The sequence below is a fragment of the Bos indicus x Bos taurus genome, chromosome 15 (assembly GCF_003369695.1).
Source record: "Bos indicus x Bos taurus breed Angus x Brahman F1 hybrid chromosome 15, Bos_hybrid_MaternalHap_v2.0, whole genome shotgun sequence".
NCBI lineage: Eukaryota > Metazoa > Chordata > Mammalia > Artiodactyla > Bovidae > Bos > Bos indicus x Bos taurus.
Genome location: NC_040090.1, coordinates 53999463 through 54141259, shown reverse-complemented (window position 1 = coordinate 54141259; position 141797 = coordinate 53999463). Strand labels below are relative to the sequence as shown.

Below are 141797 nucleotides of genomic sequence, written 5' to 3'. Positions count from 1 at the left end.
AGAAATAGAACTGCCTTATGATCCAGCAATCCCACTGCTGGGCATACACACTGAGGAAACCAGAAGGGAAAGAGACACGTGTACCCCAATGTTCATCGCAGCACTGTTTATAATAGCCAGGACATGGAAGCAATCGAGATGTCCATCAGCAGATGAATGGATAAGAAAGCTATGGTACATATACACAATGGAGTATTACTCAGCCATTAAAAAGAATACATTTGAATCAATTCTAATGAGATGGATGAAACTGGAGCCTATTATACAGAGTGAAGTAAGCCAGAAAGAAAAACACCAATACAGTATACTAACGCATATATATGGAATTTAGAAAGATGGTAACAATAACCCTATGTACGAGACAGCAAAAGAGACACTGATGTATAGAACAGTCTTATGGACTCTGTGGGAGAGGGAGAGGGTGGGAAGATTTGGGAGAATGACATTGAAACGTATAATATCATGTATGAAACGATTCGCCAGTCCAGGTTTGATGCACGATACTGGATGCTTGGGGCTGATGCACTGGGATGACCCAGAGGGATGGTATGGGGAGGGAGGAGGGAGGAGGGTTCAGAATGGGGAACACATGTATACCTGTGGCAGATTCATTTCGATATTTGGCAAAACCAATACAATATTGTAAAGTTTAATAATAAAAAAAATAAATAAAATTGAAGAAAAACAAAAGTGAGGTGGGCACACATTTATAGAAGCAGGTGTGGGATGTCTCCTGTATCTTCCCTTGGCACCCAGTCTTCCTGGTGGGCATGCACAGCTGCTGGTATCAGTCTGCAAGCAAAGGACAGTCTCACTGTATTTGGAAATGTCCACTGTTGTTGCTATTGTCAGCTACTATTATTTTCAGTAACACTGCTCTTCTTCCCCTGTGTTCCCTGAATATTTACTGTCTTTGTCCTCTGTCGCTGAGTCCTAATCTTAGATTACTATTTTTCACCTTAGATGTAAGAAACCTGGCTGGTTTTCACGCGTGGTTTATGAACACAGAATGACTATTTTTTGGTTCCACCGTGTATTCTGTCTCCTGCCTCCAATTATACGGTAAGCTCTGTGAATCGGAAATTGAATGGACGGTTTAGCTTTCATTCCTTTTGTCTTACACGCAATAGTGGCTCCACAGGTGTCTGTTGCTACTGTGGATGTTCATTCCCTCCCTGGCTGCAACCCGAAAGCCCACACCTGGGCAGAAGGTTGAGATCAGCGCCTGCTTTGTTTTCGCCTGTTTCTTCACTTTAGCTTTGAGACAGCCTGGGGTGCCCAGATGCGGTGACGGAGAGGAGACAAAGAAGAGGGACTTGAGAAGGGTGAGCGGTGTGAAGTGAGGGACATCCCTGGGAAGTGGAGATTACCTTCAGTCTACTTCATAGACCTCAACCAAAGACGTGGTCCTTGGTTGGGGAAATGTGTATACTTGTGTGGACTTATTGCATTATAAAGGATTGGCATCTTCTAGACTGGAAAGGACCTCGAGGTCATCACCTCCAACTCTGACCCACTACCAGAATCTCCTCTGATATCTCTGGCAGGTTTTATTCAATTTTGAACATCTCTAATGATAGAAAGCTCATTGACATCAGAGCAGGAACTTTTGGTTACATAGTCATATCTCTTCTCTCTGTCACCTCCTTTCTTCCTTCTGAACTTGGAACTTGATTTTGATCAAGTATCCACCCTCCTCCTTGTGTCAAAGGGAGAATCATAACTGGTTTAAGGAGTTGTGGTGAGCCCATTTTCCTTCCCAGTGAGTGATTTTGACAAGGGCATGAAAATGTGACATAATTTTAGTTAATGAAGTGAAGGAGAAACTTGCTAAGGGCTTCCAGGAAAATTTTCTTCCCTTTAAAAAAAGACACATGTCTTTACATGGTCTCTTCTATTAGAAACTTGAGCCTAGATGTAATGCCTGGAATTGTGGCAGCTATCATGTGACCATGAGGGGAGCTAACTTGAAGGTAGGATGAAAAGACTGAGGCTAACAGAGCAAAAGCATTTAAAAATAAAAGAAATAAACTAACAATCAAGTAAACAAACAAACAGTGGAGGAATTGATGTAGTCATTCAACAGCTCCATTAAATGGCATTGGGTTGTATCTACCAATTTAAGCAAACCTCAAAAGCTGCTAACTCATGTTAAACATGAGAAATAGTTTATGTGAACTGCAAATAAACCAGGGATCTCTCAACCTAAATGTATGTGACTGAACGTTGAACCTAAATGAAGGACTTTACATTTGTCTCTGTTAAATCTTTTTTCATTTCTGTTAAATTTTATTTTTTGGTTTTGATTTAATTGATCTAACCTTTTATCTTTTACAAACCTTTTGATTACCAGTTTAACAATACAGACTATTCCTAATTCCTTTCAACTCTATCTCTTTTACTCATAACGTTTCAATAAGCACATTTTCTACATTCAAAGAAATGATGTGAGCTGAAATAAAACCTATAAAGAAAGAGTCTGTAAAACTATACTTGAACCTCAGGGCACCAATGTACAGACATTCTGAGCCCACCTTGCTATATACCAGGCAGCCCATATTTCTCTGTCTTGTCCACATTTGGAAAAAATTGCTTTGGTTAAATTAGGATGTAGTAACTATGATATACTGATACACTGACATCCTGGCCCAGTGATCTGGGGACTGGGACTACCAGGCCCTGCTGCCCTCTCCCAGCTCTCCAGGGCCTGCTAGCCTGTGGGCAGATGTCACTAGGGAGGGCAAATGACAGCTTTATAGGGCCCAGCCAGATGTCCTCAGGACCCTCTCAGTCAACACACTCCACACTCTGGAGGTGCATTCCTGCTCCAGGCCTGAGGACCTGAAGTTGCTGGAAGGTGGGAATCTCTCTGTGGCTTCCTGGGTTGGCTCTTTCCCAGTTGGAGGAGAGCCAGGTTGGAACAGAAACTGTGTAGCTCCTGCAGGAGCAGGATCACATAATTTGGGAGCCCCAGATTTCCTGAATTTCTTTCCCTGAAGGTGGGCAAGGGGACCTGGCCAGACAGACATCCCCAACACTATGTGGCCAACAGAACCTGTGGTCTGATCTGGGTGAAACTGGGAATTCTGAGAGAGGTTGATCCTATCCAGGAGAGGGGGGCTTTCTTGAGCTGCCCTGGGGGTGATCCACTCCTGTTCTCTGGCTTGGCATTTTTAGGTAGTGTTTTTCAGTTGCTGTCATGTCCGACTCTTTGCGACCCCATGGATAGCAGCACACTAGGCTTCCCTGTCCTTCACCATCTCCTGGAGCTTGCTCAAACTCATGTCCATTGAGTCAATGATGCCATCCAACCATCTCATCCTCTGTTGTCCCCTTCCCCTCCTGCCTTCAATCTTTCCCAGCATCAGGGTTTTTCTAATGAGTCAGCTCTTTGTATCAGGTGGCCAAAGTATTGGAGTTTCAGCTTCAGCATCAGTCCTTCCAACGAATATTCAGGACTGATTTCCTTTAGGATTGACTGGTTTGATCTTGCTGTCTAAGGGACTCTCAAGAGTCTTATCCAGCACCACAGTTCAAAAGCATCAATTCTTTGGTGCTCAGCCTTCTTTACGGTCCAATTCTCGCATCTGTACATGAATACTGGAAAAACCATAGCTTTGACTATACAGGCCTTTGTCAGCAAAGTAATGTCTCTGTTTTTAATACACTGTCTAGATTGGTCAAAGCTTTTCTTCCAAGGAGCAAGTGTCTTTTAATTTCATTTTTAGGTGACTTGCCTACAATGCCTGAATTGGTGAGGAGAGGGAAGAAGGAACTTGGTATTTGAGTTTGGGGGTAATTTAGCGGGTGCTGGGGAGCTGGGGGAGCCACCTCATGGGGTCAGCTCTGCTGTCCTCTTCCTGTGACCCTAATAGTCAGCTCCCCAGCAACCAAGGAGGGGCGGCTGTCTTGGGCCTGGCTTCAGGGATGCTGAAGGGGGAGTCAGGGTTCAGGCTCTGTCTGGAAGCATCAGAGAGAAGGTGTGGAATGTGTGGTGGAGGGAGAGGTACACACTCAGGCATGCCCACTCACCCAGACTCCACAGTGCTCACCCAACTGTGTGCTGGAGGGAAGCAGAACCTGAGGGCTCTGCAGGTCTGGGTGGTAGGGCCTGGGATGCAGGACGAGGCTCCTCTTCTGGGCTGGCATAGAGCAGCATCTGGGGGTTGGGGTGAGTATGGGGTGGGGGGCAGCAGTGTCCTCTACATGGATGGTCATTAGAGGTAACAGGCTCTGGGGAGGTCAGTGCGAAGAGGCTGGGGGAAGTGGCCTGGGGGTGACAGGTCAGCAGCCAGCTCCAGATGGTGGTCCTCCCAGAGGTAAGGGTAGCTCTGAAGGGCCAGGGGCCTGGCAGGGCTCATCCTGGAGCTCCAGGGAAAGAGAGGAGGGGAAGAGGGAGGGCCAGGAAGAGAAGAGGAGGTAATGGGACCTGCGGCCCACCGGGCCCCTCCCAGCTCACTCCCTCCCCCCTGCAATGTGGGAGGGGGTCTTTACTGTCCCATCAACAGCCGGGGAGTTAACCCACTCACGCATGGCCACTGGCAAGTATTGGGTTGGCCAGAAAGTTCATTTGGGGTTTTCCATAATATCTTAGGGAAAAATGCGAACAAACTTTTCAGCACGTGGCAGAGCAGGGTTTGAACTCAGGTCTTTCCATGACTGACCTCCCCTTGCTGCTGAGAAGAGTCTAGAGGAATGGTGGAGAGGAAGGAGAAGTGGTGGGGGTCTCTCTGGGTAAGTGCAAGTAGCAGTGGGGTGACTGGGATCCTGAACAGACCTTCACTTGGCTCCCCACGACCCTGGGCCCTGGCCTGGATGTCTTGGGGTCCCCAGTCAGTGCATCCTGCTCCCAGGAGCACCGGAAGTCCTCCTGCGGCTTCCCTGGGAGGGGCCCACCTTGGGGCAGAGGGCTCCCCGGCTGCAGGGCCTGAAGGCAGGGGTACGTTCCCAGGACTTCCCAGCAGGGGGAGCTCCTCCCCACGTGCCCACTTCCCTGGGTCTCACTGGGTTGGAGGGGCCAAGGCAGCAGCTTCCACACTGGCCTCTGAAGACCACTGAGGCCAATTAGTGGAGGAGCCCAACTGGCCCTGGGAAAGGCTTCCCGGCCCTCTCCTCCCTGGCCTGCCCGGCTTCCACGTCTCCTGACCTCCCATGAGGCTGGACACAAGACTTGGGCCATTTGGCTCCCAAGCCCCTTCCAGGGGTCCTCCCACACTCCGCCAGGTCTAGAAGGGAGGAAGAACTTATGAGATGGTGAGGGGTCCTGGGAGCAAAAGCCATCCTCAGGAAGGGAAGGAAAGACTAATTAGGGCCTGGGAGGGTGCTCAGGCTGCACACACCCTTGCAGGGATTTGTGTGTGGGGGGGTGGGCATCACCCTACCTTCCACCTCCCACCCTGCCCACTCTGGGCAATGGCCACTCGGAGCTCAGCTGAGGAGGCTAGCCTAGCATGGGGAGCCCAGGTGCAGGAACTTCTCTTAACTAGCTCGCCACCCAAAACGTCCCATGAACCCACCTCCACAGTCCCTGATGCTGGAAGTGCCTGCAGAGAAGAAGGGCAGAGGCCAGGTGTTTGGGTGGCGCCTCTGCCTGCGCCCTCCAGGATGGCAGCCCCTAGCCATGTGTGTCTGTTTAAATTAAAATGAAAAATAAGAACACACTGACATCCCAGCGTGTGGCTGGTCGCTGTGCTGGAGAACGCAGAAGCAGAGCTCTTCCATCTGTGCAACAGTCCCAACGGAGACGGGGCATGGGGGGGGTGGGGTCCTGGGGTGTGTGCGTGGGGAGAGGACTGAGCCAGGGAGCAGGTAGCAGCGGGGGGAGCAGGGGATCTGGAGGGTGGGTGGGGTGCTGTTATCCAGAACCCTGGGGCTAGGGCGCCATCCAGGGGCTTTGGAGGAAGGGGGGCAGGCATCCAAGGGAGGGTTCAGTGGGCCCCTGCAGGGTGGGGGGCAGGCCAGCAGTGTTGAGCCCGGCCTGTAAACCTTGGCTCTGAGCTTGTCAGTGTGCCCGTTGACAACTGGGAAGGATAAGCCCCATCAGATGGTGTAGAGAGAGGGGCCTGAGAGAGACTGGGGCTGGCCGTGTGGCCTGGGGGCAGGTCCCGCCACTTCCAGAGCCTCAGTCACTCCCGGTAAAGCAGGACCAGCTGAGGCTCCAGTGAGTGGGCGCTCAGGCTGCTGGCTGCTGGAAGCATTGCAGACTGAAGATCTGGGCCTGGTCTCCCCGTCCGGAGGGGCCTCAGAGGGCCTTGAGTTCTGCCTCCTAGGTTCTTTAAAATTATAATGTATGCGGAGTCTGCTGCCAAAGGAGGATTGGAGGCAGCTAACCCCTTATTTTACAAATGAGAAAACAAGCTTCGGGAGGTTTAGGGACTTACTCAAGTCACGTCTTCCTGAAGTTCCCTGGTGTTCAGAGCCAAGAAAAGTTTCATAAATGCAGCCTGGACCTTCCAGCTCCACCTCCCACCCCATGGAGACACCATCATCCCCCTGAAGGATGGGGCGCTGGGCTGAGGCTGAGGGTGAGGACTTGGGGGTCAGAAGCGCAGTGAGAAATGGCCGCAGGGGCAGGGGAGCCCAGGCTGGAGAGAGAGCTGAGTGTCTGGTGGGGGCTTCCAGACAGTCACTGCATCTTGGTGAGGATCAGGTGCAGAGGTCTGGGTTCAGGTGGAGCCTGTGTGCTGAGTGACCCCTTGGGGTGTTAAGACTTCTGTCCTACGGGCAGCAGTAGGCCTTACTCCCCGGACACATTTGCCCTCATCTCTGCACACTTCCAGCCCTGGGAGTAATATTATAATAGCAGTAATATTAAGAGCAACAACTCATTGCTCACCAACTATAAGACAGGCATAGTACTAGATATTTCACCCCCATTTCCTCCTTTAATACACTCAACAATCCTATAAAGTAGATTACAGTCCCGTTTAACACACAATGTGGCTATGGGTCAGAGAGGTTCAGTGACTTGCCCAAAGTCACACAGCCAGTGAGGAGCTGCCTCTATCAGTTTTCCAGCTTGTTCTTTGAATCCCAAGTTCTGGGAGCTTTCCATTAAACAATGTGGCCTTTCCAGCACCAGGCTCTGGCACAGAATGTACTTCCCGGGGTGCTGGGATGCGGGACTTTGGCCTGTCAGGGAGAGTTACAGTCTACACGGTGGGGGTGGGAGGGGGTTGTGGGGGGACGCTCCTGGCAGAGTCTGGTCTTTGATGGGGGAGCACAGCTTTGATCTCCTTTTGAAGTTCTGGCCTCTGGAACCGGCAACTTCAGTGGGGGAGGGCTCAGGGAAGGGGGGAGATGAAAGGGTAGAGGCAGCTAGGGTGGGAGAGAGAGGGAGGGTGTGGGGACCCGTGAAGACACAGGAGAGAGAAACAGATGTGAACCGAGAACAGGGGGTGAGGCAGCTGGTGAAAGGGAGAGTGAGTGAGAGGTGGGTGGGGAAGACGGACTGGGGGGCAGGAAATGCTGCGGGCAGACAGAGGGGCTGTCCCGGCAGGGGCAGAGAAGGGGATAGGGCTGTGAGGGATAGGGCGGGAGGCCCAGGCAGTTTCTGGGGCCCCAGCTTCCAGCCTCTTCTGTCCGGGAGTCTGGGTTGTGTGCCGTGGGGCCCACGGGTCCCCCCCCTTCCGGCCATCCTCCCCCATCCTCCCAGGGGTGGCATCTCTCTGGTTAGTTCTGCCAACGGTTGGTGTCTAACGGTCTGTAGGTTTCAACAAGTTTCTGGCCAAGGCTTCACTGAAGGCATCAAATGGCCCAAGGGATGGGGTCAGGGGGAGGCGAGCAGCTCCCATCCTGAAGTTTCTTGAGGTTTATGGCTCAGGCTTGTGCCCAGGCAAGGGGCGGAGGGCGATGAGGGGAGGGTCTGCCCGCACCCACCCCTCGCACCTGCTCCTGTCAGACATCCTCCTTCCTCCTGTGAGGCTGCTGGGAGCGGGGAAGTGAGAGCGCGTGGTGGGAAGGGGCCAGTGGCGGGAAGCCAGCTAATTCCCCGCTCGGCAGGCAGCCTCCTTCCGCTCCACCGAACCACCAGCTCGGAGCCCCCAGCCCCCAACCCACCCCCGCCCTGTCCCTAACTCTGCTCCCACCCCCCACACTGCCCAGCTTCCTTGCAGCTTCTTCTCTGTCCTGGGCACCCTAGTCCAGCACCTTTCAGACACTGGACCCAAACAGAGGGCCTTCCTGGGGCCTGGGATGGCACCTTTAGCTCTGCTGATGGTGGGAGTGTTGGACCGGGTTTGGTTGGGGGGGAAGGCGCCCAGTGAAAGCCTGCAGAGGGAAGGGGCAGAATCCCTCCCTTTCCTGGGTTTCTGCCAGCAGCGCCCAGGATTATACCCACCCCAACTCCTTGCACTTCAGAGAGGCCGGGAGGGCTTCCAAATTAGGATTTATGGGATTAATGGCTTTTTTTCTGCCTGTCTCCCTACTGCAAGCCTCAGGCCCTCCTCCCATGGGGCCCCTCCCTGGGGCCCAGACCTCACAAGACGGCTCTGCAATATCTGAGTTACTTCCCTTGGTTGGGAGGGTAGGGAGGCCAGAGACCCCACCTGGCACCCAGCCCCTTCCTCAGGCCTGCAGCACTCCTTCCTTGGTGAGGGAGGAGGGCCTGCCAGAGTGGGGAGACAGCTGACTCCAGTGGCAGGTTCCCCAAGGGTGGCTGTGCAGGGCCTGGGGGAGGTCCTTGCATCCCTTTGGGTCTCCACTTCTCCATATTTGTGGCAGGGGTGGGGATTGAGGCTCAGCTAAATTCTATCTGCAGAGGCGGCTGGGGGATGACGGCTTGCAGGAGCACAGGGGTGGAGACCAGTGGGATGTGGGGGAGCAGAGTCCTGGCCCTTCTTGGTTGGGGTGGGGACAGATTGCAAAAGCCACCCAGTGAGTCCCTCCTGGGTCCTCTCACTGCGCCAGCCCTCACGAGTCTTGTTGGACTTTTCTCATGCTCACTGCCCTGTTTCTCCTGGCTCGTTCTTCCTTTCTCCATCCTGCCCCTTTCTGTATTCTCTCCCACCCTGCTCACCCCCAAATCAGCTCAAGTACATGCCCTGAGGTTCAGTTTCCTCATCTGTAACTCGTTGGGCTTGGGGGGAGGGGTGGACCCTTAACCGGAGTCTGCAGCCCTGTGAGTGTACCTTCTCAGATTGAGGGGGCTTCTGCTTCCTCTAACCCCTCAAGGAGGCTCACACATTTGCCAAAACCCCTCCGACCTCACCATCTCCTGAGTCAATATCTGAGTTCTCAGCCCTGTGGCTTCCATGTGACTCAGGACCCATTCTGCGGAGAGATCCCTGCTCCCCACCCCTTGCAGAGCCTAGCTGTCCATTTTCAGCTCAGGGGCCCTGGGTTGTCACTCTGCTGGGAAGCTCTTGAGGGGCGGGAACTTTGCCTTGTCTCTCTCTGAACCCCGAGCCTCAGCACAGTGCCTGGCACAGAGCAGCTGCTCTGTGGTTGAATCAAACTTCAGCTGAGCCAAGGGAGGTCAAGGTCAGGAGGAAATATGGGTGTACAGCCTTGACCTGTGGTCGGAAAGTAAAGTGTGGCACCCAGGTGCCTGTGAGGGCTCAGTGGCATCAGTGTGGAAGGGAGTGAGGGCCCTCCTGGGAGACACATGTGCCCATCTGAGCCATAGAACGATAAGCGGGGACCGTAGGAGGAGGAAAGAGCCCTAGAGATTATTTCTGACCTCCTTGTTTCACAGGAGGAGAGCCTGGTTCTGAGAGGTGCAATGAAGGTAACACAGCACACTGGTGGCAGCAGCTACAGCCCAGACCTCTGGGCCCCTGGTTCCTTCTCCCGCCCCTCTCTGGCACTGCACCACTCGCCCCCACCAGCTGTCCATTGCTGAAGCCCACAGTTCTGCGTCACGCCAGCCTTCCGTGCAGCTGGGCATTTGTAGCTGGGAAGTATGGAGGGCCATGTGTACCTGTGGTCCACAGGCAGGCACTAGGGGTCATGCTCTAGGGTGGGCTCAGCTGGATGGTGGCATATTCCACAACCTCTTCAGACCCCAGCATGGTGCTCCGTGGCCCGGACATGACTTCCAGGGCTGATGTGTCCAGCTCTGCATAGTAGACATCAGTGTCCTTCAGACCGGAGCTCTAGGAATGAGGCAGAAGGGAGAGATGGTAGGAGGCGGTGAGAGAGGGGGAGTAAGGACCAGAGTAAGTGTCCCAGGGCCAGGAATTGGGATGAGATGGGGAAGTGTGGGAGTGAGGTGTGGGAGTGAAGGAGAAAAGGGAACCAAGAAGGATTGTGTGGTATGGAGGGAGGAAGAGAGAGAGAAGAAAAAATCAATCAGTGATAAGAGAAGACATGGGTTCGGAAAAGGTGTTTATCATATCGGCCACACGCATTTGTGTGCTCTGCTAAGCTATATCCCCTTGGACCGCTGTGGCGATGGGCAGAGGAGGGTGGACCCTGCTCCAGGTCCATTGCACTTGGCTGTCAGAGACCATTTGGGCCAACCCTCTCCTTTTGCAGAGGGAAGAGACTGAGGCCAAGGAAGGGAACGTGATGTGGCCTTCCCAGGTCACATGGAATAGCTGGCAGGGCATAAAGTCGAACTTGAGTCAGAAGACCTGGCTTTAAATATCAGCCAGGCCACGTGCTGCAACTGGTCAGATTATTCAACACACCCGAGCCTAGTTTTTCATCTATAAAATGGGGGAATAAATCCGTTACATGAATCATCACTATTAGAATGCAGGCTCCAACTGCCTCCCTGAGCTCTTTGGTATGACTTGTCTTGACTTGGAAATTACTAGATAAAGAGTGCTCTGAGGGCAGGGGCTGCCATGAAACTGAAAAGGCAGAGACACTCCCTGGCACATATGGGCATTAGCTCTGCTGATGACCCCTTCTGTGGCTGTGCCCAGCTCCCTCCCCTCAAGGGCCCTCGGTTTCCCTTTTGGCAAAGTGGTCCCTGATCTCTGAGGTGCTGCCAGCTCTCATTCCTGGACCATTCCTCATACACGCCTCCTCCTCAGCTCGCTGCCCATGATGGACCTGTCCACAGAGCGGGGGCCGAGGGAGAGAGGCCTCGCCTGGCTTGGAAGGCAGGGAGGCGGCTCCTCGCCATGGGAGGCATTCCCCTGTCTCTGCCTCTTGGTGGGGCTGCCCACCCAGTGGGAAGGTCGAGTGTCCTGATTTCAGCAGCGACTATCTGGTGTCCATCAGTGAAGCTGAAGTCAGTGTGAAAGTCGAGTCAAACCCTTTGTGACCCCATGGACTGTAGCTAACCAGGCTCCTCTGTCCATGGGATTCTCCAGGCAAGAATACTGGAGTGGGTCGCCATTCCCTTCCCCAGGGGATCTTCTCAACCCAGGGAAGAAACCTAGGTCTCCTGCATTGCCGGCAGACTCTTTACCATCTGAGTCACCAGGCACACGTGGCCCTGGTAAGTTGAGTGCAGTTAGCTCCCAACTTCTCAGATGTGAAAGTCACACCCCGAGGCCTTTCCCTCATCAACCCCCTGTGCTTTCTGAGCCTGCCAGGAGGGCGTGGAGGAGGCACTTCCTCTCCAGGTGGAAGGGGCCCGGGAGGAGGTTGGAGGTATAGGAGGCCAGTGACAGAAGGAAGGGGAAGGGGGCTGAACAGACAGGTGCGGAGCAGTTCCTGGTTCCCCGGCCATGAGCTGGAGGGCCTGTGAAGGTGGCCAAGGGCCAGGGAGGTGGGCACAAAGCCAGCAGGGCAGTGTGCAAGCACGAGCTGCTGAGGGCAGAGGCCCAGACTCCCTTCATCCCTGTGGGGCCCTGGAGACAGGCAGAGTGTGGATTCCACAAGTCAGGACTCCCGTAAGGTGGGAGGGTTGCTGGCACTCTGGGATGGGGTGAAGACCATCCTATGGAGGCCAGCAATGGATGCACTGACTGTGTCCCCATTCCACACACCCAAGGTGTGGCAGGGTGAATGGATTCCACCTCTTGACCTTCCCATCATCACAAGGATGTCTAGAGATAGGTGCGTCAGGTGGATGTGAGGCTGGGGGTGTCCTGGAGCTGCCAGACTCAGGCAGGGACCCCTCAGTGGAATTCCCACTGAGGCTCTCTGCTGAGAGACCACCAGTGTCCAGTAATTTCTCTACATGGACTCTTCCCAACTGAGTACCCTCTGGATGGAGCAGGCTGGGCTCTGACCCCCACGGAGGGTTGGGAGATTGTGGGCTGATGGCAAAGTTGGTTTGGGACCATCTCATGCAGGTGAGTGGAGGGGAGTTCTCCAAGACCCTGGCACTTTGCCTTCTATCTTAACAGAATCCATCACAAAGAGACAAAGGAGCAATGGGGGGGAATTGGACTGGGGGAATCCTTGGACTGGGGGAATCCTTGGCTAGAGATCAGGGAGCCAGCACCCCATAGGCAAGGTGTGTCCCTGGCTCTGAGCACCAGCCTTACCAGCCGGTCCCTATCTCATCCCAGGAGGCACACACCTCTTGGCCCAAGTTTGGGGAATGGGTAGAAGTCTCATCCCTGGCAAACCATTAGTTCCATCCCAAGCTCATTTTCGCCCTGGACTTCCCATATTCTTTGCTTTGTCTTTCACTGGAGCAACCATGGAAATGCACCACTCCGACCTGCCATGGGGAGCGTGGCCGAACGGCAACTCAGCTCCCGCCTGGCTGGACCCAGCAGGGCATTTGCAGAAGCTGCATGTCCCCTGGCTGCTCCTGCCAGTGACTGAGCACCACCAGTGCTAGTGGAGCTCCCTTCCCGGGGGGCAGGACTTCTCTAAGGCTGGCCTGAGGACTCCTCTTGGCTCAGTACAAGCTTTCCCAGAGCCACGCTGCCATCTGAGGCTCCCCCTGCCTTCCCCCCTCCTTTCTCAGGCCAGACCTGCCCCTGCCTTCTCCTGTTCCCTCCCCTTTATCTGTCAGTGCTGGTTTTCCCCAGTGAAGCTCTTGGACAGCAAATCTTGTCTCCCTGTCTCTTCTTGGAGGGCTCGAATGCACACAAGTGGTACCGGGCAGGGCTGAGAAAAGGGAAAGTGGAGATTTGGGCCTGGCTTACTCACTGCCCAGTAGCAAGGAGGCCCCACCCTAAGCGGAAAGCAGGGCCCAGAGAGTCTCTGGCACAACTTGGCAGCCCAGTGGTGAAGCTTCCACCATCAGGGGCCTGGGAGGGCGTGCTGGTGGAGGGGATGCTCTTTCAGGCACAGTGACTCAGGCTTTGAGATGCCCAGGAAGTGAGGCTGGAGGGACAGCAGAGTTGGCTAGTTATTATTTTAGTGATGTTGTCACTTATGGAGGGTTCATGAGCAACTGAGGGTCCACGAAAGGTAAAAGTTCAATATAAGAGCAGAGACCCCTCAGGGAGCTTTCCCAGGGCTCCATTTCCTCCTGCTGTGGAGCAGTGGACACAGGATTTGAAAGTGAGAATCATAGGCTTTGGAGAGGCTCAGCCACGCCAGCTTTGTTCTCCTAAGTGTGGGCTCAAGCTGAAAAAATCTCCAACTCTGAAACTGAGTTGGGGATAAATGGATAGAGGTCTGTTAGGGAAATTAAAAGGGAGGAAATCTTGTTCAGGCTTCAGAAGCAGGAGAGCAGGCCTCTGACTGACTTCCGACCCTACCTGGACCGCGTGCCCGCTTGCAAACACACCAGTGGTTTCCAGCAGGTCAGGCAGCACCTTAGACAAGAGAGGGAGAGGGTCTTGGAATTTGCTGAGCCCCTGTAGGCCTGGCCAGACCCCTGGGGTCTGGAAAATCCTGTGACTCACAAGGTGAAAACCAATAGCATTCTAAAAGTTAATGGAAAACCAGAACTGCATTTTTGTGTGCAAACTGATGCTGATGTCCGTTTGTGGCCTGAGATTATAAATGGTGGCCCCCAAAGCTGCAATTTGAAGTCTCACCCATGGGGTGAACACGCTGCCTGGGGCCTTTTGCCAGTCGGGACTCCAGATTGCTGTTACATGGGACTTCCCAGCGCTGTTCAAGTCTGGATGTGGGTTGTCAGCCCAATTTGGTGAAGTATGTGCCGTTCCTTCTCTCTGTTGTTTCTATTTCTTTGCTTTTAATGATGTATATTGAAATGAAGTTTAAAAATCCTCTATTTAAAATTGAAATTGTTTATTGTGTGTGTAATGAGAGGTTTCTGTTGTTAATGAATCCTTCGAACCTAAAACGAAAGTAAAATTTTTGGCCAAACAAGGTCTCTGGACTTCCCTGGTGGCTCAGTGGTAAAGAATCCGCCCACCAGAGCAGGAGACACGTGCGATCTGGGAGGATCCCACGTGCTGTGAAGCAACTGAGGCTGTGTGCTGCGACTAGGGAGCCTGGGAACTGCAGCTACTGAGCCCACGCCTGTAGAGCCTGTTCCTCTGCAACAAGAGAAGCCCCTGAAAGCCTCCACCTCGCCACTAGAGAAGAGCCCACGTGCAGCGGCGAAGACCTAGCACAGCCAAAGAAATATATAAATAAACTTATTTAAAAAAAAAACCCAACACAAAACAAACAAACGAAAAAGGCTCTTGAGGATATGTCCCTCAGAGCACATGGAGGTGCCCGGCCTAAGCCAGCAAGAGCTACCATCATCCCAGGCTCACCCTACAAGGCGAGAGGCACACTCTTCGAGAGCTGCCCCCACCCGCCTTCCTGGCTACCAGGCTGATAGCTAAGTTTAAAGCCCAGCATGACCCAGCTGGGGCCAGCTGGACCTGCTGAGGGAGGAGAGAGTACGTCCAAGGAGCAAGGAGTGGCAGGAATTCTCTAGGAATTCTAGCAGAAGCTGGGCGGGCATTTGTGGGTGGGATTTGGGGGAATAAGCAAGACCACACTGACCTGGGGGCACTTTCTCAGGATGTGGGATTCAACAGCCTGGCAAGGACCCCAGAGAACAGGGCAAATTCACTGCTGGGGGACATGGAATTTCCCAGTGTGGGACTGGGATGGACATGCTGACGCCACAGTGAACCCCTGGTCTGCGGGACACAGCTGAGTGGAGTCCTCCGAGACTGCCCGCACCTGCTAAAACAGTAAATCAAAACTGATCCTGCACCTGAGGTCAGAGTCATCACAAAGCCCTGAAGGTCACGCGGTGGAGGTTCCCTATCTTTTCACCGTTTAATTCTTCAACCTGGCCCCACTGGATGCTAGAGGAGGACTGCTGGCCCCTCCCAGGCTCATCAAGCAGCAGCCGGACTGCAGCTCCGATGCCCTCCGTGCCAGCTCCGTGGCAATACTCTTGAAGGCCTCTGTGTGGCGCTGTGTCCCCAACAGGAAGATGACAAGGGATGAAAAACAGGAGTGGCCCAATGACCCCATAGGGGGATTCTGTGCTTGCCATCCCCGCCACTCTGCGCTCTGCAGGGCGCACTTGGACTCCTCATGTTCTGGGCCAGCAGGCAAGGAGTGGCATCTTGGAAGGCGTAACTGGCCCCGACCAGCGGGAGGAGATCAGGCTGCTGTCACCCATGTGGCACGGAGGACTCTGTGGAGGACATGGGTGACTGCCTGGGTCTCCTCTGCCTTAGATATGTGTGAACACATGCAGCAGCCCTGGCTTGCCAAGGCTGTGATTATCAAGGGCTCAGACGCCTCAGGACCGAAGGCAGGGGACAGCTGAGAGAGAGGATTTAGAAGCGTTATGGGAAGGAGGGGATGAGCATGGGTGTGGGTCTAAAATTTACTGGAGCAACGAGGGCTACACTCTCAGGAAGAGACCCCCGAATCACAGAGGTGCAGACCCCTGTGGTGCCAGGGTCACCTGTGGTGGCTTGTGGACACGCATGGCTTAGACCTCCGCCCTGGGCAGCCCCTCTGGATCCACCTCAGCTTTTGTGCTGTGCCCACACTTCCCCAGGCTGCTCCCACCAACGGCTGGACGTGATGGGGTCCTAGTGCAGCTGGTCCCTGTGGAACGGGAGGCTCCTCTCATCGCAGCTGTGGCTCGAGGTCTCTCTGTGGCCTGCCCAGAGCTTCTGCAGAGTGTGTGGTCACTCAAGACTCTTCCCACGCAGGCTTCCTTCCTCCCCCATCTCCCCATCCACTCCTCCTCCAATTTTGGTCCTTCACCCGGGTCCCTCCCCCCATGACTCTGTGTCTGATCTCATCTTGGTGTCTCCTTCCTGGGGAAAGGAAGGAGACAAACCAACACCAAAGCTTTGGAACTCCATCCCTCCCCAGGTCGTTGCATCCAGTCTTCTGCTTCTAGTCTGGGCTGTCTATCCTCCCAAGACTGAGGAGCTGGGAGCCCCTCTCCCTAAAGGTGAGGCAGCACTCCCTCCTCCCACTTCTTCTAGGCATCTACCTTGGAGCCTCTGAAAGTCCTCCCCAAGATCTAGCCCCAAGCCAGCCAGCCTTTCAAGTGGTACCTGCTGTCTGAGTGGACTCCTAGCCCAGAAACCTCGATAGAAATTGAGAGATGCGTCACACCCTTGCTGAATGCCCTTGAGTGTGTGGGCAGCATGGGACCTGGCCCACCCAGGCTGGGGCCAGTAGGCTTGGAAGGGGGAGTCTCTACCTGTTGGTCCCTGGGGCCCCCTGCAGGCTTCCCTCCAGAGCCCTGCCTCAGTGAACGGTGCACGCTCTCTTCTTGGCTCCCTCTCACTACTTGTTGGGAAGGAGAATTGATGACAACGTCAATAATGTGACTTGTATACAAGCTGCACCGCCAACAAACCCGAGTGCTGGGAATAAATCCTCTCCAGGCCCCGTAATTGCTCTGTAAGCCGAAAGGAATCACACCAGTCTTGGCAACACCGGCGCCTCCCTGGGATGCTGGAGGTGACCTCCGTGTACCACCCCACAGGCCGTTCTCACAAGTGTCCAGCCACCCTGGTGCCCTCATCTCACGGCCTCTGGGTCCAAGACTCAGAGTGCGCCCATCAGCTAACCTTTCCTGCCCATGGCTGGGGGAAGAAAAGTGGCTCACTCTGCTCTTCCTCCCAAGTGGTCTTGAGTCCTGAAGCCTCCAACTCATTTGAGCCTTCTGTCAATCCACCATGAGCAGAGCCTGGGGAGGGAAGGCTGTTGGGGAGGGTACAGGGTTGGAGCCACGTGCTTAGTCTGGGGTTTGTATGAGAGGAGAGACAGAGAGGAGGGGGCTGCCCTCAAGCTGGAGCTGCCAGGTCTGGCCCTCAGGGAGGGCTGCGCCTGCCAGGCTGAGGGGGCAGCAGTCAGAGAGTGGGGCCCAGACGTCGTTAGCGGGGATTAGGGCCAGATGCAGCTGTCCCATTACATCACAGCCATTTTTACGCCGAGCCTGGGCCCACTCTTCAGGACAGCCCGCAGGAGTCTTCCATGACTTTACAAATCGCTCCCTTCCATCATCTTCCCTCGCTCCCAGGCCTCAGGCCCCACTACCCGCCCCATCCCTGCCTTTTTCTCCTCTCCGCCCCCGTTCTCCTTCCACCAGGGGCTCAGATGAGGTTGCTGACTCCTGACTCAGGGCCACGCTGAGGGAGGAGAAGGCTGATTTGGAGAATCCTGAGCAGGGCATGGCTTTCTCTCTTCTGGAAACATTGGCGTCTCCGCACACCCTCCTTCCTTACCCACTTTCAGACCTAGAGATACTGTGCTTCCTCATTGTCCTGAGGCAGGGGCAGGCAAAATGACATGCTCCAGGTGGGAGATTCCACCCTGCCCGGGGCTGGTTACGTGGCCCAAAGTGACATCTGACTCAGGACTCTAAAGCCAAGCTCTAGGGGCGGGCTCTCAAGGCCTCTGGAGCCGACAGGCAGCCAGGCGGCAGAGCTGGGCATTCAGCTGCATGCAGGAAGCCCATGGCTGCAGATGCCCTGTATGAGCTTGTGGCCTCCCTTCAAACCTCTTCAGGTAAACCCCCCACAAGTCTGGCCATCACCGTGACTGCTGTGTGGGAGGACCTGGACTTGGGAGCCAGGGGACCAAGGGCTTGAATGATCCTCTCCACTGTTACTTGTTGGATGATCTTGGGCAAGCCCCTTTATTTCACTGAGCCTCAGTTTCCTCATCTATAAAATGGGGGCAAGAATAAGACATCACGCTGATTGCTGTGAGGGTTAAATAGAGCTGAGTTTGAAAAGTCTCAGCAAAGTGCCTGGCACACAGTCGTGTTCATCACTGTCCCTAGGCCCCCTTGTTGGAACTGGCAGGGCCAGGCAGTGCAGCCTGGACATGGGAGTGTGGGCACCCTCACGTGGGAAGAGGTTGTCCAGCCACAGTCTAAGGAACGGACTTTGCGTCCACTGTGAGTTTTAGCTTACTTGGAAGCCTCTAGATTGACTGAGGAATGACAAATGGCTGTGGTCTTCTTACCCCCTGCATGGAATTGGAAGGTGGGGGCCGGGTTGGTCCTCTGGGCTGAGCACCCGGGATAGGAACGCTGCCTCCCAGGGGCAAGGTTTGGCATCTTGAGATGCATTCTCTTTGGCCCTTCCAGCCGAGAGGGAGCGTGGTGAGGCTGTGGAGACAAAGGCCTGGCTCTCCCCCCAGTGCCAGGCGAGGGTGTGTTATCTTTGGGCCCAGGCGGTCTGCCCCGGGTCTGTGGGCTGGCACTCTAACGGGTACCACCCCGGCCCCCAAGTCTGCTGAAAGGAGTGGGCTCTGGGCAGAGGTGGCAGGCATTCAAGTGGACGCTGGCCCTTGGAGCGGCTCGGAGCAGGGCCAGGAGGAGGGGCTGCGGCTGGCTTTCTGGTGGTCACTGGCAGGTCCAGGGACTGGGGTGCAGGGTACAGAGCTGGGGGGCGGGCAGGGCTGTGGGAGGGAGAGCTGAGCACCAGGCTGGGCTGTGTCCTCACTGGAGGCGCCACCCTCCTGCCCTGGTCCGCAGTGTCCAGCACCCGCTTTGCCCTGAGTGCCTGCGGGGGTGTAACTGTGAGGGACCTCCTCTGTCCCCCTTCTGTCTCAGGCAGCTGGGCTCGTGGCCGGGCTGGGTGGAGCTGGCCTGGGATCAGCATCCTCAAGGCTCAGGGGTCCTTACCAAGGGGTGGTAGGAGGGGGAGGCCCCCAGATCGTAGTAGGGGGGCTGTGGGGGCAGCTTCTGCGGTTCATCCTCTTCCTGCTGTAGCTGCTGCTTCTCCAGCTCTAGGCCAAGAATCTGGAAGAGAAGGCGGGTGAGTGGCTGCACAGACTCTAGCACAGCCCTGTGCCAGGCGGCCCTCTTGGCCCCTAGTGGGCTGTAGATTCTTCCCTAGGTTCCCATGCTCCCCTGTCCTGTATTCAGCACTTTGGTAGCATCCGGGAGGCATGAGGGCAGCCTGAGCCTTTTGCTTTGTGGGCTCCCTGTGGCCAGCCATGGGCCAGGCATCAGTTTAAAAAAAACAACAACTAAATTTTATATTGAAATATAACCAATTAAAAATGTTGTGGTAGTTTCAGGTGGACAGCAAAGGGACTCAGCCGTAGCATCAATGGATTTTTTAATGAATGATCTGAGAGGTGGAGAAAGAGGTTCCCCTGGAAAGCAGGGGTGTTGGGTAGGAAAAGCCCTGGCTTCTTACTTCTCATGGTGGGAGAGAGGAAGGCCCCAACCATGGTCTCTACCTGAACCTGGCCTTGTGGGAACTGGCCAGGGCTAGTGGTGTGCTGGGGACCGTTCAGGAGTTCGGGGAGTTGGGAGGGCTCTGCCTTCAGGTTGGGCCCGCTCCCTGAGGTCCATCTCCCATTTGTTCTCCCCGCCCCCTCACTGTAGGGACCCAGGCCCACCTGGATGTTCTCAAGTGCAAGGTGGCTCTGCCTGCTGGGAGAAGGTTCTGGCTCCTGGGAGAGAGGCAGGGCAGTCCTGGGGGGCACAGAATGAGGCTCACATGAGGTCTCTGTCCCAGTCAGGCCCCCTGGCCGTTACTGGTCCCTGAGCCCCACTCACAAGGGTGGCCTGGGCTCTGCTCCCAGGTGGCCTCCTGAGTAGCCAGAGCATGGTGGAGTGGAGGCTGAGAGAGACCCTCCATCTTCCCAGGTGTCTCTGCCCCCAGCCCAGCCCAGTCCAGCCTAGGCTAGCCCTCCCTCCAGCCTGGGCCTAGGAACCAAGTAAGTCTCAGGTGCCCTGGCTTGAAGGACAGTGGGAAATTCACATGGGCCCTCAACTGGGAGCCAGGAAGCAAGGGGCCTGATCAGGTGCAAAGCCTCTGGGGGCATCATAAGTCTTAGTCATCACAATAAAGAATATTTCAATGTAACATTTAAAAAATCAAAAAGAATGCAAAAATCCATGATGAACAATATATCAACATTTTAAGTAAAGACAAGATCAGTAAGAGGGCTATGCCAAGCCATATAAGAGCCTGAGGCAAAAAGAAAAATCAGTAATACTGAGCTTGTCTTTAAAGTGTTGATATTTTGTTCATTGTAGATTTGGGGCATTCATTTTGATTTTTAAGAACATTGCATTGAAAATTATTTCTCATGATGATGCAGGTTTTTGGTGCCTCATTGAACTTGATATCAGAGGCAAGGACCCCACTCAGTTCACCCTGGTCCAGGTCACGAGAAGGTGAACTTGTATGTTGTATTTCGCCTCTAGGCCTCAGTTTCCTCGCTGTAAATGGTGGATTATAATCACATACGAACTTCTCAGAGTTGCTGAGAGGATAAAATGCATCTTTGTACCCCAGCGTAAATGTTGGGTGGTGCCTGCCCATAGCCAGCACTCTAAAGGCTTAGCTCCACTGAAGGAGGGTTAGGGCCCCTCCCAGCTCACAGGTGACAGTGATGTGCTTAGTCGCTCAGTCGTGTCTCACTCTTTGTGACCCTATGGACTGTAGCCCACCAGGCTCCTCTGTCCATGGGGATTCTCCAGGCAAGAATACTGGAGTGGGTTGCCATGCCCTCTTCCAGGGGATCTTCCCAACCCAGGGATCGAACCCAGGTCTCCTGCACTGCAGGCAGAGTCTTTACCGTTTGAACCACAAGGGAAGTCAGGAGGAGGGAATGAGGCCTTGCAGCGGGTCGGTGAGGTAGCCCTGAGCCCCTTACAAGGGCAGGGGCTTCAGCAGCAGCCTGTGCGGGTGGGGAGCATGAGGGGGCAGTGTTGGGTGGGCAGAGGATGGGCTTGTCCACACTCACCCGCCCCCATCCATCTCCAGCCGGTTCTTCTGCTGCCAGTGATACAGAAAGACAGTGGAAGCCACACTGAGGATGAGGGCCACGGCCACGGCACACCCCAGGAGCCTCGCCATAATTCCTGGGCCCCCCCGGGGGAGGGGCTTTTCTGGAACCAAGAGACCAAAGTGGAGAATGAGAGAGTGGGGCACAGAGAGACAGAGCGAGAAGAGGGGGAGAGAAAGAAAACTACTAGAGGCAGAGAGGCGGGCAAGAAGCAACAGCATCGGAGCCGGAGGCAGTGTCCCGCCCTGACTGCTCTCCTCAGCGTCTCCCCTCCCCATCATGCTCGAGTTCCAGGAGGGGCTGTCCCAGTTAGGGCAGGACAGACCTCATGTCTGGCTCTCAAAGGCCCTAGAATTCCAGCTCTTCTCTGATCTTGGGATCTGGGGCAGGGAGGTAGGAATAGGGGCGGGGAACATAGGGAAGGCAAAGGGGTGCTCAGAGGTGGGGGTCCTCACCCCTCCTTCCATCTCGGGCCCTGCTGGGAAGATCCCTGTTGAGGAGTTTAATTTCCTTCCCCTTCCTACCCAATTAAACAAGCAAATAAACTAATTGGTGCTCTGCCCTCCCAGCTCTGGAGAAAGCATGAGGATTCAGAGAGGGAAGATGGGAGCTTGAGGTTGATGGGGATCCTCAGGGGAAATCTAGTCTGTCCGGTACTGAGGTGAAAAACCCACAGGGCCGGGGTCAAAGGTGAGGGGGATTAAGCCGCCCACTGTCTGGACCTACATGGCCATTGCCCAGGGAGCGCTGGTCCCATGGGTGGGAAGTAGGGTTGGGACAGGCTGCAGTCCCTCTCAACTTGCTCTGTGATGACCTGGGCAAGTGACCCAGCCTCTCTGAGCCTCAGAAAGAGAAGGGCCTGGGAGGTTGTGAAGGTCTATTGAAGGATTTCTCAGCCTGAGCAGGGGCCACTGTGGTCCCTAAAGACGAGGACACCATGAAGCTGTTGGGACTAAGCCCGGGGCCAGGGGCACGTGCTGCTTTCTGGCTGGCCCTGCTGGCTCAGGCTTGGTGTGGGAAGCCAAGCACAGTGCCAGGCCTTTCTCTTCCCTCCCTCTGCTGGGCTCCATTTCTCACCTCTGACCCTCCCAACGCCAGAGAGGAAGGGACTAAGGAGAAAATCACACACACTTCCTTCCTTCCTCCCCGCACCATCCTATATGTAATTAAACAGGAGAGCACCTGAATAGAGATGCTAAATTGCAGTTTGCAATAAACATCATGGAGCCAATTAATTCCCTGAAGCGGGATTGACAAGCACCTGCCTCTCTGTCTCTCTGCTCCATCCCAATGCCCTGAAGGAGGAGGTGTCTGGCAGAGCCCTCAGTACTAGATTGGCTCCCAGTGAATCTGCAGCCCCTCTGGCCGGGCTCCTGAAAGTAATTGGAAGGCAGACACTTTGCAGAAGCTCTGGTGCAGCATCCGTCCATCCACAGCTGGTGGGCTGTGGTCCTGTTTGGAGGGCAGCGTCTGCCTCTGTGTGTGTATTACAGGGACTTGGGAGCCCCAGACTCCTCCACGGACCCTTAAGTTCCCCCAGCACTGTCTCTCCTCTCCTTTCTTGGACTCTCGGGCTGGGGCATTGCAATCCATTAAACAAACCTTATCTCCTTTCCTCTTAGCTTTAGCTTCTTAGCACTCACCATCATCTCCTCCCTGGTCCCTCTTCTTTATCCTCAAGCCTTCCTGCCTTCACTCCTGCACCTTCTGGCTGTGCGTCTCTTTTGGTTTAGCAAGCATTTGTTGAGCATCTACTGTGTTCCCAAGCACTATTCTGACCCTGGGCAACAGAGGTGTGAAAGTGAAGATACCCTGCCTGGCTCACCAAGTTCAGGTTTTTTCCCCTGCCACAGTCAGCTCAGCTGGGTAGACCAGGCCTGTGTGGGATCCAGGCTGGAGGGAGAGACAGCTTCATGTCAGCCCTGGCCTCACTCCCTGCTTCCCAGTTCCCTCTCCCAGGGCCTCTCACCCAACACCTTCTCAGTGACTCTGGGGCCACTTGAGCAAGGGAGGCAGCTGTCCTTCTAAGGGGCCTTATAACATGCTGACAGAGCAAACAATAGCACAGGCAAATGAGTTTGTAAAGGCGCTAAAGGCGGTCATTACAGAAATTAAGGGCCTAAAAGAGTGGGACGCTGCAGAGAGGGCCTCAAGGGTACCAGGGCCAGAGTGGAAAACTCTGACTTTGTCTCTTCAAATTGCCCTCTGTCCATGTCCCACTCTCTGAAAATATAAGTGCAAGTTCTCTTTGAGCCCCTGGGCCCTGCCTGCTTTACCTGGAGGGCATCACCCTGGAAGGAGAAATAATAGTGGAGGGAAAATGAGAGATGGGGATGGGAAAAGGAGTAGGCAAAGAGGAGGATCGACCTGAAGTCTCCGGCATGCCAGGTGCTGCCCGGTGCCTTGGCTGACTTGGGGTTGATCTGATCCTCACATTAAGCCTGCAAAATTAGATCATGCTGTTCCCAGTGAGCAAAATGAGGCTCAGAGAGGTTAAGTGCTTCTCCCAAGGTCACCCAGCCAGTCAGTGGCAGACTGGGCACTGGAACCTGCATCTGTGTAACGTTACCTGATCGGTCCACGGGGTCTTCCCAGCCATCCTAGTCCCTCACACACATGGAGCCGCCATCCCCTCTCCCTCACCAGACACCCTGTACCCCCTTGCCCCCAATTGCTTTGTCTCTGGGACTCCTCCCCTTGACAGCTGGGAGGTGGGGGCCTGGTGCTGGCCCCAGCTGGAGCCCTGGCACTGTGCCCCCAGACACTCTCTGGTTACACTGGGACAAGCATCCCCCTAGCCCCGGCCCCCAGCTCCACAGGTTTAGGGCAGGACCATCACCTGCAAACAAGCGGGCTGGCCAGGGCTGGAGCTTAGAGGCTGGGAGAGTTGGGAATCAGGGTGTGAGGGAGGGGGACGAGGGGCCTCCAGAGAGCATCTCCTGTGAGCCAGGCTGGGTGCTGGACCGAGGTTGGTGGTATAGGCTTTATTCTACTGAGAAGGCTCAGAGAGGTTAAGTCAGTTGTCCAGAGTCCCACAGCTAGGAACTTAAGAGCTGAAATTGGATCCAAGTCGACTTCTGAAGTCTTTTCCTCCTGTGTCAGCACCACGATCTGAGTCACCATTTTCTTGGGCTTCAAAATCACTGCAGATGGTGACTGCAGCCATGAAATTAAAAGATGCTTGCTCCTTTGAAGAAAAGCTATGACAAACCCAGATAGCGTATTAAAAACCAGTGATATCACTTTGGTGACAAAGGTCTGTATAATCAAAGCTATGTTTTTTCCAGTAGTCATATATGGATGTGAGAGTTGGACCATAGAGAAGGCTGAATGCTGAAGAATTGATGCTTTTGAATTGTGGTACTGTAGAAGATTCTTGAGAGTCCCTTGGACAGCAAGGAGATAAAATCAGTCAATCCTAAAGGAAATCAGTCCTGAATATTCATTGGAAGGACTGATGCTGAAGTTGAAGTTCCAACACTTGGGCCACCTGATGAGAAGAGCCTGTTCATTGGAAAAGACCCTGATGCTGGGAAAGATTGAGGGTAGGACAAGAAGGAGGCAACAGAAGATGAGATGGTTGGACGACATCACCAACTCAATGGATATGGATTTGCAAACTCCGGGAGATAGTGAAAAACAGGGGAGCCTGGTATGCTGCAGTCCGTGGGGTCACAAAGAGTTGGACACAAATTAGCAAATAAACAACAACAACTGTGTCAGCAAGGCCTGGTCAGTGTATCCCAGAACCTCCCCGCCCCAGGCAGAGTCAGCATCTATCCCGGCTCATGCCCCAAGGATGCCACCAACCAACGCCTCCTTACCTGTCTCTGGGGTTACACCAGGGGCATCCCCTAAGCCTTAATGTGCTCGCCTGTCATTCCTGGTTCTTGGGTCTCAGACTGGGAAACTGAAATCCCCAGCCTGGAGATAAACACAGACCTAGGTTTAGCCAAGGGGCCTGCAGGCCAAAGGCAGACCAGGACTTGGTTCTTCTTGGAACCACATCTGCCTGCTGCACTGAGGCCCCACTGTGGGGGGTGGGAGGGGCTTTGGATCCCACCCAAGTGTCCAACAGTCTCAGTCTGCTTCTCCCTGCACCCCCTTTTCAGTCAGGCCCCAGTGGGCCTGAGCCCCAGCCTTTGCGTGGTGGTGGAAAGTGGACCCAGACATCTGCTTCACAGGATGCACTTGTCTGCCCGTTGCCCTTCGCTCAGTTCCGTAAATACATCCTGACACCTTCTATATGCCATGTGCCTGCCCCCTGGCTAATGGGGGAATCAGACCTGTACACAAATAAACACTCTATTTTATGATTCATTCCTCAAGAGAAGTCTGTCCAAGGTCCAGGGCAGGTGTAGGGAAGAGAATGATTAGCTCTGGGAATTCATGGCTTCATATTTGAGGGACCTTCTGAATAGGGTTTTGAAAGCTCAATAGGAGCTCTCCAGGAGAATAAAGGCAGAAGGACAAGGTAGGCAGGATACGCAGTGTTGCAGGGACATATATATCAGAAGTGAGATATATAAAGGAAATTCCAAGCATTGGCTATGGCTTGGAAATGGGGTGCAAGAGGGGATAGACAGGGCATGAGTCTGGGGAGAGGTACATAGCAGGCGGACCTGGCTCAGAGGTCTACCCTCTCTCCTGCTGCCCCTGCCTGTGGACAGAGACACTGCTTTATCAGGAGCTGGACTGACCTGGGCCCTCCTGTGGGCTGCCCTTCCAGGACTCTTCAGAGAGCACTTGGCCACCCTGCCCACGAAGCTGTCCTGGGTCTGGCTGCCTTCTGCTTGCCTCTGTGGCACAGGCAGAACAGGTGTTTCTGGGGGACCAGGAGCTCAGAGGAAGTGGGTGTCTGGATTGGTGTGGATGCTAGCATGTAGGAATGACTGGGGGCGGGGCTGATTACAGCGCTGAGGGCCCGCCCACAGGGTCAGAGTACCCCTGGCCCTTTCTCCAGCCCAGGGCTGCTGGAGTGGCTTCTTCCTGTTGGCCAGAAACGAGTGCCAGAACTCTGTGTTCAGCTTGCTCTAGCTCTGTCTCCCTGTCTCTCTCATTTCAATGCTTTTTTCCCAGGATCCCAGGCTGAGCGGCTGCTCTACCATCACCCTGGCGGGTCTTGGGAATATACTCTCTCCTTGCCAAGGAGGGGGGACATATCCAGTCTACCCCCCGACTCGATCCTTACAGAAGAGAACCCTTTCAGGTGCTTGCTTGTGACCCAGGTGGTGAGGAAGTCCACTCAGAGGCCTGGAACTGAGAGAGTTACAGAGCCCTCTACTCTTACAGAGCCCCATACAGCCAGCATGACCACCTGGTCATCATGACTTGAACTCAGCCAGGCCTCCGCCTTCTCCTTGCCTTGGGCTACAGATCTAGGAGGCTGACCTTAGGAGTTGGAGCTGCTAGGAGACCTGCCTGCCTCTTCCCTGGGTAGGCTCCTGATTTCTCCCTCTGCCCTGGGCTTGGATTGTACTTCATCTTTGCCTCTGCCCTGGTGTGTTGGTATTAGAGAAAAAGTCTTTTATATTTGCCCACAGAATTTGCTGTGGTTCTGCACTCAAGTGAAGATCAGTTTGCAATCACTTTCTTTAGCGCCTCTGGGTGGAGGCTGGGGGCTCTGAGCTCTGCAACCCCATCCTCTTTTATCCCTTGCGTCCGACTCCCATGCTGTTTGTCTGGAGCACACATGAATTATGAAAAGTGTTTGGCACAGTGTCTGGCACATAGTCAATACGTAATAAATGGCTGCTATTTTGTTATGAGCTACTCAATAAATGCATATTGATTGTAATGATGTTGATGACGTTGGTGATAATGAGGATGGTGGTGATGATGGTGGTGATGATGGTGGTGATGATGTGGATGGTGGTGATGGTGAGGATGGTGGTGATGAGGACAGTGATGATGATATTGGTGCTTCTCCCCTCCCTGGAGTCCTGGCTTCTTCCCTAAGCTAGCATGCTGGGCCAGATTACACTTGTGGCCACCTCAGTAAGTTATCATATATAATATGGAAGTGAAAGTGTTAGCCACTCAGTTGTGTCCAGCTCTTTGTGACCCCATGGACTGTAACCAGCCAGGCTCCTCTGTCCATGGGATTCTCCAGGCAAGAATACTGGAGTGGGTTGCCATTTCCTTCTCCAGGGGATCTTCCCAACCCAGGGATTGAACCTGGGTCTCCCACATTGCAGGTAGATTCTTTATCATCTGAGCCACCAGGGAAGCATATCTTACATATGCTTTTACTTAAATTACCTCTTTTGATGCCTTTGCCTCTGTTGACAGATGGCTAACTGGAGGCTCAGAGAAGTTTAATAAAATGCCCAAGTTCACACCTCTCACAGACAGTGAAAGTGAGGTAGGCACCCAGGGGTCCAGGTCCTCAGCACAGAGCTCTGAGTGGCCTTGATGAGGGTCTTCTACAGAGGAAGACACGTCAGCCCTCTCTTGAGTTTGTCACTTACATAGCTGTAGAATCTTGGGCAAGTCATTCAAATTCTCTGAGCCTCAGTGTTCTCATCTCTAAAATGAGACTCACAACAGGGTTGTTAGGGACAGATGAGCTAATTCATGTCAGAGTCCTCAGCAGAAGGCCTGTGCCCATTCAGTGCTTAATAAGCATTGGTTCAAGGAAGGCAGGGGGTGTGTCTGCTCCTTGGGCAGCTCCCAGGCAGCTGAGGCTGGGAACCCTGATTTAATCCTGCCTGTGGCCTCTCTCTTCCTTACCTTTAACTTTCCTTAGTCCCTTGTTGGTCATGATCTGTAAATTCTACTTGTCTAGGTCTGTGAGGACCTTAGGACATTGTGTGTGTGTGTGTGTGTGTGTGTATGTTTGTACATATGTGGGTGTGCACATGTGTGTGCACGTGTGTGTGTATATGTATGGGTATATGTGTGTATATATATCAACATATGTGTCTGTGTGTGAGAGAGACTTGACACTCCTTGGGGAGGGTTGAGGACAGTCACTTCCCACGTTGCACACAGGCTTCCTGCCATCTGAAACATTCTCAGTGTCTGCATGCTCCCAGCCCCTCCCACCCAGCCCTGCACACCTTGAGTTTTCATTAGGAGGAGAAAGGAGCGGGGCAGGGGCGGGGGAAGGTGGGGGCAGCTAACTTTCCCAGGAGCCCACCCCTCACCACAGGGTTTTCTCCTGAAGCCCCCTCCAAAGTCAGGCCCAGCTGGAGAGAGTTACTGGGATTTCACACACATTCCTGTGGGGAGAGGGACTATCTCCTTGTTGGGGACCCTGACAGGCAGGGAGCTGACCCCCAGCCCTCGCAGAGGGAGGAAGATGAGCACGGCTATTGCCCAGCCAGGTGGGGAGGGCTGAGGGGCACAGGGAAGCAATTTGTCTGTCACACACACTTTATGGGGACACTCCCTCCCAACTCCCTGGTGCCTTCTCCCCTCACCCACCAGCTCCTAACTCCTCCCTCCCTCCCCTTCTCACAAAGGGCTGCTTTGAAAGAGAAAGAAGGGCCACGTCTGAGAAGGCTGACCGTGCAGTAGGGAAAATAGTGGCCTGGATGCTCCAATGTTTCTAATGCTGTTCTGAGCCTCAGTTTTTTCCTCTGTGAAATGGGGAAATGGTGGAAACACACGAGATAGCGCACACGGAACTCCTGGAGTGGAGCGACCCGTACGAATCTAGTGTTGTAGCATCAGTGGTGTCCTCAGTCTTCCAGCTCTGAAGCACAATGTTGGTTCTCTCCTTTGTCTGGATGGCACTGGGGGGACCGGCTGCCTGAGGTGAGCTCCGGATTCTTCCAGCCCCAGTAGATCCTCGTCCATCATCCCCTGACTGCTGCCCTCTGAAGCCCCAGTCCAGCGTCCAGCAGCAGGAGAGCTGGGTAGAGTAAGGCCACCCCCCCACCAGGCTTTGTTCACAGGGAAACCAAACCTCACTGGCTTGGGGTTGGGGTCACCTGAGGTCTCAGCCAGGCTCCCCAGCCACCTGACTTCCTGCACTGATGGAGCCTCTGTTGTTCGTTCAGGTGAGGGGCAATCCAGTGGGTCAGGGTGGCCCCGAGGGAGCCTCCTCTCTCTTCTAGTCTGCTTGCAGCCCTTACATCTATGGCCTGCCTCCCTGGCTTGGGGTGAGATGGCGCCAGTGACACCATTAAAGCAGCCAAGTCTGACCCTGCCCCACTGTGGCACAGTGATATCAGATCTCTGCATGGAACAGAAAAATGTGAGGTCAAGGGCAGTTGAGACAATCCCTAGGGAACCGGGGGTTGGACTGAAGGCTACAATAGCCTGTGGATTCCAGAGCAGGCTGAGCCACAAGGCATGGTCAGGGTGCCAGTGGTGGGTGGAGCCGCAGCCTGACTGCCCCTCCCTCACCCTAACATACACACTGACCCAGGTCTCAGAGACAGCCTCTTGTCCAAGCCCTTGCTCTGTTTTGGGGACCCATCTCTCCTCCCAGTCTTGGTGGGTGCCCAAAGGGACACTTGCATACGTGCATGCTAAGTCTCTTCAGTCATGGTCAATTCTTTGCCACACCATGGGCTGTAGCCCACCAGGCTCCTCTGTCCATGAGATTCTCCAGGCAAGAATACTGGTGTGGGCTGCCATGCCCTTCTCCAGGGAAAAGGACCCTTATCTGCCTACAAAGCTCAGGACTTCGCCTGCATGATTTGAGGGTTGGCTGGGGAAGGGCTTGCCCCTCCAACCCTTTCAAGTTCTTCCCCTCCTGGTGTCCCTCTCAACATGCTCTGACTCTTTTGGGGGGAGGGGTCCTCACAGCCTAAACCCCCTCCCCAAAGCCTAAATTTCCCGCCACAACAGTCACTACCTATGAAGAAAGACTCCTTCCACTCTATTTCATCTGGGACAAGATGAGCAATTTTCAAAAGGAGTGCTACTAGGAAAATTAGAAGAACAGGAAATATAAAAACACAGGATGGTCAAGATCATGGAGGACCTACTTCTTTTCCTAGTGTAATTTACAATCTAGCCACAGATCTGCCAGAAATCTCTGAAGGTCAGCGCTGCTAGCAGGAGACTTGGGCTGCCCTGGGAGGAAGTGAGGTCTGTCACTGGAGGTATTCTAGCAGGGCCTTGATGCCTCCTCCATGGGGAATGACCTTGAAAGCTCAATACATAATGGTGATCCTTCACTTCAGCCCAGAACTTCATGGTTTACAAAAGGGCTTTCGCTTGCATTTTCATGTCTTTCATGTAGTCTTAGGAAATAGAGCAAGGATGGACATCACAGCTTTATAGATGAGAAAACTGAGAGGCTGGAGAGAAGTGGTTTTTCCCAAAGTCACAGGGAGGTGGTGACCACATTTGCTGGGATCCACGTTTTGAGCCACCGGGGCAGAGCTGATCTGCCTGTGGTTCCTTCCCGATTTAGCCTCTCAGAGGTTTCTATCCCGCCCACCTGCATCTCCCTCTAGGTAGGACCATATTTGCAGGGTACATAGGAGATAGCTGGAGGTGATTCTGGAGTCCATGGGGACTCAGCAGGACAAGCAGAAGCATCTCTACAGGGACACCTTAGCCAGATAGACTGGGGGTGCTGGCAGCTGCCAGGTGGGGCTGCAAGGGGAAGGGGACCTGAAAAGGCTAGAATTCTGGAAGCAAAAGAACCAGAAACTAAGGGGCTATCTCTGTCTCCCTGGGAGTCAGGAGTATTGATGGTCTAGCTGTTTGTCCATCCCGGGCAGGGGCCCTCTCCTTGTGGCAAATCCCCAAAATCAAGTGTGTATTGACAGTAATCCCAGCGCTGTCTGCAGTCATTGAAATCAGGGGATTTAGATATGGAAATTCTTATGCTAAAATGCCATGAAATTCAGTGGTGCTTCTCTGGGTCTCCTCAAGGTGGAAGGCACAATTGCACCTGCTTAGGAGGAGCTCAGGTTCTCAGAGGGTGTGCATTGGGCAGGGGAGAGGATGAGCTCCAGTGCCCTGGGGTTGGGAGTCGTGGTGCTGAAGGCTTTGGAAATCTGGAGGGTGTTGGGATCTGGACACCTCTGCAGAGGGTCGAAGGAGTAAGTGGGTGTGTGCAAAGCTGCTTTTCATGTCTGACTCTGTTTGACCTTATAAACTGTAGCCCACCAGGCTCCTCTGTCCATGGGGCTTCTCCAGGCAAGAATACTGGAGTGGGTGGCCATGCCCTCCTCCAGGGGATCTACTCAACTCAGAGACTGAACCTATATGTCTCCTGCTTTGGCAGGTGGGTTCTTTAGTACTAGCGCCACCTGGGAAGCCAGAGAAGGAGTAGGGTAGCTTAGTTCTGGCAAGGTCTCTGAGTAGCACTATGGGAAGACTCAGAGAGAAGATTTAATTTGTTCACATCTCTCAAGTTGAGGGGAAAACAATCTCGAGGAAAAAAAAATGGTTACACCTGCACTCTGGGTCCTTCTTGGGCGAAATATTGGGAGAAGTCAGACTTGGATGGGGCATGGGCATCTGGGTGGGGGCATGGGGGGCGTGGGTTGGGGGCAGTGTGGGATGGGATTTCCTGTGCATGGGCCACAGGCATCCTAGCACCTGTCCTCGTGATAGGTCTTATTGTCCCCCTTTCATTCCACTTGCCCCAAATCACCAAGCTCTTGAGACAGGCTTGGTGACTGAACCTGGGCCTACATGACTCCCAAACTGGGCCCATCCACCTATGTTTGCATGACCTAGGCTGGGCTTCAGGAATCCAAAATAACCTCAAAGAGGATCATGTATGTTCCAGCATTTTGTAAATCATAAGCCGGCGTAAAACTATGACCCTGGTGGCGTTTTGTCTCCTCTCTCTCTTTATGTATTTTTTTGGCTGGGTCAGGTCTTAGTTGTAGCATGTGGAATCTTTCACTGCGGCACGTGGACTCTCCGGCTGTGACTCTCTAGTTGTGGCCTGCAGGCTCAGTAGCTGTGTCACGCAGGCTTCTCTCTAGTTGTGCCTCATGGGCTTAGTTTCCCTGAGGCAGGTGGGATCGTGGCTCCCTGACCAGGGATGAAACCCGTGTCCCTGCTTTGCAAGGCGGATTCTTAACCACTGGACCACCAGGGAAATCCTGATTTTGTTTCTTATTAAGGGGAGGTTCAGTATAGAGCAAACAGCACTTGACTTGGAGTCAGAAGGCTTAGGTCCAAGTTATGAGTCCACTACCTACCACCTGTGTGACTGTGGGGCAGACATTTGGCCTCTCTGGGCGTCTGGTTAATCATTAGCTAAATGAAGCCACTTGCTTATCTCCCCAGCTGGCTGCAAGGATCCTGGGATGCCAACTTCCTTCCAGCTGCCCAAAGCTCTTGGTCTAGTCTAGTTGATTCTTGCTACAAACATTTATCTGGAGATCCTCCCTATGCCGGATATTCTACAACTTTGCCAGGTCACTTCCATTTTACGATGTTGTCTCTGATACCATCTTTTCTAGGAAATCTTTTCACATGAGCCCTGCCTGCCTCTGATGACTCCATCTGCTACCAAGCATGGTTCCTGCAAGCTTGGTGGACCCCACCTGGGACTCTTGCTGCTTTGTGTACTGAAACCTGTGTCAGGCCCACAATCCCCCCAGAAGTTAGGCTTGTGGACCCCTTCTGTGCTCTGTGGAAAGGACATGGCACTGCCCTTTAGGAGAGACTGTGGGCAGGATAGTTCAGTGGCCTCTGAGGCCAGACTGACTGGATGTGAAGCCCAGCTCCCCACCAGCAAGTTCTATGAAGTTTCGGTAACTCTCTTCATTTCCCTGGTAGTAATTGTAATAGTAATTCTAAATCTGAGGTAAGGATTTAATACCATAAAGTAATTTAAATAGTGCCTGGCACTCACTGAGTGATAAGTCTTAGCTATTATTAAAAGATCTCCATTCACTTTGTAATTTCCAAAGATTATATAAATGTAAGGAATTCTTACTGTTGTTAACTTTCTGGGACTTAGTATAGCCATTTGTGGGTTGGGGCAAATAATCTTTGAGGTTGCTCTGGTTCTCATGGTCTGTAATTCTCAAGCAGGTAGGTAGATAGATGTCTTGCTTGGAATCAGCACATGTTGTGCTGTAGGGGCAGAGGGATAGGCACATGGCGGGGCACTCCGGGACCCAGGCTCAGGAAGGGAGAGGTTGATCCCTGGGATGTGATGGCAGGAAACGTGCAAGAGGAGGCAGCGGGTGTTGGAGGGTGAGCCTTCCCAGGCAGGGAGGCCCTGTGCGCCACTGTTCCCCAGCGCCTGTAGGAGGAACAGTCCCAACCAGCCTTGGACTGCAGTTCCCTTGCAATCCTGCGGTGTCTCCTGAAAGATCTGAATATAAGGGACTCACACTTACCATTGATCAAAACTCCAAATCTTCCTAGGGTGAACTTCGTAGGAACACCCTGGAGATAGAGATAGCAGCTGGTACTCCCTAAGTGTGCTGTCAGAGGAGACACGGGGAGCCCACTCCCACCGTGTTATTCCCAGTGGGGACCCCTTCTCTACTCAGCTCTTGTGGAGGCTTGGATCTCTGCTCTACTAGCAGAGCAGATCTGTCACTTCTCTGCAGAAGAGAGTGGCAGGGGTTATTCTCACCAGTGAGGGGGCTAGTGCCTACACTCCTCCATGTTCCCCCTGCCACAGTGAGCCAGACTCCTTTGGAAGCTGCCCCTGCCCAATACCACCCCAGACACCTGGCCTCAGGATCAGTTACAGTGGATAGAGGTTATGGAATGGGGCACGGTGATTCACCACTGTTGGGGCTGTTGGGGACCTGTCACCCCAGCCTGGCTTTATCTGCAGGGATTGCCCAGGAGAGGCCACCAAGCTCCCATCTCCCCGGCTCCTTGTTCCATGTGTATAAAGTCATGGAGTCAGAGAGGTGAAGGGTGTTGCTCAAGGTCACTCTGTGAGAAGCGGCAGAAAGAGGAAGCAGAACTCAGCCTCCTGGCTCCTAGTCCAGGCATCTTTCTAGCAGGTTCCCTGCCTCCTGCTTGTGGTCCAGCCCTGACCACCTGCACTTCCCTGCCAACCCATTATAGTCATCAGTGAAAAGCCCATCTGGGTGTGGCTCACGGTCCCCTGCCTCCTTTTTTGGTGAAACTCCAGGAAATCTGCATTGCTTATGAATCGATTGTGTGGAGCAAAGGAAGGCCTCTCAACTCATTCCACCTGGCATCATCATCACGACCCTTCAACAGCTCATTTCAGTCACAGGGCGTGGCTTTGTGTCTTGTGTCAGAATTCCTGATTCTTGGCCCTTTCCCCTGCTGCTCTGGGACTTCTCCTTTCTTCCTCCTCCTCTGGTTCTACTCATCCTGTCCTCACTCCCCAATGCCTCCTAGGAACCCAAAACAGGGACCTGACCTCAGAGGACCATAGTGTGGCAGGATGGACCCTCCAGAGAATGCATGACAATTTATTAAAACAATTTTTTTTAAGTCAAGGTTCCTTACAAAACTCCAAATCGTTGATAGTCATATGGAAGTGTCGACATCCTTAGTCTTCAGGGAAATTAAAATTCAAATCACAATGAGATACCACTATGCCCTTGGCAGATAGCTAAATCTAGAAGGACAAGATGATATCAAGTGTGGGCAAGAAGGTGGGGACATCAGAACCCTCTTACACTGGAGCATACATTGGCACAACCATTTTGGAAAGCTGGCTATATCCACTAATCCTAGTGGGCTTCCCCGGTGGCTCAGGGGGAAAGACACTGCCTGCAATGCAGGAGCCTCAGGAGACACAGATTAAATCCTTGGGTTGGGAAGATCCCCTGGAGGAGGGCATGGCAACCCACTCCAGTATTCTTGCCTGGAGAATCCCATGGACAGAGGATCCATGGGCTACAGACCTTTGGGTTGGAAAGAGTCGGACACAACTGACGTGACTTGGCACACGTGCACGTACTAATCCTAATTCCGCCCTTGCATACACACAAAAGAGAAATGAGTAAGTGCCCCAAAGTTACATACAAGATTCTTTGCAGTAATTTTACTCCTAATTGCCCCAAACTGGAAACCACATGTATACCCACTAATGTCAGAATAGAGGGCTGCCTTGTGGCACATTCACACAATGGAATATTACACAGCCAGGAAAGACACACCACACAGACACATCTCACAGACATTGGACTGAGTGAAGGAACCCAGACACACAAGTAAGTACACACTCTGTATGCTTCCATTTATGTCAAGTTCCAGAACAGGGGTGCTGCCTGGGAGGGAGTTTGAGCAAGCCTCTGTGACTTGATCCGGGGCTGATGACAAGGGTGTTTAGATATGATATGTGTGCTTAGTCACTCAGTCATGTCTGTCTCTTTGCAACCCTATGGACTGCTGCCTGCCAGGCTCCTCTGTCCATGAGATTCTTCCAGGCAAGAATACTGGAGTGGGTTGCCATGCCCTCCTCCAGGGAATCTTCTCAACATGGGAATCAAACCCAGGCCTCCCGCATTGCAGGCAGATGCTTTACCTTCTGAGCCACCAGGCAAGCCCATATATGACATGAATGTATACATATAAAGCTGTTTCCTTAATATTTGACACTTTGGGAACTCCCTGGTGGGAGTTCCAGTGGTTAGGACTCCATGCTTCCACTGCAGGGTTTGTGTCCAAAAATAAATAAATACATAAAATAATATGAAGAGCTCAAAGAAAATAGGGTACACCCAGGCTCAACCCCAGACACCACCTTGCTGGTTCCTTCCAGACCAGGCTTAAAAAAAAAAAAAGATTTGACAGTATACTGCTTGTAATCCTCAATAAACATTTTTTAAAGCTAAGAATTTGTTGTTGTTGTTTGATCACTAAGTTGTTCCCTGCTTGTAATCTTCAATAAACATTTTTTAAAGCTAAGAATTTGTTGTTGTTTGATCACTAAGTTGTTCCCGGTCTTTTGCGACCCCATGGACTACACCCTGCCAGGCTCCTCTGTTCACGGGATTTCCCAGGCAAGAGCACTGGAGTGGGTTGGTTGCCATGTCCTCCTCCAGGGGAGTCTTCCTGACCCAGGGATCAAAGAGCCTGCTCTGGAGAAAATGTGGCCTCATGTTCCCACAGCTGGGCCCAGTTCCCCACCACCAAGAGATGTCTTAGCACAGGGGTCCCCACCAAGGCCATGGTTGTGAGGGACACATCACAGTCCCTCCATGCCTGTGCCCCTCCCACCAGCTAGCGGCTAGTCATGTCAGATGATGCAAATCAGGGAGGAAGAACTCAGTGGATGGTGGTCACCCCATAGCCAGGAAGGCGTATAGCTGGGATTCTACTTGGATTTGGTGAGAATCCTAATGCCTGAAGTTTCCATGACAGGTTCTGTTCCCCTGCTGCAGTTTGCTGCTGCTTAGGGAAGACGTTCAGTGGTAAAAATAATAGTAAGAGCTAATATTATCTTAGCTTAACTGACAGAGAAGGTGATGGCACCCTACTCCAGTACTTTTGCCTGGAAAATCCCATGGACGGCGGAGCCTGATAGGCTGCAGTCCATGGGGTCGCTAAGAGTCGGACACAAGTGAGCGACTTCCCTTTCACTTCACTTTCACGCATTGGAGAAGGAAATGGCAACCCACTCCAGTATTCTTGCCTGGAGAATCCCAGGGACCGGGGAGCCTGGTGGGCTTCCGTCTATGGGGTCGCACAGAGTCGGACACAACTGAAGTGACTTAGCAGCAGCAGCTTAACTGAGCACTCACTCTGTTCCTGGCATTTTGTTAAGTACTTTACAAAGGATGTGAAAGTGTTAATTGCTTAGCTGTGTCTGACTCTTTGCGACCCCATAGATCACCCTGCAAGGCTCCTCTGTCCATGGAATTATCCAGGCAAGAATACTTGTCAGGACCTTCTCCAGGGGATCTTCCCGATCCAGGGATCAAACCTGGGTATCCTGCACTGTAGGCAGATACTTCACCATCTGAGCCACCAGGGAAACCCACAGGTTGATTCTCCTTTAATCCCTACAGCAGCCCTCTCTGGTGGGTGCCACTGTTATCTACTTTACAATGAACTTTCTCTATATACAGCTATCTTTATTCATCACAGAATTCTTTTCACCTGGATTGAGAAATAAAGCCCAGGGAAGGCAAGCGACTTGCCCAAGGCCCACACAGCCCACGAGCGGTAGAACTAGGGATTGAATTGAGGTCAGCGGACCTTAAAGCCCTGCCTCTTTCCTTTCACCAGGCTTTCAATAAATGTCTGCTGTGAACTAAACTGATGATAGGCCAGCATCTGAAAGGATCACAACAGGCTGAAATGCTGCCTCTGTCATTAAGATAAAACACAGCAGAGATACATGAAAATCACCACATTTAGGGGAAACAAAATACACAGCCCAAGCACAGGGGGAGAGAGATCTGCTTAGAGGCAGCACACCAAAAAAGACTCACAGGTTTACTCATCCTTCTACCCACCATCCATCCAGAGATTTAACCACCAGAATGCAGCCCCTCTGTGGTCCATGCCACCACCATGAGGTCAGCTGGGTTGGCTGTGCCCACAGAGCAAGAGAGAGTAGACCAGGTTCAGGGAAGACATGCAGATAATCCCCTACTCCTCCACCCCCATCCCCTGCTGGTCAGATCAGTTCCAGGAAACCGTATTTATTCCCTGGCCCTCAGAATGGGAGGGAGCCCGTAATGGGGTTTTTTTTTTTTTTTTTTTTAAGGAACAGCTGGAGTCACTGGGATTTTTTTTTTTTTTAAGGCTATTTTTTAGAGCAGTTTTAGGTTTCTGGCAAAATTGAGTGAAAGATACAGAAACTTCCCATATATCCCCCTGCCCCTCAAATATTCACAGCCACTACTACCTAAATCCCACACCAGAGTTGTGTATTTGTTACAATCAATGAACTTTTATAGATAGATATGCTATGACCACCCAAGGTTCAAAGATCACAGGCATTTTTGATGCAGGTTTGAGACTTTCTCTGTGCTGGGCGTTGAGATAATGCTTTCCCACAGCTGTTGGTCAACTCAGCCAAGACTTGAACCCAGGTTTGCCTGACTCCTGAGTCCGGGTTCCTAACAGATCTGTTGCGAAGTGGCCTGATGACTAGAGCAGGGGAAGAAACCTACGAAAAAGAGGTTTGGCCAGGAGTTGTTGTTTAGTTGCTCAGTTCAGTTCAGTTCAGTCGCTCAGTCGTGTCCGACTCTTTGCGACCCCATGAATTGCAGCACACCAGGCCTTCCTGTCCATCACCAACTCCCAGAGTTCACTCAGACTCACGTCCATCGAGTCAGTGATGCCATCCAGCCATCTCATCCTCTGTCGTCCCCTTCTCCTCCTGCCCCCAATCCCTCCCAGCATCAGAGTCTTTTCCAATGAGTCAACTCTTCGCATGAGGTGGCCAAAGTATTGGAGTTTCAGCTTTAGCATCATTCCTTCCAAAGAAATCCCAGGGCTGATCTCCTTCAGAATGGACTCATTGGATCTCCTTGCAGTCCAAGGGACTCTCAAGAGTCTTCTCCAACACCACAGTTCAAAAGCATCAATTCTTCAGTGCTCAGCCTTCTTCACAGTCCCACTCTCACATCCATACATGACCACTGGAAAAACCATAGCCTTGACTAGACGGACCTTTGTTGGCAAAGTAATGTCTCTGCTTTTGAATATGCTATCTAGGTTGGTCATAACTTTCATTCCAAGGAGTAAGCGTCTTTTAATTTCATGGCTGCAGTCACCATCTGCAGTGATTTTGGAGCCCCAAAAAATAAAGTCTGACACTGTTTCCACTGTTTCCCCATCTATTTCCCATGAAGCGATGGGACCGGATTCCATGATCTTTGTTTTCTGAATGTTGAGCTTTAAGCCAACTTTTTCACTCTCCTCTTTCACTTTCATCAAGAGGCTTTTTAGTTCCTCTTCACTTTCTTTAAGGGTGGTGTCATCTGCATATCTGAGGTTAGTCAGTCAGTCGTGTGCAAATCTTTGCAACCCCATGGACTATAGCCCGCCAAGTTCCTCTGTCCAAGGGATTTCTCTGGCAAGAATATTGGAGTGGGTTGCCATGCCCTCCTCCAGGGGATCTTCCCAACCCAGGGATTGAACCTGGGTCTCCTGCATCGGCAGGTGAGTTGTTTACCTCTGAGCCAACTGAGAAGTGAAGGACTGTCCTAGGAAGGCTAGGCCGTGTACCTTCTCCGGGAAATACCTAGACTAATGGGTGAAACTTAGGGGAGGGAAATTTCGTCTGAATAGAGAAGTTGCCCTCTGATGGTGGGGCTTAGCTCCAGAGGTAGTGAGCTGCCCATCTTTAGAGCCATCAGGGATGCTTGGGGACGGCCCTGCCTCAGAGTTTGGGCCCCGCCCCCTGCAGTCTCTTGACTCTCACTTGGATGAGTTCAGTTTGTTGAATGTTTATGGGCCACCTGCTCTGCCCTCCCTGGGATGGGTGCTAGGGATGGATAAGTCAGGATGCCTGCCCCCAAGGGTGTGCAGCCTGGTGGGGAGGCAGCTGGTGTGGTTCCATCACTTGCTGACTCTTTTCTCATCCATGGAGGCTCTCTTGCAGCTGAAGGTCCCATGGAGATGAGCTGGCCACTAACTGAGGGGACAGTGTGTGTGAGGAGTTCAGGCTGAGGGCACCCCAGCCTGCAGGGCTCTGAGTCAGTCATCCCCCCAAGGTCTGTGTTCCTTGTGGAATAGAACACCTTGCTCAGAGCAGGCTCTGGAGGGGGGGCGGTCCTCCAGCCAGGCCTTGGGCAGAGAGGAAAGGGCTCCTGGGGTACAGGTGTGCCACCTCCCTCCCATCTCTCCTGGAGGGCCCTCCCTCATCTGTTCACAGGGCCCTAAGGGGACTGTCACTTTTCTTCATAAACTTCATTCACTTCTTCTAAGGTGGTAACACTATGGAGCATGGTCTCCATTCGGGATGGACCTGCAGGACTGCCGGCCTGGGCTTTCAGGATGCCACTTTGCTTTCTGACAGGTGCCCAGAGGCCAAGGGCTCAGAAATGCTCTAAAACCAGAAAATCTGCTTTGTTAGCATTACAAGCACAGCTCCATCCTGGCTTCTCAGTTTCCTCCAGGGACTGGCCTCTATTGCAGTCACTGTCACCTGGATCCCATCTCAGGCGGGATGAGGATGATGATGATTGATGATGATGATGGTACATAGCATATTTGGTACCCAAACTCTTCTGTGCCTTAACGCACCAATGTGCCCACCTCCCCACCCTTCAGTCCCAGTTTCTTAAGATTTGCCTCTTCCTCAAGATTGACACTTCAGACGACCTCTGCTTCTACACTAGGGGCTCTGAATCTGGCTGTCCATTGGACCTCCTGGGTGTTTGTTGAAAATATACCTGTCTGGGCCCCACTCCAGAGCTCTGATCCTACTGGCCTGGGGTGGGGCCTGGAAATTTGATATTTAAAATCCCTAGGTGATTTGGGTTGTGTGTCCAGGGTTGAGTTCTCTGGCTCAATGGAGCCTGTATTTTGTGTGTTGATGATGCCCTGGAGCTGATTCTTGAGCCAAGCAAGTCCATTCCGAGATGTTTCCCAGCTCAAGAGGAGCTTGGATACAGCAGGGCCAGTGGGGCCAGCGTAGATGAGGCCCCAGGGAATGAAGGGAGGGCACCCTCCAGCTGGGGAAGGAGTGGCTGGCAGAGAGGAGGGGAGGGAGAGGGTGGTGCCTGCAGTTTCTCATCTGGGAGTTGATGGTGGGGGTTGGGGGGAGTGGGATTTGACCAAGGGTCTGACATCAGGACTGTCAATCAACAGAGAAGGTAAGGTTTGGGGATCGTATAAGCCAGGACCAAGGTGGAGCCCAAGAGCTGCTCCCCAGAAGACTCTGGCTATGGGGACAGGGCAGAGGGGGTTGTTGAGGAGTCTGGCTGGGAATGGTCTCCTCAGGCTTTCCCAGAGCCCTTTTCTCCTCCACGTTCCCACCCACCCGTGTGCCTCTCTTCCCACAAAACCACCACAGACACCAACTGTGATATTGTAACTTATAACAGGGAGTATATATTTGACCTCCATCCTGTTCCTGGTACAAATCCTAAAACTTTTGGAATTCCCTAAGGAATAGGAGTGATAAAAGTGTCTTGATTTTCTTAAGACACCCCTTTCAACCACACTTGAGTCTGTGTTAATGAGTTGACTTTCGGAAAGCACCTAGGATCTGGGTTGATTGCCAGGTGAACCAACCCCGCGATTAGAGGCTGGGAATTTTCAGCCCCATCCCTGACCTCTGGGGAGGGGAGAGGGGCTGAAAATTGAGTTCAGTCACCAATGGCTAATAAGTTAATTGATCATGCCTATGTGATGAAGCCTCCATAAAACCGCAAAAGGACAGGTTTGGAGGGACTTTTTGTGCAGGGAGAGGGTACTTCCTGGAGAGGGCATGGAGGACCCATGTCCCTTCCTGTATACCTTGCCCACTGCATCTCTTCCGTCTGGCTGTTCCTGGTTTGGATCCTTTTACACTAAACCAGTCATCTAGCGAATAAACCGGTTTCCTAAATTCTATGAGCTGCTCTAGCAAATTAATCAAAGGTAGGGAGGGAATCATGGGAACCTCTGATTTCTCAGCCAGTAGGTCAAAATCACAGGGAAACCATCTGGACTTGTGATTGGCACCTGAAGCAGGAGAAGTCTTCTGAGGCTGAGCCCTCAGCTTGTGAGATCTGATACTGCCTCTGGGTAGGTTCTGTTAGAGTCAAGTTGCTTGCTTGGTGGTGTCGGAAAAAAAAACTACATCAGAATTGGGACCAGAGTCACTTTGCCTCTTCTAGGAAGTCGTCCCCATGGGCTCTATTGGGCTTTGGCGGCTCCACTCGACACCAAGCGTGGCTTCTGAAAGCCCTGTTTATGCCCCGTGGGTGTTCACACTACACCGGCGGCAGGGAACTGAGACACTAGCGCCTGGTGTTACTCCTTCCCCTGGACTCCTCCTGCTCCTACTGGACATGGTCTTGCCCTTTAGCATATTCAGCACATGCTTTCTGACGGTCTGGTTGCCAAACTTCAGTTTCCTTTCTAGGCTTCAGTTCTCCATGTGCCAAATGAGCTTATTGAACTAGAACGATCTCTTTTAGAACAATTAATATAAGATCACTGCAGATGGTGATTGCAGCCATGAAATTAAAAGACACTTGCTCCTTGAAAGGAAAGTTATGACCAACCTAGATAGCATATTCAAAAGCAGAGACATTACTTTGCCAACAAAGGTCCATCTAGTCAAGGCTATGGTTTTTCCAGTGGTCATGTATGGATGTGAGAGGTGGACTGTGAAGAAGGCTGAGTGCCAAAGAATTGATGCTTTTGAACTGTGGTGTTGGAGAAGACTCTTGAGAGTCCCTTGACCTGCAAGGAGATCCAACCAGTCCATTCTCAAGGAGATCGGTCCTGGGTGTTCATTGGAAGGACTGATGCTAAGGCTGAAACTCCAATACTTTGGCCACCTCATGTGAAGAGTTGACTCACTGGAAAAGACCCTGATGCTGGGAGGGATTGGGGGCAGGAGGAGAAGGGGACAACAGAGGATGAGATGGCTGGATGGCATCACCGACTTGATGGACATGAGTTTGAGTGAACTCCGGGAGTTGGTGATGGACAGGGAGGCCTGGCGTGCTGCGATTCATGGGGTCTCAAAGAGTCGGACACGACGGAGCGACTGAACTGAACTGAACTGAACTGAATATAAGATGCTAAATCCCAAGTTGGCCTGGAATACTCTTAGTATACCTCTGGTCTGGAGAACTCCTATACATCCTTCAAGGCCCAGGGACATGTGACCATCATCTACAAGCCTTTCAGACCTTCCCAGACAAAATTAGACTTTCCTGTTCAGTGCAACCATGGCACTTTGCACACAGCTTTGCTTCAGTCCGTGGCTAGCATGGCATTGTTTGGGGGTTTAAGACCCTGGAGGATCTGAAGTCTTTGAAAACAGGGATTCTGGGTGGGACTATCATAGTTTGGAACAGTGCCTGGCTCAGGGTGGCCAAATGAATGGGTTTCATGAGAGGGTAAATGAATCCTTCACTTCATCAAGTTCTTTCCCTTAACCATCTGCAGAGGGTAAGGTAAGGAGGATGGGAGAGGGGCTGCCATGACTTCCAGAGAAGAGCTCTGGCCACCCAGCTATCTAAGTTCTAGTCCCATAGTTGAGGTAGAGCACCAATGGGCACACCCCAGGGGCACCTTAGCCTCTCAGATGAATCCTGTCTCCAAGCCATCCAGGGTCTGGTCCTCTGCTCTGCTGAAGGTGGGGATGGGGTAGGGGATGAGGGCAAGGGTTGAGGTTTGGGCGGAAGTACCCTAACTAGCTGGATATTCTTCCAAAGCCTAGCTCAACTAGAAAGCTAGGTATGTTCCAGCCTTCTGGTACCCTGGGGGATGGGGCTGGGTCTGGCTTCTCCAACCTGGAGAGGCTGTGCCTGGGACTAATCGGCTTGCCCTCCTTCCACTGCCGGAGAAAGTCTTGGCTAATTTGCCGGAACGTTCTAGTTAAATGCCAATTAGGACATCCTGTCCATTGCTCTCTTCCAATGTATTAATAATGTAATTAAGCATTTATTGCCTGCACAAATTAAAAATTAACTTAAATGGACAGCCTGGAAAACTGAGGAAGTGACCGCTTAAGCGACCAATTTGCATCTCATTCAAGTATCAATATCCAAACACAGTCTGGGGTGCTGGGTTTGGCCTTTGAGTGAGGGGCCCAGCCAGCTGCCAGCAGCTGCTGGCTTCTCCTACTCCCGCCTCTAAATCTTCCAGCCCCATTCCTAGGTGTGGAGGGCGTGGTCTTGCCCCAGAGGAGCTGGAGGGCTTGCTGCTGGGCCTCTGTGTAGGCTTCCAGAGTCCCCACCCGCTTTTCTCAGGGTGGGTATGGTGTGGATTTCACTGAAAGGAGATGCCGCTGGTGTGGCTGGCAGGGGGGCAGTCACTGAAGCCCCTGCCACTCCCACCCCAGGATCGATTTGTCCTGCATTCCAGCCCAGGAGATGGGAAGCAGATGGTACTGGATGGGGAGGGGGAGGTAACCAAGGAAGCAGGAGACCTTCTTCCAACCAACCTCCTGGTGGGGGGGAGGGGGGCGGTGCGATGGGGTCTCAGAGCTCGCAGGGGATGCAGCCGGCAGGATCCTCCCCAAAGATGAAAGGATAAAGCTCTTGTCTCTGTCCTGTCCCTGGGGATCTGTCTTACACGACAGGTGTGACACTGCTGGTTTGTTTCTCCTAACAGCCACAGGAGGGGACTCGGAAGGAAGGAGCAGGACAGTGGGGAGGTGGGGTGAGGAGGAGTGTTGAAGGAGCCTGAGTGGGAGCTCTGGGGCAGGAGGACAGGGGATCCAGCCAGCACAGGCCCCTCCCTCTGCACGATTGGTCTCCCCAGTATTTCAACCTGCAGGTCCTCACTGCTTGTGCCTGAACAGCCAAGCCATCCCGAGGGTACAGGCCACGGTTGCCCCCCTTGTGTGGAAGATGGTTCAGAAGCGGCCTGTGAGCGGTGGTGAGGACCCAGGTGGGACTTGCACGTTCGCTTTTGGGGCTCCTGCAAGAGGGTAGGGGAGGGGGCTCCTCTGCCTGGTGCAGGGGGTCCTTTGGGGTATGAGTCACTGTCTCAGAACCACAGGACCTGGGGCATGGGGTGGGATCTGCCTTCCTTGCTCTGGGGCTCCGGCCTCAATCCAGCTGTACCCTGCCCCGCCCCAACAGCCTTGGGGAAGGGCCCAGCTCCTGAGTGATGCGAGGCAACCAGGGAACCAGAGTTGTTTTAAAGACTTTATTTATAAAAAAGTACATTTTTTTTCCTCAGTACATTTTTCAACCCATCATTTTTTTTTTTCTTATACAAGTAAAAGGGGGTGACGCAAACACCCCCTGGGTTAGAACCAGGAGAATCTGCGGGGTGGTCCCTGGACCAAAGACGAAAACAGTGACTAAGAAACTGAAGCAACGGTAGTGCATCACACTTTGGGGGGAGGGGGGGGCAGCTTCTCCTGGATTTTCTTTCCATTTATACAAAAAAAAAAAAAAGAAAACCACTTTTGTTTTCCTGGCCAAGAATCCCATTCCTCACAGCAGGAGTCGAAAGAGCAGCAGCACCGGTGGGATGGGGGCTCCTCTGGCCTCACACTTGGGGGGGCGGCAGCAGCAGCAGCGAGGTCCCAGAACTGCCTTATGCCAGAGACCCCTGGCACATCTCCCCGTGGGCCTGGGGCCTGGGGGGCCCACCTGCAGGCTCCTGGGGGCAGTCAGGCCTAGGAGGTCTCTGTGTGGCCTCTGGGAGGCCTGGCAGCCCTCCCCTCCTTCCAGGCGAGCTGCCCGTATCACCTCACTCGATCCCCAATTCCTCTGCTCCGGAGGATGGCAGAAGATTTATTGCACCAGTGACTCGGGCACATGGCAGGGGTTGGCGGGTGCGGGGGGAGGGCGGGGGGCACGTGCCTGGGACACAGGGCCCGGGTGAGTCTTTCTTATGGCCCGAGTGCTGGGATATCCATTTTTCCTGAAGGGCTTTCAGCAGGTCCAGGCCAGCCCCCTGGTGTGTCTGCGGGGCTGGGGGTGAGCGCCCGTGTATGTGCCGGGCACCTGTGCAAACTCGTGCACGCATGGACTGGGCCTGACGTGGCTGCACGTGCCTGCGTTCCCCGATTCTGTGCTGCTGCTCTTCAGATCCTTCTGATCAAAGGGGACTCGGAGGGTTGTTACACATTAGAACAATATCAAAATCTTAAGGAAAGGAGGGGTATCGGTGGAGTAGGGGAGAGGGCGGGCAAGGACCGTGAGGGTCACAGAGGCAGGATGACAAGTGGGGAGGCCTTGGCACAATGCAGACCAAGTTTATTTCATTTCCAGCAAAAGGCAGAAGCTCAGTTCATGCTGGGGGCATGGAGGAGAAGCAAGACGTCCTGGTCTCTGTTGGGCCAGACCCCCTCCCCCACTCCCCATGCCAGCTGCCTGCGGGTCCAGCAGTAGTAGCCACCTCCCCACAAACTTGCAGGGCACACAAAACCCCATCTCTGCAGGCCCAAGTGCTGACCCCGGCCTCACACCCGCTCTTGGCCCCAGGTAGCAGCACCCCAGCTGGGCACGCTGCTGATGGGCCTCTGGCAAATCTGGAGCCTCCCACGTGGCCCACACATGTGGCACGGACCCCCAAATTTGTGCTTTGCTGGAGGGGAAGGCTGGGAGTTGCCTTAAGGGGGACTCAGTGCTTTGGCTAGGCCTGGGGGCCTCCTAAGTCCATCACAGAAAGAGGAAGAGAGGGTGGCACTGCAGGATAAGGGAGACACAAGAGGAGTCCTTTCAGTCTTGTGATTTCAAGGGGGTGGAGAATGCCTCTATCTGGCAGGCCCCTGGGATTTCCTCCTGCTAGGGGGCACAGGGGCCAAGCAGAGGGGCCAGAGTGGTATGAGGTGGGATGGGGCAGTGATGTAACATGGAAAAGCTCCTCTGCCCTGGGGTGAGGGGACACTAATACTGCTGGGAAATGCAGCCCAGCTCCTCCACCCTCTCTGCCCTGTGGCTAGAAAGACCCCAGAATTTTTTCCCAACTCCACCCCATCCAGTACCCCCAATGCCAAGAGAGGGGAGCACCGCCCCAGGGCTGGCATGGCTTCAGACTTCTGCTACGTGGCTACTGGGTGGACTGGACTAGGGCTAGGGCAGCAGGGGCTGGGTGAGAAGGGTGACCCAGCTGGTGGGTCCAGGGTTGCCAGGGCAGAGATGGAGCTGGCTAGGGGTTCAATAGCAGCACCCAGGAGGGGAGGAGTAGGAGAGGGGATTGGAGGCTCCCTTGGGAAGCCTATGGCAAGGGTAGGTTGGTGCCCGTGGGGCACAGAGTGGTCTGCCTCCCTCCCCTCAACACTTGCCATCCCACAGAGCCTCTGCACCCTGGGCTGAGTTCACCAGAATCCTCGCGGGCAGACACGAACCTGCCTCTCCCATCCCAGGGTCTCTCCCATCCAGAGTGCTGAGGGGGATGGGCTGGGCAGATGGAGGGACTGAGGCACTTTGAGCCGGGGGAACGAAGAGGGGGCCCGGGAGGGGCCTTCCTCCAGGGTGTCCATGGGAAGACCATCGGTCTTGGGTGATTGACAGGAACCCAGAGCCCCATTCAAGAAGGGAATCTACAACTCAAAGGGAAAGCATCTCCAGGGTTCCCCCGCCACCCCATCCAGAATGATGACCAGGGAGAACTGAGCAGGACGGGGCGGGTGGTTTGCAGGAACGGCTGACTCAGGATCCTTGACCCTGCCTCCCCTCATGCTGTCCTTCTCTTGGGTGGGCGAGGAGCTCCCTGCACTCTAGAGTCTCATCAGCCCGTGATGGCAGAGCTCCAACTGTGCTTGCTGACTTCTCCAGCGCCCTCTGCGTGGATCCTCCTCCACTCCCGGAGGTCACTCTTTTCTGGGATCCCAGCTCGGACTCCCCAAGAGAATCAAGAGTTGCTAGCACTTGATAGGTAGGGAGAAACTCAAGAAACTTCCATGCTGTAGGAAGTGGTTAAGGGCCGGCCTGAGATGCTAGGGTGGAGGCACCTAGGGGGCTTGCCTCAGCTCTCCCTGGAAGCTTCTGAAGGCCGACCCCTGCCCCTGTCCCATTCTCCGCTGGAAGGAGGGGCAAGATGGAGCAGAGAGGCGGGCCTTGGGCAGTGTCCAGCCTGGGTAAGGCATGTGACCCCAGGGGGAGTACAGGGGTAGACACGAATGACCTGTGTGTGCATGTAGGTGTGGGTATGTGTTGGTAGAGGTGATGGGAAGTGTGGGCCAGAGTGACCTGGAGTCCTGCTATGTGGGGTGCAGACAGGCGAACAGGAACCACCAGAACTGTGCCAACTTAACTCTTGGGAGGCTGATGAGGGAAAAAAAAAAGTAAAACCAGCCTTCAAGAAAACACACTGCCCAAGGCTCCAGGTGGGGACCTCAACTTGATTCACTTAATGAACAAAGACAGCCCTGGGTGCTTTGGAAAAGCCGTCCCCACCCCCTACCTCTTGCGTGCCATTGCTGCCTAGACCAGGGGTCCAAACTCCCACTGTGTCAGCTCATGGTGGGATGGGGAGGTTGCTGGGTTCCCTCTCCCAGGGAAAAACGAGCAGCATCTGGGGTCCAGGGAGGGGGCTGTTCCTCTTGGAGCCCCTTCAGCCGTCCACCAGCAAGGGGAAGGACACGAACAAATTCCAGTGTTGGGGGCAGGGGAGGGCTGGCTCCCCAAACCCTGGAGGGACGCCCAGGTACACAAGACAAGAGCAGGGCTCCCTGCAGAGGGCGGCAGGAAGGGGGTGGTTTGGGAAGGAAAGGTACAGCAACACCGAAGCCACAGTGAACACAACACCATGGGGCAGGGCAGGGGGCAGGGAGGAAATCAAAACAAAGCCAGGTCGTGTGCCCTGGGCTCCCAGGTTCCCCGGGCAGCTGCGTGAGTCTCTGGCGAGCTCCTGGAGCAGTGGGCGGTGGGGCCGGGCAGGGGGCGTGCGGGTGGGGGCTGGGACGGAGGCTCTGGACAGGGGTCTACACGTACCACTCCTTCTTGGAAATGAAAGACCCGTCGTTCTGAGAGACCATGTTCTCGGCCAAGTCCAGCTGCTCAGGGTCGTACTGGTAGCCCAGAGTCCGGTCCCCGTAGCCGTCCTGACGGGCCTCGGCCTCGTCCACGGTGAAGTAGGGCCGCTTGGCGTCCTCGTCGTACTTGGAGTGGGGGCCGCCCACCTTGCGCTCGCCCCCTCCACCCTCCTCGTCCTCTTCCTCCTCGTAGCTGCTCCCACCCAGGGGGCCGGCTTTCTTGTCGTCGTCCGAGTCCTCCGGGTACTGCAGGTTCTGGGCCATGGGCGGGTGGTGCTGGGGGATGCCCGCCTTGCTGTAGCCGTTGCCGTACACATGCTTCTTGGTGCTGTAGTCGCCCTTGAAGGTGTGCCGGCGCCGGCGCAGGGCCACCACGATCCCGCCGACCACAATCAGCACCAGCAGGATGCTCCCCACCACGCCCCCAATGATGGCCGTGGGCACTGGCCCCGCGCGCCGCCCGTGTTCGGGAGGAGACGGGGTGTAGGGGAACTCTGGGTGAGGAAAAGAGAAGGAGGGGGACAGTGTCAGTGTCTGCTCCGGTGGCTGAGTCAGCAGGGGTGGCAGGGAAGGAAGACGAGAGGGAGATGGGGAGGCGAAGGCAGGAAGTGAGCCCAAGGCCAGCTCTTGTTCTAGAGGTGCCCCTGGCAACCCCCTCCCCCAAATCCAGGAGACCAGCAAGCGGCGCTGGTAGCTGGAGCTGGAGAAGACAGAGGAAGAGACAGTCCCGTGGCCCCAGAGCCTCCACACTGACTTTCTCCTTGAAGGTGGAGCCAGTCCAGCCACGACCCGGTGTCCATGCCAGTCGCATGACACTCAGTGTCCCTGACACCCCATACAGTGGTATGCTATTCATTTCCATCCGGCATACGACGAGACAGGGATTACAGAGATTAAGTAATTTTCCCGAGGCCACCAGCCAATGACACATTGTTGGTTCTCTTGCACGGAAAGCCTGTGCGGAGGTCACCACTGCCCCTCTGCCTGACACCTGCCGGTCACTGTGCCCTAGTACCACACCTTGGCTTCTGAGACGCCGAGCCTAGAGCAGACTGGGTGCCCCACGCTTGACTTCGTCTGCTCCCAGGGTACAGAGAGGAGGATGGGAGCCCCAGTGCTGGCCCTGTAGATGCCCTGTGTGTGCCAGAAACCTGGGCTGTGGTTCTTGGCTGCGGTCTGGCCCTTCAGGGCAAGGTGGGGGCCGGGGGTGCAGCCAACGTGGGCTACGAGCAGAAGACACAGCATGACCGTGCAGAAAGGGGGCGTGAGAGCACGTGAGTAGCAAAGATGACAAGTATACACAGGAGAGCACGTGTGCGGGCACACGCCCTTGCTGTTACACCAGCCCACATACCTGTGTTGCTGTGATGAATGTGTGTATACAAATATGTGCACGCTAAGGATGGAGGAGAAACTAGAAGGCAGAAAAAGTGAAACGAGAAAGGAAGAGGGTGGGTGGGGAAGAAAGGCCGGGTGGGTGCCCCTGGGGCCAGGCCAGAGGCCGAAGGGGTCCCCAGGTGAGGCTGAGGGAGGCGGTGCCCAGCACCGCCACAGGGTGGCACTGGAGACCGCGGCTGGCCTTGGACAGGAGGAGCCGGTGGGCAGGTCTGGGGCAGGCCTGGGCGGCTGACCTTGGCTGCTCTCAGCCCTCCTCTCTTCGGGCCAAGGGAGAGGGTCGATGTGGGCCTATGTTTTGGCCTCTGGGAATCGGTTTCTGCCAGCTCACTCCCTGATTCAGCATCACTCACTCCGTGGGAATCCTGTTCCTCCTATGAGGCCAGTCCCTCCTCCCAGAAGTGGAGCTGGTCTGGGGTGTGTGAGTGTGTGCTGTGCTGTCTGCGGCGGCGGGAGCAGGGCAGGGATTCTAGAAGAGAAGATGAAGGGCTGTCCAGGAGCTCACGCTAGAAGGGCTAGTGAAAACATGGGGACCAAGTGAAGGGGTCCGTTTGCGTAAAGACAAAGCAAAGTGGGTGATTAAGTAGTTAATCCCACGAGGGGATCGTAAGTAGAAAAAATGTGGGAGACCCCTGTAAGCTAATGATTACTCAAGAAAGCAAGTTTGCTTAACCACAAAACCAAGCAGGCTTGCTTAGCAAAAAATCCCTGCGACAGAAGCACAAGACCTGCCTCCAGGCAATAAAACAATGGTGACAGGAGACCCACATCCTGACCAGTGAACTCAGTAAATTAATGATCCCTAGGACATGGTCTCTGCACACATAAAAAACAGCAACTTGTGAACCTAGCTTGACCATGTAGGGACACGGAAACTTTCCTGCTCAACCTGGAGGAGGAGCTGATGATGGAAGCATGATGTCTACTTAAGAATGACAAAGATGTCTTCTCTCCCATCCCACTTTTTTTTTTTTTTTTAATTATAAAACTGTAGCCCAGTAAGTTCTTGGGGTGTGGCACCCCCTTGCCCACCTGCCTATAAGCCTCACAAGCATCCTATTCTAATCAATCACTTCTTATCTATCATTTTGCTTCTCGCCGATTTGTTGCTGCGCTGAGACCTATGGTACCAGAGCTCTTCAGAGCCCTCGATGGTTTCAGAGCCACCCAGAGGCTCCTGCTCCTGGCCTCTCGCAGGGGGGAGTTGGTAGAAAGAAGTGCACCCCCTGAAGACTCAGCTTCCCACTTGTCACCGTGACCTTCCACGGGTCACCGAGTGGCTGCCCAATAAATGTTTATGGAATATTTGTCCTCACCGCCCACTTCCAGAACAATGTCCCTGAAGCTCAAGCATCTTCTCCTGGTTCACCAGGTCCCATCTGTCTACCGCCTTGAAAAGGGCTGCACACCTGCTGCCTGTGAGGTGGGAGCTGCCGCCACAAGAAATGCCCAAGAGGCAGCTGGCAGGAACCTGACCACCTCTGTACTTTCAACCTGCCAGCTCCCTCTTCAGTTCTCATCCCATACCTGCATGCTCTTGCCTCTTGCCACCTGCCTCATCATCGCTTCACCCACCCACCGACTCACCCATCCACTCAACAAACACGTACTGACCATCTATTTATTTCACTAGTCACAGGATACCAACAACTCAGGACCCAGCTGAGGAACCAAATGACACTCTTAGGCAAAGCAGCATGCAGACATCAAGAGTGCTGGTGCTTAGGGGTTTCAGGAATGCAGAGCAAGAGAGCATTGTGGCCTGGTGCTTGGAAAGGCTTTTTTGGAGGAGAGAAGACTGAGGCCAAGCCTTGAAAGATGATGAGGACTGGGAAAGGCCAGAAGAATAAGGAAGGCATCAGGTAGAGAGACCTACCCTTCCTTTCTGACTTGCTTCCTTTGCCTTCCGAAAAATACAAGGAGTCCTTGACCCTCGGCTTTCTTTTTGGAGAGTTCTGTGTGCAGACTGCACTGCGGGGCCTTCTCTCTGCTCCAGAAGCCTGGCTGGGGGCTCTATCCTCGGACCTTACTCTCTGCTCTCTGTCCTTGGGGAAGACCTGGCCTCAGGGTTATGAGTTACCTCGATCCTGCTGGCTCTCCAAACCATCTTGGGTAGCTAGCTCTGCCTGCAACTCTGAGGCTTTAACTCCAAAGGCCTCACAGACCACCATTTCCCAGGTGTGGCTATGGAACCTTGAGCCATCGGCTCAGAGGGTGGGCAAAAATACTGGGGTCAAATGCTTTGGGAAATGTACTGCAGACAAAGCATCAGAGCCCATCTTCTCACGCACACTGTGAACTGTAAGGAACACGCAGTGCTTCCTAGCCTATTGGAACACAAACCCCACCCTTTGTGACTCAAGGAGCATTCACGGGACAAGTATTTGGGGACATGCTTTGAACGTTCTTCTGTTTAGCACATCCTCCTTTGGAATCCTCTCCACCCCCATCCTCCCACAACGTATCCACCATCTTCCCTCAAACCCCCTCCATTCAACACCACAACTCCTCCACCATTTGTCTACTCTTCTGGCTTGGAATTTCATTGATCTTTGACTATTCCTTCTTCATCTCTTGGGTCAAAATCTGCCATCAAATCTTGTTGACTCTTCCTACTGAGCAGCTTCTCTCCTGACACCATGTTTTACTGTTACAGTGGATCCCTGAATCTCCCACCTTCATTTGGTCTCTGCCCCGCTTTAGTCACTCCATCCACAGTCACCAGGCTAATTTTCACTGTGTAGACACTATCACTCCCTTTCTCAAAGACTCACAATGACGTCCCCATTGCCTGTTGGACCACGCCAGTCTGGTTTTCAAAACTTCCTCTTGGGTCTGGCCAACTTGCTGTCCAAGGTCATTCTTTACTGCAGATCTTTGTTCTTGCTAATTCCCCTGCCAGGAATTGCCCTACCTCATCCCCTTCTGCCTATTTTAGTGCTTCTGTCTCTTGTTTTGCTTTTTCATCTCCAGCTCACACTTCTCTTTTTTTCTTCAGAATTGTTACGTACCAGTGGTCTGTAGCTCTCATTCTTGTATAAACAATAGTTCATTCTATTTTGTTCAGAGAAGGCAATGGCACCCCACTCCAGTACTCTTGCCTGGAAAATCCCATGGATGGAGGAGCTTGGTAGGCTGTAGTCCATGGGGTCGCTAAGAGTCAGACACGACTGAGCAACTTCACTTTCACTTTTCACTTTCATGCATTAGAGAAGGAAATGGAAACCCACTCCAGTGTTCTTGCCTGGAGAGTCCCAGGGACGGGGGAGCCTGGTGGGCTTCTGTCTATGGGGTCGCACAGAGTCGGACACGACTGAAGCGACTTAGCAGTAGCAGTAGCAGCATTCTATTTTGTTAATCATATACTAACATATTCGGAAAAGGCAATGGCACCCCACTCCAGTACTCTTGCCTGGAAAATCCCATGGACGGAGGAGCCTGGTAGGCTGCAGTCCATGGGGTCGCTAAGAGTCGGACACGACTGAGCGACTTCACTTTCACTTTTCACTTTCATGCATTGGAGAAGGAAATGGCAACCCACTCCAGTGTTCTTGCCTGGAGAATCCCAGGGACGGAGAGGTCTGGTGGGCTGCCATCTATGGGGTTGCACAGAGTCGGACACGACTGAGGTGACTTGGCAGCAGCAGCAACATATTACAGTAAGCCTGATAGAACAACTTGCAATAAATGCAAATTAGGATCTACCATGATTGGCTCTGGTCCTTCTGCCAGTTTTCAAGAGGCTAAAATTCTCTTCTGCAGGAACAGGGAAAGGGGTGGAGGAGGTGGCAGCATCATGATAATTGGGGACTGACAATTCAATGTGTTACAGTCGTGTACAACATTAGTTCCACTGTATTTACTTTTATGCTCTCTGTAGAAACAGAAACCCAAGAAAAGCAAATCCCTCCTACTTTTCACTTGACTACATTGAATTTTGGAGGGCCTACTCATTATGGTCTGGTAAGGTTAACTGTATTACCCATTTCATGAGTAGCTGGTGTCCCAAACTAGCTGTAAATCCAAATTCAAAGTAAATCTTGAACCTGACCTCTTCTCACCTTCTTCATCACTACTACCCTGATCCCAGCCACTGTCATCTTTCACCTGGATTATTGCAATTGCTGCTTAACTGGCTTCCCCAATTCCCTTTCCTCTATAGACTATTCTCAACACGGCAGCCACAGAGAGGCCATGAACTCTGAGAGCTGAAGACACTCTCTATGATCTGTGCCTCTGCCTTCATCTCTTGCTTTCCTCCCAGCTCGCTCTGCTCCCAGCTTCCTCAGGGCCTTTGCACTGGCAGCTCTGTACCCTGGAAGGCTCCTGCCCCAGGGGTCCTAGCCTTGCTCCCCTGCCTCCTTCTCATTGAGGTCACCTTCTCACAGAGACCTTCCTTGACTAACTTATTGCAAATCACAGCATGCCCTTAGCACTGTGAATCCCTTACCCTGTTTTTTTCTTTTTTCCATATCACCTTCAAAATGACCACATAATTTTTCAAATGTATTTTATCTGTTATTTGTTGTCAGTCCTCTTAAGCTAAAGCATAAGCTCCATGGGGACGGCGGCTTTGGCTCACCGACGTACCCCGAGGCACATAGGCTGCTTGGCACATGGTCAGGGTTCAAGAACATTTGGTGAGTGAATACTACAAAGGCAAGGTCATGTCTTAGAGGTGAGTCTGTAGGCCTCTTTCCCTTCTAGAGCCTTCATATAATCCCCCCTGCCCTAAGTCCTACTCCTTGCCTAGAGAATTCCATGGACAGAGGAGCCTGGTGGGCTACAGTCCATAGAGTCACAGAAAGTCAGACACGACTGAGGCGACTTAGCAGCATGAGTGCATGCATGCAAGCATGCCCTAGGTCCTAAGCCAGCTTATTCTTCCCTGGAGATTTTTGGGACCAAAGGGAACCTTGGCTATTTTGCCAACTTGAGGGTCAGCCTGCCTAGAGGCAGAGGACTGGTTAGGATGACCTTCCAGCCTCGCAAACTTCGATGTGAAGATGCCGAGTGAGGGTGTGGAAGGAGTGGATGTGGGGACCTAACTCATTTGTAAGCAGAGGTGGCTGCCTGGCGTGGAATGGAGCGCCCTCCCCTTCCACCCCTCCAGCTGTCACATTCAGCCAGTAGCTCCTGTCTTCGTGCCAGGAGCAGAGCCTCAAAGGCCGCAGCTGGCGGGGGAGAGGAGTTGGGCCGTGGGGGTCTTGTGCGCTTCCTGGTGGGGGCCCCCGCCGGCTCCCCTCACTTCCGCTAACAAAGGGGCAGCCGGGCCCTGTTGCTGAAGGTCGGCAGCCTCCCCTCTGGGATCACAGGCTGGCTGGGACCCCGGGGCAGTGGGGACTCCACATTCCCTTGGGGCTAGGGGTTTCCCGACTGAGGTGGGTGGGCTGGTATCTGGGGGCCTTGGATGGCTCGGAGGTGGAGTGAGGTTAGGGTTTACAGTCTGGTTCTGGGATCCAGAGGAGGTTTGGGATCAATGTCTGGGCTTCTCAACGCCCGCTGCTTCTTCAGTCAGGCAGGCAGGCAGGCAGAGCGCGGGCTCCAGAAGCCTGGGCCAGGGAGGCTGCGAGAACTACACCTCCCATCACGCAGCGCTGCAGGCCCGGGGGCGGGGGTGGGGAGGCCTGAGGTCAAGCTCTGGGAAGCCCTTCTGCAGCTGCAGCAGCTGTGCACCGCGCAGAGCAGCGGGCAGGGCCTCATCACGGCGGCGCTGGAGGAGAACTGAATCCTCCCAGGGGTGCAGACGCAGCTGCCCACCCTACAGGCTCCCCAACGGGCTGCCATGCGTGGCCCGGAGCAGGGTACGAAGGTCCTCAGCCCTCTGCACTCTCAGCACTCAGACAGCGCTCTCCTGCTTGCCCATGCACGTTTACACGCTCAAAGGCACACGCCTACTCACAGGCTCACACAGCCCTCTCCTGCAGAGGGACCTCCAAGCCCCACAAACCTTGGTCGGAAGGACTCCCAGCCTAAGGTACAGACCCTGTTGCCTCACCCCCTCTCCCTACCCTGATGGCTGAGCGAGCTCTGCACCGGAATTGGAAATTGGGGACCCCTGCACTCCAGGGGCTTCCCTGCCGGCTCCTGGGAGGGCTCTGGACACTCTTCTCAGGGCACCCCTGTTCCATGGACAGGACTGACGTCGCCTCCTTTGGCCTCTTTAGTTTGGTCAAGGCCATACCCTGGGCTCCTTTTCTGCCCCCAGCATTGCCCCTAGAGGGTGGAGGAAGGAGAACTCACAGCTTTGTTTTATGGCTATGGGGCCAGACCCATGAAATTGCTCTTGGGAAATGGGCTTCCCTGAGGGCCCCATGAAGCATACCTGCAAACTCTGGTGGGTCTGTCTCCTCTGCTCTCAGCTGCACGGCCACAGCCTGGCCTGTGGTTTCCCTCTAGAAAAACCCTCATTGTGCACACAACCCCTAACTAGTTCCCAAGTGCCATCCACACAGCCCCCCAGGCGCTCGGTCTTAGTCACCCTCCTCATCTCGCTGCTTCTCTGCTGAGCACCCTTCAGAGGCTCCCTGTGGCCAAGAGAGAGGAAGCCCCGCTCCTCTGTTCCTGCCTACTTGCTCAGCCACTGTCTTTCCACATGCTCCCCCTGCCGGGGAACCCCTACTTTCCCCATCACCGCCCACCACTCATCCTTGGAGGAACGACTCAGAGACAACCTTTCCCAGGATCCGGGACTCCCCCAAGAAGTCAGGGAAAAAGTGGGTCTGTACAGGCGATGTGGCAACCCTGCACACACATGTGTCTCCGGCACACACTCTACTGCACGTCTTTCCCCGCCCTGCTCTTCGTCTCTCCCTCTCCAGATGAGCCCAGGGCAGAACTATTACCTGGACGGATGGCCAGAATGAAAAATTAAATTTCCACTTATCCATCTAGTTCATGCATTCCCTCCAGATCAGCAGGGCTTGGAGCACAGGGCAAGGCTGTGTTCCCCACAGAGACCAGTCGACAGGGATGAAGGCGGGTGGGGTTTGCGGCTGCGTGGATATTGCCCTTGAGTATGAGAACAAACAGCTCTGAAAAGGCTCAGGCTGCCTGGTTGAGTCTTCCTGAGGGGCTGAGAGACCTTCCCTCGGGGACGGCTAGCTACACAGCTCCTGGGCCCATTAATGATTCTGCGAGCATCACACCTCCCTGGCTCCTGCTTAACTGGGCTATCAACAACAGAGTCCCCTTATACAAGGCCCTTCTCACCCCCGATGTGTGAATCTTTGGTGGCCACCCCCATCCTGCTCTGCACTCAGGAAGTAGGAGAGGACATGCTGTGCGCCTCTTCCAGCTAGAGCCCTGTGTGACCCCCCGCCCCGTCCATTTTTTCCCTAAAGACCACCTCGGCCTGACCACAGACCCCACGGAGGGCACCATTGGTGCGATCATGCCCTAGGAGATGGTTCCCCTTCACGCTGGTTTCCCTTCCTTCCTCTCTGTTCCCAGCCTGGATCTGGGAAGTTGCCCTCTTTCCTTCCCCCTTGCTCCTGGATCTGATGACTCTGATGAGCAGCCCTGCCTTCACGGTGGTCCTGCATCTCCCTGGACTTTGGGAGAAGGGAGGCCCTGACTTTCCTGTCCTGGCCGTGCCTCTGGGGTAGGGCACACCATTTGGCCCTGAGGCCTCTGGTCAGTCCGCTCATGCTGGGGAATAGGATCAATGGGATGTCATTGCTCTGGGGTTTCTTGGCCTCTGCCCCTGATTTCCCAGTCAGCAGTTTCCCCAGAAAGCCTGCCTGCTTGAGGGGGATGCAGTGACTGTGTCAGTGGTCCTCTGCTGGGGGAAGCTATCCCCATGCAGGGCACCCACGCTGTGTGCTGGGATGTGGAAAGTGGACTTGGCATGAGTAGGAGAAGACTGAGATAAATATGCTGATCTCCATATGAAGCTGAGGCTCTACAAGGTGAAGGGCACACAGACCCGGGAAGAGCCTGCATGCAAACACAGTCAGGCCATGTCTGTGCTGTCCCTCACACGACCTGCCTCCCCGAGGGGAGCATGTTCCCTTACGACCAGTGTTCTCCCTTCTGTGCCACATGGCCCCAGGGCCAGAGCTCATGCCCCCAGGAGGCTCTTCCTGAGCTTTCCTTTGCTCAGACTTTCTCCAGGGGGTAAGAAGTGTGTTACTCTGGCCTTTCCATCCTTGCCAACTTACGGGAACCCCCCAAATCCTAGATTGTCTCAGCTTTCCCCAGGCTCCACCTCTGATACCTCTTTTTTGGGGGAGGGGGTAAAGTCGAAAAGAATAGGTTTATTACTTTGCCAAGCAAAGGAGGACACAGCGGGCTCATGCCCTTAAAAACTCTGTGTCCCTCTGACACTTCTACCACCTTAACCAGTCCGAGAGCCAAAGGCAGGGAGTTGAAGAAAAAAGCAAGTGACAAGTGACTCCACCCTCCCAACCCCTGGCTAGAGAGGTGACAGAACAGCCCCCGAAGACAGGTAGGTACAGCCCCTGGACAGCTTTGGGATGTTCAATCATCAGCTGAGCCTTGTATGTACCCCTAGATGAGGTCTCCCACTTCTGAGAAACAGGTTCAGAGCCAATGAATCCTCAGGACTTGCCCAAGCTCTGCTCCTGGAGCCCAGTAACCACCACACAACTTCCTGTATCCCTGAGCCTCGCTCAGGTCTCCATGAGGTCACTTCCTGTCCAGCTCTGTAGCAGCATGACACCCTCACAGGTCACTTCCCGTCCTAAGAGTTTCTTCCTGTCACTTTCTCACCCTGAAGCTAGCTCAGGTACAGGTTAAAGACACCCTGGTTGGAAAGTTGTGATGGCAATTTACCCCTCTATCAGCTTGTTTTGATTCTTCCATTAATAATGATAATGACAGAGTCAAGATAATAACCATAGAACGTGGGCCATTTATTGACAGACTGGTCTGTGCTAGGTGCTTGGCCTACATATATAAATTCTGACAACAAGTCTTCCAGGCGCATCATATTATGCCCATTTTACAGATGAGGGCTTGTGTGAAGCTGTCTGACACTGAAGCCCACATTCTTTTCACGTCTCATGTGATGTCTCCCCCAGAACATCCCAACCCATGTGTTCTCTTTGCCCTAAGAGGTCAGGAGGCTGAATCTCCCTCCCATCTGCCCTGACAGAGAAAAATGCAGGGAAAACAGCAATCCACTCACAGCACACACAGCCCACCGTGACTTTGGGCTCCCTCCTGGCCTTCCCCTCTGTATCCCTGCTTGAGGTAAGCCCCACCCTCCAGTCCATGACGATTTTCTGAACTGCAGGAGCAGAACTCAGAGGAGATAAGGTCCTCCCTCCAGCCCACCCCACCAAGCCAGCATCACAGGCGTGTTGTCACAGATCCAGGAGAAGGCTCTACCAGCCCCCACCACCCCCAGCACTGCTGTAAACAGCACTGCCTCCCTCCCTCCTGAAGACTCTGTCCTGCCCATTCTGGCTGAGCAGGGTCACCCTGTTTCACACACAGCCTTCATAGAGGAAAGAGAAAAGTAAAGTGAGGCCAACGGCCAGAGCTCAAAGGAGAAGCAGAGAAGTAGGAACAAGAGAAGCAAATTTCCTCCCGTGACCCAGCCGTAAGGAAGGGGACGCTGGCAGCAGAGGAAGCAGTGGGTGGGGAGAGGCAGGGAAGAAGGCAACTTCCTACCTGTGATGTTGACCTCCACCTGGGCTGAGCGGGTGCCGATGGGGTTGGTGGCCTCACAGACATAGGTTCCTGCCAGGCTGTAGTTGATGGGTCCCCTGAAGAAGAGAGTTCTGTTCTGGGCCTCCACGCCCTTGGGGAGGGAGCCATTCAGCCTGCAGGGGTTGGGAGACAGGCAGAGGGTTATGATTCTCCAGCCCCACGAAGCTACCCCTGTGTCACCCACCTGACTCCAAGACCTCAGCCCTTTGGCTGCGTTAATAAGCAGCATCTGTCTTGGAAGGAGTAAAAACAATAAAAGCAACAATAATCTCTTGCATGTGGCAGTTTTACATTATTCGGTGTCTCAAATTTGCTCATCACAGCACTGAAATGTAGATGGCACAGGTAGATACTGGCCCCACAGCATCCAAGAGATACTATGTAAGAGAAACCAGGTTCAAGGCCAAGGAAGCATAGCTAGAAAGTGACAACTGGGGATCTCACCAGATCTTTGGACTCTCAGCACAGTGTTCTTTTTACTACACTGGTTCTTGGTAGTTAGTTCTTGGTTTCCTAGGCAGTTGGTTAGTAATTTAAAGTCCTAACCCCGAATCTGGGTTAGGAAATGGCAACCCACTCCAGTACTTTTGCCTAGGAAATCCCATGGACAGAGGAACCTGGTGGGCTACAGTTCATGGAGTTGTGGGGAGTTGGACATGACTTAGCGACTAAACAACAACCTCAAATCTACTAAGGCTGGGGTCCTGGCCTAGAATTTTAACAGGCTACTCGGGTAATGAGACGTGACCCGTGTTTAGGAACTGTGTTCCATTTCACCATCTCCTTTCCTTGCTGGGCATGTCACAAGTCTTTTTTATGCCGAGAGAGTTCCAGAAGTTTCCTGTACCCAGAAGACCCTTTTCCTTCCTCTTGATCCTCAGTGCCACAAAACTTTTGGACCCAGAACTGAAACTGGCAGGGAGGCCCTGCCCACTCACACCTTCAGAGCCACTCCTGGTCCCAGGAAGTGGATGGTAACAAACAGCTAGGGTGTGCCAGTGCCCTGTACTTCCTGGAAAAAGAACGCAGACACAGTCTGGGCAGCCATCCTCTGGCCACTCAAGCCAACCTACTTCTTGGCTTCCCCATGCCCTTCTCCTTCTGTGTGTGCCATCCAGCTGTTCTCTGGGAAGAACCTTGGCTCGGGCTGTCACAGCTGGCTGGAGGGGGAGACTAAACCCTGAAAGGTTTAAGCCCCAAAACCACAAAGCCAAGAATGGGATTGGCCTTGGGGCAAGCACTCCATGAACACAGGCATTCTGGGCTGACTGCTGCCTCTCCCTGAGAATCTGGGGGTGCTGGAGAAAAGGAAAAGGAACAAAGAGAGATCTGAGATGCTCCAGAAAGCCAGCCTCCCTGGGGATACCTCGATAAAAATAAATACTGGGGGCTGGGATGGGAGTGACTCAGACTGAATCACCAAAGGAGAATGACAACGTTCTTGATTAGGGAGCAGAAAGGAGGCAGATCACGAGGGAAGACCCCTGGCAGAACGGTATGTCCTGCTGACCCTGATGCAGTCAAACATGGGAGGGTGTATGTGTGTGTGTGTGTCTCTCACGGCCTCTCTCCTTTTCACGGAGAAACCTGAATCTAGACCTTCATTTCCTCCCTGCCCAAGGTTTCTGGAGGTGGAGTGGGTGCAGCAAGGTTCCTTGCAAGGCGACCAGCCAGCCCCGCAGCACTTACGTGGTCCAGTGGTACTCAGTGGCTGGGGGGTTGGCATCGGCTTTGCACGTGAGCTTCACATCCATCCGCTGCAGGTACCAGTTGCCATCAAACCCCTCGATGGTCACCTCGGGCTCATCTGTGAGACAAGGGGTGATGTTTGTAAAGGGTGAGGTCAGGAGAACAGGACTTGGGGCGGTCCTGTAGGTGGGGGGGTGGGGAGCCTCAGAGGGTGATGACCCTCAGAAGGGGAAAAGACAAGGAAAAAGCCAGAAGACGGGGGAAGAGTGACAGGGGTTGGGAGGTCACAGACCCTCAGAGCAGAAGCAGCAGGGGAACAAGGCAGCGGGGAGAGGACGGGCAAAGCGAGAAGACAGGGCAAGAGAGGACGGGAAGACAAAGTGCCCCCAGAAAGGGAGGTGGAAGGAAAAGAGGAAAGAGGAAGGAGGCATAAACCGGTGAGGGAAGAAGGGGCGGGGAGAGCGGCAGGAGGTGGGAAGAAAAGCAGGGAGGGCTGGTGGGGGAGGGGTGGGGGTGGGTGGGTGGTGGGAGGGAACAGTACGCGCTCCGCCCCCACCCGGAGGCCCCGCCCCCAACGCCCTGCCGCACTCACACTGCACGTTGAGGGTGAGGCTTTCCCAGAAGCGGTCCATGTGGTAGTTGACTATGCAGGCCAGGGACTGCCGGTGGGCTTCTCGGCTGGGCACCAGGCGGTAGCGGCTGATGACGGTCACCGTGCCGTTGGGGTTCCGGATCTCCTGGTACTCCGCCTCGCCCTTCAGCCGCGTTTCCCAGGACACCACACTGGGAGGCTTCCCATTGGCTGACGTGCAGGTGGCCACCAGGACCTTTTCATCCTGCCCCTTCCTGGCTCGAAGCACTGCATGGGTGCCCTCTATCCAGTTGGTGGGTTTGGCTGCCGGGAACAAGAGAGCGCCATGGGTCTGGCTCTGCTGCCTTATCAAGGACGCACAGGCTGGGAGGGCAGGCGCCTGCCAGGCCTTGCTTCAAGGTCACCCTGGGCATGCTTGCCTCTCAGCTGTGCTTCACCAAGGCCCCTCCCAGCACTTCTCACAGGGACCTCCTTGGGTCTCACCCATGGCCTTCCTGCTCTGTTCTTTGTATGAGCTTTTGTCAAGCACAAGTCTTCCTGGAGTCTTGGCATGCTCTCCTACCATGGTGTCTTCCTGCTTCCTGGCCACCTGGAAAGTGCCCCACAGTGGGGCTTCAACCTGAATACTGATCCTCAACTCTGCCCACAGCTAAGGCCAGCCCCCATCCCTAGTGAATGGGGACAGCGTGGCGAGAAGGGACTGAAGGTACCACGTCCAGAGCTTGGGAGCATGCCAACCCAAGGAGAACCTCTGCATCCACTGAAGATGGCCCAGCCCCCAGGACGTGCCCAAGCAGAGAGGCACGGTCAGGTCAGCTTACCCATCACAGTGAGATTGAGCTGGCTCTCTCTGTTGCCCGCAGGGAAGGTGGCAAACTCGCAGATGTAGACGCCCTCGTCCTCCAGCTCCAGGCGGGAGAGGCGGATGGTACCATCTGTGAAGGAGGGCCGCAGGAACTCCACGCGCTCGCGGTATGGGGCCAGCACCGAGACGCCCATGGCTGGGTTGTAGATGGCCACGTTCTGCTTGGAGCCATTGGTGGCTTTCTGCCATGTGACCTGGGTGATCTTCACGCCCGGCAGCGGGTTGGCGAAGCTGCAGTGAAGCACCACGTCCGTGCCGATGAAACCGTACATGGAGTCGTTCACCTGGACCATCTGGGCCTGGGCACCTGGTCGAGAGAGAGGGCAGAGGGTGGTCAGGGTCAGCCAGAGCCCCTACCCTGACTCCCTGTGTGCTGGTCTTTTATTTTCCAGCAGTCATTATTTTACAAATTCTGACTATAAAAATAATAATTATCTGTTTTTAGAAGAACTGTGGGGGATATTGAAAAATCCTGAGAAGAAAATGACAACCGATGATTTCACCACTCGGACGTATCACTGATCACCTGACGGGAAGTAACCTCTTGTTCGGGCTTTTCAGGCGGCGCTAGTGGTGAAAGAACCCGCTGGTCAGTGCAGGACACAGAAGAGATGCGGGTTAGATCCTGGGTTGGGAAGATCCCCTGGAGAAGATAATGGCAACACACTCCAGTATGCTTGCCTGGAGAATCCCATAGACAGAGAAGCCTGGCGGGCTATAGTCCATAGTGCTGCAGAGTCAGACACGACTAAAGTGACTTAGCATGCACGCACAACCTCTTTTACATTCTTCTCCATATATCTTGGTAACCATGTTTTTTTTTTAAACAAAATCAGAGTCATACTGTACATACTATTCCTTAAGCTGTATTTTCACTGAGTGATATATTATCAATGTTGCTCCATGGCAGTAAATATCCCTCCGCACCCTTATTTTTGATGAGGGTTGAATGTGCTGCTTTTTGGGCAGAGGACCAGCTGAGGAGCCACCAGCTTCTTCACCTTTCTGGGCCTCAGCTCCCTCGTCTGATAAACGGGGTGGATAATCCAGTCCTCTGTAGCTCACAGATTGCTAAGAGAACCAAATGCTATGATGGATGAGTACATGTCAGGAGGCAGGAAGCACTAGGGGAGCCCCAGGGGCCCCATCAGTAAGGCCACCCTCACTGTCTTCTCCCCACAAAGGGCTGAGTGCCTGGGCCCTGGAGTGCACTGGCTTGGCCCCCCTACCCAACCGGGCTGAGAGAGGCAGGCACTGCATGAGGCTCAGCCTCTCTGGCTCACGTTCGCCTTCTCAGTCACGTCTGGCTGTCATAACTTGGCATTTGGCGTCCTCATCATCTGGGCCCTGCCATTCTGTCCACATCCCTCTGTACATGAGGCTTTCCAGCCACATCCGACCGGACCGTTCCACGGAATATGCCATGTTTCTGAGTTTCCTTCCCCCCTCCTCCTGTTTTTGTGCCACTTTTTGAATCTGCTATCAGCACTGGAGTCACATCAATGAGGGATTCAGTCCCAGCCTCCAAGGAGCACAGAGCTATAGAAACTACACATCTAATTTTGGGGGGGAGGGGGGCCACACAGTGAGACGTGTGAGATCAAATTGGGGCCCTTGGCAGTAAGAACACAGAGTCCTAACCACTGGGCCCCCAGGGAGTGCCTGATGCTACACGTCTAGACTCCTGTTCCTGCAGTTCCCCAGAAGGCCCAGGCCCTTTTCCACCTATAGCTGTCCCACTCAGGCCACCTCCTTCGGGAAACTTCCCCAATCCTCTCAACCCTATTGTGGCTCTTTGCTGCCTGGGAATGTGGTTGTTTACACCTCTGGCTTCTCCTCTGCCAGATGATGACCATCCCAGAGCAGCCTCTGAGTCTTTTCCATCCCTGTATCCCCCCTGCCGGGCCCAGCCTCTGGTCATAGTAGGTGCTCAGTAAACATTTGTGGCCAGACAAATGGCAGTGGAAGATGGAGAGGAGAGACTTGCAGGCAGGAGTGATCAGTGGCATTGAGTGGATGAATGAACGCCCTCTAGTCTCCCTGCCGATTTTGCTTTGTTCCCTCTCGAATGGCTTTTGTCTGAGCTTTTCCTTAACTCTGAACTTGGCTCAGTCCCCTAATCTACCTGGGCCTGCCATGCCCTCCAGTGGGCTCACTCCTGAGTTCTGTCATCAGCCATCCTTGCTTTCTTATTTCACTCAGTTACTTTATTGAGCACCATCAGTTAAGATCAACATCAGGCCCTGGACTGACCCCGAGGCAGGGGAGGGCCTAAATGGGCCCCCAAGGGAGTCTGCTTTCCAGAGTGGGAACTTGGGGTACACTCGCCTCTGCATGATGGAGGTGGGAGCAGAGCATATTCCTCTGAAGGCTCCTAAGACTATGGTCAGTGAAGGATGCTGCCCTTCACACCTCCCCTAAGAAGGTACCAGCCTGGTCTCTCTAGGTCAGAGCGGTATTCCCATGTTTGGCACACAGCCGGCACTCAGGACATGCCTGCTGAGTAAACATATCTTTGGCCCTCAAAGCCAGGCCGTTGCCACATACTGAAAGCTTCCCTATGCTCCCCTCCTCTGCATCCGCTCACATCCACACAGCCCTTCAAGGTCCACCTGGGATGCCATCATGCCATCTCTCCAGCTGTCCCCTTGGCCAGTCTGTGGGGTTCTGATGTGTCCCCAGCAGAGAACACTGTGGGTTGGTGGGGAATTGTGGAGGTGACACTGAGCAGCGGGCTGGGGGTGCTGGCTTCTAGTCCACCTCCGTCTAGAGCTTGCCTTGGCACCTTGGCAGGTCACTTCCCCTTTCTGAGCCCTATTCTCCTCCCACCGGAGGGAGCAGACTGGACTTCACCATCTCCTTGGTCCCTTCTGGCCTCCACTGTCTATGATTCTCTGAGCCACAGCCCAGCCCAGTTGTGCCCCACCCCAGACACCGTCCCACAGTGAGGTCAGTGGGCCAGTCAGCCTGGTACTCCTGCTGACTGGCCAGTTGGCAAGGACCTAAGCCCTAGGCCCTCCCAGCAGAGTAAGTGGGTGCTCCCTCCCCCAACGCCCAGCCTCCACTCCCCAAGCCTGCTGGAGGCTGCCCAGCAGCTGAGATAATGTGGGTATAATTGGGGAACTTTCACCACACAAAGCTGGGAACAGGAAAAGCCAGTTGGGAGGGCTCTGGCCACTGGGGGAGGCGGGTAGGCAGGGTGGGGATGGTGGGGGCAGGAGGCGTGTAGACACCAGGATCCATCCTGGGATTGGTGCCAGGGCATGGTGGGGCCTAGAGTAGGACACAGCCTGCCAAGCCCGCAGCAACCCTGCTCCTTCCACCGTCTGGGGTGAGGGGCCACGTGGTGTTCAGCACCTGGACACAGACTGACATTCATTTATCACATTTTCAGCAGCGACCTGCAGAGTGCCAGGAGGGGAGAAGGCGGACAGCGGCCTGGGCATGGGGAGCGGAGGCCGCTGCAAGGGGCTCAGGTGCCCCAGGGGTGCTGCCTCTCACCCATTATCGCCTCACTAGGCTGAGGTTTCGGGATGAGGCTGCTGCCTCCTGTCCTGTGTGACTCCCCCAGAAGCAACCCCACAGCAGGTGGGGCAGTGAGGAAGGTGCCTGAGTGCCCGCTCACTGGACACTTAAGTGGGTGGCCTGGGCCCTTGCCCCTCTACTCGGTGATGAGCAGACAGGCAGGTGGGAGGACTTCCAAGGAGCCGGCAGGGGCATCCTGACTTGGGCCTCTCTGCCCACGGCCCACTGTTAACTTTGTCCGCTATTTCCACCTTAACCATCTTTGCCACATTTTTGCTGAGTAACTAATTGTCCTTAAGGCAATTTTGCCGAAAAAGATAAAATAATAAAAAAATAAGAGAGACATGAAAAAGGACATAGTGAAACAGGAGAAAGGAGAAAGAAAATTGTTGTTTAGTCGCTAAGTTGCGTCTGACTCTTTTGCGACCTCATGGACAGGCTCCTCCGTCCATGGGATTTCCCAGGCAAGAATATTGGAGTGGGTTGCCATTTCCTTCTCTAGGGCTCGAACCCGCGTCTCCTGCATTGGCAGGTGGGTTCTTTACCACTGAGCCACCGGAGAAGGTGTGTGTGAATGCATGGCAATACTGTACTGAGAATTGATTTTGTTTTGTGGGTTGTCCTTGTGTAAGCAGTAAGCACTTGCCTACCAAGTCTTTCATTCATAGTATTTTATACTTTTTTTTTGCTTGTTGATTCATCTCCTCATCTGGCATTGAACTTTTTCTTTTTTTACTGAAGTTTCTTCCTTCATTGAGAGAGGCATCAGTTTCCAAACATTAGGGTACGTGTTTGTAACTGACCCTTGAGTCGCATTGGGAAAGCCTCCACACTGTAGTGTGTTCTTAGCACATCATCTCATGTCTGCTGATAGACTCAGAAAAGTTTTATGGGAAATACAGGCTCAACTCTGTGCCTTGGAGGCTCTTGGCCTCTTTCTCCTTGGCCTCTTTCTCCTTGGCCTCTTTCTTTTCCAATGTAGTGTGTTTAAAAACATAAAACTAACTCTTAGGGCAAACTGTTATCTTCTGTCAGCTCAATAAAGCCACCAGTAATATCACTAACTGGAAGAAAAGCATCTCAACCAGATGAAACCAAACTGTCAACCAGTTATTTCATCTTTCACGGCAAAATTGCCTCATAGCCAATTCGTCATGTGGCCAAATGTTTGCAGTAAAAATGCTTTCAGTGAAAGTACCTAGAACTGCTATTGTTAGCAGGGTCAGGTAGGGCATAAGGGGAACCCTTGGAGTTCGGGGTTTGGGGCCACTGAGGACAAGGATCCCAGAGGTGTGAAATTGGGAGGGGCTGGGAAGACTGATAAGGGTTGAAGACCCTCCCTTACCTTCCCCCCACACTAGACTCAGGGACTCAGAACCCAATCTGCTCCCCCACCCCATCCGCGGGATGCAGGTGGGGTAGAATATCCCTCGTTCTTTAGATTGGGTGGATTGGGAGGTTTTCAGAGAGGGGGCACACCCCACCCCAGCGACTCTGATAGCTGCAGGCACCACCAAAAGGGAGAAGAAAGGGCTAGATGGGGGTGGGGCCTAGGAACAGGGCCCGTCTCTGTGCAGAAGAGGTGGGTCAGAAGCCTTCTCTGGGTTTCATCACCATCACCATCATCATCATTTCTCATTTATGAAGAAGGAGGCCTCCCTTCCTGGAACTTCACTCAACAAATGCTTATTGGACCCCTACCGAGTATTAGGCATCATCTGGGGTGCCCCTAGTTCCCCTCTTCCAGGAAGCCCTTCTGGACTCTCATCACCTCTCACTCAGCCGACACCTCTATTCTATTGCCCAACTGCATATTACTTGAGTCTGCACCCTTTTCTGTTTCCTGACATGTGTGTTTAGCATGTTTTCTATTGTATCCCCACTGTCTCTAAACAGACCACAGTCCTTGTGGGAGAGGGAAGGAGCCGGGTTTGGCCTTGGGTTGAGCTGATCATGTCATGGCTGATGCCGGCAGAATACCCTACAGACTCTGTCTGGTTCCCTGAACAGCTAGGGCAGGTTCTTCAGCTGTCTGGTGGGCAGAAGGCACTATCCCTTCTTCCCCACAGGCTCCCTTCTTTTCTTCTATGAACTTTTTATTTTGTGTTGGGATGCAGCCGATTAACAATGTTGTGATAGTTTCTGGTGAACAGCGGAGGGATTCAGCCATACGTATACAGGTATCCATTCTTCCCCTGATTCCCTGCCCATCCAGCCTGCCACCTAACATCGAACAACGTTCCCTGTGCCATACAGTAGGTCCCTGTTGGTTATCCATTTTAAAGACAGTAGTGTGTACATGAGAAGTAGAGGCTGCCCCAGATGTGGGAATCAGGACCACCAAAAAGGTACCACGGTGGAGCTCAAAGGACCATGCAACGCATCGTTTACATAGGAGATGAAGGTCCAGAGTGGCTGGGTCACTCACGCAGGGATACAGACAGTAGCACCCGCCCCAGTGTCTTGGCACTCTGCCGTAAAAATAAACCCAGGTTCTCAGCTAACTTTCTCGGTGGTGTCCCTCCTGTAGTGTAACCTCAGCGTCTCCACTGGCACACAAACACCAGTTACAGTGCTGCGATCATAGGGCCTGTGGGCTAGCCTACACTGGGCTTGGTGGGCAGGTAGGTCAAGGGACTGGGGGCAGGGATGGAGGCCCTGTTGGAGTCCAGTGACTGGGTGTCAGGTGCTAGGTTAGGAACAGGGACTTTCAGGAACCCAGGTTGGGGGCACCTGCAGGGGGCTGCTATGTGCAGAGCAGGGAAAAGCCAGGGAGGTGGGGAGTGAGGGGGGAGAGTGCCCGTGTCCTCGGCAGAGGGGTTCTTGCATCCAGGGGATGTCAAAGAATGAGTCCGTTGCTTTTCCTGACCTTGAGCACTGCTTATTTTGTCCCTGGTCATCATATGAGTCTAGGGTCTGGGATCCAGGTCTGCACCTGTGCCTCACTTTCCCCACTGGTGCTGAGACTGGGCAGTTTGGGCCTCCTTCATGGCTTCTCAGAAGTGCTGAGCCAACAAGGCAGGCGTCGGGCCGGCCTCCGAGACGTCATGGACCTGCAAAAGCCCCAGCTCAGCAACAAAACACAAAGGCTCTTCAGTTGTGGCCGACAAACCTGCTCCCCAAGGCCCTGCCCTGCCTGCCATTGAGCTAATCCAAGGCTGGGGCCACAGGTTCCCACGCAGTTGGGTGTGTCTCAGAGTGTGTGTGTGTGCGTGTGCGCGCGGACAGGTAGAGGGAGCGGGGAGCGGCGCTTTCCTACCCATACCACCTGGACCAGTTTCTCCTCCTAAGCTTTGAAACCTCAGACCCCTCTTCTCCCTAGCTTAGCAGGTGGGACTGGGCCCGTGTGGTGGGTGAAGGCTGGGGAGGGGCATTCAGAGCATTCGGACATGGACTGCCTCTTCTTCTGTTCCCCACTCTTTTCCAGAGTCTCTGCCCTGGTGCCCTCAGTCGGGTGGGCAGAAGTGGCAGGCCTGGGTGGAGACGCTGGGCTTCCCAACAAGGCCTCTCTGAAACCAGCATCCTTTGGGATCCATCTCTAGGGCTTTCCAGGGATGCTCCCTTGCTCCCTGCCCTGGAACTGGCAGAAAGGAACAGGACATCCGGCGAGAAACCAGCTAAGTGGTAAGTGGGGATGACTCACCCACTGTGGGGGGTGGGGAAGGGCCGCCAGATGAAACCTTGCTGAGTCAGCACAGTGACCTAAAGGTTATAGGTGCCCTCCTCCCAGCCCTGCTACATTTTCCAAATGTCAGCTCCCAGGGCTGGCTGGCTGGCTGGCTCTTCTCTTTCTCGTGTCACAACCTGGCCTCCTGGAGGACAGGCTGGTGAGGCAGAGGGGGAGATGTGAAAGCAAGCCCCATTCTGGGGTCATCTTCTCTGGGAAAGTCTTGCCAATCAGTGTCACCTGGACGCAGTCGTTCTGTCAGCAGGAACCCGCATGAGCAAGGCTCTCACTGAAGTCCTTTGAACTTGTCCTATCTTGCATCTACACCCTGGGCATGTTTCCCTGTTGGTTCAGGAACTTTCCAAGAGCCCAGGCTACACCTCCAGCCTCCAGTCTCCCTGCTACATCTAGGATGGGGCCCAGGGTGACGAGGGCAGAGGGCTTGGCGAGGAAAATGAACAGCAGCTGGCCCAGCTCTTGTGCCTGCAACCCCTAGCACCCCTCACCTGGTCTGGGGGTGTGAGGGCCCAAGTCTGCCCCACGCCCCTGTTAGCTCAGCACGAAGGCTTCCCTTGCCTCCTGCAGCACGTGGCCTTTGTCTGGTGGGCTTCTCTCTGGGAGCAGTGCCTCCTGGGGTGGCCTCAGGCTGTCCTGGGTCCTTGAGTCCCCTCCACATCCACCTTGCCAGCAGAGGTGATAACATCCCATGATCCCACAGTCGGTGGCTAATTGCTACTGTCCGAATCCAGGCGCCTCCACCCTCATTTGGGGTCACAGAAACTGCCGATGTTTTCTTCTTGGCTGATGCACCCCCCAACCCTCAACTCCCCACACAGGGCTGGCTAATGATGGGCTGTGGAGCTGGCGCCTGGCGCCTCGGGCGGGTCAGCACAGTGCGTGGGAGAGGAGGGGGCGCGGCAGCCTGGGAAAAGCCCCAGAAGGAGCCGGAATGGGAGCCCAGGATCTTCCAGGCAGGCCGGGCCAGCCCTGCTCTCTGGCAGTGTGGAAGCCCCGGGGGAGTGGTGGTGGTGGGGGCTGCTCCAGCAAGTCCTATCTCTCCCTGAAACCCAGCAGGACGGGTTGGGGGACAGGGATGAACCTGGGAGCGAGGCTTTGCCTTCTCCCTCTGAGGAGCAAGTGCCCAGGGACGCCTGGACGGCTCTCCTACAGGCCTGATTCATGCTAGCTGCCCATCCCCAAAGCCCAGGGCAGCCTGGTCCCAAGCGGCTCCTGACTCCCCTCAGCATCCCGGGAACAGGAGCCTCTCTCAGTTCTGTCCCCTCCTTCCATCGCCAGCCTCCAGGGTCCACCTCTCGGTCCTCTCTCTTCTGCTCATCGTGTACCTGCCACCTCTTCTCTGACCAGGTGGTGGGAAGAGAGGGTTCCTAACTGGACGTTGGGAGAGGCAGGCTCTGGTCCCCATTACTTGGCACCTTTATTCTGTATGGCCTTAGGTAGGGCGGTTTACTTTTCTGACCTCAGTTTCCTTTTCTGTAAAATAAGAGTTGGACCCCCTGACCCTGGAGGACTCGACTTTGGATGTCACCTGTCCAGCTCTCTCTGCCCCAGCTCTGCACTTGGCCTTGGATCAGCCTCTGGAACTTCTCTACCCAGCAGCTGCTCTACCTCTGTATACTGCCCAGCTCTTCCAGGAAGACTGATTAAGTGGCAAGCCAGGAACATCCAGGCTGCACAACAGCAGAGCTGGGGTGCACAGGGCTCTTCCAGGGACACATAATCACCAAGCTCAGTTGATACTAGTTCCTAAATGCCTTTGATTTCATCCTTGTTCTCCATCCCCTCTGGCCCCAATCCAGACTTCTCCTAAATCTCCTCACTCCAGTTCAGCCCCTTCCCTGCCTCTCCACCTCCAGCAGAGTCTCACTTCCTTATTTTCTCAACATTCCTGGGCTGGGAAATCCCAGTTAAGTAAGCCCCAACCCCTTTCCTTTGAACCCAGCACCTGCTATCTCATCCGGTTGCCTTGACCCCTTCTCCCCAGGCCTTGCCCCTGGGGCAGGCCACAGTCACCTCCCACGCTGCCTACTGTACTGTTGTGACACAGATACATACCTGCCTCCAGGCTTGCCCGTTTAACCCATTTTCCGCTCTTTAAAACATAAAATCATGGTTTAAAATCCTTCCATGGCTTCCTGCAGCCCTGAAGATCAAGTCCAAAGTCCTTTTGGGCTCTGGGTCTCATCCTGGGCATTCCAGCCTCCAGCAGCCTCCTCCTGCTCTTTCTCTCCCACCACGTGGGACAAGAGCACCAGTTCCCTGCCATGTTCTTCCCTCTGTTAAACACATGCCCTAGGGACTTCCCTGGTAGTCCAGTGGCTAAGTCTCCCCGCTCCCAAGGCAGGGGGCCCGGGTTTAATCCCTGGTCAGGGAACTAGATCCCACATGCCTCAACTAAGAGTTTTCAAAAGTGAAAGTGGAAGTCATTCAGTAGTGTCCAACTCTTTGTAACCCCGTGGACTATACAGTCCATGGAATTCTCCAGGCCAGAATACTGGAGTGGGTGGCCTTTCCCTTTTCCAGGGGATCTTTCCAACCCAGAGATCGAACCCAGGTCTCCTGCATTGCGGGCGGATTCTTTACCAGCTGAGCCACAAGGGAAGCCCAAGAATACTGAAGTGAGTAGTCTATCCCTTCTCCAGTGAATCTTCCTGGAAAGTGAGCCATTGCAGACGGATCCTTTACCAACTGAGCTATCAGGGAAACCCAAGAGTTTTGATGCCACAACTAAAGATAATGTAATGTGCAACTAAGACTTGATGCAGTCAAATAAATAAAAAACAAACAGAACACATGCCCTACTACCTGCCCACACCTCTTCATCCTTCCTGAAAGCCCTTAGCCATGACTTCTGGGGAAGCCTTCTCCCCCAGATCCCACGAGTGAGGTGTTCCTGCACCCTGAGGGCCCTAGAATCTCAGCTTTCACCGGTCATGGTATTTCCCCTACTGAGTGGAAAGACCAGGACTTCAGCCCTGTGCCTGGGGTCTAGAAAGCATAAGGGGCCTCAAGGGGTTGCTGGAGAAGACTGTGAGCCAGCTAGGGTCCCGGGCCAGGCTTCGCCATTTCTCAGGTCTGACTGCGGCTTCCTGCAAATTCTACTTTAGCTGAGGGGCGGGGCCTGTATGGGAAGACACAGTATGGTGTGGCCAGGTAGGGGCGGAGGACAGAGGCAGAAGGTGAGGCCTTGCATCTGCCCAGAAGGGACGCAGGTGAGGGTGTGAATCTCCTCCTTCTAGAGGCAACCAGGAAGCCACACCATAAAGAGTGCAGGTCTGTCTGACCTCTCATAGGTCCCTCAACCCCACGTCCTCTGCTTGCTCCCTGCTTGCCACTTCCAGATTCTTCCCTCTGTCCTCAGCCCCAGTTCCTAGCACCCAGTCCCACTTCCTTCCTCACTCCAGACCATAAGGTGAAAAATGTTCTTCTCACCCCAGTGACCTATGGCCCTGAGGCCCCAAGGGCCTGCTCCCCAGGTCTCAGCCCTGCTAAGCCGGCATGCTCCCCAGCTCCACACCACTTCCTCTACAGCCTGGATTTCTCCCCACCTGGCCAGGCTTTTTCAGGCTCCAAGGACCTGGAACCACCTGGCTCTCAGGCCGGCATTCGGACAGGTCCCTTCTCTGCGGCTGACACCAGCCCTCTCCACCCCAGTTGCTGCAGACGACACGTCTCCCAGCAGACACATGGCAGCCTGGATTCCCCTCAGCAAGTGTGTTTTTAATGACACATCTTGGGAAGTGTAGGCAGCAGCCTCCTTGGAAGGCTAGTGTGGGGGTGGGAGAGGCTGGGGGCTGCGATAAAACACAGGGAGAATCCCCAGGCCTCCCAAGGAGAACCTTCTAAAAGCTAAGGGGTGACAGATGCATTGGGCCAGCCCTTGGCTTCCATGCCAATGGTCACCACCTGAATAGAAGTAGAGGTCTCTTGGTCTGCCTCTTACCGGGAAAGGCCTTTCGGACCACCCCAGGGCCCAGCTCTGCCAAGCTCTGCACAAGCCCTGTCTAGCTCTAGGCAGCTGCCTGCCCCAGTGGCTGGGGGCTGGGCCTGTGCGGGGAGGGAAGGCAGTCAGGTGGGTTTATACTGCTAGCTTCAGGGAAGGTTCATTCTAAAAGGGCAGGGTTAGGGAGACTGATAGGGGAGGGGTTAAGAGGATATGGGGGTGGAGTATACAAGTAGTTCACTCGTCCATGAGCACTGACTTTGGACTCAGATAGACCCAGGCTTCTGTCTGCTCCTTATTTGCTGGGTGACCGAGCAAGTTGCATCAACCACTCTGTGCTTCAGTTTTCTCACACATAAACTCAGGACTTCTTTGGGGGTCCAGTGGTTAAGAATCTGCCTTCCATTGCAGGGGCTGTGGGTTCGATTCCTGGTTGAGGAACTAAGATCCCACATGTCGCAGGGCAACTAAGAAGACCCAGTGCAGCAAAAAAATAAATAAACCATAAATAAATAAAATAAAAATAAAAAAAGGAGGGGGAAGCATATAGGACTGTCTCCTGGGGTGGATTTGAAAATTAAAGAGTTCACATCAGCTCTTAGCACAGTGTGTGACTACACAAACGGTTGTATTATTGTCAGTATTGTGGTCTTGGGGAGAGGAGCTGCGGAGCAGTCGGGTGGCTGGTTCCATCCCAGCTCTACCAGCCCATCCCTGAGTGGGTCCCTGTCGTGGCAAGACCATTGTCCCAGAGCCTGGGCCCTCAGCGTCGACACTGCTGACACTTGGGGGCTGATAACACCTGGTGGTGCTGGCTGTTCTGTGCACCGTTAGGGCATTTAGCAGCATCACTAGCCTCTATCTGCTCCATGCAGTAGCAGCTGCCCTCAGGTGTGACAGCCAAAAACATCCCAAGACATTGCCAAGTGTTCCCTGAGGGGCAAACCTGCCTCCAGTTAAGACCACTCGCTTAGGGGAAGGGGCATGGAGCTCAGGCAGGGGTGCTGGAGTGTGGGATGGATGTCCAGGGCAGAGCCTGCTGGGCGAGCAGGGGCAGGGGGACAGGGCTGGGGGCACTCTGGAGGGGATGTGTCCGCATCTGTCCGGGGCAGAGAACTTTAGGCTCCAGTCTGGAGAGGAGGTACATGTTTGGGGGCATAGGTGGAGAGAACCAGAGGCCCAGGGAGTTTGGATCCGACTGCTGTTTGCTGTCAGAACGTGGGTGACAGAGCGGCACGCGGTCCTAAGAGGACAGGAAAGCATGGAGAAGGGAGAGTCGGGGAAAGAGATGCAGACAGGGGGACATGTGCAGAGAGGCCATGGAGACAAGAGGGCTGTGTTTCTAAGAGCAGGAACGTGGTCGGCAGCATCCTCCTTCGGCGGGTAAACTGCTATCATTTCAGAAGGATTTTCACCTCATTTGATTCCTGCTTAAGTGAAATCCACAACATGTGTTCTCTGCATTAGTGGAGTGTTTGTGCTTAATTAGTGGCAAATTCTTTCATATTAAAGTCATTACATTTTGCTGTTTGCTCTTCTCACCCCAGGCCTGGCTCGCCTCTGTCTCTCCTTTTAACGCAGGCAGCCTGAGTGCTGCCATGCAGGTTGTTCAGCCTCGAGGGCTCAGGAGATGAGCTCATGTACACACTTACGTATACACACACACATGCACACATGTACACACGCACACACATGTACACACACGCTTACGTATACACACACACGCTTACGTACACACGCACACATGTACACACACACACTTATGTACACACACACGCTTATGTACACATACACACATGTACACACACACATACACACTTACGTACACACACATACACACACACACATACACACACACTCACCACCCCTCCCTGTGGCATTTAGACCCTCCAGCACCAGCCCTTGTGCCTGTCCCACCCTGGGCTGGCATTTGTGGCTCCCAGCATCTCTGTCCACACCCCAGGCTCCTCCACGTGGGCGGGCAGCTCTGAGTCCTACCCCACCCCCCAGCCCCCGTCTCCGGGGGCTCCTCTTAGGAAAGGCTTTAGGGTCAGAATTCTTCCTGCTGGGAGGGACTCTAGGGCTGGAGTGAGAGGGTTCACCCATTCAGGCTGCAGGGTGGGGGCTGGGGCACTGCTGCTCACGGGACAGTGAGGAGGCGGTGGCCCTGCCACTCAGGAGGCCATGTCCACTTATTCCAGGGCTACACGCCCAACAAGGGGGCAGGACTGTTCTGGACTCGCCCTGCCTGTGCAGTGGTGAGGGTCCTGGGAAGCATGCTGGGGTGGGGGCAGGGAAGATGGGCTCTTGACCCTGCCCCGCAGGAAGTCCTGGATCTCAACCGTCTAGCGCTGAAATGCAGTAGCCCCTAGGAAGACGCTTTGTGGCCAAGACACAGTGGCGACCCTGGACTCATGGACAAGGTGTGAGGGTCAGAAATCAGGGCCCAGGGCAACTTCTTCCCCTCCACCTGCTTCTGATGAGCCTTAAAAGGAAAAGGGGCCTGAGAAGGGAAGGGTGGCTACTGCAGGCACCACCAAACCTGCTATTTCATCTCTGGGCAGGAAGTAGTGGTTCAGACCAAATGAATGATACTATAGCCACATTGCAGTCCGAGGTTTAGCTCAGATGTAACGTTTCCAGGTAGGGCACGAGGGGCCCCCTCACTGTACTCATGGGTACAAGGACGGAACCAGGTCTTGGGAGGGGGGTCTCCTGGGACACTTTCTGCAGATCATGGGGGCAGGGGATGGGAATAGGGTGTTCTGATGGGGCCTCCCCTGAACCTGGCCTTGGGTTCAGGGAAAGGGTCTTGGGTGCAGCAGGAGGGCCCCTCCCTGAATAATCACTCCTGGATGTCTGGTTGCCGCAACCTGGCCCCAGACTCCAGCAGGTCAGCCTCTCTTTCCACACCTCCTGGTTCAGAATTGCCTTCATCCCCCCAAGAGACTTTCCTGCCAGCCTATGAGATCTGCTCCCAGGCTCCAGGCGGGCAGGGAGAAGACTTGACCTGACCCACTCTGGGCAGCCTTAAACTTCCTTACTGGGCAGGGTCTAGTGTGCAGACAAGACAGGGAGGCAGGAAGCAGGGAACCAGCGAATGCCCGGGTTGCAGTTTCTCTCTGATTGACCTGCAGGTAGTGTTGTCTCAGGAGCTTCCCCAAAGGGTCTCCAGCGGGGGAGTGGAAGAGAGGGTGGCTCGAGGCGGGCCAGGAAGCATCTAAGGACCTGCTGGGGTAGAGAGGAGAAGGAGAAGCCCAGTCCTTGTGCTCCCTTGTTTCATGGGAGAACCCAATCCCCACAGAGGAGAGACTTCTTGATACTTCAGGAATTCAGGCTGAGGTCTGGGTAGCATGCTGGATGACACCTGAGATGGCCTGGGTCACAGGATGGGACAGGTGAGCAGAGCTTCGGGCAAAGGGAAGGGAGAGTCTTTTAATGGTCCTTCCATTACATTCAGACACCCTCCCTTTTTCATATCCCTACACTCAACCTGATCTGGTTCAGCTACCACCCTCAACACTGCTCCTCTCCCCAGTCCAAGGCTCAAGTGAAAGCGACCATTTCTCCTCCAAACGTAAGCCGTCGGTGCTGGATCCTCATCCTCTCTGATAATACCCCTTAGCTGTGAAACCCCAAATTTATCGTACCCACCTCAGGGTTAACCCAGAATAGCATCCTCCTCAACCACCAACGTGAACCCCAATACCAGCCCCAGCCAAGTCTCCATGTCGGTGCCAACCTAGACCACAAGACCTGGGTCACAACCCTAACACGTGTGCTAACCTCTTCCTGGTTTTAACCACAGAATGAAGCAGAATCCTACATGTGATTCTAACCTCAGGTCTGAACTCAGTCTCAGTTCTGTGGTGTCCAGGAAGGCAGGCAGTCACGGCTCATGGTTTTCTTCCTACCCAATAGTTCCCCCTTGGGGTGGCCAAAGAAAGGGGGGTCTTCTAAAATGACAATTGAGTTTCAGGGGGAGGCCAGCTGAGCTTAAAGGCCTCCCTGGGGGGTGGGTCTGTGTCTGACTGGTGGCTCATTCTGTTTTCTCCCCACGCCACCCCATGGCCCAGGACCTTGTGGATACACCCAGTCCCTGGGTTAGTCCTTTCCCCAGCACCCAGGAGGCTGAAAGGAGTGATACATGCTACCCAATTTTTCCTGCTGCAATTTTAGCATCAGCGGTCACCAGCAGAGGGACCTACGATCGTGTCCTACAACCTTCCCGAAGCCCAGCATCTTTTACCCGTAAAATGGGCTTAAGCGCATACACCCCTTCGGCTGGAGTAAGGATGGAGTGAGGGCCTCTGTGTAAAATGACCTCCGTGGTCCCAGGGTCTTGGGATTCCTCCTGCTTGCCCTGCAGTGCTCCCAGCACTGGGCTGCCATCTGCCTTCCCTTGCCCTTCTCTTTAGCTCCTTTTCCTGGCCGCACTGAAGTCATCTCCCTCTTCTTGGCAAAACGCTGAGAGGACAGGTCCCTGCCACTGTCATAGCCCATCCTCTCTCCACCCTAGCAGGCAGGTGGGGTGAGAGGGGCCTTGAGAGGAAGGAGGAGAAAGCACCAAGCCCTGGTCATTGCCCCCCCACCCCAGCCCTGTGCACTCTCCCCTGCTATTGGCAATGCCAGAGTTTAGAGTGTGTGTGTGGGGTCTTCCTTCCCATTCTCCCCACCTGTCTTCCCTGCCATCCCTCTGCCCAACATGAATCTATCAGGAACCTCGCCCAGTCCCACTTCCAGCTCAGACTTGTTGGGGTTTCAGGAGTCGCTGGGTAGGGGCTGGCATGCCGGGACCTGCTTCTCGTCCTGCCTTGTGGAGAAAGCGAGCACGTAGGCGGCAGGGCACGGTGCCCAGCTGCGAGGATGCAGCCCAGCCTCTGCGGCCACCTGCCTCCCTTCCCTTTCCCTCCCTCCCTCTCCTTCCCATTCCCATGCCCTCCTTGCCCTGCCCACAGCTCTGCCAGGCGTGGTCCCTGAAAGCCCAGCAGGGGCCCCCGGAGGGAGCAGGTATGCGCATGGGGAAGGGGCCGGCCCCCACATTCTGCTAAGTCTGGGAAGGGTGTTGCTCTGACCTGCTGCCTCTCCAAGACTGAGCCCCTCCCTTAGCAGCTGAAGCCTGGGGTCCCGTGTGCTCCCCACCTCCCGAGGACCGAAAGGACAAAAGCACGACGTTCCCCGCCAAGAGCAAGAGCAGGTAACACATGTATATTACCCGTCTGTGCCAGGCCCAGGTCTGAATGTTTACAGATATTAACTCACTTAATCCTCACAACTCCGGTAGCTCCATACAATTGTTATCTCTTAGAAATGAGGAAAGAGGGAGGTCAAGTAACCTGCCCAAGGTCATACGGTGGGTGAAGCCTGTTTGGTGTGGCAGTCTGGCTCCAGAGGCTCCTCGCCACTACACCGGCTGCTCGTGGCCTCCTCCTCCCCGCTGCATGAAGAGACCAGCGGCCAGCACACAGATACCGAGGCCCAGAATAATGGGCAAGGGCACACATGACACATGGGGCCCTTGCCTGCTGGCAGCCACGGTGATGGGGCTGGGAGGGCAGACGCCATCTCCTCTCCTCCTCTCCTCCAGGCTCTGGGTGAGGCTGAACCCCCAATCCCACTGCTGTCCGGACCACAGGGCCGGCTAGGCCCAGGGCAGCTCTGGCCAAAGGGATAATTCCAGGCACTTCAAACACATTCTTCCCCTGCACTCTTTTCCTCCCAGTCCAGGAGCTAAGATACTTGACTTCCAGTCTGATCTCTGGCTGTGGATCTTCCTCTTTCTGTCCCTGGGACTCCCTACCTGTGAAAGGCTGGTGGCCACCTCTTCCTCCATTGCCTCTGCAGCTGTGGGGCCGGGAGGACCAGGCCTGCAAAGAGCTAATGCTGGTCACCATTAATTAAGCACCTGTGATGTGTCAGGCATTGACATATATAATCTCAGTCTTCACAGCCATCCTGAGGTGGCGGTGGGGTCTCCCCAGCGTTGGGCCCAGAGAGGAGAGTGACTGCTAACTTGTGCTTTTCCCAAGGCCCCAGAAATGCAGAGTTTTTCTTTTCCTTCCCGTTTTTCATCTCTGCTCTTCCCATGCGTCCTGCACCACCCCCCAGCTGAGCCCTACCCACTCTGGGTTATTCTCTGCCCTGAAGCCCAAGAAGTGGGCAGCAGGTGCTAATGAAAAATGGGCAGACTCTTCATGTCCTTTCCCAAGCAGGCAGCTGGAGGGGGTGCTGGGGGGCCCAGCTCAGTCCCCAAGATGAGCAAGAAGCTTGGACACATCTCTCAGCCAGCTCCTCCTGCGGGCTTCCCATCAGAGGCTGCTGGGTGGGATGGCAGGTCAAATTAGCTTAATGAGTGAGGCCCCAGTTTTAATTGGGGCCCTCTGCTCTGCTGTGCCGTCTCAGGCTTTCATTTTTAATGCTGGGAAAGGGTGGATTTTCTTTCTCTCTCATTCCCATGCATTTTTACCCTGGCTAATGGCTCCTCACTCAGAAAGGCCCCTACACTAGCTAATTGAGTTTAATTACTGGGGTAATTAATGATGCTATTGGAAAACTGAAATGTTGTGGGTGAATTTTGTGTATAAATAGAAAGAAAGTCAAAGGGACAGAGAATTCAGACAGACACAGGGAGGAAGGACCAGTCTGAGAGTCCTTCAGCTGTGGTGGGTCCCTTCGCTGGGGACCATCTGGCCTAACCTCCCCAGTTATAGGTGAGGAAAGGGAGGTATGGAGAAGAGCAACTTATCTGAAGTGGCCAAGAAGTTGGTGGGACTGGGGGAAGGAGGAATTGACAAAGCTGAGCCCTGGAAGAGCAGTGGGAAGGTGTGACTTTAGCAGCCTGAGCTCAATACTGTGACAATGGCCGTGAGAGCACCTGGGGACGGTTATCAGCCAGACACCAGCCCATAGCGATGTACTGTGGGTGTTTCTCTTGTTGTGGTTACAAGGGCCCTGCCTCTGGGTCCTTAGATAAGCAAACAGCTCATCAAGCCAGGAGGCAGTCAGGTGTAGAAAGAGTGGTGGGCGTCAGTGGAAGGCTGCCACCTTCGCATCTCCTCTAGCTGGGTTCTCTCTCCCCTCTGGTTCATATGGAAAAGGCTGGGTGGGCGTCTCCCCAGCCACCTCTTAAGGCATCTCCTGTGTCTTTCCTACTTGGCTCACACTCACCAGCCTCATCTGGACGTGACGGGAGGATGGTGAGGTGGATAAGACACTTGCCCCTGGAACCTCACGGTGACCTGGATGTTTTGTTTCTGGGGAGGGAGAAGGCTGGAGGAAGGAGCATGAGGTGATGGGAGGGGAGAGGCCAGCTGCCTGGCAGTGGTTGTTCAGTCCATTCTATGTGGGCCCACGCGCCTCTGTAGCCTTGGTGATGCCTCTGTGTAGAGGGCCCCCAGCATCCACCTGCCAGCTGAACCCTTCTCTCCAGCTGCTCCGCCCTTCCCAGGCCCCGCCCCCCCGGCCACATCAGTCACCTCATTATACCTTCCTCTGATTTCCTAGAGTAGAGCCCTTGACCTTCTGATCCTCGTGCTCAGTCGCTCAGTCATGTCCAACTCTGTGTGACCCCATGGACTGTGGCCCACCAGGCTCCTCTGTCTATCGGATTTCCCAGGCAAGACTACTGGAGTGGGTGGCCGTGCCCTCCTCCAGGGGATCTTTCTGACTCAGGGATCAAACCTGTCTCTTATGTCTCCTGCTTTGGCAGGTGCGTTCTTTACCACCAGCGCCACTTGGGGAGCCCTTGTGATGCTTATTGCAGCTCCGTTGGGAATTTAGGCCTCTGGCATTTCTAATTTGGAGTCCTGGCACAGATTACACTAAAAACAGCCCGCCTTTAGTGACTGCTCACTACCTAAGAGGTATTGTTAGGCGGTGAATCTCATCTCATCCTCACAAAATTCCTCCCAAAGTCTTCCCATTCACACTGGGAAACAGGCTCAGGCTGGTGAAGTGGTCTGTCTAATCCACAAGTGGATCTGAACACAAAGCAGATCTCGGCACGCTGGTCTCCCCCTATCCTCCACTGCCTCGGGGGAAATCTAGAGCAAATCTGAGCTGCTTATCAGCCTCCACAATCTGTCCCTGCCTGTATTCCCAGCTCCTTCTCCAGCTCTCCAGTGTCCCCACCCTCCGCAACAGCCAGGTCCCCGGTGCCCCAGGGCCCATAGCACCTGCTCTCCCTGGGGAGGGGGAGGCAGTACTGGTTATCTCTGAGTCACTCTGAAGCCCCTGCACCCGCATAAAGCAGGACCCCCATCTGCATTTGCTTCATGAGCTGTGAGTCCGGCTAGCATCAAATCTCAGACAACAGACTCTGGGACAGGGTGCTCTGCTGACTGCTCTGGTCACCAAGATCTTTTAATCAAGAATTCTTAGGGAGCTCATGATCAAAGGAGGAGCAGAACCCCTGGAGAATGCCATGATTATGTATAAAAAGGAAGAATTCTCTTTAAGAGAAAGGCCGAGAGGCCCCGTATGTGAGAGATGCACCGAAATCCAGGCCCCAGTGGGAGGGTGGGAGGCCCCCTGGTAGGGACAGAGTTAAAGGACAAAGTAGGTGATTAAATAGTTCATCCCACTAGGGGACTGTAAATAGAAAAAGTGTGGAAGACCCCTGAAAGTTAATGATTACTCGAGAGAGCAGGTTTGCTTAACCGCAAAACAAGGCAGGCTTGCTTAGGAAAAAACCATGCAACAGACGCACAAGACCTGCCCTCCAAACAATAAAACAATGGTGACACGAGACCCACACGCTGCCAGTGAACTCAGTAAATTAATGATCCGTAGGACATGCTCTCTGCATACATTGTTGTCGTTGTTCAGCTGCTAAGTCATGTCCAGTTCTTTGCACCCCATGGTCTGCAGCACACCGGGCTTCCCTGTCCTCCACTCTCTCCCGGAGTTTGCTCAAATTCGTGTCCTTTGAGTTAATGATGCTATGGAACCACCTCATCCTCTCTGCACACATAAACAACAACAATCTGTGGACCCAGCTTGACCAGGTAAGGACAAGAAAACTCCCCTGCCCAGCTTGGAGGAGCCGATGCTAGAAGCATGACATCCACTTAAGAATGACAGTTCTTCTCTCCCTCCCCACTTTTCCTTTGATTATAAAGCTGTAGTCCACTAAGTTTTTGAGTGAGGCATCATCTTGCCTGCCTGCTTATAAGCCTTACAAGTATCCTATTCTAATGAATCATTCCTTATCTATCACTTTGCCTCTCACCGAATTCTTTCTGTGCGGAGACATAAAGGACTGTGGTACTGGAGCTCTTCAGAGGCCCTGTAAACAACATCAAACTGTATAACTGGCCCCCCTGCCCCCCACCCTTCCTTTGCAATCCAGTTCAGCCTGCCAGGGCTAATCCTATCACTTTGCTTTCAGACCCATTCAGACCCATTCCAGACCCCTGATGATCCTAGATTCTGGAATGATCCAGAGGAAGGTGCTGCCCATTTAGTAGATGTTGAAATTGAGACCCAGAAGGGTGAGGTGATTCCTTGAGGCTATACAATAAATTGGGCTTCCCAGGTGGTGCTAGTGGTAAAGAACCTGCCTGCCAATGCAGGAGATGTAAGAGACTTGAGTTCGATCCCTGGGTCAGGAAGATCCCCTGGAGGAGGGCACAGCAACCCACTCTAGTATTCTTGCCTGGAGAATAACATGGACAGAGGAGCCTGGTGGGCTATAGTCCATAGTGTCGCAAAGAGTCAGACATGACTGAAGCGACTTAGCATGCACATGCATGCATGCGTACAATAAATTAACTGAGAGCAGAGAGTGAATCCAAGTCTCTTGATGTTCCTTTTATTATCTGGGTCCCAAAGGGATGAGGAAGAGAAATGGCATAGACACAGTGCCTGGCTGAGTGAAGGCGTCTGGGTAGGAGTCATTGGTGGGCAGGCTGGAATCCCATGACCTGTTTTCAGAGACCTAGGCTGGCCCAGATCAAGGTGAAGGTGGGCGTCCCCCCTATTCCCCTCGGTGGCTCTAGGCTGGGCCCCTTAAGGCTGCAGTCGGGAGGTGTTCTGGAGTTCACCCCCAGCCTGCCCCCTCAGGGTGGGGATGGAGCGGGGAGGAAGCCTGAAGAAGCAGGTCAAAGCAGATCCTCCCCACGTGCCCCACCCCCACTGAGAGCAGGCAGAGTTGGAGCCTGTAGGACCAGAACCCAGGTGCCCTGTCCCAACACGTCCCAGAGAACAGCTTGAGTGGGAAGTGAGGCAGTGAGTCAGGGCGAGGGGAAGGGGGAGGAGACAGGGAGGAGGGGAGAACCAAGGGAAAAACAGAGGGACAGGCAGGGGGCTGGGAGGTCTGTCCCATCTCGGAAGACACTCGGACCAGGAACTGGCAGGAACCAGGGGAAGGGTGGGTTTCTAGGGTGGGAAGGAAACAGAGCTGGCTCAGTGGGGTTTGGCCCAAGGTGCCTGCTTCCCCGTTACAGGCTCGGACAGGCCCGGGGAGCAGGACTGCTGGCTGGAGGGCCAGGTAGGAAGCAACATCTAGCCGCCATTGTCTGGGGAAGAATCTGGTGAGGCCTGATAGTGAGATAGCTGTGCCACTTCACTTTGACAGTGAGCTACAATCAACAGGAGGCTAGCAGGCAGAGGTGGGGGAAGCTGCCTTTATCTCCTATCTTCCATCTCTACCGCCCCCTACCCCCGCCCATTCTCCCATCAGGCCTGACAACTGGGTGCTGCCATCCGCAGCGGGCAGGGGGTGGCCTGGGGAGGGGCAGTGCCCACGCTGCTCAGGGGAAGGGCCTCGTCACCTACAGTAGTCGTAGGGGGTTGGAAGTTGGGGTGAGAATTAGGGCGGGGAGACGCTTTGAACCCAGGACAGACTGGTGGGAACTGGTTCTTGACTCACAGCAGAGAAAGCAGGGGATGGCCAGGGCTTGTGCTTTTTTTTTTTTTTTTTTCTTTTATGAGATGTGAACTTAAGCAATTAAAAATATGCATTTTATTTTACATGACCTGCCTTGCTGTGTCTCTTCATCTTTGCTTCAGCCCTCGTCCCATCAGAATGGTTGGCATTTCCTGGCAACTTTTCATTCTCCAAGTGATTAGACAGATTGCATGTGTCCCTAAGTTTTCATGAGGCCCAGTCCCCCTCCTTTGCAGACTCCCTCACACCTGAAAATAAATACTGGTATTTGCTTCCTGCCTCCCAGAATTCTTGCAGCAAGTTATTTCCTCCAATACTGACTGAACCCCTCCTTTGTACTGGGAAGTATTTTCCACCTAGGATCTCATATCATTCTCACTTTTGTCCTTTGGAGCAAGTATTGACATACCCATTTTACAGAGGAGGAAACTGAGGTCCAGTGGTTGAGAAATTTGCCAAGTTGCATTGCCAAAAAGTGGCGGGTCCAGAATTGAGCTGCTGTCTGCTGGTTTCTGTGCACTTTCAGAATGAGACCGCCCTCTGTTTTTCTATCTGTTCAATTAGAACCTCTCCCAAGACTAGATTCCAGCTTTCTAGGAGGGCAGTGCTCAACTCACTGGCTGACATGCAGAGGTTTTCTGCAGATTTGCTGAAATTAATACAATGGACTTTCCCAAAGGACAGGGCGGGCATCGGAGGCTGAAGCCTTTGGTAACGTGCCCAGTCCATGGCCCCTGCCAGCCCAGTTCTGGGAGCAGGGGAGGGAAAAGGAGCAGAGACCGGCGTTTTGGAGTGGCTGAGCTCTCCCCATGGAACTAAACGGGTTCCGTTTAGCTGAGTGCCGCACCTACCCAGGCCCTACCCTGCCCATCCCCGCCTGCCGCCTCAGGCGCCGGTTGGCAAGGGCTCCAAGTGGACTTGGGCAAGAAAGCATGTCCTGGGAAAGGTGACATCCATGCCTGACCCTCTGGGCCAGGTGGCAGCAGCAGAGGGCAGTCAGCAGACAGAGGCGGAAGCCTGAACTTCTGAACTGCCCAACCAGAGGTCAGAGGTCAACTACCGTCTGCACTGACAAACCTTGACCCCCGCCAAAACTCTGCCCAGGTGACCCAATAAATTTCTTCCCATTCTTTCAAGGTCTTCATTCGAGGAGGTCCTACATTTTCCCTGGGAAACTGCTAAAATGTACTCGACACTTTGTTGACAGGGAAGTTCTTTGTGAAGTCTGTCCTTAATCCCTCTTACTACGGAGGAAGTATACTCTGTCCCTCAGTGGCTGGGGCCTGCTGGATCTGGGACCAGAGCTGGAGATCAGGCAGGTCCTCCTCTTAAGGAGAGAACATGAGAGGTAGGGAGGGGATGCAGGAAGCAGACAGACCTGGCTTGAGCTCTTCCACTCACTGGTGGTGAGTCCTCATGAGCCTCAGTTTCCTTATCTGTAAAATGATTAATATCTTATCACAAAATGGGCTACAAGGATTCAATAAAATAATGTATGTTTGTGGATAGTGTGACAAAGAGTAATTGCTCAGGAGGCAGCCGCTGGTCTGTAGGTACTTTAGGGTCACAGACAGAGCCGATAGGCTGAAATTGTCCCCTGGGGTTGCAGCAGGCTCTTTCTAGCACCCCAAAGTAGACTCTAGACCCTCCCCAAAGACCAAGGTTACTCCCATTCGTCTGGATTCTAGAAGCTGCCCCGTGCCCTTCTGCAGAAGAATGGGCAGTCCTAATGCTCTATGACAGATCTCAGATGACTCAGTTATTTCCCCCCCTCCAAATTGGCATCTTCAGTTTGGTGCATAGCTTGGCCTTGGAGTCCTAGGGTGACTGGGCTGGGGACCCAGGAGAGCTTGGAAGATGCTCCCACAGAGGGTAAGGGGCCTCTGAGGTCGGGGGGGTGGGGTGCCAGCACCGACCTGTACTCACACCGTGGGCTCTCAAGATGCAGAAGAAAGCAGGACCAGAGGGGCCAGAGGTTCGACTTGGGCTCAGGGGCTTTTCCCAAACTCCATGCCGGGAGCCTAAGGAAGTTCTGTGTCCTCACGGGAACTCTGGGACTCCTTCCCAGGTCCGGCCGGCCAACGCCAACTCCGCCAGCCCCGCCCTCTCCCCGCGTCCTTCTCCCACCACCCCAGGCAGGCCGCACCCAGCGCGGTCAGGGCCCAGCCCAAGTCCTGGAGAGCAGAGGCCCCTGTCCAGCTGCCCGCCACACCCCTGCACTCTGGCACCTCGGGCCTCGGGGCTGGAGTCACGGGGAGGGCTGCTAGGGCCCTTTCTGACACCTCTCTGGGCTCCCTCGCCACTCACATATGTGTGAGGGACAGTGGCAGGGGCCTGGCGTAAGGCCTTTGGAAAGACATTAGTGGACTCACGGGGCCTGGGCACTGCCTTCCAGAGCAGGTGTTGGGAGATAGGCAGGGAAACTGAGGCTCACAGACGCTCGGACCACCAGTCGGTGGGCAGGGGGGCGTGGATGAAACCTCCTCCTCTCAAGGCAGAATGAAGACACTGCTTTTCAGGCTCACGAAGACGGGGAAACCCAGCTCCTCTCTGAATCTCTGTTCCCGTCTGTACAGTGGGAATTCCAACCACCACAATGCCGGCACTGGTGGGTCAGCTGAGGGCAGCAAATGGACAAGCTCTGCAGAGACCGGTGCTGCTGTGACAGAGGTGTCTGGCTACTGTGGGGCCATGATCTAAGGGCAGGGAGCGTGGCCGTGTGCACTGCAGGGGTGAGGCTGCTCCTGAGAGCTCTGCCAGGAGGCCCAGAGGGCGTAGTGGTAGTGACCTTGCCCTTGGACCCAGGCCCTGTGGTCTGGCCCACAGGGCAGATGTCCCCTCACCCCCCAACCTCAGGCATGCTGCCGTGTCCCACTGCCACCAGCCCTCAGCCTGTTCTTGGCTCTGAGGGTCCCTGATGTAATACATTCATCTTTTTGTGATGCCATTTACCAAGCGCTAACACCTAGCTCCTGAAAGAGCCGGGGCTGGGGGTCAGGAGAAACCCAGGGGCGGACCCCGGTGCTGCCATGAGCCCGTGAAACTTGTGACTTTCTTTTCGAGGCCTCAGTTTCCTCAGTTCAAACACAGGAGCTGGACATTCCATGCTTCCTTCAGGTACCCACCGCCCGACACGCCCCCACGCCGACCCTCACCCTGGCCCGGCCAGTCAGGGAGTCTCTGCTCCATAGCCAGCTCCCACCCCGTTCCATGTGCAGAAGGCAGCAAGCTCCGGGGCCGCAGGGGAGATGCTACGGGGTGGGAGGCATTCACTCCACATGTTCCCAGGCCCCAGGGAGCTGCCGATTGGCAGAAACGGAATGTCTAGGACGCGACCACAGCATGGCAGGCGAGAGAACAGACTGGATTTTGCAACCCAGGCGTGGCTGGTACTCAAGGGCTTCTCCTCTGCCTGGTTGTGGAGAGGCATTTCTCAGAGCTGGTTATTCTCTGAAACGGCAGGGCTGGGCCCAGTTCTGGGATGGGGACGGGAGGCAAGGGAAGGCACTCAACTCTGTCAGACAAATGCCAGCTCTCACCCAAGTCGAGGGCCAGCCTGAAGGAGCTCCCTGGCAGGAGTGGGGGGCTCCTGGGCTGAAGACCTTGAGCTCAAACCCAGGAAGTGAGGCAGCTATTAGTAAGTGAGACTCCGGCGGTGAGTCAGGTCTCTGCAGAGGTCAGGGGTGGGAGTGGGGGGATGAGACAGGTCGGCAAGCAGAGCAGGTCCCCAGCTGAGTTCTAGTCCTGTGTCTGCAGCAATTCACTGGGTGGTTTCCATAAAGTTCTTAACCACTCTGTGCTCCCTTTTGGACATCTGTGACATGGGAACACCAATTAACTGTTTCTTAACACCTCTTGAGGTTGCTGTTAGGGTCAAACTAAAAATGACTTTGTGAAAATGAAGGAACTCGGGAGTTCCTTCCAGTACTGTACTTAAGTTCCGTCTCCCAGAGTGACATGGAGAGCTGACTTTGCACCAGGAAGGTACTGGCTGCTTCATATCCTCCCAACAGCCCTGAGGCGCTGACTCAGTTTCTCAGATGAACTGGTAGAAGCTCAGAGAGGGGAAGTAGCTGAGACCTGGTGCAGGGGGTTTTTCTGGGGCTCCACCCCCTGAGCTTTATCACCCACAGTGGGACTCAGCACCCCAAGTAAGTGGACCAGAGAACTTGATGGGGTGCCTTTCAGCCTGAAGCCCCTAGAATAGGACCCTGAAGCCCAGATCTGGCCTCTCCCAGACTCCTCCCTCCCTCCTGCTCAGGGGGGCAGCTAGAGAGGAGATGAATCTGGGGGAGACGTTAATTAGTTCTGACAAATTAATAAAGAAATCCTCATTTATTCTCCAGATCTAATTTCCTTCCCTGTGCTTTATTTTCCTGCCCAACAAGCTGCTGCTAGGGAAATGGAGGGGAAAGGTGCTGGCTGGTGGGGTCAGTCTGAATGGACGCAGCCCCATCACCCTGCCGCCTCCTCAGGGCGGGCTGCCCGCGCCCACCCCGCCCCGCCCCTTCAATGCTCCGGGAAGCCAACCCCAGACATTAAGCTGTCAAACCACTCCCAATTATCTCCCTCCGTGCCCGCCGGCTCCAGGGGCGACAGTTGTAGCAAGCTGGCGTTGACTCATTCTGTCACCGGCCTGCCCTGCTCTGGGAAAATGCAATTTAATGAAGTCCAATGGCAGGACTGGGGCAGACAGGGTCCCCGGAAAGGGGGTGGCACCAGCTTGGTGACGGCGGATAGCCTCTTTCTGTGGGACAGCGCCTGCAACTTGTCTGACATCATCTCACCTTCCAGCCGAGCCGAGACCCAGCGGGAGGGGTCATCCCATACCTCCCCTGCCTCCACTCCTCTCTTCCGCAGCTCTGAGTGACCAAGACATTGACCTTCTCCACCAGGGGCCTCCACCTCCCTCAGCTGCCTGTTTTCATAGCGTACGCTCATGACAGCTGGGAAATTCTTCCTGCTGTTTCCTCTTGATCCCTTTCACTAAACAGCAAGGGCATTTCCCCATGCCTTCTGATACAGAGCCTGGGAGAGGGTCAGCCTCTGCCAGACCTCATCCAGGCCAGTCCTGGGTTGGGGAAAAGAGGCTGTCTGTAGACTGCAGAGCCAGCTCTGTGCTGAGAGAAAACATGTCTTCCCTTTTGATTCTGGCTGGGCTGGGCCTGCCACCAGCCCCCGTTCTTGTCCTACCTCATCAGGGGCATCTGCTGGGGACCCCAGGTTCTCTAGAGTTGAACAGCAGAGAGGCTCTGGCTTCAGGATCCTGGGTTCAAATCTCAGCTCTGCCTCTGGCTCGCTGTGTGATTACATGCTTTCTGGACTGTACTTGTATACATCTATAAAGATGGAGCTGCTGCTAGCAGTCGCTAATTCATGTCTGACTCTCTGCGACCCGATGGACTGTAGCCCACCAGGCTCCTTGGTCCATGGGATTTTCCAGTCAAGAATGCTGGAGTGGATTGCCATTTCCTCCTCCAGGGGATCTTCCTCACCCAGGGATCGAACTCACGTCTCCTGTGTTGGTAGGTGGGTTCTTTACCACTGAGCTACCTGGGAAGCCCCAAAGACACAACACTTGCCGTTAAAAGGCTGGGGAGGGGGAACTCAGCAACTGACAAGGGGATTTGGCTACTGTGAGGACAAAAAAACACGGTAATGTGTCCTCAGGGAGGTCATCCTCTGTGTGGGTGTTTAACAAAGCAGAAGACATTCATGTATGATCAGCAGATCATACAAGGAGCAAATGCCACTGACTTCCTCATAGGTTGTTGGGAAGATGAAATGGATTTCTATAAGCAGAGCCCTGAGAGCAGAGCCTGGCGCGGTGCTGCCGCCCATCATGCCGACTGGTCCCCCAGGGCACCACGCCTGCTCTAGATGCAGGGCCCCCACATGTGCTCTTCCCTCCTCTTTTCCCCTTTCTCTGGTGTTCATCCTTCAGGTCCCCCCTTTCTGTGCGCTCCAGCCGGGCCATCCCATTTGGCCACTTCCACATCCACAGTGACCTGTTCACTGTCTGTTTCCCACTAGACCATACGCTCCATGAGAACACAGATGGCACCCAACTGCTCAAGGCTGGACCTGCCAAGACCTGCGTGTGGGCCTCAGTGATTGGTCATCGAGAGTTGACCGATGCCTGACATGAACAGAGGGAGCCAAGGCGCTGAACTTCCCCCACCCCAGTGGAAAGAGTCTGGGACCCAGCAGGTTTGAGAAATTCTGGCAGAGACAGAGGGGGCCTGGTCCTGCCTGGCTCTATTCTGAGGCCCAACGGTAGTCAGGAAGGGCCTTCATGCCAGCTGCCAAAGGGACAGAGAGACGTCTGATAGAAAAGGCATTTGGACATCTCCAGGGCTCAGGGACCAGCTGGCCTCTGGGTATCCCCAGCGCCGCATCCTCCCAAGCCCTTCTCGGTCTCTGAGTGCCATGGACTTCCCCAAGTGGTGAAGTCCAGTCACTGGTCCCACACACTGGTTCACTGGCCACCGAGTATGGGCCAGCAGGGACTCACAGGGACACCTAGTCTAACCCTCTTGCTGTGGTGGTGGTGGGTTAGTCTTTAAGTTGTGTCAGACCCTTTGTGACCCCCATGGACTGTAGCCTACCAGGCTCCTCTGTCCAGAAAATTCTCCAGGCAAGAATACTGGAGTGGGTCACCATTTCCTTCTCTGGGGGTCTTCTGGACCCAGGGATTGACCTGCATTTCCTGCATTAGCAGATGGGTTCTTTACCGCTGAGCCATTAGGGAAGCTCAACCCTCTTGTACAGATGGGGAAACTGAGGTCAGAGAGTGCCCTGGGTGACTCAGCCAGCAAGTGGCTGAGCAGGACTCTTATACCAGAGGCTGGTGCTCTTTCCCTGAAAGTTCACAGCCCACGTCAACAAAGCCACTTCCGGTGAGACTTCCAAATTTGATTCCTGTCACCCTGCATTATTGCCAAAGTAACTCCTGCCTTTAACGCTCCAAGTAAGATTCCCAAAGGATCAATTATATACGATGCAAGGTAGCCTGCTGCCAGCTTAATCTAATGCGTGCTCGGTCCTTCCAGACCGTCCACTCTACTCCACTGTGCCTCTTCTCCAGGACCAGTCACCACTCTTTTCAACCCTCTGGGCTCAGATCCGTCAGGAACCTGCTCCCACGAGCCCATCAAGCGCCCAGCTCAAGGACCCACCTTAGCACCAGGGATGTGGATCTGTGGTGGGAGGAGTGCCTTACCCAAGGCCACACAGAGGGTGTCCCTATGTCCCTGCTTGTGCAGGGCTGGCTGTCTCCCTCCCTCCTCCTCGTGGGTCTTTCCCAGGGCTCCCCCAGTGTTTCTTGAGATGCAGAGAGCCCAGAGCTGAGACAGAAGGGCTTCTGGAGGCAGAGAGCTGACCTGAGCCTAGGAAGAGGTCCCCCGGGGCCCTCCCAGCATCCACCTCTCCATCTATAACTTCGAGTACTAAGCACAGTGAAGGCTCAGAGGGTGCCTGACTTTCCTCCCTGGGGTGGAGACAGGCCACGCTGTCCCCTCCCAGGAAGGTCTCTCCAGCCAGGCAGATAGGTGCAGAAAAATGGCAGAAGGACCATTTGGGCCTGTGCGCACACCAGAGAGTGAGGGGAGGAGGCAGGAGGAAACCCAGATGAGCTGGGTCCTGGGGCAGCAGGCGCTGATCCGCTCCCAGGACAGACAGCCTGCTTCCTAGGCCACTTGTTAGGCCTGAGGCTGGGGGAGGGCTCGGATCTTCTTCCACGCAGCCCAGCAGAAGCTTCTATGAAGAATGTGCATGGCTCTGGCTGAGAGCCTGCCACTCACAAGTGGGGTTCTCCAGTGAGTCCTGGGCCTCTCAGAACCCTCAAAGATACACCACCTTGACCCGCAGAGGATGCTGGGAGAATGAGGCGCAAGCACTCTGTAGATGCTATAAAACCCTGCAGGAAGCGGGGCACTGTCAGAGGGGCAGGGATACACAGGTCAGGGACAGCTCTTGGAGCAGGTTGTGGCAAAAGGACTTTCAAGGTGACAGTGTGGGTGTATCTGTGTGGGTGTATGCGACGGCTGCTTAAGTTGAGATAAACGGTGGCCAGTGAAGGCCTCACTGAGACAGGGGGCAGCTGAGGAAAGAACCAAGGAGGCAAGCCCACCGACCGACCGTGTGGCCAGCTGGGAGAAGAGCATTTCAGGTGGGAGGAGAGTTGCAAAGACCCTGAGGTGGGCATGGGTCTGGTAAGCTTGGCGGGCGTGTCTGGAGAGGAGAGGTGCAGGGGCTGGATGATGGAGGGCCCAGGCCTCCCTTCCAAGCGAGATGGGAGCTGCTGGGGAGTGTGAACGGGAGGGGCTGGGGGGACACATGAATTAGGGCAAGGTTGCTGATTCAGTAGGGCGCGCAGGCCGAGGCACTGGTTAGGAGCCTCCTGCAATCACCTGAGACCTCTTAGGGGCCTCTGCAAAGATGCGGAGAGCTGAGACCAGAGGCAGTGTGGGGCGGGGTGGGGTGCACTCAGGTGTTGGGAGCCCCCCTCCCACCTCTCCAGGTGAGACAGCTGGCAGCCCACTCCCTCTTCTTGTAGACAAGCTGTCTTCCCCTTCCTGGGCCTGAAACGGAGGCCAGGAGGGGCAGGGGTGAGGAGGAAGCCTGCACCAAACAATGGCCTTCAGCCAAGACAAGAGCGATGCTTGTTTCCCTTTATTTATGATTGTTATGGGGAGAAATAAAGCCTCAGGTCGGCCGGGAGCCAGGCCCTCACTCTTCTCTCTCCTTCCACCTTCCCTTCCATCCCACCTCTTCCCTGGGCACAGGCCTTCCTCTGACGCAGAGATCAAATAACTTCTCACTCAAAGGGAAAGATACTATCTCCCCTTACAATTCAGTACCGACACCAGCAGACCGACATCCCCAGATTAAAAGGCAATTAGGCAGCTTTGTTTTTGCAGGGGCAGAAGGTCTGCCTGGCACCCTCCTTGGGAACTAGATCCCACTGTGAGGAGGGCCAGCGGCTCTGGTGACTCCCCGTGGAGAAGGCTGTGAGTCTTGCTAGGTCCCAGCCCACCTCGGCTACCAGCCCCTCATTGTTCCCTCAGCAGCAGGAAGGACCGTCTTCCCTCAGTTGCTGGTGTCCAAGAAGAGGGAGGGATCCCCCCTGGGAGGGGACCCCCCCCAAGTCCAGCCCATTCTCTTTTTCCTACAAACCCAACCCTCGGAGTAGGGGTGAAGGCTTAATTTGTCTCTTTCACCACCCTCCCTTCAAGAAAATCCAATTCTGATTGCTTTCCAGCCTATTTCAAATAATAATAAACAGCATGGAACTGCTCCATCAAGGTTTCTAATCTCTTGGAAAGGGCATGAAAACACAAGCAAAGAGAAGGGGCCTTAATGATTCCTTCAAACCAGAGACCCTGGGCCTCCACTTCCTTCTCTCAGTTAATCTGTGCTGATAGCACCCTTGAGAATAAATAAATGCGCTCCCCCACCCCAGATCTTTCAGAGCATTTGTTTGTCCCCTCTCATTTAATCCTCCATTAAACTCTCGAAGTTCCATACTATTATGATCCCGCTTTTATACTCACTTGACCAATAATATCTATAGGAGGAGAGAAGGTCAGAGAGGACCCTCAAGGGACTTCCCTGGCAGTCCAGTGGTTAGGACCCTATGCTTCCACTGCATCGGGCAGAGGTTCAGTCCCTGACTGGGGCACTATAGACTCCCCATGCCCCGTGGTTTGGCAAAAAAAAAAGGAGAGGACTTTCAATTCTTTCCCATGACACTGGTGAGGAGCGAGAGGTTTTAGAATCATCATTTGCCTTCTAGTAATTTACATCTACTATGACAAACCTAGACAGCATATTAGAAAGCAGAGACATTCCTTAACTGACAAAGGTCTGCATAGTCAAAGCTATGGTTTTTCCAGTAGTCATGTATGGATGTGAGAGTTGGACCATAAAGAAAGCTGATCACTGAAGAATTGATGCTTTTGAACTATAGTGTTGGAGAAGACTCTTGAGTCCCTTGGACTGCAAGGAGATCCAATCAGTCCATCCTAAAGGAAATCAGTCCTGGGTGTTCATTGGAAGGACTGATGTTGAAGCTGAAACTCCAATACTTTGGCCATCTGATGCAAAGAGCTGACTCATTTCAAAAGACCCTGATGCTGGGAACGATTTAGGGCAGGAGGAGAAGAGGACAACAGAGGAAGAGATGGCTGGATGGCATCACTGACTCAATGGACATGAGTTAGAGTAAGCTCCAGGAGTTGGTGAAGGACAGGGAAGCTTGGCACGCTGCAATCCATGGGGTCGCAAAGAGTTGGACACAACTGAGTGACTGAACTGAATTTCTATCTAGTAGTTTCTGTCTGACCAGGACCATAGGACCACTGATACCCCTGCAGGCTGAGGTGGTCAGGGAGAGTTCCTCCATCCTGAAGGGACCCTTGAAGGATGGGGAGGTTTTCATCAGACACAGGTGTAAAGGCTACCATCCTTACCTTGTCACAAATATTCCTGGGCAATGGGGTTCCTACTCATCCCACCAGCCTAAGCCTCATGCTGCCCTCCCTCTTCCTGCACCAGGTTCTCTCCTCCAGGATATTTTAGGCACTGGCCCTTATGTGCCTGTGAAGCGTTACTGAGCACATCATGTGTGCCAAGCTCTGTGCTAGTTCACTGCCATGGTGATAGTGGCAAGAGGCAGGAAGGTAGAAGGATAAGAGAGGAGAATAAGACATTTTCTTTTTCTGTGCAAGTTCAGTCTAGCAGGGGACCAGTTCAGTTCAGTCACTCAGTTGTGTCCAGCTCTTTGCAACCCTATGGACTGCAGTATGCCAGGCTTTCCTGTCCATCACCAACTCCTGGAGCTTATTCAAACTCATGTCCATCGAGTCAGTGATGCCATTCAACCATCTCATCCTCTGTCAGCCCATTCTCCTCTTGGCTTCAATCTTTCCCAGCATCAGGGTCTTTACCAAGGAGTCAGTTCTTCACATCAGGTGGCCAAAGTATTGGAATTTCAGCTTCAACATCAGTCCTTCCAATGAATATTCAGGACTGATTTCCTTTAGGATGGACTGGTTGGATCTCCTTGCAGTCCAAGTGACTCTCAAGAGTCTTCTCCAACACCACAGTTCAAAAGCATCAATTCTTCAGTGCTCAGCTTTCTTTATAGTCCAACTCTCACATCCATACATGACCACTGGAAAAACCATAGCTTTGACTAGACAGACCTTTGTTGGCAAAGTAATGTCCCTGCTTTTCAATATGCTGTCTAGGTTGGTCATAGCATTTCTTCCAAGGAGCAAGCATCTTTTAATTTAATGGCTGCAGTTGCCATCTGCAGTGATTTTGGAGCCCCAAAATATAGTCTCTCACTGTTTCCATTGTTTCCCCATCTATTTGCTATGAAGTGATGGTACCAGATGCCATGATCTTCGTTTTCTGAATGTTGAGTTTTAAGCCAACTTTTTCACTCTCCTCTTCCACTTTCATCAAGTGGCTCTTTAGTTCTCCTTTGCTTTCTGCCAAGCAGGAGACCAGACATGAAAACAAATAATTACTGAGTGATAAGCGCTGTGTTTTGTTTGTTTGTTTTTTAAAGTATGAACCAAAATCCACGGGAGCTCATACGAGGAGCGATTCTGAGGATGGTGGAGGATCATGGAAGAGGTGAGATTGTTTAGCTGGGTCTTACAGGATAAGCAGGAGCCCCTCAGAGAGAGAAGAGGGAACGGGATGAGGGAAGAGGATCTTTAAAAGCCTGGCTGTGGGCGCTGGCTGTGTGCTGCAGAGGTGACAGGAAAGGGAAGTGAGCACCAGTTTATAGACGGCTCTGTTCCAGACAAGGGTCTGCCCTCCAGTCAGCCGCAACTGAGGGCCACTGGTGCTGCTGAAGCCGGGGGGTGACATGGAAAAAGGCATGAGAGCTGCTCGGTGCAGGGCGCCACCACAAAGGCCAGCCCGAGTGTGCTTCTGCTTACACTAACTGTGGTGAACAGGCGAATCCAGACACAGAAGTAGACAGTGATTTCCAGGGGTTGGGGGTGGCTGGGATCATGGGGAATGGCACATGGGCACAGGGCTTCTTTTTGGGGTGACAAAATTGTTCTGTGTTAGGGAGTGGTGATGGCTGCACAACTTTGTGAATATACTAACCCCACCGCATCATACACTTTAAGAGGGTGAATTTTATGGTAGGTGAATTACATCTCAATAATAAAAGATGAGGCACATGAGGAATGATGCGTGGCAGGGAGCTAGACCTCACTTGGATAGAGGAAGGCTGGCAACTAGACCTCTGCAGGACTGCAGCATCCCCCAAACGTGGGGGTCCCTGGCTCAGCCCTGCTTCTCTAAGCATCGACTTGCTGAGGTCTCTTCCTTCCCTGCCCTGGGCTGATTGTGCTGGGGTTGGGGGGCACTAGAGACCCTGGGACTCCACCTCTGGACAGGCTCCCACCCCGTGTGCCCGCCCCGCATCCAGGAGCTGTGCTGGCCCAGCACGTTACACCTGGGACCAGAGTGGCAGACAGGGAACCTGACAAGCCACACCTCTGAGTTTTGAAGACAGGCGGGTCCCCTGGGAATAGAGCAGGCACGGAAGCAGCTTTGCTGCAGACGGGGAAATTAGGGCAGAAAATAACACCATGAAAACAGAACTATCTGTCCAGAAATAGGAGAGAAAAAAGCCTCACCCCCCATCCCCGTGTGTCAGAGCCTGTCTGAGCTCCTGGGAACCCTGGGGCCATCCCCCCACCCCCATCCGCACTAGGCTTAGAGATTTTCTGTCTGCCATGCACTTGCTGGGGCCACCCCACTCATCAGGGTTGGGGGGGTGGGGGGATGGGAGAGCCCTGGGCACAGGGGCTCTAAAAGAGTCCTTTGTGTGGGGGCCCTGAGTGTTTCTAAGGTGGCTGAGGGAGCACCCATCCCCTTGGGAGGGAAGTAAGGGATTCTATTCTCAAAGTCCTGTCATCTGGAAGGTTCATGGGGACTGAGGTTCCCTCACGGGCCAGGGAGGGGAAATGTACTGGCCATCAAAGGGGGTTGAATGTTCTGATGCTTGTAAATTTGGAGGGGGGGTGCCTGTGTTTGATCCCTGGTTGCAGGACATTTTAGGATGCCTGGATGGGGTGAGGCAGCGGTTTGGAGGCAAGGGTGGCTGAGACTGAAAAGCACACACAAAAGCTACAGACTTTCAAGCCCCTAGATTTCCCTTTCAGCCCCATATGTGGGTAAAAGGGCAGGGCTATCTCTCTAGCCGGAGCTTATGAATGGAAGCAGGAGGGAGCCGTGTGTGGGGAGCCCAGAGCAGCCTGGGAGAGAGCAGGCCGGCCGGGCGGGCAGAACGTTGCCGGGGGACTTCATGCCCTGGCAAGCAATCACTTTATTTTTACTCTGGGCTTGGGGGTGAGGGCAGGGCAGAGAGGAAAAGGCGAGGTGGAGCCGGTCTGAGGGGGAGGACCTCGCTGATTTTTCCCAGCATCCCCCAGGCCACTTCTCTAACCACAAACCTCAGTCTCAAGCCACTTGGTTGTCATGGAAACAGGACGGAATAGAACAGATGGTCTCCACTAGCCAAATTCCAATTAAACAGGGCAGAGATGGATCAGAAAGGGGGTGTGATGTGACTGGGCCACAGAAGGCTCTGCCCTCCAACCCCACCTGCCCATGCTGGGCTGCCACAGGATGGACAGGAAGTCCCTGGTCACTTTCAGCAGACCAGGGGCAGGGTCAGAAGGGAATTCTGGAAGGAGCCTCTCAGAAGGGGCGGAGAAACCCACCTGGAGGGAGTCATCCCCTGTCTCCTTCACCCTCACTCTCTCAGTTCCCAAATGTGAGCGGCTTGGAGAGTGGCTGCATTGGGGGGAACACACATTTAAACCTACAGAAACACCGAAACGAAACACATGCCTGCCTGTGTATATGACCAAGCACACATGTGCAATTAAACATTGCTGTATACATACAGACGTGTGTGTTTGTGCATGTTTGCAGGCACAGAAACACATAGGGCACACGCAAAAAGGTTAAGCAAAGTCATTAATCAGAGACACATTCTTAGAACCGTACAAGGAAAATGCTTTAGGAGATGAAATAAGCAATTTATTTCAATTTACTTAATAAACATGTATTAAGAATCTATCAAGTGACTGAGAGAAGGAATTATATACACACTCTCTTTCACACACACACACACACACACACGAGTAAAAGAGTGATATGGTCCTGGGGTCAAGGGACGATGGACTAATATTGCGATCAGGTGCCATGGCAGGAATGTTTACAAGTGCCATGACAGTAACAGGGAGGAAATGATGAACTTGGGGAGGGGTGTTTAGAGAAGAAAGGGCCTTGAAGGATGAGTGGGACTTTGCCAGGCAGTGAAGTAGGACCCCTAAATAGAGAAGACAGTGTGATCAAAGGCCGGGAGGAATGAAAGGTGAGGGATGGTGAGTAGAGGGGGTGAGCCCAGGGTGCAGCAGCTAGTGGAGAAGCAGACCCCCCTACAAACTTGCACTCAAACACAAACATGCCTAGTGATGCACCAGCTCACACGCTGGGAAACCACATAGCCAGGAACACCTTCACACACACATGAAAATCAGAGTCCCCTGCTCCCCAGGGCTCCGTGCACGGAAGGTACTTAGTAAATGTTGACTTAGTGGGAAAAAGATGCTTTTGTTTGCAGCAAACAGCACGAGGGGAGTATGGGAAGTGTCAGGAGAGAGGGAAATATCAGAAGTTTTAGCATCTTGGTTATGTTGTTGCTGTTCAGTCACCAAGTCATGTCCAACTCTTTCCAACTCCATAGACTGCAGCATGCCAGGCCTCCCTGTCTCTCACCATCTCCCTGAGCTTGCTCAAGTTCATGTCCATTGAATCAGTGATTCTATCTAACCACCTCGTCCTCTGTTGCCCTTTTCTCCTGCCTTGGTTATAGGGTTAGACGAAGGGCCAGGAAAACAGAGAGGTATGCAGAGGAAGGAATTCTCAGAGCTTACTGGGCTTGAGAAGGAGGGCAAGCCAGCAGCTCCCATTGGTGTACTGCACATTTATGGAGCACCTACTGTGTTCAAAGCACTGAGCTGGAGCCTGAAGACATTGTAAGGTTCAGTCCTCCCCTTCAAAGACTCAGGGTCTAGGGTGAGGGGCAGAGAGAAAGTTCCAGACAATGCAGTCCCAGAGGCTGGCAAAGAACTCAGGGGATGGGGCCCTTTGGCAACCAAGCATTTCACAGCAATTTTCACACGGGGGGCTTTGGACTGACCCAGCAGCAGGAGCAGGAGGAGGAGGAGCTGAGAGGGAGCAGTTAATTCCTGCTGGAACCTTGAATGGGCTTCCCTGGTGGCTCAGAGGGTAAAGCATCTGCCTGCAATGCAGGAGACTTGGGTTCGATCCCTGGGTTAGGAAGATTGAAGACATGGAACCTTGAATGTGCCCATGGCAGGCTGGGGGAGATAGCTTTGAAAAGTATCTTCTGGCTACAGCAAAAGCCTAGGCCAGTGGTTCCTAACTGGGGGTATCTTTGTCCCAGGGAACATTTAGCAATATCTGAGGACATTTTTTACTGTCCCATGGAGGGAGATGGTGGGAGGACGCCACTGGCATCTACCTGGATGGAAGCCGGAGATGGTGCTGAACATTCTATTATGCATGGAATCACCTGGCCCAGGACGTCAACAGTGCCAACTGCGGGTGAGAGCCCTGGCCTCGGTCACAGAGTGTGTGCTTAAGAAGCAGCACTGGCAGGGGATGGGGAAGGCACGAGGGTTTCAGGCAGAGCAGGAGTGTGATGTGCCCCAGTATCTCCTTGCTCTGTGTGTGCAGGCCACAAGGGAATAGGGAGAGCCCCCCGCACTCGCATGTCTCAGAGGGTGGCAGTGTTGAGACTGGGGTGGGGATGGGGGTCCTGTAGAAATGGGACCAGTAAGAGCTGACAACAAATCAGACGCAGAGGACGGAGGAGAAAGGGCCCAGCTCTAGTGAAGGCAGAATTGGGGTTCCGAGCACAGAAATGGCGAGAGCCCAGTGAGGGCTGCATCCTGGGAATAGAAGGCTGGGACTGTCCAGCCGGCAGTCCAAGGAGCTGACACGGGGCACAGGGCAGGCTGAAAGTGGACACAGCAGGTAGAGGAGACTGTTCTCTGAGGCCCCAAATCCTCCCCACAGCCTTCTCAGCCCCTTCCATGGCCCCCCATCCCGAAGACATGCCAGAAGGCTCCAGTCACGGGTGGCCTCTCAGGCTGCCCTGGTCACTCTATCCTGGTGTTTCCTCACCACTGCCACTTGGACTCCAGGTCTTAGCATCAAGGTCATATCCCCAGGGAAGCCTCCCCTAGGTTAGGGCCCAGGTGTCTTCCTCGCAACCCTGTGTGGACTTTAATCACTTAAGTAATGCTCAGAGCAGGCAAACACCTGTTTTCAGACAGTAGCTCATGACTTGGCTTAGCCCCAGCTCTTGCCAAGGACTGAAACGGGCAGGGGAGGCTCCAAGGTCCCTGGCGCCAGCCCATTGCCTTGTTCATATCCCACCCTGTCCTCACTGGCTCCTGCTCCCCTGGCCACACAGCTTACAAAAGAAATGTTCTGAGAGCCACCAGGATGGGCTGGCACCAAGAGTCCAGGAGAAGGCTTGGAAATCTGCACAAACTGCCAATGGGAAGTTTTCCAGCAATTACAAATCAAAAATGCCACCCAAAGGCCAAACCCCAAGGACATGCGCCTCCCTTCTCCCCATCCCATTCCACCCCCCAACACACCAGCCTTTGAATCAAGCCTTTAACCTCCATTTAAATGGCTAAAAGTACTTTTTCTTGCCAAGAGGTACCTGGTACTTAAAAGATGCTCAAAGAGCATCTGTTGACTAACTGACCTCACCTAAAGGATTAGGGAAGAGCTACCCACAGGATCACCCCAGGACCCCATCTGGCCAGCAGAATGGGGCCAACCAAGTGAGTCAGCGGGCACCAAGGAGAGTGATTACAGGGATGCTCTGGGGTGGTCCAAGGGCCTGCCCTCCCAGGAGGAAATATCTAGGTGCATCCAAAGGGCCTGTGGGGCAGGCCTGCAGTCAGTCCCTAAGCTCTCTTGGAGATTAAACACCATGCTGGCTTAAGAGACCAGAAACCAGGCGGGGGCGGGGGGTGGGGGGTGTGGGGGTGGGGAAGGTGGGGCTTCTTTTCAGAGGCCCAGGGAAGAGCCTAGAAGGATCTCCAGGTTGGAGGTGGGGGAACTGAAAGTGGGAAGAAAACACTAATCATTTATTAACCCAAGTTACTAATTATTAACCAGCTAGACTCTTGGACTGGAGGGCCCAATTTCTGGCTTTCCCCCTTCACCAGGGTTGCATCCCAAGCACCTCTGGGACTCCCCACCTCCACACTGCCTGCTGCCCCACCCCCCCGCAGGCTATCTCCAGCCCAGCCTTGCTTTTTATCTCTCCCTGCCCTTCCTGGTGGTCGCTGCCATTGAATATCAACTCCTACTCCCTGCTCTGGTGGGGTGTCTGGAGAGAGAGGGATGACAGTAATTGAAACTGTTATTTGGGGACATGACTGGGTGACCTAGGGGGCAGCCGGGGGGAGGAGCCATCCCCTCTTCACTTCCCACCTCCTCACTTCCACACTCCAAGGGTAGCTCAGCGCCTTATCTCCCCCTGCTGAGCTGCAGGGTTTGGTGAGGGGACCAGGGTCTCATGCAGGAGGGAGTAGGGCAGTTGGCAAGGAGCAGTAAGCCTGTGAGAAGGGGGAGAAGGGTCTCCAAGCCATGCCTCCTGGGTTCCAGGGACGGGGTACTGGAGATGAATAGGGTGGAGTCTTGGGGGAATGGGTCCTGATTAACCTCCTCTGGGGGTTCAGGAAGGAGATTTCTGGTTTATCCTTAGGATAAAGGGAAGCTCAGACTCTCCAGTGGCCAAAGACTCATTTCAACACTGGTCCCGGGAATTCACCACTAAGAAACCCACAATGGTCTGTAGGGTGGGGCGGTAGGGGGTGATCAGTGCCTGGTCGGAACTGATGGACTGCCTGTTGGGGGTGGGGTGGTGGACTTGCGGCTGCAGAATCTGTATCGCAGACTGTACATCACAAGGTCAGATGGTGAGGTGCCACACCCTACCACATGCCGTGGCTTGCTCTCCCAGCCCTGGGACATGCCATAGAGCGGCTGCACCATGGCATGAAGCGCCAGGCGACAGAAGAAGCTGCAGGGAGGTCATCCCACTGGTGGCATCCTTCTGTGCACCAGTGACCACACCCATTCCAACCGGTCCCCACCCATGCCCACGAGGACACAGGCTGCTGGGAGAATTTGGGGGCTGCCTGCACTGCCTCCTGGTGAAGCGACTGCAGGCAGAGGGTCCCCTGCCCTCCCCACTGTCCTCCTTATGCCCTGAATCTCTGCAATATGGTCCCTCTCGCAGGCCCCTCACCAGCTTAATTCCTTAATTCCCACAGGAGATAAACGGATCTCTCACTGCAATTTATCGTTAATCCAAAGGAAAACAGGGGTTGGGAACGGGTGAGGTGGAGGTGGGGAAGGGGTGGGGTGGAGGTGGGGAAGGGGTTTGGAGGAGGTGGGGAAGGGTGAAGGCAGCCAATCCACTTTGCCTCCTTTTGGCCCTGGGACAGTGACTGTGGCTGGGGACTCCTAGGCTGAAATCCCTGGGTCAGGAAGCCTGTGTTTGGAGCATCACACCTGTTACTGGGGATCTAGACAACTTGCTTCCCAGGAAAGCATCTGAGATGGAGGGGGTGTCAGACTTGGCTGGATGAGCTCATGGGAGAGAAGACCCTGGGTGCCAGAGGCTGTCTTTAAATGCCTGAAGGACCCCCTGTGCAGAATCAAATGTGTTCCACACAATTCCACTGGGGTAGAAACAGGAGTAACTGGTGGGGGCTTCAGGGAAACAGATTTCAGCTCAGCATAAGGAAGAATTTGGGGTAGTCACAGCTGTATTGGCTTCCATGTGGGGTGGTGAGCTCCCTGTCACTGCAGGTATCCATGCTGAAGCTGGATGATCAACCTACAGGTCGGATGTGTTTGAGGGGTTTTAAGAAGTGACTGGGTGTTATATTATTTGACTCCCCTTCTAATGCCGAGACTCTGGGTATTCTGTGACCTACCCTTCTGGTCTTCCCTTCCCCTGCAGGGCAGTGGGTACCCTCAGCTGAGAGTCCGGCTGGAAGGCTCTTTCCAGACTTGGGGCTGGGAGGGAACAAGTGGGCTCAGATGTGTAACCTGGCTTGAAGGGTGAAGGAGCACTCAACCTCCTGCCTAGTCACCTCTGTCCCTTCATGTCCCAAGAGGGAGAGTTTAGGGAGAGGACAGGCTTCGGTAATAACCACATGAGGCCCAGCTCCTCCGCCATCTCCCAGTCAGGCGCCTGCCCTATGGGCATGAAGAGGTGGCACCCTGAGGTGTCACCTGCTGTGTTGGGAGGTCAGAGGGTGGGTGCTGTCCCATGCTGGACTAGAAGCTCCAGGAGGCACGAGTGCACACGAGGTCGAATGGGTGTAGGAACAGATCCACCACCCCTCTCCCATTGTATACCCAGGGCAGTGGGAGCCCCATAAGTGCTGGCTCTGGGCTCTCAGGGCAGCTAGACTCCTGCACCTGGAGTAGCTTGGTTGAGAGCATGTAACTGTTGCTTCTAACTACCCTCTAAGAAGAGCTTTCCTGGTGGCTCAGTGGTAAAGAACCTGACTTCCAATGCAGGAGAAGTGGGTTTGATCTTTGGGTTGGGAAGATCCCCTGGAGAAGGCAATGGCAACCTGCTTCAGTATTCTTGCCTGGGAAATCCCATGGACAGAGGAGCCTGGTGGGCAACAGTCCACCGGGTCACAAAGAGTCAGACATGACTTAGCGACTTAAACAACAACAACCCTTTAAGAAGGGAGCACAGGATGGCATGGGTCACCAGATACCTTCCCAGGTGACCATGTGGGTGGTTTTCCAGGAGCCCAGGGGCCTGAATACTTGACCCTTCCTGAATTGATCACCCTAGAGAGGTCATAGCAACGCTGCAAGGGATCCCCTCCCCCTGCCAGCGTGCTGGGTCATGAACTGCTGGGAGGCTCCTGGGCCTGGCTTCCAGCCCTGGGGAAGGGACCTCCCTCCAGACCCAGGGTCCTTGGGCAGGCAGCAGCTAATAACAGCCAAGTGGTGTAAAGACTTGCTCTGTACCAGGCACTGTGCTAATCACGTTACAGGCATTGTTTAGCTCTTCTAAACCTCCCAGGATCGCACCCCCATTTTCCAGTGGAGAAAACTCAAGTTTAGCGAAGACAAGACACAGATATATACTTGGCCACGTGTGAGCAACAAAAGGCAGAGACCACTTGGCTCCAAAACAACCAGTGGGTTCAGTCAATTTGCTGGGAAAAAAATAGTCCAACCAGTTGTTTGTGATCCTATAGACAAAACAATTATCTAAGATTGACCTTCTGCATTCTCCAAGTGGCGGCTGGGGGGCAGTGCAAAACGCTGCCTCAGCAGTCATCATCTTTGATTGCCTGCCCTTCCCCCCTTCTTCCCCTCACCCTCAGGATCCAGATTCTGCCCTTCTCCCAACAGGGAGCTAGATGAGAGCCCCCCACCTCCACGGGGGAGAAGATGGCTATCAGAGGCTGATCGGGAGCAGACACACACACACACACACACACACACACACACACACACACACACACACAAAGCACATGACCTCATGTGCGGGCACACGCACACACACAAGCCATAAACCTCTCATACACACACAGAAGACATAAAAACACTTGTAAAGAAACACAGAAACCAGCACAAATTATCATTACGTGCAAACTGTGTACACAAGTGCCGAGGGGGCAGGAGTAATGGTGTGATGGAGACAGGAGAGGATAATGGAGCTCTTTCCTAGCAAGGGTGTTTCTACGCAGAGCTGGGGTGTATGTGTGTGTGGAGGGATGACCTGCAGAGAAGCTCCCTGGTGGCATTGTCTGTCCCCTGTCCCAAGCTCCCAGGAGGGAAGGGGAGCCACCAACACCCTTCCCAGTTATCCCACAGCAGTGCTGAGAGGTGGGGGCCAAACGGTGTTGCCTTCCCTCCTCCCATGACTAACACCACCCACCCACCCCCACTCCACCCCCTCCACCCCCCACCCCCTGCCCCCCGCTTCAGATCCAACCTGGAGGCCCACTATCTGACTCCTGGGAGGTGACGAGGGTTGGGAAGGGTGCTGAGGCCCAGGCGGGGGTGGGCACAGGGGAGCAGGGGCCGGGGGCTGTCATCTAAGTTCCCCAAAGGCTCATCCATCAACCGAGCAGAGATAATCAGAGTGCGCAGCCGGCCCAGGATGCTGATTACTCTCTGGGCACCACAAACACAGGGAATAAATCTGGCAAGGGGCTGGGGAGGCGGTGTCTCGGTAGCAGGGCTGACCACCCTGCCTGGGAAGTGAGAGGTGGCCCATCCATCATTCTGAGAGATGCAGCAATCTAGGCCAATGAGATCAGGTTGTTTGGGGGTGGGGGAGGTGGGCAATCATCATAAAATAATCTACAGTGCAGTGTGGCTGCTCTGCTCTGGTCTCATTTACACCCGAGGAGAAGCCTGTCCCTGCCCCTGCTCCAATTTTTCACTCAGGAGCCACTGCAGAAGCTTCTGCCACTGACTTAAAGCCCTCAAAGGAGGCCTGGCCCAGAGGGGACACAAGAGGAGCATCCAAGTGGCTTGACTCAAAAGCACCCGTGGGCATCGCAGGCCCCAGGGAAGGAAGGCGCAGGGCAGAGCTGGCTCCTTCATGCTGATGAGTCAATCCTTAGGTCTGCATGGAGGTCATACAGGTCTTAAGGCCCCCTTCCCCCTATCACTTCCAAGTCCTTCCCAGGGAGGGTAGGGGGCAGATTCCAGTCCCAGGAACCGATCCCGCAGCTCTGGCCTGGGTCTGGGCCACAGAGGCCACTCTGTAATTCAAGCTAACGGAGCATGGATAATCTAGAACAGCAGAGAGTCTGGGAGGAATTTCTCTTTGGCGTCGAAATGTATCAGATGACTGTTTTGCAGCCGAGTTACCTTCCTAATTAAGCAAGGGAGTTTGTGAGGCCTGAGAGCACGTGGTGACCTGCAGGGTCAGGGTGTGGGGCAGGGCACTGGCCCCAGGTGACCCTCGAGAGGACAGTCCACAGGTGGGCCATCTGGACTCCACTCTTGGTCCTCGGCCACAACACTGGGAAAGGGTGTTGATTTTTCTGCTCCCATGATCGTCCTTCCTGGGAAGTTCGCTACCCCAGCTGTGAGGTGGTGGCCAATGCCTCTGTCCCCTGGTTCCCCATCCTGAACCTGCCTGGGGCATAGGAAGCACCAGGCCCTTTCATCCCAGGAGATCAAAGCAGCTGGCACAGGTGAACACCCTAAATCCTCTCCCTGCCCCGCTCCCCAGGTAGGGGCCCCTCCCTTGCCATCTTTTGGGATCTCTGGGTGAGGGCAATAGAGAGGGGGACCTTCCAGAAGCTTAGGATAGGCGCTGGCATGGGATCAGTTTGCTGAGCCGTGGACCCACCCAGGATGTGGAACCAGCCTGGAAACACCTGCTGGGGGCAATTCCAGGCAGATTCTCCAAGGGGCGCTATTATACCTTCCTCTGGTCTCACAGGGAAACATGGTGGGAGGCCCTCAGATGGCATCAGTGATGCTCAAAGGCTCAGGGGATGAAAGAGCAATAATGTCAAGACATCTCCCTCCAGCAGAGGCACGTTAGCACTCCCAAGACACAACAGTGACTGGCAGGATGCACCAGGAGTGTAACAACTGCACTTCTAGTACTTACAGGGGATCCAGGAGGTAAAGTAGTAACAACCGCTGAAAATTTCTGATGATGAGCATTAATAAGCCCCCAACGCTCCAGGAAGGCCCCAGGTCATTCCTGCATCATCAAAGGGAGCAGGTGGGTAGGCTCTACGATGCTACATAGGGGTGATAGGCATTCTGGAAGCAAGGTCCTATGTTACCCCAGGCTTAGTAAGGATCATGGACACTGGGCCTGATTTCCCAGATCCAAATCCTGGCTCTGCCACTAAATAGCTTTGCGACCAGAGGCCAGTTACCTAACCTCCGCTCGGGCCTCATTTGTTCGTATGTTAAAAATGAGGAGAATAATCCTCCACAAGAAGTAAGTATTGTTATGGAGATTGAATAAGTTATTACCGGTAAGATGTTCGTAATAGTGTCTGAGTGTCTAAAAAGTCTTGATAACAGTTTGCTGTTGTTACCATCATCACTGTCCAAACAATGATGTATCCACCTAACATTGGACGATGTAATGAAGTATCCGCCTACCGTGTAATCAGCCCACAGAGTGGCCCACCCTGTGCAATGCCCTGGGGAGTCCAAGCCCTCTCAGCAATGGACCCTGTCCGTTTGGAGCTCTCAGTCTTATGAAGATAAACCCCAGGCCCAAATAACTAATAGCAAGATGTAGAGTGGCTATTGCCATGGGTGGCATGGATGAGGTGCTGCAACAAGGGGGTGGTTCTCTGAGTGAAAGAGGTCATCTCCAGCGGGGGGCTTCATGATAGAAATACTCTCAACTTCAGTTCTTGGATATGGGAACTAGGGGAGGGGTGGGGGGATGGCGCGTGCAAAGGCACTGAGGTGAGAAAGTGCACAGGCTGTGTGGCTGGCTGGGAGTGGCGGCTGGAGCTGAGCCAGGGACGGGGCAGCCATCAGGTGCTTCTATGCTTGTGAGCCTCCTTTTCAGGCACGGATTAAGTATATTCATCCAAGAGGCAGTACAGGCAGTTTGGAGCTGGAGAGTCAGGAGTCGGGGACAGAGGTGAGCCAGGGGCTGCTGCAGCGGTCCCCCGAGTGAGGATACTGCTTCCAGCCTCTCCTGCAGTGGGACCCTCATCAAGCTGCAGCAAGGCCGGCTTGGCTCTGAGGCACCTTGTCTACTCGCTTTGTCCCAGCAGCTGAGAGCATTTCCCCAAGAGAGACCAGGACTAAGGGAGGGGATACCTGGGGTGCTGCTCAGGGGCCAGAGAATGGACCCCATGGGGGCAGCCGACCAATCCCACTTGGGGCTCAAATTCCAAACAAGCTGAAGGGCCTTACAGGGGAGCATCCACCAGGGGCTGGTACAAGTCTCCAGCCCCCTTTTCTCCAGAACAGGGCTGACTTGCCGACATTTGCCCAAACAGATCGGCGCTCCCATCTCTGCTGACTCATTTGGCGGGCGCTCCTGCCCTGAATGAAGTGTGGGCTGGCCTGCGTGACCCCTGCATGGAGCACTAAAAACCAGTTACTCCGGCCTGGCACTCTCTTTCCTCTAGAAGACTGAGGCACTAAGACGGGGCAAGGTTTTCTTTGCCCTCATCTTGTTTTTCATGGCTACATCCACTGGGCCCTGGCGATGTTTTGGTGAAGGGCTGGTCTGCAGGTGGGAAGGGAGATAAAGCAGAAGGGGAGGGGAGGGTAGAGAAGCTGGCTGTCAACAGGCACCAGAATTTGCTAAGAAAGGAATAATCCTGTCTTTGGTGGGAAGAACCCCAAGATGCAACCAGGGCTCCATCACAGCCATTGTGGGCCAGTTAATCTACCTCGGGGAGAGGAGTGGGACCAGGAAGCTCCCCCTCCCACCCTCCACCACCCCAAGGCCGCCAGATGGTGAAACTGCATCTATAGGGGATGAAAAATGCTTCTGACATGGGGCCCCGAGGTCTCTATCCCCACTTTTCGGACAGAAAGGTGGGCTACGATTCAGACGTGTCTCTCCAGGGTGTCCCCAGACCTGTGGCTGTGAGTGGGCTTGTTGTCCCTGTCCCCAAAGGCCCTCTTCCATGGAATGACAGTGTTTTGCTGAGTTTCTCAGAAGGTGGACTCCCCTGCCCCGTTCTGGAAGGAACTGTGTCCTTATCTCCTGAAGGGAGGGGGCAGTGGAGGGGGGATAGAACTGAGCGTCCAAGTGGGCAGGAGGGACCCCATGTTTCCAGCTTTGGGGAACATGCATTCCAAGAATGCACGGATGGCGGTGGGGAGGGAGGACCCTACTCAAGCCCATAGATCAAACTCAACTCCCAATGGGACATTCCTGTGCCCACAGCCACTGGCCTGTTTTGCTGCCTGGGCCACGCCTGCAGCTGTGTCCCAGTGGGGCCACCAAGCCAGCGGAACTAATGTCCTCTAATGAGATCCGGGCCAGAGTGGCCGGGCGGGTTTTATTGTCTGTGGCTAGGTAATGAGACTCCTCATAAACTGGGAATGAAACCGGGATCTGCATGGACCAGAGAGGGGTGGGGGTAGCCCAGGAGAGGGACTCAACTCTGCCTACCAAATCTCAGCCCCTCCTGTCCTCCACTGCTCCAGTCAAGTCCACAAAGCTTTCTGAGCATTGCCAGCACACTGGCAGTGTGCCTGCCTGTGTCTTGGAGCTCTGTGCTCACACCTTGGGGCCATGCCCACGTTTCGGGTCAGATCCTGGGAGTGATGCTCTAGCATTTGGAAGGATATGCTCCCTTTGTCCCATTCCCCTAGCTGTTCTGTTATTGGGCATCTTGTGCTTTGTGTCAACGTGAACTGTGGGAAGCTCCAGCAGGGCCGCCCTCTAACCTCTATCTCCATGTATACCTCGCTTCACCAGGTGGGGGACAGTACAAGCTGGTGGTTGCCAGCAAAGCAAATGACCACCCCCCTGGACACATTCTATCATGATCTGGCTCAGCCTCTTCTGCATCTGTCCATCCCAGTCCATCTCATCTTTCCTCATCTACTGGATTTGGAGTCAGAAAACCTGGCGTCTAATCTGAGATGGGCAGCAAGGTACTAGATCTACACCTCACTTTTCTCACCTGTAAAATGGGAGAACTACTGATACCCTTTACGTGGGGTTATTGAGTGGATCAGCTGAAATTATGAGCTGAAAAGAGTATCACAAATATCTTTATTATTATTGGTGAAAGCATTCAATCTGCAGCAGGAGAAACTGAAGGACTTTCTGTCAGTGAGAAGGGCATGACCTCGGGAGGGATCTCTACCTCTCCGGCTAACCATCTTGCCTGAAGAGCTGGTGCATGGACTGCTGGGAGAGGGGCCTGTGGCCCGTAGAAGTTTGCAGGGGCTGAGTCCCGGGTTCTCCATGCCAGCCTCAGGCTGCCACCCCAGCCAGTGTTCCAGATGGGCCGCAGTGCCCAGCTGGGTTGTAGCCAGGGAGTGAGGCGGGTGCTGGGGAGAGCCCTTGGCAACAGGCTGCAGAACAGAGGCCACACAGCACCTGCTGCTCGTGCAGTGCACGACCAGGCTGGGCTCAGGTAGGTGCCTGCACCCAGCCAGGCCACCTGAGTCCCCCACGGCTGCTGCAGCCCTTGCCATCATTTCCAGGTGGGGAAGCGAGGTCAGCAGTGGGCAGGCAAATGAGTGGCTCTTTCTCAAGAGAGTGTGCAGTTGGCAGTACCCAGCTGGCAGACACAGAGGGAGCCAGGACCACTCAGAGGAAAGGCATAGAACACAGGAATAGCTGCCACTACTGCACATTTACCACGAGCTGGGCAATGCACTGAACACTTTTCATACATTACTGTTGCTCTAATTTTCACAAACCTTTGAAAGCGTAGTAGCAGAAACCCATTTTACAGATGGGAAAACTGAGGCCTACAAAGCAATTTAACCAGGCCCACCAGCTAGCAATTGGTAGAGCTGGGATTCAAATACAGTCCAGCTGGTCTCGCTTTGCTGTCTCACTTTGCTGGGCAGTCAAGATGGGGTGATCTCCAGGTTGTGGGGAGAGGGACTGAGCTATCTGCTGCTCCCTCTGAACTGGGCCCTGGGACCACAGCTGCTCTGCCCCTAAAAGACTGTGAAAGGCACAGATCTCATGAGCCTCTGAGAATACATACCTACTGCCCCTCCCCCACCTCAGGATAACCCTTGGGATTACCTATTGCCCTGAACAGCCTACATACAGTCTGTGATCAGGAAGGCTTTCTCTGTGTCCTTAGGTTTCTCCTGTGGCAGTGAGTTAATCGTTCCTTGTCAGGGTTCAGATACTAGGTCTGATGTGTTTTCACCCATCTTTCCCCTCTCCCTATTTTCCAGTTCCAAACAGCACAGGAGAATCCAGAGCTTAAAGGGTTAACTAGGCTAAGGAGTGTTATCTCCAGCTCAGGGCTTTCCCTGTGCAAGGTGATCCCTGCTCAGATCTTAAGTTACCTCCAGCCCCAGCCAGCACATCTGCTGCTGGCTCTACAGACGTGGTCTCTATGGAGAGGGGCGGACACCACAGGGCAGAAACACTTGCCAGCCTGACTTGGGCATCGGGACCTGGGCTCCCAGGACTGCCCTCTTCCCCAATGCTTGCCCTTCATTCCCACTTGCCTTTCCAACAAGGGGGCTACTGCTTTCTGCTCTGTGAACTGGGGTGCTCCAGGCACATGTATGCTGCTGAACTGGCCACACGTATGGTTCTACAGGGTTTTTCAGAGCCTAGGACTCAGAGCTCCTTTTTAAATGCCCAGAGTACATCACCTTTCCCCAGATGACCCTTTTCCTCAAGTATTCATGCAGAAAGCAGAGACGCCAAAGTAGTAGCTGAAAACCTATTTCCTGCGGCCCCTCCTGGCTGCCCGGGAATCCTGAGAAGCAGAGGAAAATCTCTCCAGGTGAGCATCTTCCTCTGAGGATGCAGAGGCCCAGCCTGAGGTCAAGGGCAGAGCAGAAAAAGAAAGGGGTGTCCAGGCTTCTTACCCCCAAAGGATGTGGTAGCTCAGTCTTAGAAGGAGCTGGCTAAGGGCAAATCCTAGGTCTCCTCCAAAGTTACCCTCACTGACACTCTGATATAAACACAGGCCTCTCACAAAATCCCAGTCAGAAGCCATAAGAAATCAATTGCAGGTGATGATGCATTTGATGTATATTTATGCCCCTGTCCCACGGTGACCCACAATCCCAGTGCACACACTTCCTTGTCCTACTCCCCGTGGCTCTGTATGTGCACAGTGAATTGTAGATGGTCAACACAAGCACACAGTCTTGCACACATGTGTGTGCACCCACTCTATACTGATGGTGAGGCCGTAAGCAAATTATCAGAAACGTTATAGCCTAAGTCCCAGAGCTGGCTATTACTCCTTCTAGCCTGGCCCACAGGCTGACATTCAAAGTTAAAAAAAAAAAAAAAAATCAGCAAAACAGGTAAATATATATAGATACCCTTTCTGTCCCCACAGCAGGTAGGAGCCATTTGATTTACCAGGTTAACAAGGAAAGATACAATCAGGAAAATTGAAGGCAAATTTACACCTCCCTTGGGTATTTTCTGTTTGTGCTGAACAATGAACATTAGTCAGCTGCTAAACAATGGCAGTTACCAGAGGCACAGCAACTGGGGCTGCCCCCCGGTCCCCCACCCTCCCCAGCCTGGCCCACTTGCTCAGTCGTCAGCACTAGGGTTCTGGCCCGAGACCATCCTGGCAGCATACAACTGGGTCCCGGATCAGGCCAACGAGATGGATTCATTGTGCAAAATTGAACGGCCGAGAAGGGAATGGACATCATAGTCTCGGCCAGCATCAGGCAACCAGGGGCTGCCTGTCCCATAAACACAGAGAGTCAGGCTCAGAAACACCTTCTAGACCACTCAGCCCCAGGTGCTGGGCCCAGGCACTGAAATATCTCCTCCTCCTCCCTTCCAGCCTTGACTATTTGGCCTTGAATCTGATTCGGAGATACTTCTCTGACATGGGCACTGGGATTCTTGCTTATACTCGCTTGCAAACCCCAAGCCAGCGGAATCAGTTTTGCCATAATGTCCTGCCCAGCAAGCCTGGACACACCACTGTCTGTGAGTGATGGGGAGACAGGAAGATAACTCAACAGTTCTGACTCCCTGGGTTTCAAAGAAAACCATCATGACGGCGAGTTCTGCATAGGCTGCAGAGAAGAGGGTGCTGCTGTGGCCTGACAGGTCTTCCAAGGGTGTGCACGACACCTGGGGTGTGTGTTCTCTTCCCAGACAAAAGGTTTGGGGAAGCCAATTAGGGAGGGTGTGGTGTAGGTGGGACACCAGCTCAGCACACCTGCTTCTAAGGCAGATTCTCTGCCTCCTCTCCTGGGCTCCCCCTATTCCTCTCGGATGCAGCTCCCGGGTCCCACTGGCTCTCTCCTCTGAGTGATCAGGCAGAAACCCCAGACTCATCTCAGAGGCTGATGGGGCTTCACCACCCTGCCTGGTAAAGTCTGTGTTGTTGAAAACACACTTCTGTGTTTACACACTAAGAGCCAGATTCGGAGTGTTTTGAAGTCAGGGAGCCACCACACACACCCCCGGGGTGGGAGGTCCCCTCTCCCATCTCATCAGGCTCCTCTCCTCATCCCTCTATACTCCTTGCCACAGCCCAGAGGAACCCAGAAAAGAGAATCAGGCTGGCAGGTCCCCAGGGAGAAGGAGATTGCCTGAGGGTGACGGTAGATGGGTTTTGGAGGGTGACTTCCCCCAGCCTCTGTCCAAGTGTCATGTGGGCACCACCACATCCACCTGTCTTTTCACAGAGGCACCAGGGGCGTGGGCACCAGGTAGAGGAGGCTGGCTGGTCAGGGAACTCTGGCTGCCCCGCTGATGCTACCCAGCCATGACAATTAGGATCAACCAAGGAATGCTTATGAAGTGCCCATCTGAGCTGTGATTCCTTATCTGCATCCCACTCCCTCAATCTGGAGTTTTGGTTGGGGGTGCCGGTGTCTACACTTGAACCAGGTGAGAGGATCACCTCCCTGCCCCCACTCCCCAAGTGGGATGGAGCAGCGCAGGCCTCCACCCCTCCAAAGATGGAATTAACTACAGGGACAGCATCACAAAGCTGGGAGAGAGAGTGACAAAAGGAAGGGGGTGAGTTCACTCCCCCTCCCCAAATCTTCCTGCTCTTTGTCTGACCCAGGATTAGATTAACCCCTAGTATGCTGGACTAGTCAGGCCCCAGGAAAGTTGGCCTTTTGCTGGGTTCTGAGTGTGGGCAATATGGAATTGAAGGGTTCCAGAACCCCGGTGGTCAGACAAATGTTAGAACCCGAGCTTCCAGCATCTCCCGTTGGTTTCCCAGGAGGTCCAGTGTAAGATGAAGACCTTTCATTCTCACCGGAACCACCCTTGCTGCGAGGGACTCAATCATGCACCTTTGAAATGGGCAGTGACACCTGTGTGCCCTGGAATTTACCCCCACCGACCTAGCAGGGCAGCACCTGCAGGCTGCAGGGCTGGGACCCTGGTGCGCCTTTCACAAACCACTTTGGAGCCATGGGCCATTCCGAGACATTTGCTGAGCCCTGGCCGGGAGCTGGCGGCAGACGGGGTATAGAAGTGAATGAGGCCAGGCTCCCGCCTTCCAGGAGCGCACCCCAGCCCCACGTCTAGGCAACAAACTGCCGTTTGTGTCTGCGGCATCGAACATATCTCCTCCATATCCCCTCCGCTAGCAGCGAGCGGAGTCCAGACCCAACATTCTTGCCCCACGCAGAGCTGGTCTCTGCACTCTCACACCTTCTTTTACCACCTAAGGCCAGGGCCACGTGCTTCAACCGAGCCCCCACCCTACCCCGCCCTCCCCAACTCCTCCCCCCCACCCCCACCTAGCTAGGGCGGGAGGTCGTCTCAGGTTTCTTCCACGAAGGCTGGAGGAACTCCCCCAATCTCCGCCCCACCCGCGCCGGTGTCCCCAGCCACTGTGGGAGCTGGGCAGCTTCCCCAGGGACACAAAGGGTTAAATCCAGCCGCGGGGACTCGGTCGGATTTGCCTCCTAAACGCATTTTCCAGTTCATTCCCCAGCACAATACGCCCGGACCGGTCCCAGCCTCCGCCCCTACCCCATCCGTCAGAGGGGCCACCGGGGGCCACCCCGGGGGTCGGGCGTCGGGTTAACCCCTCGGCCGCCAGCATCTCAAGGAAGGACACGCGAGCATCCTCGGGAAAGTGGGTCACGCAGCCACCTGGCTGGCACGAAGCCCGCGGCGCCTCCTGCGGGAGAGCCCCCCAAACTGGGACCGGAGTTCCAAGGCAAAGCCCAGCTCCGCGCTAGGCGGGGAGATTGCGATAGCGCGCCGCCGGGCCTCACCCTCCCGGAAAAGAACCGCAGGTGAGCGAGAAGCCGCCTCTGCCGCAGGAGCCTGCTCCCCGCGCGGGTAGGGGGGCGACGTGGTGCGGGAGGGGGCCGGAGCGCCCGAAATCTCTTGGCGAAAGGGCTGGAGGAAAAAAATCCGAAGCCCCACTTCCATCCGCCAAGCCCACAGCCCACCAGCTCCGAGACTGACGCCCTCCCCCTGGGGCTGTTGTCTCCTACCCCGAGACTGTGATTACGGTGATTATTTTGCATTTATGTAACATTCAGTGTTTCCAAACTGCTTCCCGAGCTGAGAGCTGGTTATTAAATAAATAGAACGCTATTACATATTATTATTTTTTGTGTGAAAAACTGCGCGGAGAAAGTGCTTTCTTGCTACACAGAAACGTGCATCCGATTGCTTTCCCGCAGGGCAGGCTGTTGGGCTCCTCAGCCTCTCTCTCCGCCGAACCACCCGCACCCCCCTTACCTAAGCCGTGACCCAACTTTTCTGGCTCCTTTCACTCCCTACAACCCAGACGTGCCCGCCATCCAGCTCCCAGCCCTGGGGAGACATTGGATGGGGGCTTGGGGGGTGGGGAGGCAGGGGGCGGAACGCGCTTACCTGGGAGGAAGAAGGCGGTCAAGCCGAGAGCGAGTCCCCACCAGCGTCCAGCGGCGCCCGCAAGCCCCATCCGAGCCATCGGGGGCCGGGGGTCCAGCGAGAGGAGCCGCGAGGAGAGCGCTCCTCGCGCTCCAGAAAGCAGCCCGGAAGACGAAGGCGATCCCTGCCGGCCGGCGGGCGCTCGGAGGATCCAGGTCAGCCTCAGCCGTCGGCCGGGGCGGGGAGGGCTGGGTGGGATCGGCGCGGCCGCAATCCGGGCCCCGGGCCGCCGCCGGCTCAGAGGCTCGGCAGATGCCCGCCGCAAGTTGCACGAGTCATGCCCCTTCTCCTCCTCCGCTCTTCTCCCGGTGCCGGTCCCCGCCCTCTTCTTCCACGCAGAGCCGGGCAGGGGAGAGGGACCCACCCCCGGCGCGCCCGGCTGCCCGGCGCGGGCTCCCGGCCCCCGGCGCGCTCACACCCTCCCGCTCGGCTCCAACTTGCAGGCGTCCATGGCCGGCCGTCCTCTGAGGGCGGCGGGACGAGCGAGGGCGGCGGGCGGGCGGCGCGGTGGGCTCGGGGCCCAGGCGGCTGGGCGCGCGACTCGGCAAGCCGGGGCGATCGGGCGGCGCGGCTAAGCGCCAGGCGACCGATCGGGGGGCGCCGCGTCCCCCGCCGCGCCGCGGCCGCTCGCTCTGCCGCGTCCCGGCGATCCGCAACAATGTGGAGCTGCCCGGGCGCCGAGTCGAGCCGCGCTCGCTCCTCTCCCTCTCTTTCTCTCACTCGCCGAGCTCCAGCCTCTCAGCCGCTCTCCCCGTGATGTCAGCCCGAGGGGGAGGGGTTAGCATTAACCCCCTCCTGGCTGCCCACGCGCGGCCGGCGCCCGGCCCCGGCCTCCGCCCCGCCCCGCCCCGTACACCCTCCGCCCAGGGCAGAGGCGGGATCCCCGGCGAGGGCCGTGGGGGTCGCGCTCAGGCCCACTGGCTCGGGAGATGCCCCCCGGTCGCCTTTCCGCCGGGGAGAGGGCCGGAGGGCTAGCCGCCCTTCTCAGTCGCTGACAAAGGGAGGCAGTGACCCCTAGCGGCCGGCGTCGGGGGAGAAGCCGCTCGGTGGGGGCGGAGTTAAGACGGGGTGGGTGGGCGGAGTGCGCGGAGAAGGGGGTGGTGGGGAGGGAGGCTGTGGTGGGGAGGGAGGCTGTGGAGGAGCGGGCGTGCAGTATGGAGAATCCGGGATCCCGCAGTGTCCGAGCTGAATAGGGCTTCTCCAGGCCCTCTCCTCCAGCCCTGGCCCCGTTTTACAGATGAGGAAACAAAGGCCCGGGGAAGGCTAGGGCGATTTCCCTAGGGGCACAAGCAGAAAAGTGGCAGGCCTCGGAGTCGAACTCAGTAACCAGAGCTCTCACGCCTCTGCATCATGTGAACACTCTACGGGGAGGCAGCTATGCGGGGACCTTCCGGGAGTCGGTGGTGGGCGCATTCGCGGGGTGAGATGGGGCCCCTGAGGATTCTGATCTTTTCTAACCCGCTCTCCCTTCAGCAGTTCCTTTTCCAAACACTGAGACCCTCTCCCCTCGCTAAATAGAGCAAGAAATCGACCTGTACCCACTTGGGGGGGGGGGGACCTCTGTTTTGACCGATTTGCAGGGTACCCGAGAAAGGGACCCATCCAGTTAGTGTACACGAGAAGCAGGGACTCTCTGCCAGATCCCGTTGGCCACCCACCACATCCGGGTGCGGTTGGCTTCCAGCCAAGGCGGCTGAGCCCTCCCGTCCTTGGCAGCCCAATGCCTGCCCTCTGCTCCTTCCCTCTGGACCCCATCCTCACCCCCGGAGGAGACAGTGTCCCACTAAGGAGAAGAAATTTCTTCCCAGATGCCTGACCAGACAATGCTCCCTTTGCCCATTGCTGCCCTTTGCCCAGCAGGCAGAAGCAGAGGGGAAGTGGCCCAATCCTGATAAAATGTAAATTCTAGTTCCTGGGAGTAGGAGGGGCAGGAGGATGGGCAATAAGGGCACCACTTTCCGGCTGTTTGGAATCTGGCCCTGGACTGTCTCTGGGTTTCTTGCTGAAGTCCGCAGACTAAAGCGCTCCTCTGAGCATTCACACTCCTCAATACATCTTTTACACTGAACAAATGTAATTGGGCTTTCTTGTACCAAACATCACATTAGGCTTGGGGATACAGAGACTTGGTCATTGCCCTAAGAGCACTCAATCTAGTTAGGGGACAGAGAGGCGATACAGACAGAAGCAGATGTTATAAACAAGTTTTTAATGTGTGCGGTGTGTCCCAGAGATGTGCACACATGATTTAATGGGTCTCAGAGAAAGTGCCCTGTTCAGCCTGGGGTGGGGATCAGGGAAGGCTTCTCTGTGGAAGGGACACAGGGACTGAGTGAGTCATCTATCAGACAGAGCCATGTGCTGGAGGAGAGGGGCATTAAGCTGTAGCCTGAGACCAAACTTGGGGAAAGGAGAGACCTGCAGTGAACCCTGGGTAGGCACCAGGAGGGTTTTAGCTGAGGAATGTCTTATCAACTTGGCTTGTTGTAGTCCAGTCTGGCCCTAAGTACTTTGAGGAACAGGGCTGGATTGAGTTCATTGCAATGTTTTCAGACTCTGCCTCTGAATACTTGATTCACTCACCGTTGGACTGTCAGCTCCTCCAGGACAGGACCACGTTATAGGAGCTGGACCCCGTACGTTAAAGGGGCAATTCCAGATGGACCAATGCCCACTAGTTTCCTGCTTGTTTTCTTCCATCTCTCCATTCTTGGGTGAGGCTTTTTTTTTTTTTTTCTCCTGCGCTTAAATGGGCTTCCAGAGAGAGTGTGTCTGGATGTTGGAATGGGTGCCTAGGGATGGGTTGGGTGGAGAAGATGGAGGTGGATTAAACCAGTCCCTGAAACAGTCAAAGCACCAATATGAAATAGTCAAAGCACCAACAGCAGTGCGTGTGTATGTGTGTGTGTGTGTGTGTGTGGTAGGTTTCAGTAGATAGAAAATGGAGCCAGGAAGGGGTGAAGGGAAATAAGATAGAGCTTGTTTACTCAGATAGGTGATTCACTGAAGAGATATCTTTTTGAGCTTCTACTATACTGTGAAGTGAGGATACCAAAGTGAGCAAGAGCCAAGTCCCTACCCAAATAACTATATTATAGGGTGGAGGTTGCATGCTGCCAAAGAGAACCAAAGGAAAAAAATGTCAGCATCCAGAGGAGAGTCTGAATGCTTCTCATTGTGGAGAGCACGGAAGGCTTCCTGGAGGAGGTGGCCCTGAAGGGTGGATCAGATTTGGACCCAGGGAGATGGAGGAGAGAATTTTGCTGGAGGAAACAGCTTGTACAAGAACATGGAGGTGGGGGAGGTCGGGGCCTGTTTGGGAGCAGCAGGTGGTCCAGTTTGCTTTGTATTTTGAAGATGATAAGAGAAAGTGACAGGTAGGTTGTCCCTACACACAGACTGTGAAAGGTCTGGAGTGCTTCCCTCAGTGGTGGGAAGAAACGCAGGACCAAGTTTCTGTTCCTTATTGTTTAGCTGGAAGGAAGCCCAGGAGTCATTCTTGCTTCTTCCCTTTTCTCCAACTGTGAGTGTTGGTGTGTGTGCGTGCTAAGTCACTTTACTCTGTGTCCAGCTCTTTGCGACCCCATGGACTGTAGCCCACCAGGTTCCTCAGTCCATGGGATTCTCCAGGCAAGAACACTGGAATGGGTTGCCATGCCCTCTTCCAGGGGATCTTCCTGACCCAGGGATCGAACCCATGTCTCTTACATCTCCTACATTGGCAGGCAGGTTCTTTACCACTAGGGCCATGTGGGAAGCCCCTCTCCAACTAGCATATTCCAATTCAAAAGCAGAAGCTGAGTGTGTCTCCAATATCTGTCTTAAGTCTAGTGACTGGGCTCCATTTCTATTGTTATCACCCTAGTCTGCATGCTCATGGTTTCTCCCTGATCCTTACAGTGTCCTCGGGCAGTATAGCCAGTGCACACTGAGGGGAGGGGGTACAATGTAATGGTCAAACACATGGGACTCTGGAGCTAGACTGCCTGGATTTGAATCCTTAAACTCCCAGCTCTGCCACTCAGCAGCTGTGTGTCCTTGGGCCACTGACTTAACCTGTCTGTTCTCAGCTTCCTCATGTGTAAAATAAAGGGAAATAAAGTACTTACCTCATGGAGTTGGGAGGATTAAATGAGTTAAACACATTAAGTGCTTGGAACAATGCCTAGTGAACAGGAAGGACAGTTTCAGTGTTAGTCATCATTATTACTATAACCTCTCTCCCCACATCCAGTTTTGCTGCTCTCTGCCATGGTGCCAGAGGGATATATATTTTTTTAAGGCTTTTTTATTTTAAAATAGTTTTGGATTTACAGAAGAGTTGCAAAAATGGTACAGAGCTCTCATATGTCCTTCATCCAGCTTCCTCTAATATAAACATTTTACATAACTGTGGTACATTTGTCAAAACTAAGGCATAAGCATTGGTATAATACTATTAACTCAACTACAGATGTCTTGTTCCTCCACTAATGTGCAATACTATGTTGCATTTAGCATCGAATTGTCTTCTAATACAGATTATTAGGTCCCAATGCCTGAAAACACTTCCTTGGCCAGTCAGCCTCTGAGATTAGTGTCAAGTCTCCGGGAGGCTGGTGGGGCTGCACTCTCACCCACTGTCATGCTGCTCCAGGGTGTTGAGTCAGAGCTGCTGGGCTTTGCTGAGATTCTGGCCACCAGACTAGCTTCCTCAGCCTTCACCTGCGCTGCTCCATCTGCTCCAAGGCTCTTCCGCTTCTTTTGACCAGCTGCTAATGTGTCCTTTAGGGCTCAGTTTACATGTGCCCCTTCCCCAGCGTGGTTCACTCTGCCCTTCAGACCAGGCGAGTCCCTTCCTAAATGCTCCCTCAGTTTCCTTTGCATACTTGTGATCACTTCAGTAGTTTATGATACGTGGTTCACACCCCACTGGGCTGTCAGCCCCTCCAGGGCAGGACTACCTGGGTCTTGTCCCAGCTTTATTGTTGGCACCTAGAATGCTCCTGGCACTCAGTAGGCACTAAGTGAAAATGTGTTGATTGACTAACATCCTGTGCCACTTTCTACCAATCACTTCTCCTCTCTGAGCCTGTTTTCTCCTCTGAAGACTGAGGAATTTAACTTTTTCAGTGGCTTTCCAACTGTGGTTTGAAAGCCCTAGAATTTCCCAGAATCTCCATTCCCTGCTTCAATAGGAACCATGTTTAAAGAGCATACTGTTTCATTTCATTCTTTCTTTCTGTACATCATGACATTTATTTATTTATTATTGGGTCTTAGTTGTGGCATGCAGGCTTATTTGGTTGCAGCTTGCAAGCTTCTCTCTAGTTGTGACACTCAGGCTTAGTTGCCACACAGCACGTGAGATCTTAGTTCCTTGACCAGGAATTGAACTCATGTCCCCTGCATTGGAAGGCAGATTCTTAACCACTGGACCACCAGGGAAGTCCCAGCATACTGTTATCATGCTCTTTAAATATTAGGCTTCTGAGAAAGCTTCTTGTTAATGGATTCTGCTGCTTTAAAAGTTTGAACCCTAGACATATTATTACCTTGTATATTATGTGTTGCATAGAGCTGTCGGAACTGTGCTTCCAGGAGATGAATCTGGCAATAATGTGGGTAGGACAGACAGATGAGGATTGGTCAGTGAGGGAGGAGGGAAGCAAGGAGAGAGGGTTGTCATGGAAGCCAAGTGAGGAGAGAATTTAACAGAGGAGGTTGCCAACAGCGTCTGACGCTGCAGAGAGCAGGTGGGAATCAGAGGAGGTCATTGGATACAGTGGCAAAAAGACTGGTGACCTTTGGGAGAATGGTGTGGGGGGTAGAGCAGAACCCATATCAAAGTGGGAGGAGAAGGGGGTGGAAGGTGAAAAAGCAGAGGCTGCTGTGTCCACCCTGCTCTTGACAAGTTTGGTGGTGAATGGAATCAGTGAAATGGATTAGAAGCTTGGAGAGGATTAGAACTACAGAGACCGAGGGGCTCGTTTCCTCCTTGGTGATGGGAAATCAAAAGTTCCTGAGCATCTTGAGGCAGGAGGAAAGAGCTAGTGGATGGCGAGGATTGGCAAAACATGTGTGAGAAGCAAAAGGAGGTGTGCTTCCGTGGGCAGGTCCCGCAAGAGGCATGTCTGGTGGGACTAAGGTGGAGGAGGGTCAGTCTTGCAAAGGAGAGGACTCATCTTTCTCTGACCCTGGAGGGAAGGTGAAGAGAGAAGTGAAGATGGAAGTTTCGGGAGTAGAAAGCAGGGAAGTTAATAATAAGGTCATGGCAGTAAAGTAGAAGTTGGAGTTCACCAGAGAGAGAGGCTGGAAGGTGGCCTCGGATCTCATAAAGGAGAAGGAGGTGGAAGGGAGGTGTGACTAGCAAGCTTCCAAAACCCCGAAGGGGAAAGGAGCAGCCTATCCTGCGTGCGTTCACTGAGAAGGATCATGGCTAGTGGGCACATGCAGTCAGGGAAGTAGATTTCAACTCAGTCTAAGGAAGACTATTTAGGGAACCCCATCAATGGAACAACGGAACCAACACCCCATCCCTTCTCAGACTGAAGCCCCAGGTCCATTTATCAGGGGTGCCCTGCATGGGACTGTTGCCCTGGGTGGGGAGGGATTGGATGAATTCCACCTTCTGTCCTGACTCTGAGACTCAGTGACTCCTGGAATGACAACACCTCAAAGAACTGGCCCTCGGGCTCACTTTTACCACCTTCTCAACGGCTGAGGGTGAGGACTAGACAGAGAAAAGAGGAAGTTGCCCTCCCCAGGAAACTGTCCCTACCGCCCTTCCTTGGCTTCCATGGACTCTTGCAGAGAAACAGCTGTGGGGCTTGGGAGAGGCCCAAAGTCAATACAGTAAAGACTTGCCCTCCTATCCATCTCCCAGGCCCCTCTCTATCTTTCAGTAATTGGCTAATAAACCTCACTTTGATGTGAGGGGAGTCCCATTAAGAAGTCCCCAAGATCCCCCAACCCCCTGAAATCTGTTGAGATGACGAGATGAACCTACATTACAGTGAAAAGCTGAATGGGAGTCCCCCTGTCCTGTGACCGCGGTCCCCAATCTGGTGTCATTTGAGGCTGAGGGCAGGGGGAGACAGAGGAGGAGGAGGAATCTCATGGAGGAAGTGTGTGGCTCAAGCCCCAGCCAGCTCCAGACAGGAGCCTCTGGCATGGGTGCCCCCTTCCCTAACCTGACAGGCCAGCCTCACCCCAGGCAGTGCTCCCGGGGGGGGGGGGCGGTGGTTGGGAAAACCACAGCATTTAATTACTGTTATCATCACCCTGGTAGCTGTGGTGATTATGATGGTGCCTCTGTATCCCACAGTGCTTAGCAGTATCTAATTATAGTTATTCTTACAGAGATCCCTGCAGAGCCTGTCTATTGCCACGGCCGCCATTGCTCTAGAAGACGACAGATCAGCTGAAAGCAGCTGCCCCCGGATTCCATGATCTACTGAGTCAAAGTGGTACCTCGATGGCTAACAGGCTGCTATCCTCTCGGGCCATGGTTTCCAAGATCTCCGTGGCTCTGGGGCTGGAGCTCTGAGTGATGACTGAAAGGCCCCAGTTCCCTCTTGAACCACCCAATTCTCTAGAAAGATGGAACTCCCGAAGGCAAATCCAAGTGCTCCTCTGAATCAGCACATCCAAAATCCTAAGGAATTCTGGATGTGACAGCAGGATCATTCCTGATTTGGGGTGGGAATACTTCAAACTCAATTGTGGTGCTGAGAAGAGAGCTTCGGTGAGGATCTGCATGGACCAAGAGACGGGAAGAGGATGGGTGAACTCCAGCCTGGAGCGTTCCTGATACAGAAAGACGTGAGAGGGAAAAAGACTTACGGAAAGGAAGAAGGCACTCAACCTCCCACCCACAGTCTTTTCCCATTCGACAGTGCCTTTAGATCTGAAAAAAGAAAGTCTCAGTTGCTCAGTCATGTCCAACTTTTTGCGACCCCATGGACTGTAGCCTGCCAGGCTCCTCTGTTCATAGTATTCTCTAGGCCCCTTTAGATCTGGGGTCAGGATAATTATCAGGAGGGACTACTCATTGAGAGGAACCTGTTTTTTTTTTTTTTTGAGAGCCATATGGAAGCCAAGAAATGGAACAGAGGGAGGAGCAGAGTTCCTGGGTCAGCCCAAGCCCTGCAGAGAAAGTGCATGGTGGACACTCGCCCTGGGAGTGGATGTGAGTCTGAGTGTTCTTCTCAAGGGTGCTGATCTTTTCAGGATCAGATGAACGCTGTGTCCTTCTGCCCTGCAAACAGCACACGTGCACAAAGACGGTGTTTACATGGCAACCTGCAGAAGCCCAGCTGGGGCCCTGAGCTAGCAAGCCCTGCTGAGAAAGGGGTTTTTCAGGAAGGAGGCAGCCCTGAGCCCAGACTCCCTGTGATCTAGGCTAATGGGTGTTAGTGACGTGGAAGATTCAGAAGGAAGCAAATCTAAACACGAGTTCTGTAATGTGAAGTGAAGAAAGGAACAAACATGATGATTGCACTTTTCAGTTCTGTAAAAAATCCACACCGAGCGAGAGAAAAATGCAAAGGCAATATGGAGAAATGAAAACTTTTTTAGTGAAGTTTTTTTTATTCTAAAAATTTGCTTTAATATCATTATGAAGTTATTTTAATAATAGATTTAATTTTTTCTATGTTACATGAAGTGCTTTTCCTCCAGAAATAAGCCTCTCTCTCAATTGTATTTGATTTAGGTTAATATTAATGCCCTGCACTCCTTGAGCACCTGCTTCTGAGAAGAGGTGCTCCAGGACAGTGCCAAGTGGCTTGGAGGGGACATCCAAAGGGCAGGCCATTGAATTCTAAGGACCCTCAGGAGGCAGTCAGGGAACAGTCACGTGATTTGGAGTCAGGAGCCCTAGGTTTACATCCTAGACAAGAAGCGTGACCAGCTGTCGTGTTCTGCCTACGTACGACTGAGGGGGTCCCCAGGACACTGTCAGTGCTAAAACTAGGAGAGATCTGGGCAAACCAGAGTGAGCTGGTCCCCTGTGAATGAGGCACTTTAATCTCTCTGTGCTCAGTTTCGTCGTGTGTAAAAGGATGCTGATGACTGCCAAGACCTTTGTAAAAGCACTTTGTAAACTCTACCATCTTCAACCCAACTGGGGATGATGGTGATGATGCTGATTGGTGGGGTGGGATGGGGGAGGCCGTAGGGGAAGGGATGATTCTCCCCGGCCTTGAGATCTGAAAGCCCAGGAGCATGTTTATACACACATTATATACACATTGTGATGTATAGACATGGAGCGCTGAGGCAAGCACTCTCTCTCAAAGGCTTTTAACAATAATCCATTCACTAAGTATTTATGCACCACCTATGATCAGGTACCATGCTAGGCATTGGAATAAAGCCACGTACATGTTCACACCCCATTGAGGCTGGGGCCAAAGTCTAATGCGAAAGAATGGCTCTACTAGGAAGTGGGAAGATAAGGAAATCTAGGCCCCCAGGGGAGTGTCTGGTGAATGGGAACCCTTCCCTAATCTAAGAGGTCAGGAAGAGTTAGGGAAGCTTTCCTGTGGAGGTGACTGAGCCCCGAGGGGTGAGGACAGGCTAGCCAGAGATACCCTGGAGAAATCAGACAGAAGGAAAGGCAGTTAGATGGCCCAGGGGGCTGGGTGCATCCAAGGACTGAGAGTTCAGTCTGGTGGGTGCAGTGCAAGGGGAGGAGGGCTGGGGCGGGGTGAGGCTGGGAGGTGTGTGCCCAGCTGGTGTGGGCCTTGAACACTGAAGTTTGGACTTAATCCTGAGGTCAGTGAGGAGCCATGGTGGGTGCAATAGAGAAAGCAAGGAGGTTTCACACCTGGCCACTTACCTGTGCTTAGACACACGGCCATGTCTGACTCTTTGCAACCCCATGGACTGTAGCCCACTAGGCTCCTCTGTCCATGGGGATTCTCCAGGCAAGAATACTGGAGTGGGTTGACATACCCTCCTCCAGGGGATCTTCCCAACCCAGGGATCGAACCCAGGTCTCCTGCAGCGGGAGGATTCTTACTCTCTGAGCCACCAGGGAAGCCCAAGAATATTGGAGTGGGTAGCCTATCCCTTCTCCAGGGGATCTTCCTGACGCAGGAATCGAACTGGGGTCTACTGCATTGCAGGCAGAGTCTTTACTGTCTGAGCCACCAGGGAAGCCCATTCAGCATCCCACCCCTACTATGGCAAGATGTTGCTCTGGGCCAGGCACTGGGTCTGGCCTGTTACAGCCATGTCTTCTGGGCCTACAGTCCCAGCTGTCTTCCTCCTCCATCCCTCCCAAGTCTGGTCCATCTGCTGAGTCCTGCTGTGGCTTCAAGCATGGTATAGTCAATCTGTACCTTCCGCTGGCAGGGGCCCTCCTGCCTGGCACAGACCGGGTCTCCAGAGAGTGGCCCAGACACACTGCTGTCACCACAATGGGTGTGTGGGCTTGATGGCTGCATGACAATGAGCTCAGGGCATGCGGGGGGCTCCCTCAGCCCAGGTGGTAAATCACAGTTAACACCATCGACCCAGGTACAGGGAGGTGTATCTGGGTGTGCAAGCATGGCTGTGTACCCATAAGCATGTATGTCCACACCCATACTTGTGTACACACACTCAGATTCCCTGAAACTCAGGCGAGCACACAGAGAGATTCCCTGCTATGTGCATGAAATGAATAGGTACACATTACATGACACTCGCCCAGCACTGACACGCAGATGTCACAGCTGCTGCATACCCAGCCTCACGTCAATGCCTGTACACCTACATGGGCCCAACCTCCACCTCAAGTGTTCATCGAGACGCCTGGCACGTAGGATTGTTATATTGCTACATTTGATGTGATATTATACTAAGACACTTGAATGAGTGCCCATGTATCGATACACTCACAGCCACATACTTTGCCTGTAGGCATCTTTAAAGGCAGATGCTGACACAAGAACTCCATCTTTCCACGAACCCAGTACATACACCCCTGTGCCCACAAACAAGCTCTCTCTCAGAGACACACAAGTTGCCATAATCGACTTTCCCAGCTGCACCTACACACAATCACAACAGCAATAATAATAATAGCCAAACCAGTCTGGGTGATTGCTTTATATTTTTCAAAGGCCTTTCAGGGCTATAATCTCATATGATCCTCACAGCGGCCTGGTGAGGGATGTGGGTGGAACAGGCATTATTACCCCAGGTTTACGGTTGAAGAAGCAGAAGCTAGAGAGGTTAAATACACCATCTGGGAGGCAGCCTGGAACCCAGCTCTGACTTCTCCGTCGAGCTGAGCTTCCCATGGCCTCTGAGGCCTGTTTGACAGCTTCTAGCTGTGGCTGTGGAAAGCAGTACTCAGGGTGGGGGGTTGGAGGCGGGGCAGGGGGCCTGGTGCTAGATTCTGGATTCCTGGTTGGAACACTTTCTGGAGATGACCCATGCTGAGGAGTGGGAATTGGAGGCTGATAAAGGGAAACCGTCTTCATTAGAAATCCCATAAAATCTCGTTTACAACTCCTGTCAGATGAAAGGAGCATCTGTAAGGGCTGTGTTGGAGGGAAAAGCAAATGCTGATTTCCTTTAGGATTATCCAGCCACGGACAGCTGATCCCGGAGGGCCCAGAGGTCCTGGGTGGGGTGGGGGGGCTGTCCCCAGCTCCACGCACTTCCTCTCACCTCTGTCTGGGCTGGCCCTTGGGTCCTTGAGCTCTGGTTCTAGGAGAAAGGGAGACGAAAAGGACAAAGCAGCCACCTTGGCCTCCCTCAGACCCCTCTCTCCTGCCACATTGCAGCCCAAGCCTGTCTCTTTTGCCCTGTCCTAAGCCTTTAGGACCCGTGCAGCATCCTCCCCAACCTGGCTGGGACAGAAACGGAGAACAAACCACCAGCCTGACACCTGGCCTGTCAAGTCCATGGAAGCCAGGCCCTGAGGTCTCTGATCCAAGAACTTTGAAAGTGATGAGACAGCTTTCTTCAAAGGCCCGTGCTCCACAGGGGAGGTGGCCTCCTGGTGAATGAACAGACAGAATGATTCTCCCTTCTTGTGCTTCCGATGGTGCTGTTGCTTCACTCTGGCCTCATCATCTTAGTTCCTGCCTTAGTTTTTGCATCTGTAAAATGGGCACCATAAGACCACCCTTAAGGTGCTGCCATGAGGATGAGATGAGATGAGGTGTGTGAGCCCCCGGCACCGTGCCCCACTGTGGAAGGAGGGCCTCCCTTGCCGGGGCTGGAGGGTTAGTGTGACAAGAGGCGTTCCCCAGCCTCCTGGGTGTGCCGGCTCTGGCTGGGAGGGAGGGAGGGAGGGACAGGGAGGGGACATCTGTTTGACACTCTTGTCAGCATCCATTACCTGGTGTGTATTTTCCCAGGAGCTGATTACATTACAGCATGTGTTGATAAACATTTGGAGTCGGAACGGAATGGAGACTGAGCGGAATGTTAAGCGGGTGGTGGTTTGGTCAGGATGCTGCGAAAGGGCTGGCTATGTGAACCGGAGGTGGTGACAAGAGCCCTGATCTGGTGACGTCCTAGCCTGCCAGGCTCCTTTTTCTTTCTTTCTCTCTCTCTCCCCTCCCCTGCACTCTTTTTGTTGGCCCCCAGCTGGGCATCCAGACATGGCCCCAGAGGCAGCGAGTTACAGCAGAAGACTGGAATTAGGACCCTGGTAGCTATGGATTTCAATCCTAGCTCCTCAGACTGGCTCTTGGCAAATTGGGCCAGTTCCTTAACCTTCCTGAGCCTCAGCCTCTTTTTCTGTAAAGTGGGCTTAACATCCACTGCACAGAGTGAAGTGAAGACTAAATGAGGAGCCATCAACCAGGCTGGTACCTGGAACTAAGCACACAGTAAACACTGGTTTTTCTCCCAGTTTACCCAGAGGAAAACCGTCACCCTAGCCTTGATTGTGCTTTGGATGTTAGGCAACTGCTTCCTCTGTCTGCTAAGAGGGAGTGGCCTTATGTTCTTTATAATGTAAACTTTCTGCTTCCAACCCTGGTTGGGACTGGAGTGGGCATCCCAGGGTAAGAGTGTAATCTTCCCCCCTAAGTCTCTATACACTTGTACAGGTGTGTGCGTGCCAAGTCACTTCAGTTATGTCTGACTCTGTGCGATCCTGTGGACTGTAGCCCGCCAGGCTCCTCTGTCCATGGGGCTTCTCCAGGCAAGAGTACTGGAGTGGGTTGCCCTGACCTTCTGCAGGAGATCTTTCCAACTCAGGGATCAAACCAGCATCTCTTACATCTCCTGCATTGGCAGGCAAGTTCTTTACCACTAGTGCCACCTGGGAGCACACACCTGATCATGTATGGCAGTTACTTATTTGTGTGCTTATCTGCCTGGAGTTTCTTTCCCTCACACATCTGCACACTTTCTGAGGACAGGCACTGTGTTACCCGGTCACAGTCAGATGCTCAGGGTCTAGTGCCGTGCTTGGCCCTGGAAGGGATGGATGACTCTCACCCATCTGATTGGCCCAGAGCAGAATGGTCAAGATAACCCCTGCCAGAGCTCTGTTCTGTCTCCTCCCACAGCTGTTTCTGAACTCAGATCACGGGCTGTACTTCCGTTTGGCCTTTGGCACAGATTACCTCGGATTCACATTTCCTGGATCTCTTGTCTCTACGAAGTTGTGGGCTTCTGGAGGAGTGGGGCATTTAGAACTTCAAGAGCAGGACATGCACCATTGACAGATGATGGACAAAGATGTGGAAATATATATATATATATATATATATATATATATGCACACATACAATGGAATATTATTCAGTCATAAAATGGTGAAATTATATTATTTTCAGTAACATGGATGGACCTAAAGATTATCATACTAAGTCTGAAATAAATCAAAGACAAATATCACATATCACAAATATCACTTGTATGCGGAATCTAAAAAAAAAAATGACACAATGGAAACTTATTTACAAAACAGAAACTCACTCACAGAGGTAAGGACAAACTTATAGTTACCAAAAGGGAAAGGGTGGGGAGGGATACATTTGGAGCTGGGGTTAACAGATACATACTATTGTATACTAGTGTATAAACCAGATAAACAAGGACTTACTGTGTAGCACAGGGAACTATATTCAGTACCTTGTAATAACCTATAAACGAAAAGAATCTGAAGTATATTCAGATTGGTGCAGCGGTAAAGAATCTTCCCAGGTGGTGCAGTGGTAAAGAACCTGCCTGCCAAGGCCCAAGAGACTTGAGTTTGATCCCTGGGTCAGGAAAGTCCCCTGCAGTAGGAAATGGCAACCCACTCCAGTATTCTTGCCTGGGAAACCCCATGGACAGAGGAGCCTGGTAGGCTACAGGCCAGGGGGTCACAGAGAGTCAGACATGACTGAGCCACTGAGCAGGCAGACATAATATGCTGCTGCTGCTGCTAAGTTGCTTCAGTCGTGTCTGACTCTGTGCGACTCCATAGACGGCAGCCCACCAGGCTTCCCCGTCCCTGGGATTCTCCAGGCAAGAACACTGGAGTGGGTTGCCATTTCCTTCTCCAATGCATGAAAGTGAAAAGTGAAAGTGAAGTCGCTAAGTCGTGTCCGACTCTAGCGACCCCATGGACTGCAGCCTACCAGGCTCCTCCGTCCATGGGATTTTCCAGGCAAAAGTACTAGAGTGGGGTGCCATTGCCTTCTCCGACATATATATGTGTATGACTAAATCACTTGTTTGTATACCTGAAACTAGCACCATATTGTAAATCAGCTATGCTTCAATTTAAAAGAGACAGAAGGGCATCCTCAGTTCCTGAGGACTGAGGCCTTATAAATTCCTTGGACATGAATAAATGAGAGAGGGAATGGGGCTACTCTCTCCCTGCCCCACCTTGATGCACCAGCCACCCCTGCTCACCTCCAGGCGTCCTGGGGCTTTCAAAGTTGCTGGGGTGGCCTGGGGGGATGGGAGGAGCACGACTGCCCAGCGCCACCTAGCGGGCGTGGGCCCAGGGAGAGCTCGTCTTCCCGGGACTGTGGGACAGACGACTGCCTCCGGAAGACAGGGAAACTCCAGCCACTGCCCCTGACTGCCTTATCTTGTAAGTCCAGAGGTATGGAGACCCTTCTTGGGAGCCCTGGACCCGAGGGTAGCAAGCTGGGGTCGTGTGCTCCCAGGCGCATATAATGTGGCTTCCCCCCACCCACACCCTACCCATACCTTCTCAGCCACAAAGAGGCCATTGATTGGGAAGAGTAGCTGGGTTGTGGCAGGGAAGGTGGAGGGGATGTGCAGCAGACACACACACACGTGTACACACACATCCACTCCGCCTCCTGGAGAGTGGAGACTGGTGCACTGGTCCTCAGGGAACGCTCTCTGCATCCTTGGGAGGCTCCTTGTCCCCCTCCTGCTCTGCCTTCTCCTCCCTCCCTTCCCCCACCTAATTTTTGCATCTACCTTAGGACCAGGGCGGGAGCAAAAGGTTCATCCCAGGCTGACCCAGTTCCTCATTCCCCCCAGTGTGTGGTCTCCTCTCCTAGCAAACTGTTCCTGGCACTTAGGGGCCCTTTTTAATACCAGGCGAAGCCAGGATTGTTAGGAAGGAAGAACTGTTGCAGCTGCTGCAGACAAATAATATACAGCAGTGCATCCTGGGCTGATAGGAAGGTTTGAATGTGCTGCTGCTCTGATTTATCTGCACTTGGCCCTCTGCACAGAATGGCTAATGGATGGCACACAGCACCCAGGGGAAGTGTTGGGGGACTGTGTGAGGTGGGGTGCTAGTCAGAACAAGGAAGGGGTAAGAATAGGTTTGGCTGGAAGGGGGGTTGCTAATCTGTTGTTGTTTAGTCACTCAGTCGTGTCTGACTCTTTGCGACCCATGGACTGCAGCACACCAGCTTCCCTCTCCTTTACTGTCTCCTGGAGTTTGCTCAAACTCACTGATGCCATCCAACCATTTCATCCTCTGTTGCCCCCTTCTCCTCCTGCCCTCAATCTTTCCTAGCATCAGGGTCTTTTCCAATTCTAATCTGACCCTCCTACAAATTCTTTCTTCATTCCTTCTGCAATAGGGAAGTCCTTACCTCTTGTAGCATCCAAATTTTGTGGTGTTGGAGAAAACTGTTGAGAGTCCCTTGGACTGCAAGGAGATCCAACCAGTCCATCCTAAAGGAGATCAGTCCTGGGTGTTCATTGGAAGGACTGATGCTAAAGCAGAAACTCCAATACTTTGGCCACCTCATGCGAAGAGTCGACTCATTGGAAAAGACCCTGATGCTGAGAAAGATTGAAAGCGGGAGGAGAAGGGGACAACAGAGGATGAGATGGTTGGACGGCATCACCGACTCAGTGGACATGAGTTTGAGTAAACTCCGGGAGTTGGTGGTGGACAGGGAGGCCTGGCGTGCTGCAGTCCACGGGGTTCCAAAGAGTTGGACGTGACTGAGCGACTGAACTGAACTGAACTACCTCTTGCAGCATCCAAATTCTATACACCCTGGTGCTTTAGAGGCCAGAGTTCCCAGGACTGCCCTAGCTTCCCAATCAGTCCACCTACATCAGAGGTAAAATCAACACCCAGTTACCTTGTCCCATGCCTGGCCACCTGCTCCCACGCGCTCCCTTGGAGCTGGCCTGCTGTAGGGGCGGGGAGGTTGGCAGTGGGTGCCTGTAAAAAGACAACTGGGAGTGGTAGGAAACAGGTTTGTTGAAATCCCACTCAGCGCCTCCCTGAAAGGTCCTGCCTGCCACCTGGCTGCTGTGTGTACACAGGAGTAGGTCAGGTGCTAGGGGAGGGGCTGGCTGGGGATGCTGGCTTGCCTGGTGTAAGATACTTCTTTCTGGTCCCCAAAGTCAGTGTGGAGAGTGCACCCTTGAATGTATGCCCTCATTTGTATGCAAGGCTGTGCCCATGTGGGTGCCAGGAGATGCACATTTATTCTTATATTCATAGTCTTTTGAGCTTGGAAGGGACTTTGGAAGAGACCCCTCCACCCCCACCCTACTTCTGCCACATCCATGCCAAATGTTCATCTGGATTCCACTTGATTGTTCCTGGTGACAGGGAGCTCACTACTTCTTAAGGAAGTCCATCTCTGCTTAGACAATTGGAATACTGAGTTGGGAATTGTTCTAGGCAGCCTGGACAATCTCCTCCTCCCACCCCTGCCCACCTAACACTGTAGGAAAACAGGGCCAAGACAAGGTGTCAAGAAACAGCACCCCAATATATATGTTACAGTCAATGTTTACTGCATACCTGCTATCAATCAGGCACTGCATTAAGCGTTGCCCATAAATTCGCCCTTATAATCGTCAGAAAATTCTTTGAGGTCATGTTTGTCGTTAGCCCATTTTACCGAGGAAGAAACTGAGACACAGGAAAGTTAAGTCCTCTGCCTGAAATTTCATAGCCAGGTAGTGGCAAAGCCAGGATTCAGAACCAGGAAGTCTGGCTCCAGCTGAGGTTAATCACCACGTTATACTGCAGGCAGCACCCAGGGAATGAGAGAGAGCAAGAGAGAGAGTGCACTGTGCACACACAGGGGTGTGTATCCTCACCACCATTTCCCTGAAGCACAGCTCAGTCATATGACAGGCAACTGGAATCCCAGGACAAGGAACTAATGCATTAGGGACTGCTCTTCATCCTTTTCTTTCTCTTCTTCTGCCAACCCCCTTCCTCCTTTCCTCCTCTATCACCACTGCCTTCACCTTGGTCTAAATAAAAAGTCATCTTCTGAGACCTTGTATGTGTATAGGAGTTCTCCAGAAGCAAGAAATTCATTTGGGAGTTCCCATGCTAAGACAGATGTACTAGCCTAAACAGACATTCAGGGACATCCAGACAGTGAAGTAGCCTAGGATAGATGAGGTTGTAGACAGAGAATAACTGGGGAAGAGCTATATTCACGTTGCACACCAGCCAAGGGTTAGGTGGTACACGGTTCAGAGAGTTTTATGTTCAATTTTATGTCTAGACAGAGTTTGGGATGAGGTTATCACTTCTCCTCTAATTAGTGCAAGAAGGCTTCCCCAGGCGCTGCTCTCAGGAGCTCTCCTGCTGTTTCGGCTCTGCCATCTGTCCTCAAGAGTGAGAACTGGATAGAGTAGGGGGAGGGAGAAGCCCTAGACTGGGAGTTGGGATGCCTGGATCTTTGGTCTTGGGTCTGCCTCCAGCCTGGTGTGTGACCTTGGCTGAATGACCCTTCCTTCCTGGGTCTGTACTTCCTCACTTGTGAAATGAGAGGTTAAGACTTGTCTATTAGGCTCCTTCAGTGGGGGTACTCCCTGAAGTCTAATAGCTCTGTGCGGGTGGGCAGGTTGTACACTGTGCAAGGATTCTTAGTTAAGAGGTGGACAGGGGCTGAAATCCAGCCTGTGCCCTTCTCACGGCCATACACCGGGGTGGGGCCTGTGTCTATTTGGAGAAAGAGGCACCTCTTTTCTCCTTTGCGCAGAGGCATCACGCAGATCGGCAGTGACCCGGCAAGAGTGGGCTCAGGTGAAGGCCTGGGTTGTCCTGCACCCCGAAGGACTCTGCTCTACTGGCCCAGAGCCCCTGGGAGCCAGCTCACCAGGCTGACAATTCCTGCCATCCATCATGGTGGGGAATGGGCCCTTGGTGAGCCTGGGACCTGCAAATCATGGAAATTAAGATCAATTAGAGGGGAATCAGTAGCCCCTTGGCAGGGCTTGGGGCCTCAGAGGCGGCTCGGGTACTTTATGGATGTTTCCTCCTATTTTGTGGTCCAGCTGGGAGGTAGAAACATGCCAGCTCAGCGCAAGGCTTCATCTAGATGTTTCTAAGCCACTTGGAGGGAGGGCAGGTCCTCAATAGGATCTGCAGCTCCCACCCCAACCCACACAGGCCCTGCTTTCCTGTCCATGGGGGCCATTCAAGTCAGTAGCTAGTCCATGGGGTCCTCTCTGCCTCACGCAGCGGCTCCTTCCTCTTCATCTCTGCTCTGTCCTCCACACAAGACCTCTGGAGACTCAAGCTGGGGGCCGGAGGAGGGAGAAACAGCAGCAAGTGGCTTTGTGGGGCTGCGGGCAGTTTGCCGCCCTGCCCCTGCTCCCCTCCCTCTGTGCTCCCACATCACCTGGCCCTCCTGCTGACAGGGCTCCCCTTTTCCCATGGGGGTAACCCCAATCAAGCCCTTCCGTCTTCAGGAGGCTGAGCTCCCAGAAGCCATGCAGAGCCAAGAAGGAGGGCCCCGTGGCCCTGGTGGTACTGGCAGGATGGTGCCACAGATGCAAGGACAAAAGTAAAAAGAATTCTCCAGCTCCCCAGGTCCTTGGTACCTTTAATCCATGCCCTCTCCTTTCCCTGGTTCATCACCCCATGCTCATCCTGTGATGAGGATGGAGGTGAACCTGTTCTCCGGGGGGAGGGCTGGCCCTGAAGGGCCTGAGAAGGACAGAGACTTAGCTGGAATGGAGGAAGGGGTACCCAGGAATAGGAAACCTGGTTGTCTGAAATTCCTCAGGCTGGGAGCTGTGACATTGCACGGGGCACCCTTTGCCCCTGCTCTGCCTGGGGTTTGTTTTTTTAGTATAGGCCCATGGCACTGGGTTGAGGTCACCTTCTGGAGGAAGAGACCAGAGTGGTGTGGAGGGGCCATCCTGCCCTGAGGCCTCTGAGCCCGCCATCAGCTGACCTGCTCTGCTTCTTCCATCACTATGGGCAGAGCGGCCCTGGACTCGCAGCCTCACCGGACTGAGTTGCTGATAGAGCCTTGTGATGGGGACCCAGGCCCAGGTGGTGAGTCCCGTGCACAGAAGGGAGACAGAGTTGGATGGGGTGGTATACACGTCCTGGCTCACACGGGTGAACCAAGGAGAGGGGAGGAGACAGCCAGGTCCCAAGGGAAGCCTAGACATGCATCCTTGGAGGCAGGTGGGTGAGAGAGGCTGCAGGGGGCAGAGATACAGGCTCTGCCCAGGTGCCAGCAGCTCCACCGCCGCCGTGAGCTCATCCCTTCCTCCCTCAGGCTCTGCGTAAGGCTGCTAAGCTCGTTACACTCCACCATTCTGCGACCCTCATCATGATTGACTTGACTTTATGACTCATCTAAATGGACCTGGGCACACAGCTTAAGCTCTCTGGGCCTTGGTTTCCTCGCCTGTAAAATGAGAATAACCATAGTATCTTCCTCATAGGGTTATTGTGAGGGTTAAATGATGTAATGACATTCAGTGTATAAAAGGGTACCTATCACATAGAAAATGTTATATAAGTGTTAGCTATTGTATTATTACTCATGCTATTGAAAAAATCATACTATGCTTTTTAAAGACTTCAGATCTGGAGTCAAGCAGACTTAGGTCAGGGTCCTAGCTGTTCCAATGAATAAGCTGTGTGACCTTGGGAAAGTGATTTAACCTTTCAGAGCCTCAGTTTCCTTTTCTGTAAAATAGATCTAATAATAATAATACCAACTTCATGAAGTTGTTGTGATAATTAAAAGAGACAACTGAAATACATTTGCTAAATGAATTGTAATGTTCCTAGCACAATACTTGGCTTCATCTTCCTGACTAGATATTAGATTTAGGACAGTTTCTAAGGAAGCAGGTGTTGTTCAGTGGCTAAGTCATGTTTGACTCTTTGCGACCCCCATGGACTGCAGCATGCCAGGCCTTCCTGTCCCTCACTATCTCCCGGAGTTTGCCCAAGTTCATGTCCATCTCATCTGTCACCCTCTTCTCCTTTTGTCTTCAATCTTTCCCAGCATCAGGGTCTTTTGTGAGTTGACTCTTCACATCAGGTGACCAAAATACTGGAGCTTCAGCTTCAGCATCAGTCCTTCCAATAAATATTCAGCGTTTATTTCCTTTAGAATTGACTGGTTTGATCTCCTTGCTGTCCAAGGGACTTTCAAGAGTCTTCTCTAGCGGGTAGGACCCCTGACTGATAGTCATGACCTTCTGAGCAATTGCTCTTGACTGGACACCGTGAGCACCCAGAGCAGGACTTTGGCTCTGCTCAGAAGCAGGTCCAGAAATGGGGTAGTGGTGGTGACAGGCAGGGTGATGGGTTCTCAGCCTACCTGGGCTTCTCACGCAGAGAATGAGTGCTGGGCATGATTGTGGCCAGAACCGTGAAGGGCACAGATGACCTTTGTCCTTAATGGGTGCCTGCCAATGGCGATGGCACCACCCCCCAACCCAGGATGGTCAGAATGAGCAGGGAAGAATGAGAGGAACATCAGACCCCAGATAGCAAATTTGTTAGTCCCCTATGTGCTCTCATAGCTCTCTATCTTTGTCTTTAACAGCTCTTATCACAATTTGTAAATATGTAAATTTTATTAGTGATTATTGAATGTTTGTCTTTCCCACTAAAATGTAGTTTCCTGAGGGTAGGGACCACGTCTGGATGGCTCATCATAGGAGTCCAGAGTTCAGACTAACATCTAGTACACAGTCAGTGCTCAATGACTTTTTGATGCTTGAATAAATAATACTTTGTACTAAATACACTTGTACTAAATAAGTACAATTAGTACTTATTTAGCTTTTATTATGTATTGGCCATTATCCTAAGTTCTTGACATTTATTGACCTGTTTAAACCTCACAGTGTTCCTATAAGGTAGTTATTAATATTATCCCTATTTTGCAGGTGAGGAAATGAAGGTACAAAGGGGTTGAGTTACTTGCCCAAGATCACACAGCCATCAGCTGATCAAGCCAGGCAGTTTGGCTCCAGAGTCCTTGCTTCCAAGGACGACTACCTACTTCTCTAAAGGAAAGAATGAATGAAACACGTTAGATGTTTGTCATGTGTACTACATTTGGACAAATGAGTTTTGGAGAAGGGAGTGAGTGGTGTGACGCTGAAGATTAGGCTACATGGTCCTGATGAGTAGGACACAAATGGCCTGCAAAGACTCCTTGGAGGAAATCTCCTTTCCATTGCTCAACCTCTCCCCAGCCAGCTGCTGAAGGGTAGGCAGTGACTGTGCACTCAGGAGTCTCTAACTTGCCCTGGTTCCTGGCTGCCTCTCTCTAGGATTAAGGAAGTGCAAGAACAGACCTGGGCTCAGGAACCTGAATTTCCTGTCCTGACCTCCACCTCCTCCCAGGGCTCCTGTGTCCCTCCTGCTGTTGGGGTGGGGGTGGGGGACTGCTTTGTCACTGCAGGAGGGGGTGAGGAAGGTGAATCTGGCAGTGCTTCTACTTTTTGGTTCCAAGTTCCTGCCACGTGGGTTCCCCAGCTGTACTCCTTTCCCTGGTTTCTGCCACATCCATCCCCCCCGCACCTCCTTCAGCATTCCCCTTCCCCCTTGCTTAGTTTCCGGCATGCCTTGCTCTTCTTGTGGACAGACCTCAGCTTGCTGCACTCACCTCCTGCCCGTGCACTAGCCTCTCCCAGGAACCTTCCCGTCCTGGGTGATGAGCAAACACAAGGAGCATGACTGCTGCTGTCCTCTTGGGAACCAGCCTTCAGCTCCTCCCCTGGGCCTCCTGTCCTCCAGGGAGGGGCTGTGTTTCAGCCTCATCCTGTCTTCCTCCGCTCTGGGGGTCCTTATCATGACTGAAGAATGATAAGAACACAGAGCCAGATAAAGAGACAGATGTGGGGCTGTTGTGTGGAAAGTTTTACTTTCGTTTCAGGTTCAAAGGATTCCTTAACAAAAGAAACCACTCATCACACACAATAAACAGTTTCAATATTTAATAGAGGATTAATTGACTTAACTTCAACATACAGTCATTAAAAGAAGAAAAATGTAGAAACAGTAGTGAAAAGTAACAGCACATACATTACCAAATAGGGCCAACCAACATCCAGACTTAAACAGTGTCCTGGGAAGCCCCTCATTAACAGCAATCTGGAGTCCCAGTTGGGAAGAGGTCCCAGGCGGGGTGTCCACCCCACGGGTGAGACTTCAAATTGCAGTTTTGGGGGCTCCCTGCTTATAATCTCAGGCTACAAAGTGACATCATCATCAGTTTGTGTGAAAAATGTAGCTCTGGTTTTACTTGAACCTTCTTACAATGAAGGGCTTCTTGGGCTTCCCTGGTGGCTCAGAGGTTAAAGTGTCTGCCTGCAATGCAGGAGACCTGGGTTCGATCCCTGGGTTGGGAAGAGCCCCTGGAGAAGGAAATGGCAACCCACTCCAGTACTCTTGCCTGGAGAATCCCATGGATGGAGGAGCCTGGTGGGCTACAGTCCACGGGGTCGCAAAAAGTCGGACACAACTGAGCGACTTTACTCCTCTTCTCTTCTCTTACAATGATGTTGTGTGTTTCACCTCATGAATCATAGGGTTTCATTAGACCCCATGGGCTTGGCCAGACCCTCAGTGGCTCAAGAGTTCTAAGATCCACTCCCACCCGCCAGTGCAGGAGACATAAGAGACACAGGTTTGACCCCTGGGCTGGGAAGATCCCCTGGAGAAAGGCATGGCAACTCACTCCAGTATTCTTGCCTGGAGAATCCCATGGACAGAGGAACCTGGCGGGCTACAGTCCATGCGGTCGAGCAGAGTCGGACACGACTGAAGTGGCTTACAACACACGCATTCCCTTTCTTATCTAAAGTGTTGCCTAACTTGCTGCACTTGCAGGCAGGCATGGAATCCAGAGAGTGTCCAGGCAGGTCAGAATCACGTTAGAGGCCTGCTCTCCGACAAGACTTTCTCCACTTTAATTTACCTAACAGGGGTCTGGAGAGAGAGGCAGCTGCCTGGCATTGTGGGTCTGTGCTACAGAAATATTAAGAAGTGGAGAAGCCTGCCATGACCTTTCAAGGAGGTGTAGGTAGAAGAAACCCTTTGATTACTTACAATGGATGGGGGCAGTTAACCCCTCAAGGGACCACATGAGACAGATCATGAAAGCTTCTTCTAAGTGGGAGTGAGGGAAATGCTGAGGGGATCCAATTCTTTCCAGAGCTTTGGCTTTGCTAATGGGGATTGCAAGTTTGGGGCCAGAGCTGAATTGCTAAGGACTTGAGGGGGACGTGGCTCTGTCCTGCAGAGCCCTCCCTCTTCATCCTCTGTCCCAGCTCATACCTCAGGGCTCAGTCTCACCTCCAAACCAAGGGGGTGTAAACCTTCCAAGAACATCACTGTGAATATCCTCTGGCTCTGGCTAAAGGGAGAAAGCTGAAAGTTGGTGGTTGTCAAGCAGAGGATCTGTGTTCTGGTCTCAGTTCCATTATTGATGTAAGTTACATGTCTTTAAGCCTCATGTTTTCACTTACGACAAGGGATGAGGTGCTTAGACCACATGACTTCTAAGGTCACTTCCAGGTTTAGGGTTTCAAGGTGTTGGGGCTGCTTGGGAAGTCCCTGTGGCTTTGAAACAAAACCCTTACCCCTGGGAGCATACATTAAGAAGCTAGAAAGGGAAGGTACTTTGTGGTTGGCACAAGGCAAGGGGCTTCACATGGGTTATCTCATGTAATCCTCACAAGAGCACTATTCTTTTTTCCCCTCTTCTAAACAGAAGAAACTAGAACTTAGAAAGGCCTAAATACTGCTCAAGGTCACACAGTATAAGAGGCAGAGATAAGATCTGAAGTCGAGGTTGTGTAACTGGAGGTCTGTGCTGCCCTGCTGGGAGACAGAAGCGGGTGGGAGTGGGGGGTGGGTTGGGTGTGGGCAGGGATTTCATGGTTGCTGGCAGAGAGCAGAGACTTGTCCCAGACTGGAGACTATCATTTTCCGGGGACATTAACTCCTGGGGCGGAAGGAGGGAACTCCCCCGCCGAGGGCTGGGGTGCAAAGGGAGGCGAAGGTGGAGAGGACATTCACAACAGCTGAGGGGGGCCGTCGCAGGGTCCCAGGGAAGGGGACACCGTGTGGGGGCTGCCTGGCCCCCAGAAGTATGAGGGCACGTGTGTGCAGGGCGTCGGGTGCTGTGGGCTGCCGCCCTCCCCGCTCCCTCTCCGGGTCCCTGGGGCGGGCTCCACCCTGTCCACATGTACAGACGTGCCCTGACATCCTGTGTCACACACTTCATTGCGGACACAAACGGCCTGCATGCTGGCTCGCTCCAACAGCTCTTCACCTCCTGGCCTCACCCCAGCTCCCCTGTTCCCAGCCCCACACACATCCAGTCTATGTGTGTGTGTGGGTGTGTGTGTGCGAGCCTGCTTGCATATGTGTTCCTCCTCAGCCTGCAGAACGTGCTGCTGTCTGTTGATTTCTCTTGGGTTTGCACAAACACATATGCACAGTCTGATAATCTGTTGTGTGTCTTCGTTACACGCATGCACACAGACACACACTTACACACCCTCTTTCTGTTCCTCTGCTTCTTAGCTGCTTGTCTGCTGATCTTTAATGTCTCTCCAATCCACACACAACTCTGAGTTCCAGAGAACCCCATGAATCTTTCAAAGGCCTGGGTGGTTTCTTCCCGTGTTTTCCTCCTCTGTGCTCTCCTCGAAGGCTCTCCCAGCCCCACGGCAGGGTTGGGCAGTCGCCCCCTGGAAA

General features: G+C 53.7%; 1 protein-coding gene across 1 annotated transcript; it reads right to left on the bottom strand.

Annotated features, from left to right (window-relative positions):
• Nucleotides 1-44663: 44663 nt before the first annotated feature.
• NECTIN1 (nectin cell adhesion molecule 1) lies at nt 44664-116935 on the bottom strand. Its single transcript, XM_027563475.1, has 6 exons — nt 116375-116935; nt 62633-62983; nt 61812-62114; nt 61220-61337; nt 59492-59643; nt 44664-48951 (listed from the first exon to the last, which is right to left on the bottom strand). Exons 1-6 carry the CDS (start codon nt 116451-116453, stop codon nt 48407-48409), a joined length of 1548 nt encoding a protein of 515 aa, XP_027419276.1. The 5' UTR covers nt 116454-116935; the 3' UTR covers nt 44664-48406.
• Between the last annotated feature and the right edge of the window lie 24862 nt (nt 116936-141797).

Excerpts from the sequence above, each read along its gene's own strand:
- NECTIN1 (XM_027563475.1), bottom strand. The coding sequence starts at position 116,453 with ATGGCTCGGATGGGGCTTGCGGGCGCCGCTGGACGCTGGTGGGGACTC. Across the intron at positions 62,115-62,632 it reads GCTCAATCTCACTGTGATGG|CCAAACCCACCAACTGGATA; the intron begins GTAAGCTGACCT and ends TGTTCCCGGCAG. Across the intron at positions 48,952-59,491 it reads GGTGGAGGTCAACATCACAG|AGTTCCCCTACACCCCGTCT; the intron begins GTAGGAAGTTGC and ends TTCCTCACCCAG.